The 144179-nt window shown below is 43.6% G+C and overlaps 1 protein-coding gene across 1 annotated transcript; it reads right to left on the minus strand.

The window, feature by feature from the left end:
- Positions 1-31262: 31262 nt before the first annotated feature.
- Positions 31263-113012, minus strand: RAPGEFL1 (Rap guanine nucleotide exchange factor like 1). Its single transcript, XM_040434581.1, has 15 exons — positions 110776-113012; positions 91015-91093; positions 87089-87239; positions 83009-83106; positions 80101-80216; positions 78527-78694; positions 74123-74220; positions 73242-73364; positions 52518-52696; positions 51654-51744; positions 49072-49122; positions 47901-47988; positions 34300-34364; positions 33746-33800; positions 31263-32607 (listed from the first exon to the last, which is right to left on the minus strand). Exons 1-15 carry the CDS (start codon positions 111164-111166, stop codon positions 32483-32485), a joined length of 1878 nt encoding a protein of 625 aa, XP_040290515.1. The 5' UTR covers positions 111167-113012; the 3' UTR covers positions 31263-32482.
- Between the last annotated feature and the right edge of the window lie 31167 nt (positions 113013-144179).

Here is a 144179-nt window from a genome sequence, read left to right on the forward strand (position 1 = left end):
TCAAAGGACAATCAGGGCTGGGGCTTTAAAGCAGGGCCCTCCTGTGGAGTTCACTACCTCTGCAATCTGTCAGCAAATGGGGGTGTGAGGACATGGCTGACAGTAAATATTAATCCATATTCCTCACACCAGCCTTTCGAACGGAGTCCACTACGGCCTGTACTTTGGGCAGATGACTTTTCCAGTCAGTGCTGTGAATGACAATATCATCCAGATAAGCCAAGGCGTATCGCCGATGTGGACGAAGACCAATGTCCATTAGACGTTGAAAAGTGGCAGGGGCGCCATGCAGACCGAAGGGTAACACCTTATATTGGTACAGCCCCTCTGGTGTAATGAAGGCAGTTTTCTCTTTGGCAGCCTCCGTCAAGGGTACTTGCCAGTACCCTTTAGTGAGGTCCAAAACAGAAAAATACCAGGCTTGGCCTAACCTTTCAATAAGCTTATCCACCCAAGGCATGGGATATGCATCGAATTTAGATATTTTCCCCTCCCCACGACAACACCTTAGAGAGATTGCTCCGCCTCCAGGACAGGAAACCTGCAGCTTTAAAAAAGGTGGAGCCACTCTCCCACCTCAGTGAGGTTTCCTGTCCTGGAGCGGGAAGCCTGCAGTTTCTGCATTCTAGGGGCCCATAACCAGGAAGCCCTGGTAGCTACCAGAGGGTCATGGGCAGATTTGCTTGGGGTTGGAGAGACATGGGGAGCGGCGGTATTCCAGGAGACCACTTGTTCCTCAAGGAGGCAGGAGGTGTCGATCCCTCAGGTGAGGAAGATCACATCATCGATTGGAAGCGTGGCCAGAAGGCCCCAGCATGTCTGCAGCACAACGGGATGCCACAGGCTGGGACCGGAAGTAGACGCAGGTTGATGATGTCGGCAGGAAGAAGCTTGCGTTCCACGGCCGGGCGCTTCCGGTCAGCTGACCGGAAGTTCGGCATTCAAACGCAGTGAAAATGCAGGAAGAGGCATCGCGAATAGGTGTGTGTTGGTACCGGAAGGTAGAGGAGTAAGGCCGAATTTTGGGGGCGATATTCCTACTCCAGGTGGCGTCTGGTGCATGGTGAGCTGCAGAGACAGAGCAGAAGGACTCTCAGGTGAGAGAAAAATCTGATGACTGGTGGTAATGAATAATATTGCTTGTATGCAGGTTTAGCTGCAGCTATGGAGGAAGAGAAGAGGTCTGAGAACACAGACATTGAAATTTTGCCACCGGTATTGTTAATTCTAATGGTTGGTCCTTAAAGGGTTAAGGTTGTTTTCTTAGATATCGGTATATGTTTTCTCTATAGATGGCGCCTAAGAAGGTGGTGGCCAAGAGAAAAAATAAAGAATGCGCTATCTGCAAATGTCCGCTGTCATCTTCGTATGCAAAGAAGCTCTGTCAGCAGTGTATTGAGAAAACAGTGGCGGAAGAAACAGAGTTTTTTGAAGGATTTAAAATCCCTTATAAAGATCCGAAGTCAAAGGGTCCCTAAAAGCTTGTAAAAAGCAGAAAAAACGGTAGAGCAGGAGTCTGAAATAGAAACATAGAAACTGCTCTACCAATTTTTTCTGCTTTTTACAAGCTTTTAGGGACCTGAGGAAGAAGGAAAAGGGAAGTTTTTATTCCCTGCAGAGGATACGGATAAATTATTGAAGGTGATAAGATCCACCCTAGAATTAGAGGACGTCAGAGAGGATAGATCAGTGGCGGACTCAGTATTTGAAAGTCTGCTAGAGAAAAAACGCAGATGTTTTCCGTTGCCTAAAACTATTGCAACGGCAATCGAGAATGAATGGGAAAAACCTGATAAGAAGCCGTTTATATCTAAAACCTTTAAAAGAAAATACCCGTTTGAGGAAGAGGCATCAACTTCCTGGGATAAAGCCCCGAGACTGGACGTGGCGATTTCGAAAATTTCCAAGAAGTCTTTACCCTTTGAGGACATGGGGTTTCTTAAAGATCCCTTAGACAAAAGGATAGACTCATCCCTTAAGAGTACTTGGGAGGCTTCAGCTGCTTCTTTCAGGCCCAGTATTGCCGCCACCGTAGCCGCCAAATCCATGTCAGTGTGGTTGGATAGACAGGAAGGACAGATCAGAGGCAAGTGTCCGAGGGAACAGTTGTTGTCCTCTATTCCTACCTTCCAGAAGGCAGCCTATTTCATTGCAGATGCCTCCATGGATGCTGTAAGACTGGAGGCCAGAGCAGCCTCCCTTTCTAATTCTGCGTGCCGTGCTCTATGGCTGAAGAATTGGAGAGGTGGGGACATGCCCTCAAAATTAAGATTATGCAGCTAAACACGTTGCTTGAAAAAGCTGCAGATAAGAAGAAAAAAATTCTACAAGAAACCTTTGTTCAATTTAAAAATTATAATCGGCCCTTTCAGACATCGTCCAGGTTCCAAAGTAAAAGGCAAACGGGAGTTAGAGAGCAGGGAGCAAGGGCTAGACCTGGGAATAAAGGTGTCTTGTTCGGATCAGCCTCCGCGCGTCCGGATAAACAATCCAAACAATGACGCCATGATCCCAGTAGGGGAAAGATTAAAATTTTTCCTACCTGCTTGGGAAAAAATTGCAGGAACATGGCTGGTAGGACTCCTGCGGGATGGACTAAGGCTAGAGTTCAAGAGATATCCACCAGAAAGATTCATCATTTCAAACTCCTCTCATGTGTTAATGGAAGAAATAAAAAAAGAGAAGGGTTTCTATTCAACCCTGTTCCTGGTAAAGAAGGCAGATGGTTCGTATCGAACAATTATAAATCTAAAGCATTTGAACAAATTTCTGAAGGTCAGGAGATTCAAGATGGAGACTATCAGGTCTGCAATTCATCTTTTGTCTCCAGGCTGTCATATGGCGGTTCTGGATCTAAAGGATGCTTATCACCATATTCCGATACATCCAGACCACCAGAAATTTCTCAGAGGAGCAATGAGGACAGAGTCCGGGATCATTCACCTTCAGTTTCAGGCATTGCCGTTCGGCCTCTCTATGGCACTGCAAATTTTTACCAAGGTGGTGGCGGAGATAGCCTCCTTCATCCGGAAGGAGGATGTCACATTCCTACCTTACCTGGACGATTTCCTGGTAGTAGCCCAGTCTTGGGAAGCGTGTGTCAGAGGGGTAGAACATGTAGTGAGGATACTGAAGAAGCTGGGATGGTTGCTGAATATTCAGAAGTCCAGAATGCAACCGTCTACAAGACAGGTGTTCTTAGGTCTAGTGCTGGATTCCATAGAGGAGAGGACTTTCCTTACAGAAGAGAAGATAGTCCGGATTCAGCAGGGTATACACAGGGTGCAGTCAGGAGAATCCTTAACTATAAGAAAAGGGATGTCCCTGTTAGGAGTCCTAATGTCCTGTATACCAGCAGTACAGTGGACTCAGAGGCACCCGCGCCAACTACAGATAGAAATTTTGACCTCAATGAGACGGATAGGAACATCCCTAGAGTCAGTCTTGAACTTGTCGGGTCAAACATTGTTATTCCTGAGTTGGTGGAAGGACGCAAGGAATCTAGGAGTGCCCTGATCCTATCCGGATCTAGTGATAGTGACTACGGACGCCAGTCCCTGGGGTTGGGGGGCTCACGTAGAAGACCAGATTTTTCAGGGAGAATGGTCCCAGGGGCAGAGATGGTTTTTCTTCCAACCGGAAAGAATTGTGAGCGGTCCTGATGGCATGAAGGGCAGTTTTACCAGAGGTCCAGAACAAACATGTCAGGATAATGTCCGACAATCGAACAGTAGTCTCGTACCTCAACCACCAAAGGGGTACCAGGTCAAATTCCTTACTAAAAGAGACGGAGTGGATTTTCAAGGAGATAGAGAAAATATTACATCTGTCAGCTCTCCACATAAAAGGAGTCGAGAATACTGGGGCAGATTTTTGGAGTCGACACAGGTTACGACAAGGAGAATGGACACTAAATCCAGATGTTTTTTCCCAGATAGTGGATCTGTGGGGTCATCCATCTGTAGACATGTTCGCCACAAGGGAGAACAGGAAAGTCGAGAAATTCTTTTCCCTCAACCCAAGGCAGTGCCCATCTGGGGTGGATGCATTTCTCCAGAGGTGGGACTTTCCTCTGGGGTATGCATTTCCCCCACTGCAGTTAATACCGCTAGTTATAAAAAAGATCAGGTACGAAGGGGCAAGGGTAATTCTGATAGCGCCTTTCTGTCCGAAAAGGGCATGGTTTTCACTGTTGAAAGCCATGTCAATTTCGGCCCCCTGGATTCTGCCAGAGATCCCAAACCTGTTATCGCAGGGTCCAGTGTTTCACCCGACAGTAAAATCCCTACATCTTTGGCGTGGAATTTGAGAGGTCATTTCTAGCCAGCCAGGGGTTTTCAAAAGAATTAGTTTCCACATTGATGAAAAGTAGGAAGGAAGTGACTAATGTCATTTATGCAAGAGTGTGGAGAAAATTCTTGTCACGGGTAGAGTCACGGGAATCAAGATAGAGCGGAGGTGCACCCCCTTAGCTGCCACCCTGTCCCTGCCTACTTGCACCACCCACCCTAGGTGACGGAGCGCAACTGGGTGCCAGTCCCTAACCTACTAAGTGCAAGCAGAGAGAAAGAGACAGCAGGGAAGAGGACAGCCACTGAGAAGTTACAATAAGCCGACAAGAGGTAGAACAAAAACGGAAGGCGAGGCGGGTCAACTAGCCGAGGTCAGTCCAGGAGGTCACGTCAGAACAAGGGAAGAGGCAAAGACAAATCCGTAAACAAGCCGAGGTCAAAATCCGAGAGGTAGCGTCAAGGTACAGGGAGCAGGCAGAAGAGGTGTCAAGAGGCGGATCGAGGTTCAATTCTAGAGGTAGCTTAATAACAATAAAGTACACAGCCTATAGGACGAAAATCACAGGCAACCTGTAGCCAGCAGGCCGCCTGTATTTATAGTGGGGAGTGATGGTCATGTGATGTGGCCAGCGTCACAGGACCGACAGACAGACAAGTCGAGCACCGAGTGATCAGCTCGGCGCTCAAGGCAGACCTAGGAGCAGGGAGCCTCCCAGCTAGCAAGGCTGCCCTGGGAATGAGGCCAAACACAGATCCTCACTCCCGAAGCTAAGCAGCAGGTCTGCGGCTGATGGGAGACCGAGTGCGCCTTCAGCATCCCGTTACAATTCTTGTCTTTTTTAGGTATAGACAGAGTTTCATGGCCCTTGGAATTCTCAATGATGCAGGTGTTGGAATTCCTCCAGAGAGGATTTACCTTGGGGTTGGCAGAAAGCACACTGAAGGTGCAAGTATCTGCACTTTCGGTATTAGGGGGGAAAAAATTAGCTATGGACCCATGGATAATAAGATTCTTCAAAGCGGTTGGCAGGATGGTACCAGTGAAGGGCCCCAGATTCCCTCCTTGGGATCTGAACTTAGTATTGAACGCCTTGACTAAACACCCCTTCGAGCCTTTGGAGTCCTGTTCAGTTAAACTGCTTACTCTAAAGCTGGTTTTGTTGGTGGCCCTAACATCAGCCAGGAGAGTTAGTGAGATCCAGGCTATCTCTATTAATCCTCCTTTCATCTCAATCAGATAGGATAGAGTAGTATTGAGACCAGATCCAGGGTTTTTGCCAAAAGGTCCATCTAGAGCAAATAGGTCTCAGGAGATAGTTCTTCCAGCTTTCTTTCCAGATCCAAAGAATGACAGCGAGGAGGAACTGCATTCTCTTGACGTCAAAAGATGTATCCTACAGTATTTAGGTCACTAAAGACTGGAGAAAATCTTCTGCTCTATTTGTGCTCTTTGATGGGGCTAAAAGAGGTAATACGGCCTCAAAGGCATCTGTTGCCGGCTGGATTAGAGAATTAATTTCTTTGGCATATTCAGTGTCTGGTGTTTCTCCACCTGTCTCTTTGGGAGCCCATTCCACAAGAGCGGTGTCAATTTCCTGGGCTGAGAGAGCCAGTGTATCCATAGAACAGATTTGTCGTGCGGCTACCTGGTCTTCTTCCTCTACTTTCTATAAGCACTACAGGCTTCAACGCGATTCTGTTTCTGATCTACTTTTTGGCACAAAGGTTTTGGAAACTGTTTCCCACCCTTGAGTTATCTCTGTAATCTCTCTCTAAGGTGCTGTCGTGGGGGATGGGAAAAATGATGATTCCACTTACCAGTAATCAGATTTTCCTGACCCCACAACAGCACCTCTTTATTCCCTCCCTATGGTGGTGGTTCTGTGTGTTCATGGGTGTCGCAAAAAAATTAATAAAAATATATGTATATATGCTTGAGAAATTAAACTAATATGAAGGGGAGTCCCTCTCATGCTCTGAAAACTCACTGAGGTGGGAGAGTGGCTCCACCTTTTTTAAAGCTGCAGGTTTCCTGTCCTGGAGGCGGAGCCATCTCTCTAAGGTGCTGTCGTGGGGTCAGGAAAATCCGATTACCGGTAAGTGTAATCATCATTTTCGTTCAGCTTACGAAAATCGTTACAAAACCTTAACGTCCCGTCCGGCTTGGGTATTAAAACTATAGGACTGGCCCACTCACTTATAGACTCCTCGATGACGTCTAGCCACAGCATGAACTGCACTTCCTCCGAGATGGCTTGTCGCCGAGCTTCGGGTACCCGGTATGGCTTTAACCGGACTTTTGCCTGAGGCTCAGTGACAATGTCATGTTGGATTGCGGAAGTGCGTCCATGGAGGTCCGAGAACACATCCGTGTTCTGACTAACAAACTCCCTGGTCTCCTGAGCCTGTTTAGAGGAGAGGCTGTCAGCAATTTTTACAGTGGCAACCGCCTCCCTTGCATCAGACATAGGAGCCGGAACCTCTTCCCCTATAAAACCCAGCTGCGGGCTGTTTTCAGTACAGGTCTCCCTATCTTTCCAAGGTTTAAGTAAATTAACATGATAAACCTGCTACGGCTTCTGCCGCCCTGGCTGGTGTACCTTGTAATTTACTTCTCCCACTTTCTCGAGTACCTCATGGGGCCCCTGCCATCTAGTCAGGAACTTACTGTCCACGGTCGGTACCAGAACCAAAACCCAGTCACCAGGGTTAAAGATCCGGACCCGAGCCTGTCGATTATAGATCCGACTCTGGGCTCGCTGACCGGCCTCCATATGCTCCCTGACAAGAGGTAAAATGGTCTCTATCCTCTGTTGCATCTTGACAACATACTCCAGGACACTTTTATGCGGAGTGGGTTGCTGCTCCCACGCCTCTTTGGCCACATCCAACAGACCACGAGGATGTCTGCCATAAAGCAATTCAAAGAGCGAGACCCAGTAGAAGCCTGGGGTACCTCTCGCACTGCGAACATGAGATAGGGCAGAAGAAGGTCCCAATCCTTCCCATCTTTAGACACCGCTCTTTTTAACATACAGTCAGGTCCATAAATATTGGGACACGGACACAATTCTAACATTTTTGGCTCTATACACCACCACAATGGATTTGAAATAAAACAAACAAGATGTGCTTTACCTGCAGACTGTCAGCTTTAATTTGAGGGTATTTACATCCAAATCAGGTGAACAGTGCAGGAATTACAACAGTTTGCATATGTGCCTCCCACTTGTTAAGGGACCAAAAGTAATGGGACAATTGTCTTCTCAGCTGTTCCATGGCCAGGTGTGTGTTATTCCCTCATTATGCCAATTACAATGAGCAGATAAAAGGTCCAGAGTTAATTTCCAGTATGCTATTTGCATTTGGAATCTGTTGCTGTCAACTCTCAAGATGAGATCCAATGAGCTGTCACTATCAGTGAAGCAAGCCATCATTAGGCTGAAAAAACACAACAAACCCATCAGAGAGATAGCAAAAACATCAGGCGCGGCCAAAACAACTGTTTGGAACATTCTTAAAAAGAAGGAATGCACCGGTGAGCTCAGCAACACCAAAAGACCTGGAAGACCAGGGAAAACAACTGTGGTGGATGACCAAAGAATTCTTTCCCTGGTGAAGAAAACACCCTTCACAACAGTTGGCTAGATCAAGAGCACTCTCCAGGACGTAGGTGTATGTGTGTCAAAGTTAACAATCAGGAGAAGACTTCACCAGAGTGATTACAGAGGGTTCACCACAAGATGGAAACCATTGGTGAGCCTCAAAACAGGAAGGCCAGATTAGAGTTTGCCAAACGACATCTAAAAAAGCCTTCACAGTTCTGGAACAACATCCTATAGACAGATGAGACCAAGATCAACTTGTACCAGAGTGATGGGAAGAGAAGAGTATGGAGAAGGAAAGGAACTGCTCATGATCCTAAGCATACCACCTCATCAGTGAAGCATGGTGGTGGTAGTGTCATGGCGTGGGCATGTATGGCTGCCAATGGAACTGGTTCTCTTGTATTTATTGATGATGTGACTGCTGACAAAAGCAGCAGGATGAATTCTGAAGTGTTTTGGGCAATATTATCTGCTCATATTCAGCCAAATGCTTCAGAACTCATTGGACAGCGCTTCACAGTGCAGATGGACAATGACCCAAAGCATACTGCAAAAGCAACCAAAGAGTTTTTTAAGGGAAAGAAGTGGAATGTTCTGCAATGGCCAAGTCAATCACCGGACCTGAATCCGATTGAGCATGCATTTCACTTGCTGAAGACAAAACTGAAGGGAAAATGCCCCAAGAACAAGCAGGAACTGAAGACAGTTGCAGTAGAGGCCTGGCAGAGCATCACCAGGGATGAAAGCCAGCGTCTGGTGATGTCTATGTGTTCCAGACTTCAGGCTGTAATTGACTGCAAAGGATTTGCAACCAAGTATTTAAAAGTGAAAGTTTGATTTATGATTATTATTCTGTCCCATTACTTTTGGTCCCTTAACAAGTGGGAGGCACATATGCAAACTGTTGTAATTCCTGCACCGTTCACCTGATTTGGATGTAAATACCCTCAAATTAAAGCTGACAGTCTGCAGGTAAAGCACATCTTGTTTGTTTCATTTCAAATCCATTGTGGTGGTGTATAGAGCCAAAAATGTTAGAATTGTGTCCATGTCCCAATATTTATGGACCTGACTGTAGTTTTTAGAGTTTTGTTAAACCTTTCTACCAGACCGTCCATTTGCGGATGGTACACGGACGTCTGTAACTGTCTGATATGCAGCAACTTACACAGTTCCCATTATGACCTTGGACATAAAAGGGGTCCCCTGGTCAGTCAGAACCTTTTTAGGGAGCCCCACTCAGGAGAACATCTCCATTAGCTCCTTAGCTATAAGCTTCGCTGATGTATGTCGCAGTGGCACCACCTCCGGGTACCGAGTGGTGTAGTCCAGGACGACCAAGATGTGTTGGTGTCCTCTAGTGGACCTCGGTACTGGGCCTACGAGGTCCATAGCGATTCGCTCAAACAGCACCTCGATGATCGGGAGAGGTACCAAGGGACTGCGAAAAAGGTGTTGGGGGCTAGTTGCCTGGCAGGTCGGGCAAGATTTACAGAATTCTTCCACCTCCCTAAACACAATGGGCCAGTAAAACCGTTGTAATATCCGGTCCTGTGTCTTCTGCATTCCCAGATGACCCCCGAGAACATGTTGGTGGGCTAACTCTAACACTAGTTTGCGATAAGCCTGGGGCACCACCAACTGTTCAATGGATTCACCTCGCAGCTGGTTTACCTGGTACAATATCTCCTGATGAACCACAAAACGGGGGAACACCGACTCTGCACCTGGTTGTTGTGGCTCACCATCTACTATTAATAAATTTTCCCAGGCTCGGGATAGGGTTGGGTCCCGGTGTTGGGCGGTACCAAAGTTATCCCCGGAGACATTGAGGTCTGCCAGCTCAGGACCCGGCGGCAAGTCCTCCATGTCTCCCACTATCACACTTAGCGGGGTTGTCTCCCCCTCTTCCACCGAAGTGGCGGTCACCCCTACCGCTGGCCCTTCGGATTCAGGTTCCCAGGGTTCTGGTCTCCCCCCTGAGCCGGGCCACTCTTCTAGGGTTACCCCTGTCACATGGGTATCAGTCACTCTCGTAGTAGGCCACAGTGCCGGGAAGTCTCTCCCTATTATAAGTTTGTAGTGTAGATTGGTGGCGACAGCCACCTCGTGGGTCCACCTGCCGGCAACCGTGGATAGAGACACCATAGCAGTGGGGTAGTCTTTTAAGTCACCATGAATACACATGACCCCAACTTTCCAGCCAGTATACTCAGGGGTCCGTACCAGGGGAGCCCTTACCAGGGTCACCAGACTCCCTGAGTCCAACAGAGCCTCCACTGGAGTGTCTCCCACCTCCACCTGGCACAGGTGATTCAGAGTCTCTGGGGCACCCGCTGCACACAGCTTCCTAACGACTGGCGGAAGCAATAGTTCATGTCCATAGGTTCCACCTGATGTGGACGGACAGCTCGTACATGGCCAGGCTCCCGACACCGCCAGCAGACTATCGGAGCTGGGTCCACAGGGGGCACATTCCGGGTGGGTTCAAATCGCCAGGAATGGGGTGGAGAGTTACGGGTTTTCACTACCCTTCTCCCAAAAGAACCTCCCTGTAGATTCCGGGTAGCCTCATAGCACTCCACCAGGTCGACCATCTCGAGTGCATTACCTGGAGAGACCTGGCCAATCCATTGCTGGAGAGGGGGTGGCAAAGCCCTCCAGAACATAGCCACCAGACGGTCCAGCATAGCAGTAAGGCTCAGCACGTCAGGCTGTAGCCACTTTTGCAAGAGATTAAGCAAGTTATAATACTGGAGTATCACAGGCTCAGCCGGCTTAAACCCCCACTGATGCACCTGCTGGGCCCGGACCAACACATTCACCCCCAGTCTTGCCAGAATCTCACCCTTGACTCTCTGGTAGTCGACCGCTTGGTCGTCCGGCAAGTCGAAATACACCCGCTGGGAATCGGATGTCAGGAACGGAGCGACGACCTCAGCCCACTTGATCTCGGGGTAGATTCTCCCTTGTGGCCACCTTCTCATACATCACCAGATAAGTTTCGACGTCATCTGATGGTGTCATTTTGGGGATCGCCGCACGGACCGCTTTCCGGACATCATGGACACTCTTGGACTCTCCTGCCATCTGTAAATCACGTGTTGTAACAGCAGCTGGTTTGTTTCTTGCGGGTGTTGATTAGCCTCCACAAGAGCTTTTATTACAGCCTCCATTTTGTCACGTGACACAGGTTTAAATTTAGCTGGTTTAATCCAGGACATCCAGCCGTACCCGTGTGCCCGCTCCAAGCCACCAATTGTGAGGATTCGCTCTGGTAGGCAGGGTAAGCGGACGCAGAACAGAGGCAAAAGAAACTGTTTGTAAAACAAAACTTCAGTGTTTATTCACACAGGAGAAAAAAAACTAATCAACATTGACAGCCTTAGTGTTTGTTCACACAAAGGAAAGTCAAAAGCACAACCTTGTTAGCAGGTTCTTTGAGCGTCCACAACAGGCTTTAGGGGGCCTGTTTCCCCGTATGCGGCTCTCAGCCCTCTAGTACAGCACCATGCCTCAGATCCCAAGACAGAGACTCTGATTCTGAGCCCAGCTGCCTATTTTAAGGACAGCCAGTGGCTGCCAAAACTCGGACCAGCACTTAAACTCTGGTCTGGTATTTGATCTCACCTGGCTGGAAATCAGCCCAGCCGCCCATGTTGGGAGGAAAATACCTGCCTTCCCAAACAAAACCCCTTGCTATTTCACAATATATATATATATATATATATATATATATATATATATATATATATATATATATATAAATGGATCCTTAATATGGCTTCTCTGGGTGTTTTTTGTGGTGTCATGTTGCACCAAAAAATAGCGCCAAATGTATTAATAGTCCTTAAAGTGTACCTACACGTTCAATAAACACCCTTAGGCTACATTCACACGTCAGTATTTTTCTATATCCCGATTTTCGGTCCGTTTTTTGCGGATCCGTTGTTCCTGAAAATGTTTCCGTATGTCATCCGTTTTTTGCGGATCCGCAAAAAACTGAAACATGTATAAATTTCAATAAGCAAATAAAGTTGTTTGGATTTCTTTGAAAAATAAATAATAAAAAAATTTAAATGTAATTTCCAGGAACGGAATCCGCATAAAATGGATGACATACGTAATGACATCCGAATGTCTTCCGTTTTTTGCGGATCCATTGACTTTGTATTGTACCAGGATCCAAATTTTGCAGAAAAGAATAGGACATGTTTTATATTTAAATGGACATGCGGAACGGAACAACGGAAACGGACAGCACACATTGTGCTGTCCGATTTTTTCCAGGACCCATTGAAAATGAATGGGTCCAGATCTGGTCCAGATCTGTTCCGCAAAAAACGGAACAGATCAGGAAAGAAAAAACGGACGTGTGAATGGACCCTTATCATAATTTTACAAATATACATTCATTATTGATTTTACACACCGCTTCTTCGGCCTGTGCCCTCTGCGGAAACCTCGGTGAAGGGTACACTGTACTATGCTAGACTTTAGCGGAGCGAGGACAGTCATGAGCTCTGCATAGAACATCACTGCTCGTGCCTCTCCTTTAAACCCAGGCAAAGAAAAAACAGTATGTTTCTGCACATCCTCCACTGGGATCTATGCAGTGCAATGGTGTTAGGGATAGATTTGCTGGAACCAAGATCAGCATAAAACATCCCTCTTCTACAAGTCATCTTTAGATATTGTAATCTGGCTTTCCTCAGTCCAGTGCATGCAGTGCTGCTGATTGCACCCAGTGTGATGTTGCTGATCAGCAGAAAGTCTGCAGCATTATCTGAGCGGTAGCTGCAGCTTTATATGTAAAGTTCTCTGCTTCCTGCTGCTCATCTATATTTAAGATGGCCTCCCCTGCAGTTTTATGGCAATTAGCTGTATAATCCGCCTTGTCTCTTCCTCGCCATGCGTGTTTTTCTCCTAACATCCCCAGAGGCTGTCACGCTGAAATGTGGATTCACGGGAGGGTTGAATCTTCTGGTTAAGTGAAACCTCTTTCCCTTCGTGTAATGGATATTAACAGCACAGGAGATGGTCTTCAAAGCTAGCCTTACGCTTGCGAGGGAGGGGGGATGTCAAGGGTCTTGGTCCTATTTTTGCTTTTCAAGTGATCCAGATGTATTGAATAACTAATAAGAAATTGACATTACGCCATCGATGATACAGTTTGTCCTTGGCTGCTCATTTCCCCTCCAGCTGTCATGGTATTACATGGTCCCATTTTACTGAATGCATGGAAAGACTGCTTCATAAGGGCTATCCTCTGTGGCTGGTGTAAGGGGGCTTCTGCCCAGGACCCCCTGATTTGAGCTAGAGTGGATAGCCATGGGTGTTTTTGACATCGAAAGGGCTCTAATAGGCCATATGGAAAAGGTCGTGACACAGCCCACTTGCTTATCAAGATTGTCTTGTGCTTTGCTAGTCTTGATATTTCTTGTCATAAATTAAATGCTTCCTCCGGCAGTCCGCGCGCCTGATTGAAATCTTCCCTAGCTCAGAGCTGGTATACATTTCAGTCATCATTTATGCCATTAAACTGGTGATAAATGTGCCAATGACCCCACCCTCATCGAACGGCAGAATAAAGTAGAGACAGGTGAGTTGATTTTAGCGCTCTGTCATTTATAAGTTAAAAGTAAGTGATTGCTGAGAACCAGCATCACAATCATTGCAGACTGGGCCTGGAAAAGAGTCACGGACACCTGAGTCATGGTTATTCATGAATTCCTGCTCTCCCTGCCCACCTGCTGATGAATGACACAGTGGCGTGCCTAGGGTGTTTGGCACCCAGGGCGGGTCCTTTCTCTGGTACCCTCCCCCCCAATACTTGACCACATACCTCTTACATCCAGGGACATCTCCTGTCATGTAGACCTTCTCTTTTCTCTTCTCCTCCATTAGACTGCCATGAAAAATTATTTCAGCCGCATCTCGTCTCTACAGAGTTTGTAACACAAACACATTCGATTTCTAAATTTTTCCATCAACCTCCCCACCCTGCTGCCACCCCCAATACTGTGCCCGTTGTGCCCCCCAATGCCCCAGGTACTATACTGCTGAAAAAATTGTGACCCCAGTAGACATAATTGGGGTCATTTATCAAACTGGTGTAAAGTAGAACTGGATTTCCAAAAGAGCTGTCAAATATGAAAGGTGGAATCTGATTGGCTGCTATGGGCAACTAAGCCAGTTCTACTTTACACCAGTTTGATAAATTACCCCAAATGTCCTTATAGTGTCCACAACAGCTATAATGTCCCCTAGAGTGCCCCCAGTAATAATAACACCCTATATTGTGCTCCAGGTAATAATCCCTGTATTGCCCCTACAGTGCCTCCCCAATAGCAATGCCTCCCATAGTAATTTCCCCCCCCCCCACACAGTAATTTCCCCCACACTGCCCCTATATAGTAATTTGCCCCACACAGTAGTTTCCCCCACACTGCCCCCACACAGTAGTTTCCCCCACACAGTAATTAATTTCCCCAACACTGCTCCCACATAGTAATTTCCACCACACTGCCCCCCACACAGTAGTTTCCCCCACACTGCAAGCCACACACTGCCCTACACAGTAGTTTCCCCCACACAGTAGTTTCTCCCACACAGTAGTTTCCCCCACACTGCCCCCACACAGTAATTTGACCCTCACTGCCCCCACACAGTAGTTTCCCACACACTGCAAGCCACACACTGCCCTACACAGTAGTTTCCCCCACACTGCCCAACACAGTAGTTTCCCCCACACTGCCCAACACAGTAGTTTCTCCACACTGCCTCCCACACAGTAGTTTCCCCCACACAGCCCCCACATAGTAGTTTTCCCCACACTGCCCCTACACAGTAGTTTCCCCCACACTGCCCCCATATAGTAATTTCCCCCACACTGCCCCCACACAGTAGTTTTCCCCACACAGTTGTTTCCCCCACACTGTCCCCATATAGTAATTTCCCCCACGCTGCCCCCATATAGCAATTTCCCCCAGTTTCTCCACACTGCCTCCCACACAGTAGTTTCCCCCACACAGCCCCCACATAGTAGTTTCCCCCACACTGCCCCTACACAGTAGTTTCCCCCACACTGCCCATATAGTAATTTCCCCCACACTGCCTCCACACAGTAGTTTCCCCACACACTGCAAGCCACACACTGCCCTACACAGTAGTTCCCCCCACACTGCCCAACACAGTAGTTTCCCCCACACTGCCCAACACAGTAGTTTCTCCACACTGCCTCCCACACAGTAGTTTCCCCCACACAGCCCCCACATAGTAGTTTTCCCCACACTGCCCCTACACAGTAGTTTCCCCCACACTGCCCCCATATAGTAATTTCCCCCACACTGCCCCCACACAGTAGTTTTCCCCACACAGTTGTTTCCCCCACACTGTCCCCATATAGTAATTTCCCCCACGCTGCCCCCATATAGCAATTTCCCCCAGTTTCTCCACACTGCCTCCCACACAGTAGTTTCCCCCACACAGCCCCCACATAGTAGTTTCCCCCACACTGCCCCTACACAGTAGTTTCCCCCACACTGCCCATATAGTAATTTCCCCCACACTGCCTCCACACAGTAGTTTCCCACACACTGCAAGCCACACACTGCCCCACACAGTAGTTTCCCCCACACTGCCCATACACAGTAGTTTCCCCCACACTGCCTCCACACAGTAGTTTCCCACACACTGCAAGCCACACACTGCCCAACACAGTAGTTTCCCCCACATTGCCTCCCACACAGTAGTTTCCCCCACACTGCCCCCCACACAGTAGTTTCCTCCACACTGCCCCCCACACAGTAATTTCCCCCACACTGCCCCCATATAGTAATTTCCCCCACACTGCCCCCACACAGTAGTTTCCCCCACACCGCCCCATATAGTAATTTCCCCCACACCGCCCCATATAGTAATTTCCCCCATTCTGCCCCCACACAATAATTTCCCCCATATTGCCCCCACACAATAATTTCCCCCATACTGCCCCCGCACAATAATTTCCCCCATACTGCCCCCGCACAATAATTTCCCCCATACTGCCCCATATAGTAATTTGCCCGACACAGTAGTTCCCCCCACATTGCCCCATATAGTAATTTGCCCCCATAGTAATCCCTCCCATAATAATTTGCCCCCACATGTCCTCCTGTGTTTCCCGCCCCATGTCCCCCAAAGTTGGCACATAAAATAAAATAAAAATAAAAAAATTAAAATAATTGCTAAATACTGACCTGTGCTTGCTCGCAGAGGAAGGCTTGCACACTTCACTGTGCTGCTGCGTTCTGGCACAGGCACACACGATGACGTCATCACGCGAGCCTGCGCCGGGATTTTACTACCGCATAGGCCTCAGGCCTATGGCGGTGATCGGCGGCGGGGCAGTAAACTATGCACTCCCGTGCCCCGCCGCAGTATGTGGGCGTCACCGTTCCAGCAATGAGCGCTTCCATCTGTATTGATGGAAGTGCTCATTGCTTCTGGCACCCCCTTGAGAGCCGGCAGCCGGGGCGGACTACACCTGTGACCCCCTCATATTGGAGATCGCTGCAAACCACAGGTCAATTCAGACCAGCGGTTTGCAGCGCTTTCGGAAGTTTCTGATCCCCGAGCTCCCTCCCTCTCCCATCGGGGGCTGCTGTTCCTTTTCAGCCCCCGATTCTTGCCGGTATCACACAGGCAGGGGGCCCCCTCCCTCCCCATCACCCGCTGCTCTGTTGTGGCAGCGGGTGATGGTTACCATGGCAACCGGGCGCCTACACAGGCTTCCGGCTTTCCATGGTGCTGATCAGACTTCTGCTAAAGGCAGAAGTCTGATCAGACTAAGTGTAAAGTGAAAATACAATACAGCACACTATATAGTGTACTGTATTGTATTATACAGACATCAGACCCACTGGATCTTCAAGAGCCAAGTGGGTCTGGGTCAAAAAAAAAAAAAAAAGTGATAAAAATGTAAAAATAAAAAAACGCATTTTTCACAAATTAAAAAAATAAAATTCCCTACACATGTTTGATATCACTGCGTCCGTAATGCCGAAAGGTAATCGCCATAAAAAAATAAAAAAAAACTATGATGAAATAGAAATTTTGCCCACCTTACTTCCCAAAAAAGGTAATAAAAGTGATCAAAAAAGTTGTATGTATGCCAAAATAGTACCAATCAAACCGTCACCTCATCCCGCAAAAAATGAGCCCCTATATGAGACAATGGCCCAAAAAATTAAAAAACTATGGCTCTCAGACTAAAACATGATTTTTTTGTTTCAAAAATGCTTTCTTGACTGGTACTAGGACTCTGTATACAACCCCTCAACAGTTGGGAGCATGAGGTCTATCTCGGATTGATCTTAGAAATGTGTTTACATGGACTGGTGACAGCATGGGGACTACTTTGACACCCTCCAATAATGTTATAAATTCTGATCATCTGGTAGGTTCAGGTGAGAGTTTTACTATAAAGATCACAGGTTATGGGGTGTATTGTCCCCACATAGTACAACATATCAAATATGGCTTGTAATGGCTGCACATTAGTATGTCTATTGGTTTCATAGTTGCTTTTTTTGCATTCATCTTAATTTTGTAGCATATTTTTTTTCGGCAACTTGGGTTTTAACACATTTTGTAACCCCACCTGGGCCTACAAGGGGATTTCCGTGAAATCAAGTAAGCATCTATATGGAGTTTATATGTCTTCCCCATCCATGTTTGGCTCTACTTCAAAGGCTGATTTCTTCATGCAAGTCTATATATATTGTTTTCTTCCTCTACAATTGTGTACTCAAGATAGGGGAATAGGAATGCGAGGCAACATGGGGACAGGGGCTGATATGAGTGAATACATTCTGTTTGTAGAGCAGTGCGATATCTTTATGCTATATAAATATAGGAAGTTAATTCTATAGAGTTATTTATTGCTTAAAGGGGTTGTCTGAGATAAGTAAAAAACCTTGGATAAGCCCTTATGTTATTCTCCCTCCAGAGCTGTTGTAGGCAGTTCTGGTCAGGTTATCAAAGAGCAGCAGTGGGTATGAGCCGGGATACAGTACCTGACTGCTGCAGCCAATCACTGTCCTCAGCGATCTACCGTGTGGCCTCTAGAGAATGGGAGCTGAGCTCCACTACACAATGGACCCATACTGTTTAGTTTCTACTGGCTAATGAAAACATCTGATCTTGGGGGTGACGGCGGTTGTTTCCCCTACCAATGTGAATATTGATAACCTATCTGAAGGATAGGTCACGGATATCTAAAAGCTGGAATACCCCTTTACAGGATTTGTAGATCTGCCTCATTGTATTATTTAGAGCTACATTTACAGTTCCGCTGTCATTGGAAATGGGCAAACAGTTTGTTGACAGACACATCCTTAAGAGTATATTCACACCCGGCAGATTTGTTGCAGAATGATAATATATAGCTAAACCCTCACGCTGGTGTTCAAAATTAGATTTTAGCCAATATATTCCGTGGGCTCCGATATGTTCTTGACCGGAATATATTGGCTAAAATCTCATTTTTAACACCAGCGTGAGGGTTTAGCTATATATTATCATTTTCATATTGTTGTAGTGTACCTTTTGCAGTGATTTATCTATTCTTAGTCTCATCCACACATGTATCCATTTTTGTGTAGGATGTTGTTGTGGCACATGTGGTCTATTGGCGGGATCCTCCATTATATGCATTTTTGCTGGGGATTGCCGTTAGCAACGGACCACATGAGGAGGATTTGCTCCCCCAGTTATAAATACGCTACAGTATTTGGGGTTCTGAGCACTTCCTCTCATTTAGGCTACTTTATTCAGTTATTTGGTTCTGAAAATTATGTCCCCAGCTGATGTCATCTTCTGACAACCATACATTTTTTTCTTTTTTTCTCTCAAAGGAGCTGTGTGAGGGTGTATTTTTTTGTGGGATGATTTGTCATTATTGGTTCTATTTTGTGGTACATACTACTTTTTTATTGCTTTTTATTTTGCTTTTTGGGAAGCAGGATGAAGAAAAGGCTGCAATTCTGCCATTGCTGTTTGGGTTTTGTTATTATTGCGGCATACATCATACAGGAAAAATGACATATTAACTTTATTCTGCTGGTGAGCATGATTACAGAGAAAATAATTTTACATATTTTTTTTAAGTTTTGCTACTTTTACACAGTTAATGCATTTTTGAAAAAAAAATCATGTTTTGTGTCTCCATTTTCTGGCAACCATGGAAAATGTGAGAGCCATATTTTTTTGTATTTTTCTGGAAATGGTCTTGTGTAAGGGCTTGTTTTTCGTGAAATGAGGTGACATCTTCATTGGTACCATTTTAGGCTAGTTTCACAGTAGCGCTAAACTGTTCTAGCAGGCTGTTCCATTATAGGAGTTCATCACATCCGACATAGCCAGAAACTGCCCAAGCACCAGCAGGCCCCATTGGCTATAATGGGACCCAGCGGGGATTCGTCCTGTTTCTGGCATTAGTGACCTGATTCAGCCGGACAAATTCTGCTGCAAACTGCAGCGGGGAAAGGTAGTATCAGGCTGTGTCTCTGCCGGAACAGTTTAACACTAGTACAAAATTAGGATTAGACTACATATAACTTTTTGATCGTGTGATGGTATGATTTTTGGGAAGTGAGGTACCAAAAAATGGCTGACAGGACGAATCACGTAATATTTTTATAGAGCCGGTCTTTACGGACGCAGCAATGCCTAATTTGTCAATTTTTTTTTTATATATTTTTTTAGATGGCATTAAAAGGGAAGAAGGATGCATTTTTTTTTACACTTGAGACTTTTATAAAAATAAATATTTTATAAAACACTTTTCTTTTTACATTTTATTAGTCCCATTATTGGTTTTAAACTTTTGAGGGTCTGATCTCTATTTCATGCTGTATCATTCAGTACTGTACCTGTTAGTTTCACATTGGCAACCATCCAGCCGATGGAGTTAGAGAGGGAGCACCCTCCCTCTGTACACCCATTAGATGAGGCAGTCAGCATTGACTGTGGCATAAGGCGTTAATCCGCTGGTTCAGCAATGTGTGTATATATATTTCCAAAATAGGGCAGCACTCCTTATACGTAGCAATCCGGGTGTCAGCGTTCAACCCTTGATCCTGGGTACATGAATATACAAGAAATCCATGGCACTCCTCTGTAGACGGTGAAAAAACAAGTGTACTTATTCACAAATGTTACAGCGACGTTTGAGTCCCCTCACGGAACCTTTCTCAACACTTGCTTGAGAAAGGTTCCGTGAGGGGAATGAAACGTCGCTGTGAGATGTGTGAATAAATTATATAAATTGTTAGCAGGCACACTTTCAATTGGAGTAACGTATTATTTATTGAACCAATTAAAATAACTCACACATATAGGATAAATAAATATATAGCAAGTAGATATAATAATGTGTATGTGAAATATCGTACATAAAACAGCATAAAAATTCGAATTAGCAGGGTAGGGATTCAATTAGCAGCATATATAGTTGTACTCCTCCAGCTCAATAGTAGTTCCAAAGCAGCATAAGAAATCAAACTAACAGCATAGAGATTCAAATTAGCAGCATATATAATTGTATTCCTCCAGTTCCATAACAGTATAAGAATTCAAATTAGCAGCATAAATCACTGAGTAATTAATAAAAAATCTTCCAGATCCAGATGAACCAATGATTCAAATAAAAGGGTGTCAGTTCAATCCGTATATAATATGGGACCACTGTGAACGTGATACTGTCTGCAGGGGTGTATCTATCACGAGGCAAACAAGGCATTTGCCTAGGGCGGCACTTGCCAATGGGGCGGCAAAATGCCTTGTTTGCTTAGTGATAGTTACGAAATATGCAAAATATTTTTTTTGCCCCTTGTCCGATCCGGTATATTCTAACCCCCAGGCGTTCCCATGGTGACGGGGATGCTTGCCTGGGGGTTAGAATATACAGGGCCACGCCGCTCACATGAGTACATTTATAAACTAATCAATAACTTTAACTTTAATCATCGCTGATCTCTTTACTTGGATACCTTACTCTTAGCTCCGGTAACAGCAGGCAGTGTGGGCGGCGCTCACTCACTGACGTCACGCGCCTGCTCCTCCCACTAGGCGGCGCAGGCGCGTGACGTCAGTGAGTGAGCGCCGCCCGCACTGCCTGCTGATTACAGTTTATAAATGTACTCCTGTGAGCGTTGGGGAGGGGGATCTGTGGATGGCACTGTTTAGGGGAGGGGGATCTGTGGATGGCACTGTTTAGGGGGATCTGTGTATGGCACTATTTAGGGGGGGATCTGTGGATGCCACTGTTTAGGGGGGGATCTGTGGATGGCACTGTTTAGGGGAGGGGGATCTGTGGATGTCACTGTTTAGGGGGGGATCTGTGGATGGCACTATTTAGGGTGGATCTGTGGATGGCACTATTTAGGGTGGATCTGTGGATGTCACTGTTTAGGGGGGGATCTGTGGATGGCACTGTTTAGGGCAGGGGGATCTTTGGATGTCACTGTTTAGGGGGGGAGTCTGTGGATGGCACTGTTTAGGGGGGGATCTGTGGATGGCACTGTTTAGGGGGGTGTGGCGAAACCAAACTCGCCACTGGGTGGTGGAGAAGCCTGGTTGCCAGCCTCTTGCCCCAGGATTATGGGCCCTCTCATCAGCACATGATAAACTTAAACCCCATGGGGATTTGACTGTGTTTGTGGCATCTGAGCGCTGTTTGGATATATTGAGCGCTCAGATCCAAGCCATCTGGGGATATGTTAAATGTCTATGTTTACTGTAATGGTTGGGACATTGTATATTTGAGTAGTGATGTCTGTCCTATTGTCTCCACGTGTGTATTGGCGATTTCCTTTTGTCCTGAGAGATAATTGAATTACTCCTCATTGTCTCCAGGACAGAAGACATTGTGTATTCTCCTGCCTGTGATAATTACATCAACCCATTGTGTAAGGTAATTGTATCACAGGCAGAGGGGAGGATTTTGTTTTTACAAAACCCTGTGGGTGGTACTAGTGTGTAACAATGTTATATAAGAACAATAAACACACAGCTCTGGCTGTCCACTGCTTGACTCTCAACACGGAGCCTCGTCTCGTTCTTGGGGGGATTCATCTATGCTGTTAGAGACTGATTGCTAGAAGTTTAAGCCGCTTGGGTGCGTTTCCTATTCATCTGCTAGCAGCTATTCGTGAGGTTCCGTTCGGGAGTTTGGAGCATTCCCTTGTATGCCGTTACATTGGTGGCAAGCGGCGGGATCGTTCTCACAGCCCAGAAAGACAGCTACAAAGTAACATCATTCCCTGGAATAAAAATTTGAGGGCAATGCATGTCCCAGTACAGCGACCCTGACAGCAGCAGGATGGAACCAGCAGTGGCATACGATGAGGAAGACCTGGATGGCCGGGATGCATTAAGGAAAGGCATATGGTACCAGGCCCTGGATAATGTACAATACCAGCGAGGCGAGAGTCTCCCTAGTGAACAGCAGCGATTGCAGAAGCAAGTGGCCCTGCGGATGCCCTTCCTGGGAGAGCAGCCCTTGGAGGAATGGGTGAAGGAACTAGAGCACCGGGTATGGCAGGAGCTATGGCTGGAGGATGCCTACCAGGCGCTCTGGTGGTATATGGCACAGTATATACCCTGGACAGCTGAGCATGACAAGCCAGAGGGAGATGAGTTTGATGGTCCTAGCTTGATATGGGAGTCCTTCGCAGAGCCTGACTTCGGGAGCCCTGCACAGTCCAGACTTCAGGACATTTTCTATGAGAGGGAGGCTAGGCAGGATTGGGATGACCCCCATGAGGTAGAGAAAGACCTGACTCTTCTAGCAACCCTGGAGTGGGAACTGGAGTAGGACTACCGAGATCTCTTCCACTCCATTGGGAAGGCTCAGCAGGACAGCAAGATGACAGACCCGGATCCAGACCCATTCAGCTGGGCAGATATTGTGGAGATTTACTGGGAAGAACCCCAGGTGGCCGGTGGAGGTGGGACCGAGGTCTCTCCACCAGTCCTGCAGGGAATTTGGAGCCCAGTCTCCATTCCTCAGCAGCAGGCTGAGTTACAGGGGGCAGAGACAGTCGGTCCTGTCCCCCAGCGGCAGAGTGTCCTACAGGAAATAGAGAGCCCAGTCTCCTTTCCCCAGCAACAGGACACTGTATTGGGAGCGGAGACAGTCGGTCTGGGAGATGGATCTTGCTACCCCCTCTCTCCAGCGGCAATGTGATTTATTGGGAATTGGGAGCCCAGTCTCCATTCCCAAGCGGCAGGCTGAGTTACAGGGGGAGAGACAGTCAGTTCTGTCCCCCAGCAGCAGATTGAGTTGTTGGGAATTGGGAGCCCAGTCTCCATCCCACAGCAACAGAAGGATTTGTTGGGAATTGGGAGCCCAGTCTCCATTCCCCAGCGGCAGCTTAACGTACCAGGGGGAAACAGTAATCCCCACAACCGTGCAGATGGGACCGTGGTCTCTGCACTCACAGAACAGGGGGTAGGGACAGTCGGTCCTGTGCCCCAGCAACATGGCTTTTTAGCCAAAGGGGAGACAGTCGGTCTCCCCCCACAGCAGCATGGTGGTTTATCTAAAGGGGAGACAGTCGGTCTCCCCCTCCAACAACCAGGCTACAACCAGGCTTCTTCCGTGGTAGCGCTGGCACCAGGGCAAAGTATCACTGCTCTCTGCCCACTCAGCAACCCACCAAGGCAGTCTACCAGTCCCCCACACAGCCGTAGTGAGGCACATGGACAAGTTTATCCCTTGCTCAGGTGTAGTAACCATTTATTGTGGGTGGGCTGTACTGCTGTTTCTATTTTGTGGGTGGGCTGCTGGACTAACAAGGGTACTGACCGGCAGAAGGTCAGATACCCTGTTAGTCTGTTTGGAAAAGGGGAGAAATGTGGTGAAACCAACCTCGCCACTGGGTGGTGGAGAAGCCTGGTTGCCAGCCTCTTGCCCCAGGATTATGGGCCCTCTCATCAGCACATGCTAAACTTAAACCCCATGGCGATTTGACTGTGTTTGTGGCATCTGAGCGCTGTTTGGATATATTGAGCGCTCAGATCCAAGCCACCTAGGGATATTTTAAATGTCTATGTTTACTGTAATGGTTGGGACATTGTATATTTGAGTAGTGATGTCTCTCCTATTGTCTCCACGTGTGTATTGGCGATTTCCTTTTGTCCTGAGAGATAATTGAATTACTACTCGGTTGTCTCCAGGACAGAAGACATTGTGTATTCTCCTGCCTGTGATAATTACATCAACCCATTGTGTAAGGTAAGTGTATCACAGGCAGAGGGGAGGATTTTGTGTGGGAGTGTTTTACAGTATTGTACGTGTTTATTGGTTGTTTTTACAAAACCCTGTGGGTGGTAGTAGTGTGTAACAATGTTATATAAGAACAATAAACACACAGCTCTGGCTGTCCACTGCTTGACCCTCAACACGGAGCCTCATCTCGTTCTTGGGGGGATTCACTGTATGCTGTTAGAGACCGATTGCTAGGAGTGTAAGCCACTTGGGTGCGTTTCCTATTCGTCTGCTAGCAGCTATTCGTGAGGTTCCGTTCCCTTGTATTCTGTACAGGGGGGATCTGGATGGCACTGTTTAGGGGAGGTGGATCTGTGGATGGCACTGTTTAGGGGGGGATCTGTGGATGGCACTGTTTAGGGGGGGATCTGTGGATGGCACTGTTTAGGGGGGATCTGTGGATGGCACTGTTATGGGGGGGATCTGTGGATGCCACTGTTTAAGATGCTATATAGTGTCATCCACTGACCCCCCTCCCCATAGCAGTTTCATCCACAGATCCCCCTCCCCATAACAATGCCATCCACAGATCCCCCTCCTCATAACAGTGCCATCCACAGATCCCAGTCAGTTCCCTGGACTGGAGAAGATCGTCTTGAAGATACGGAGGGCTGGGCATTCAGGGGTAGTCTTATACGGCGAGTATAGCCCAAAACCTTTATTTTAAATGGAAAAGTTGGGGGTCGTCTTATACGCCCAGTCGTCTTATACGTCAGAAAATACAGTACTTCCTTCTCCTCCTGACTTCCTCCCGACCTCCCCTGCCTTTTGCGTTCGCGCGTTGCCGTCGTGACGTCACACGGAGGTGGAGTCACGGGCCGGCAACGCTAGGGTGAGCCTTATCTCCTCCAAGTGCAGAACGGATCCTGCACACGGTCACCGTGAACACTGAGGCCAGGCCCCGGCCACCAATGCACTGATCCCTAAGCCTGCTGTCTTCAAAAACTGTAAGTACTTAAATTACAGTAATTCACAAAAAATCTATTACTTAGCTGTTTTATGGGGTAAGGGGGTTGGGACCCGTTGGGTGGTTAGAGGGGGGAGAATTGAAGGGGTTAATACTGTACTATCTCCAGCTGCACATTGTTTTTAAAAGAAAAAAAAAGGAATCTGTAAAATACATTTGTGTTAGAAGTTGTGCTTTTTTAATTTTTAGAATAATGATACAGCCATTTTATTGAATGTATTGGTGCTAATTTCTGTGCTGTTGGAGGGGGGGTGAGGGGCAGTATTACACAATATTTATATATTTTTTTATACATATACAGATTGTGTGCCCCTCACCCCCCTCCAACCAACACAGAAATTAGCACAAATGTATTAAATATAAATTAAAAATTTGAAAAAGCGCAACTTCTGACACACATACTTTGTATTTTACAGATTTTTATATATTTTTTATACATCTGCAAAATACAAAATATTTGTGTCAAAATAGGAATGTGCATAGTTTATTTTTTTAAATAACTTTTAGATAGACATTTTATTTTATTTCATACATACATTTGTGATGATTCTTTTACAGAAAGGAAGATGTGACGCTCTAACAGGAAAGGGTGGAGCCTAAAGAGAAAGGGGGGGGTTTACAGAGGAAGGAGTTTGGCTTTGACAGGAAGGGGTGGGTCAAATTTATATTAGGGGGTGCCCGAGTTTAGTCTCGTCTAGGGCAGCACAAAACCAAGATACACCACTGACTGTCTGAATCAGCGGTATTAATAAATGCCTGGGCATTTATTATTACCGCTGATTCAGACAGTATCACATTCACAGTGGTCCCATATTATATAAGGATTGAACTGACACCCTTTTATTTGAATCATTGGTTCATCTGGATCTGGAAGATTTTAAATTAATTGCTCAGTGATTTATGCTGCTAATTTGAATTCTCATACTGTTATGGAACTGGAGGAGTACAATTATATATGCTGCTAATTGAATCCCTACGCTGCTAATTCGAATTTTTATGCTGTTTTATGTACGATATTTCACATACACGTTATTATATCTACTTGCTATATATTTATTTATCCTATATGTATGAGTTATTTTAATTGGTTCAATAAATAATACGTTACTCCAATTAATAGTGTACCTGCTAACAATTTATATAATTTTTACCTACTGGATTGGGTGTGCCAATAGCAGCTGCACCTTTACCATTCTACCCTCGGTTGAGCAACCCAATTACCCCCTTTTTATTCATGTGTGAATAAATACACTTGTTTTTTTACCATCTACAGAGGAGTGCCGTGGATTTCTTGTGTGTGTGTGTGTGTGTGTATATACTATCAGGTCCATAAATATTGGGACATGGACACAATTCTAACATTTTTGGCTCTATACACCACCACAATGGATTTGAAATAAAACAAACAAGATGTGCTTTACCTGCAGACTGTCAGCTTTAATTTGAGGGTATTTACATCCAAATCAGGTGAACGGTGCAGGAATTACAACAGTTTGCATATGTGCCTCCCACTTGTTAAGGGACCAAAAGTAATGGGACAATTGTCTTCTCAGCTGTTCCATGGCCAGGTGTGTGTTATTCCCTCATTATGCCAATTACAATGAGCAGATAAAAGGTCCAGAGTTCATTTCCAGTCTGCTATTTGCATTTGGAATCTGTTGCTGTCAACTCTCAAGATGAGATCCAAAGAGCTGTCACTATCAGTGAAGCAAGCCATCATTAGGCTGAAAAAACGCAACAAACCCATCAGAGAGATAGCAAAAACATCAGGCGCGGCCAAAACAACTGTTTGGAACATTCTTAAAAAGAAGGAACGCACCGGTGAGCTCAGCAACACCAAAAGACCCGGAAGACCACAGAAAACAACTGTGGTGGATGACCAAAGAATTCTTTCCCTGGTGAAGAAAACACCCTTTACAACAGTTGGTTAGATCAAGAGCACTCTCCAGGAGGTAGGTGTATGTGTGTCAAAGTTAACAATCAGGAGAAGACTTCACCAGAGTGACCACAGAGGGTTCACCACAAGATGGAAACCATTGGTGAGCCTCAAAACAGGAAGGCCAGATTAGAGTTTGCCAAACGACATCTAAAAAAGCCTTCACAGTTCTGGAACAACATCCTATAGACAGATGAGACCAAGATCAACTTGTACCAGAGTGATGGGAAGAGAAGAGTATGGAGAAGGAAAGGAACTGCTCATGATCCTAAGCATACCACCTCATCAGTGAAGTATGGTGGTGGTAGTGTCATGGCGTGGGCATGTATGGCTGCCAATGGAACTGGTTCTCTTGTATTTATTGATGATGTGACTGCTGACAAAAGCAGCAGGATGAATTCTGAAGTGTTTTGGGCAATATTATCTGCATATTCAGCCAAATGCTTCAGAACTCATTGGACAGCGCTTCACAGTGCAGACGGACAATGACCCAAAGCATACTGCAAAAGCAACCAAAGAGTTTTTTAAGGGAAAGAAGTGGAATGTTCTGCAATGGCCAAGTCAATCACCGGACCTGAATCCGATTGAGCATGCATTTCACTTGCTGAAGACAAAACTGAAGGGAAAATGCCCCAAGAACAAGCAGGAACTGAAGACAGTTGCAGCAGAGGCCTGGCAGAGCATCACCAGGGATGAAACCTAGCGTCTGGTGATGTCTATGCGTTCCAGACTTCAGGCTGTAATTGACTGCAAAGGATTTGCAACCAAGTATTGAAAAGTGAAAGTTTGATTTATGATTATTATTCTGTCCCATTACTTTTGGTCCCCTAACAAGTGGGAGGCACATATGCAAACTGTTGTAATTCCTACACACCTGATTTGGATGTAAATACCCTCAAATTAAAGCTGACAGTCTGACGGTAAAGCACATCTTGTTTGTTTCATTTCAAATCCATTGTGGTGGTGTATAGAGCCAAAAATGTTAGAATTGTGTCCATGTCCTAATATTTATGGACCTGACTGTGTATGTATGTGTATATATATATATATATATATATATATATATATTTATTTATTTATAAATTTAAGCAGGGGCCTGACTGTTGGTAATAGCCAGGCCCCTGACCCTGATTACAGCTTTTATTTTCTGTACATAATTATAGAAGCAGCCATCTTGCCGGAGCTGTTGTTAACAGCATTTAGAGAGATGCTTTACAGCAGCCATTGTAGACCATGTACACAATGGACAGGAGGAAAACTCATTGACTTCTATGGGATAGTTTTGTGGACATGCAGTGTGACCTGTGCAGAGGTTATTGTGCAGGGAGGGAGAGTAGATAAGTTGTGACCATCACCTATTATGAATGGTAGATCCTGTGGTATTTGTAAAGAGGTGTTTTCTGTCATTGTAATCTTGCTTATGATGATAATCAGATGAATGCTGAATAGTGATCTCTACAGATTGTGAAATGTCATTCTATTATTAGGATTAGTGGCCAGTGCGAAAAATGCAAGTTCATACATACATCCAAGCACAGAATATACCCGTAGGCTATGGACATAAAAAACATAAACAGACCACAGTGCATGTTGTAAACGTTTAATGGTTGAGTGCTTTCTTTATATGGCCTCTCCAGTGTTTCTACCCTGGGTCTTTTTGCCTATTTAAGTGCTAAATTTCTGCAGCTTGCCATAATAACCTTAAAAAAAACAGATATAAAACATTTATACAGTTCTTCTCAGTACAAAAACCTTTACACAAACTTCAACATCGTACATGAACCTGTCCAGACAAGCTCTAACCTGATTAAACTATATAGCCTGAAAAGGTACATACGTGTCTTTGGGCTACATAACTGCACAGGTATCTACATAGACTTATATGAACATGAATACTTGCACAGGTTATACCTATATAGATATATAGGCCTATATGCATAACTGGATATATGCATGCACACATCAGGACTTTTCTGATTAAATGTTGCTATGTCTATAACAGGGTCATTATGTTATAGCAACTAATTGCAGCATTTTATCTGATAATCTTGCTTGGTGTGTGTCGTGTATTACTTCTGATATGGATAAGAATTGAGATTATATCTTTAAAAACAAAGTATATATTTTTGTCTTTATATGGCTAGTACCTTACCTACAATGCAAGCTGCCATATTTTTTGGCCCTGGTTTTCAACTTGTAGCTCTGCATTTGTTGGAAATCTACAACCCCCCCCCCCCCCCCCCTCCCCCGGCATGGGCAGAACATACTGGAAATTATAGTTTCCAACAGCTAAAGAGTCACCAGTTTGAGAGCACTGGCCTTGTGTTTGGTGGTTGGCTGAGAGGCCTAAAAAAATGGCTGTCCACATTTTATATAAGTAATATAGGTACACTTTATATATTAATGTCAAATAAAAATGTGAGCATGGTATTCATTAGACTGTGATCTGGTCTCGACGAAAACCATGGGTTTGTCTGACGACAGTCTAATATGTATGGGGCCTTTAAAGGGAACCTGTCACCAGTTTTATGGTGTCCTAACTAAGGGCAACATAAATAAGTGACTGATTCTCTTAGCACAATGCTGGGTCACTTTCTTTAATTGACCCAGTCAATCTGCCAACATCTTGTATTGAAAAGCTCCAGCTGATAATGATGAGTCATGAATATTCATGAGCTCCTGACACACCCCGCCTACCTGCTGCTGAGTGACAGTTATTTTCCATATTAATCAGCAGCAGGTGGGCAGGGGAGTGGCTATAGCTCTGAATTAAAAATACGCTGGACTCAAATCAGCTCATTAGCATACGGCATGTGGCATCTTTGTGTGTATATTATGAGGTAACCATCTGTCACACCAGTAAGTGAATACATCTAAGGTACTTTTTAGTAGTTAATAATTGTATATAATTAGTTAAATTATAATCAAATATCCACATGACAGGTTCCCTTTAAGGAAAAAATGGGATAGGACATATCCTACTACTGCAAAGTTGTACTCCATATACACTACTCACAAAAAGTTAGGAATATTTGGCTTGTGGGTGAAATTTCAGGATGAACCTAAAATGCACTTCAACCTTTACAGGTGAACTTAATGTGACCTTTTCTTAACTTTTGAATGCATATGTCCAACTGTTCAGTGCTTCATTTCTTTTTGGACAACTTGCTGTTCTCTAACAAGAAGCTAAACAGCAAAAATCACAACAGGTGTTTGATCCATGAATTGCCAAATTTCCTGGTTCAATTAGAATTGGTGTTTAAACAAACCTCCTTATTATGCCGTTCACATTTTGACATCATGAGACCAAGACGACACCTAACAATTGATCAACATTACCTCGCCATTGCGAGACTTCAAGCAGTATGTTCTCAGACAGAAGTTGCCACATCTCATACTGATGACCGCTTCAATGAACTGCAGAACCTGATGATGAATGCCACACAATTCCAGGCACATAAAAGGGAGGTGAGAGGCACCCAAGTGTCACGTCAGACCATTCGAAACCGTTTACATCAGCGTGGTCTGCGTGAAAGGCTACCTGACCACAGGCATCATTGTCTTGCATGAGCCAGGGAGCATGTACGCTGGACGAGGAACCAGTGGGCTTCATTGCTGTTCACTGATGAAAGTCAATTCACGATGAGCAGAAATTACGGCCATCAACAATGTTGGAGACGTCAAGGAGAGGGCTATGCATCAGCTACTGCTGTCACCAGACGAGCCTTTGTCGGTGGTGTTACAGTGTGCGCAGGTGTGTCTAGTCAATAAAGAACTGCCCTACACTTTGTGAATGGTACAGTGACAAGCCTATACTACTTGAATAACATCATTAATCCAGTCATTGCTGAAAACTGGGGTACCTCAAATGGAGTGGCCCTGCACTTTCTCCAGACCTGAATCCCATTGAAAACCTATGGTATCAGCTGAGTCACTATATAGAGGCTTGTAACTCTGTACCCCAGAACCTCAATGGCCTGAAGGCCTCCCTTCAAGAAGAGTGGGATGCCATGCCTTAGCAGACAATTTGTCGACTTGTGAACAGCATGAGACATTGTTGTCAAGCTGTAATTGATGCTCAAGGCCACATGAAAAGTTTTTGAGACTTTTTTGTGGGCATATACCCACCACTTTTGTTTCAATAAATTGTTTTAGATGAGGAAATCGCCATTGCATGCTTCTACTTAAATGCCCTACTTTTATGATATAATATTACTGTGGCATGAACTTTTTACTTTTTTTCCATAAATTTCACCCGAAAGCCAAATATCTCAGATTTTTTGTAGTAGTATATACCCATCTACAGGGATGTCTTTTTCATCTGAGAGAACTCTTGTGGTGGCCATACAAGATAATTGGAAGTGAATGGTCATCTCATCTCTGACTTCCTTGCCAGTACTGAAGAGCCTGCCTTAGTGACAGGGTACTGCTTAAAGGCAGGGAAATCCTATATCCTTGTAACTTCCAGTCACCCGATATGGCCACCACAGACTGCTACTGATATGGCCAACAGAGGGACCTGCAAATATGACCACCACAGAGTGCTGCTAATATGGCCAACACAGGGATCTGCTAATATGGTCAACACAGGTTGCTGTTGATATGGCCACCACAGAAGGTTGCTAACATGGCCAACACAAAGTAGATGGTGTAGGTTGGGACATCTCTACTTGTCTTATGGATTAGGGATCTACAAAATATTTTCTTCAGAGTTTTCCATGTCCTGGTAGAGTTACCCTCATATGCTGGCTTTCTCCTGGTTTCATGTTCTCTTGTACCATAACATATATTTTTCTATTATACACATATGTGAAGTGTGTTTATTCGCTGCCCAAACAGCAAATCCTGTATTATTTAAATATACCCACTATACACCAACCTCCCAAAATACAACACACACTATATACAGCGAGATTTGTATGTTTCCATGAATACTTACTGTATATACATAATAAACTTGTAGCCTGCGGAATTTCAATTGCAGTGCTGCAACCCAATATATATGTATTTATATATAATTATTACCCTTCTGTTTCGCCCAATAAGAAAATAGCACAAAGTGGATTGTACATATATTCTTCTTACAAAAATATCTCCCGGTCTATAACCTATTGTATAGCACCCACTGTCCCTCCTGCAGTTTTGTAGGGTGTTAGAAGTCTTCTTTATTAGTGCCTAAAAGCACAGGAGGGTACTTATGTCCATCACTGACCAGACTCACATAGTGCAACCCATGTAGTGTCTTCATCATCAATGTATGTCTCGCAGTGCCCCCTCATATAGGTATATCTGTATTTCTTTTCCAAGTACCAAGTATACAGCACCCTGTGCCATACACTTTCGGATTAACATACAGTGTTCCGGTCACTGCGTATTGGGTTCCAGTTTGTAGGACAGCTCAAAAAGCAAGTTCTGATTGTCGATGACTTGAAACTGGCGCACGTAAGCTTTATTCTGCAAATGAGTCGGAGAGACATCTGAGTCCAGCCCTACAGTAAAATGAGAGGCAGAGTAAAAAAAAAAGTCAAATTAAAAACTAGGATTACAATGTATTATACATCGTATGTAACCGTTTAAAAAATGTTCAGCTGTTTATATATAATGTGATATGCAATTTGCGAAACTGCCAACATGACCTCTGTAACTCAGAGCGCAATATGCTTTAAATTAGTGTGTGATGTTGATGCTATGTTATGTTATTTTTATTAATGAAAGAGTTTAAAAAAAACTAGGATTACACGGAAGATAAGAGCTACTACCTAATATAATGTGTCTGTGTAATAAGATCAATCAGGGGCAATACCAGGTTTTACCACATGGTGGAGCCATGAGTATAGTTCTACTCTTATATTAACCTGAGGGCTAGAAATAAGATGTGAAGCTGAAATCGTACTTGATCACCATGACCGCTTACATGTAGCAGTTGCCAAAATGATTAGACTATAACAAAACTTGGCGTGGCCACATTGTCACCACGTTTTTTTTTGTGTGTGTGGCTATACCAATGGTAGGCATCTGGCAAACCTTTTGTGTTAAAATTCTGGCGTTTTGTCTTCTCTTCTATCTGTAGAGTGTACAGTACACAGCTCCATGCATGAGCTGTGCTTCCTGTCCCACATTTTCTTCTAGATTACACAGAGAATGGGGTCCTGTGTCCCCCTTTTTGTAGTGGACATACACAGTTACTTTCCATAATGAAAGGGAGATACTGAAATAGCCGCGTGCACCCTCTGGGCTGTTTCTGTATATCTCATACACTATATTAGATAGTAAGCATGCATGTCCTGCCATCTTTGCGCTGCAAATAGGGGACATAGGACATTCAGTGTAATGTGCAGCCCCTGGATGCAGTCAAGGGTCGCATTTGAGACTCTCAGCTGACAATCTATATTGGCTATACCGAAATCCTAATGCCCCAATCCTATAATAAACATTTCTCCTTTTTGTGGACATATGGTGCTTTGATCCGTGTACAGCTTAGCTAATCAAATAGTAACCTTATGGATGGCTGGCAATTTGAGTCATTGTAATTCCAACTGCTATAGTCGGTAAACTTGGAAGTAAGTGTGTACCTAGCTCAGATACCTAGATGCAGAATGATTTCTGATGACCCCTTCATGCACTTACTCATTTGGCTGCTCCGGTATTTCCGCACAGTCCTCACTTTCTCTGCTATAGCGTGCTGTGAAGTAAAGAGAGAACAGTCACCATGACAACCCCACACTCCCTGTATCATTAAAACAACTGTTCTGTTACTTCTGGTAGTGGATATTATTCCAAGTGAAAACCCTCTTTCAAAAGGATATTTTTAGTATAAGACTCACAAAAGGTCCTGGTCTTCAGACAGCAAATATTCTGCTGCAGATTATGTTCTTAGTGGACACATACAGGGATCTGCGTGAGCTGTAGGCTTTATCTCTCATATTCACAATTATGATTGGCCCATGAAACATGGTCTATGTGTTGGCTGCATCTCCCTGGATGACCAAGACTTCCCTGACTGTATCATAGTCATTTTTGATCTAGTCAATTAGGGGAGCCGTGGTCAGCCCGGGAGATGCGGCTGACACACCGAACATGTGGTTCCCGAGCCGGGCCATGTGCATGAGCCCTTGAATGTACTATTAATCAAATTTCTTGCAAAAACTCCAAATTGCAGATTACTATTATTGGTGACTCACCATTTTCTCCACATTTACAAGTCCATCGAGGAAGGTTTTGCTTCCCTCATGTAAAAATGTAAGATCTGTGAATGAAAGGTCAAATATATAAATGACAACTACATAGAATACAGTATAACCAGTTTAAGACCTGGTCATATCTAGCCATATTTACATTAGCATCACAACTTCAGTTTATAATAATTGGGTCATTTAGCCTGCTGTCAAAGTTAGTGTCATGCTGTACAGTTCTCAGAAGTAATGGGAACTCTAATGGAACCCCCTTTGGAGAATCTACACAGATATGGACCAGGGTAGCAGTTATAGCAGCTGCTTTGAAATTAAGCAACTAAGGGGCCGCATCTCCGATCAGAAGTGAGGTGCAGTTTATGGAGAAAAGTATTGGAACACACCTCTTAATCATTGAATTCAGGTGTCTGATTCAGTCCCATTGCCACAGCTGTGTAAAATCCAGCACATAGACACGTAGTCTGCCTTTACCAACATTTGTGAATAAATGGCTCATTCTAAAGAGCTCATTGAGCATGGTCCTGTAATAGGATGCCACCACAGCAACAAGTCAGTTTGTGAAATTTCTTTGCTCCGAGATATTCCACCATCAACTGGGAGTGGAATTATTGTAAAGTGGAAGCGTTTAGGAATAACAACAACTCAGTCATGAAGTAACAGTCCATGTAAAATTACAGAGCAGGATCACATAGTGCATAAACGTCACCAATACTCTGCTGACTCAATAACTGCAGAGCTCCTAACCTCCTCTGGCATTAACATCAGCACAAAAACTGCATCGGTGTCCATGACCAAGCAGCTGCAAGAAAGCCTTACATCATCAAGCACAATGCCAAGTGTTGGATGGAGTGATTTAAAGCATGGGGCCGCTGTACAGCGAAACGTGTTCTGTCAAGTGACGAGTTATACTTCTACATCTCGCAGTCTGATGGACAAGTCAGGGTTTGGGAAATGCCAGGGGAATGTTACCTTCCCTACTGCCCTTTGAATCCAGGGGGGAAAAAAGCTGTCTGGTTTGAGAGCTGCACTTATACAAGCAGACAAACAACGTGAGTTTGTGAGCGTTCGCATGTTTGAGTTCAAGTGTGTGTTTGTATTAAGTGTGTGACTTTAGATTACGTGACTTGAGATTCAGGGACTTAGGGTACTTTCACACTTGCGTTAAACTTTTCCAGTATTGAGTTCCGTCCTAGGGGCTCAAAAAAAAACTGATCATTTTTATCCTAATGCATTCTGAATGGAGAGCAATCCATTCAGTATGCATCAGGATGTCTTCAGTTCAGTCACGTTACGGTTTTTGTACGGAGAAAATACTGCAGCATGCTGCAGTATTTTTTCCGTCCAAAATTCCGCTACACTTGCCGGAATGCCAGATACGGGATTATTTTCCATTTGAAATGCATTAATGCCGGATCCGGCCCCAAGTGCTCCAGAAAAACGGATCGGTTTTGCGGTCTGCGCAGACCTTAAAAAATGTGAAAAAGATAAATACCGGATCCGTTTTTCCGGATGACAACAGGATTGACGGTATTGCAATGCATTTGTGAGACGGATCCGGATCCGCCTACAAATGGTATCCGTTTTCATACAGATTGCCGGATCTGCGGAACTGCCTGCCGGAATCCAACAACGCAAGTGTGAAAGTACCCTTAAGGAGGGGACTACAGTAAGTTAGATTCTTATCACTGCACCATATTGTATTTTTTCTCTTTTCTTGCGTAATCCCCATTTACAAACCGGATTCCAAAAAAGTTGGGACACTATACAAATCGTGAATAAAAACTGAATGCAATGATGTGGAGGTGCCAACTTCTAATATTTTATTCAGAATAGAACATAAATCACGGAACAAAAGTTTAAACTGAGAAAATGTACCATTTTAAGGGAAAAATATGTTGAATCAGAATTTCATGGTGTCAACAAATCCCCAAAAAGTTGGGACAAGGCCATTTTCACCACTGTGTGGCATCTCCCCTTCTTCTTACAACACTCAACAGACGTCTGGGGACCGAGGAGACCAGTTTCTCAAGTTTAGAAATAGGAATGCTCTCCCATTCTTGTCTAATACAGGCCTCTAACTGTTCAATCGTCTTGGGCCTTCTTTGTTGCACCTTCCTCTTTATGATGCACCAAATGTTCTCTATAGGTGAAAGATCTGGACTGCAGACTGGCCATTTCAGTACCCGGACCCTTCTCCTACGCAGCCATGATGTTGTGATTGATGCAGAATGTGGTCTGGCATTATCTTGTTGAAAAATGCAGGGTCTTCCCTGAAAGAGATGACGTCTGGATGGGAGCATATGTTGTTCTAGAACCTGAATATATTTTTCTGCATTGATGGTGCCTTTCCAGACATGCAAGCTGCCCATGCCACACACGCACTCATGCAACCCCATACCATCAGAGATGCAGGCTTCTGAACTGAGCGTTGATAACAACTTGGGTTGTCCTTGTCCTCTTTGGTCCGGATGACATGGCGTCCCAGATTTCCAAAAAGAACTTCAAATCGTGACTCGTCTGACCACAGAACAGTCTTCCATTTTGCCACACTCCATTTTAAATGATCCCTGGCCCAGTGAAAACGCCTGAGCTTGTGGATCTTGCTTAGAAATGGCTTCTTTGCACTGTAGAGTTTCAGCTGGCAACGGCGGATGGCACGGTGGATTGTGTTCACTGACAATGGTTTCTGGAAGTATTCCTGAGCCCATTCTGTGATTTCCTTTACAGTAGCATTCCTGTTTGTGGTGCAGTGTCGTTTAAGGGCCCGGAGATCACGGGCATCCAGTATGGTTTTACGGCCTTGACCCTTACGCACAGAGATTGTTCCAGATTCTCTGAATCTTCGGATGATGTTATGCACAGTTGATGATGATAGATGCAAAGTCTTTGCAATTTTTCGCTGGGTAACACCTTTCTGATATTGCTCCACTATCTTTCTGCGCAACATTGTGGGAATTGGTGATCCTTTACCCATCTTGGCTTCTGAGAGACACTGCCACTCTGAGAAGCTCTTTTTATACCCAATCATGTTGCCAATTGACCTAATTAGTGTTAATTGGTCTTCCAGCTCTTCGTTATGCCCAAATTTACTTTTTCCAGCCTCTTATTGCTACTTGTCCCAAATTTTTTGAGATTTGTTGACACCGTGAAATTTTGAATCAACGTATTTTTCCTTTAAAATGATACATTTATTCGGATTAAACGTTTGATCTGTCATCTACGTTCTATTACAAATAAAATATTGACATTTGCCATCTCCACATCATTGCATTCAGTTTTTATTCACAATTTGTTTAGTGTCCCAACTTTTTTGGAATCCGGTTTGTAGTATGTGTTCCATTATTGACAGCGCAGTCCAGTGCACATCTTGTCTAATCTATGCAGTCCTGGAACAGCTCTTTGAGGGTGCATATCTTTGTTCAAAATGTGAGCAAATTGACGTTTGGAATCGCACATTGAATATCTAAACAGGCGAATTTCAACACTGAGAAGCGTTGACAATTTGGAAAAGAGTTTGCTGCTCAATGAGCAATCACTCTATGGGGTAGATGTGGGGGAGGTTCGTAGCGAGGAGGCTAAGGAAAGTGAGGTAGCTAGCTGGATAACAGTTAGAAAGCGGGGTAGAGGGAAGAGTGCCAGGGAGGCTAGCCCTGATCTGACACACCCCAACAAGTTTGCAAGGTTGGCAGATGAGGGGGATGTCAGTTCAGGGAGAGCACTGCTGCAGCCATACCCTTCCTTTGCCAGTCAGGGGAATGTCAGCTCCAGTAAGCAGGGGACCAGGGGAGCAGAGCAGGACAGACAGATGCTGGTAGTGGGAGGCTCAATTATTAGGGGTACAGATAGGGCGATCTTTCACAAAGACCGGGATTGTCGAACGATGTGTTGTCTTCTTGGCGCTCGAGTTCGACACATTGCGGATCGGGTGGACAGATTACTGGGAGGGGTTGGAGAAGATCCAGCAGTCATGGTCCATTTTGGAACCAATGACAAAGTTAGAGGTAGGTGGAGCGTCCTTAAAAATGATTTTAGGGATTTAGGTCACAAGCTTAGGGCAAGGACCTCAAAGGTAGTGTTGAGGTCCTGTACCACGAGCCACACAAGAAAGGCAGCGGGAGATTAGGGAGGTTAACAAGTGGCTCAAGAACTGGTGTAGGAAGGAGGGGTTTGGGTTCCTGGAGAACTGAGCCAACTTCTCTGTCGGCTGCAGGCTCTATCGTAGGGATTAGCTGCACCTCAATGGGGAAGAGACAGCTGTGTTGGGGAGAAGATGGCTAGAAGGTTGGAGGAGTGTTTAAACTAGGGACTGGGGGAGGGTAATTACGTTATAGGATGGGAAGATAGAGTCCGGGGGCTAATGGGACTGGGGGAGGAATGGAAGGAGGGACTAGAACAGTTCAGAAGGAAAGGTGTAGGGTAAAAAATATACATAAACCTCTTAATCGTATGTATACTAATGCCAGAAGCTTGACTAATAAAACTGGTGAACTGGAATTAGTGATGTGTGAGGAGGACTATGACATAGTGGGAATAACTGAGACATGGCTGGATGATAGCTATGACTGGGCAGTTAATGTACAGGGTTACAGTCTGTTTAGAAAGGATCGCCAAAACCGGAGAGGGGGGTCTGCCTTTATGTAAAGTCCTGTCTAAAGCCCACAGTCCGATAAGATATAAGTGAGGGACATGAACATGTGGAGTCACTGTGGGTAGAGATACATGGCGGCAAAAACAATAATAAAATACTAATAGGAGTTTATTATAAACCACCTAATATACCAGATTCCACAGAAAGTTTGCTACTAAACGAGATAGATGAGGCGGCAGATCATAATGAGGTCATTATTATGGGGGACTTCAACTACCCAGATATAGGCTGGGAAACTGAAACCTGTATCTCATAAAGGAAACAAGTTCTTGGCAATAAGCAAAGACAATTTACCTTTCTCAACTGGTTCAGGACCCAACTAGAGGGACAGCCATACTGGACTTAGTATTAACCAATAGACCTGACAGAACAACAGATGTGCAGGTTGGGGGACTCCTGGGAAATAGTGACCATAAAGTAATAACCTTCCAAATGTAATTCAAAAGAGTGTTTCTTCAGGGAGGAACAAAAATGGCAAACTTAAAAAAAGCTAAATTTAGCCAGCTAAGAGAGGCCATAGGCCAAACTAACTGGGACAAAGTCCTCAAAAATAAAAATACAGCCACAAAATGGGATATTTTTAAAAGCATCCTAAAATCTTATGGGAATAAAAAGTTAAGGAAAAAGAAAAAAAACAATGTGGATAAATAGAACTGTAAAGAAAGCTATAAATAACAAAAATAAAGCATTTAAACTACTAAAACAGGAGGGTTGCGAGGAAGCACTGAAAAACTATAAGGAAAAAAATTGAATATGTAAAAAACAAATAAAAGCAGCTAAACTAGAGACCGAGCGATTAATTGCCAAAGAGAGCAAAACTAACCCAAAATGTTCTTCAATTATATAAATGGTAAAAAGTATAAATCTGAAGGTGTCGGCCCTCTACAGAGTAATGAGGGAGGAGTTGCAGAGAGCGACGAGGAAAAAGCAAAGCTATTAAATATTTTTTTCTCCACTGTATTCAGAGGAAAATAAACTGTCAGATGAAATGCAGAATGTAAAAGTAAATTCCCCATTAAAAGTGCCTAGACTGGGGCGGAGCCTAGCTGCTGATGGAGACAGAGCTGTAGGAGAGATCTCCTGCCTTTAAAGTCTGTGCTCTACAGCTTATATGCAGAAATACCTGAGACAATATGGTAAAAATTGGGAGAGATAAGCCCAGAGAAGCTCCTAGGCACTCCAGCTCGCATAAAAACCCAGCGGAGATGGACAAATACCTTTATAAGAAGGGCGCCGCGTCCCCAGCGCGCGCTTCCAAAATGGCGTGGGACGAGGGAGATAAGATTCCTGCGGATGATGAAAACACAGAAAGTGACGCGGTGTCATGCGTGGGAAATGACTACGAAGGAGATAGTGGCACCCTCACAAAAGCTTTCTTCAAAGCCACGCTACAGCAAGCGATTGCCCCGCTCGTAAGGGAGATACGTGACCTCAGCCATGAGATGAGATCTTTAGGCCAGCGAGTGGAAAAGCTGGAATCGCGGCAGGATCGTGTGATCGAACACAGCTCAATACTCGAGCAGACGTTGGAACAGCATGCCTCCTCGCTGAATACTACCCACCTCATGATAGAGGACCAAGAGAATAGAGGTAGGAGGAGAAATATCTGTCTCAAAGGCCTTTCTGAGCTAGTGGCGAATGAAGACTTGGAGTCAGCCGCCATGAAACTATTTACAGATCTGCTGGGGGAACAACGGGCAGCCTCTATTGTCAATGAGCGGATCCATCGCTCGCTCAGAGCTAGACCCAAAGCGGACGAGCCCCCAAGAGACGTGGTATGCGGGCTCTTAAGTTAGAGACACAGCTGCCATCCTGCAAGCCGCGAGGAACACCAAAGATATCAGGTACACTGATTCTGTTGTCCTTCTGTTTCAAGACCTAGCGCCCTCCACACTGGCGAAGAGGCAGATTCTCAGACTCCTTACGGAACAGCTCAGAATTCAGAAAGTTCTATACAAATGGTTGTTCCCTTTCGGGTTGTCCTTCGCTAAGAATGGCCGCAGATGTGTCGTGCGCATTCCCTCTGACCTAACGGAGGCCTGGTCCATACTGGAGGTCGCACCAGTCCAGATAGACTCTTGGCTACCTGTAGCCTCTTTGGCGGACAAACTACCTCGCCTCCCGCCAAGAGAACTGTGGGAGACGGTTACCAGACCGAAATCAAGCAACAAGAGACGAGCGGGTATTTAATAGGCTCCCAGCGCAGGATGTTTTACCTTAGTGAATATGTGCTGATGGACGTTGTCTTCTATGTCCACTGGCATACTAGAAGCGACAGTGAGTGACCCCTGACAGTCCATGTCTATCGTCTCCCTTATATGAGCCACTGTCGACACCCTAAGAGTATGGACTCTGCTGATACCCTACTTATAGGCTTTGTGGCCTTATTCACCGGCCTTATACACATGATGTGTGAGTAGCTGAATTGGAGCGAACTTCAATAACCAAGACCTCAGAGTGCAAGTACCATACTCACTCTACTGAGGCCTGCTCGCAGGTTCGAGACACTCCAGAAGCCATATCCACCTACTTCACCAAAACGGTTCATCAGCACGTAGGCTCATAAATAACCTTATGTTTGAGCTCATAACATGCAAGATGTGGCCCGTTTTTACCTCACTAGGTCTATATGGCTGTTATCTCTCACCTATTGCTCTCTTCATTGAGTTTCAATGTTCTCAGGTATTATATTATATACAATAGCCTCTAGGAGCATGGATGTGAGGACTCGGGCTAGAATGCTCTCTTGTCATCACTCCCTCCCCCCACATCTTGATGTGGCGGCTTTAAACGCTGTACGTCACATCATCCTTGCTCCAAGAATTGTGTTCAATTGTTCAATGTTGTTGAGGCACATGTTAGTGCCTATGTTTCTTCCCACTTACACTTTCTGGTGCAGCTTAACTTGGGTGAACAATACAATTACATTGCTGTTGGACTCTGCTGACCGCTCATGGCGTTAATTAATGTGACCACTTTCAACGTGAGAGGTCTTAGTACACCTCAGAAGCGTTCTCAGATTTTCACTATGTTGAGGAAAAGCAAAAGTGACATATGTTTCCTACAGGAAACACATTTTAAAAATGGGAAAATTCCTAAATTGCCGAAATCTAAATACTCTCAATGGTTTCACAACTCATACCACAAAGCCGCCAGGAGGGTCAGCATAGCCATTAGTAGAAATGTACCATTTGTGCCCTCAGTGACCCAAATGGAAGGCAGATTTCTGTTTGTGAAGGGCAGGGTAGGCCAGATTATGGTTTCCCTAGCCTGTCTTTACGCACCTAATGCGCGCCAGCACAAATGGATTAAACAAACCCTTAAAAGCTTTAGGGATTTTGCTGAAGGAATTCTAATAGTAGGAGGGGATGTCAATGTCTCGCTTAATCCATCATTAGATGCATCCATGGGCGGTACTGCCCAATCCCAAAGGACGATAGGAGGTATCCAACTGTTGTTGAGGGAACATAGGCTAATAGATACCTGGAGAATGTTACATAGTTCTGATAGGGACTATACGTTTTATTCAGCAGTACACCATACATACCAACGCCTAGATTACATATTTATTTCCCAATCCCATCTAGACATGGTGCGTGATTCCACTATAGACCCCATTACTGTATCTGATCATGCTCCGGTGACCACTACCCTCTCCTTTGCTAACTTACCTGTTAGGGAGTGGGCGTGACGTCTCAATGAGACTATCTTAGACTCGGACCGTCACGCGTCCGACATCGCTAAAAAACTTGCAAGATATTTCCAGGAGAATGATCCCAAGGATACGTCGCAAACGATAACGTGGGAAGCACACAAGGCCTTTATTCGGGGGGAACTTATAGCCCTAGGTTCTCGTATCAAGAAAGAGAGGCAGAACAAAATAAACTCCCTAATAAGTCAAATATCTTCCATAGAAACAAAGCAGAAAAGGTCAATAGTTCTGTCACTACAGGCTGAACTTGAGTCCCTTAGGAGACAACTAAAAGAGCTCCTCAACATTAGATGTGCTAAGGCTTATCAATACTCCAAAGCCCAGTTCTATCTCCATGGAGATAAGGGAAACCGCACATAATAAAGAAAAGAAACGAGGCACAACATATTGCAGCAATCAGAACAGATAAAGGTACGCTGGTAAACGCGACTAAAGATATTGCAAGGGAGTTTTGCTCGTTCTACTCTAAACTATACAATATTGACCCCCCTAAAAAGCTTCCGAGTACAGATGATACTCAAGATAAGAAGAGACAGTTAATAGATAGCTTCCTGACAAAATTACATCTCCCCAGTTTACAGGAGATTGATAGCTCACTTCTCCTTAAACCGGTCACAAACAGTGAAGTGGTAAAAATACTCAGCTCGATGCCTATGGGTAAAGCCCCGGGGCCAGATGGTCTTCCAGTAGGCTATTACAAGAAATTCCTATCTATCTTAACCCCTGAACTAACTAAATGGTGCCAGGCACTTCTTGAAGGGAACCCCTTACCGAAGCAGACCTTGGAGGCCACTATTACCATAATCCACAAGGAAGGGAAAGACAACACAGAGTGTGGAAATTACCGTCCCATATCCTTGTTGAACATAGACGTCAAGATATGGGCTAAACTCCTAGCCTCTAGACTAGCCCCCCTTATACCAAAAATTGTACATCCAGAGCAGGCGGGTTTCGTGTTGGGTCGGGAGGGTAGCTCCCAATCGTGTAGATTGATAAATGCAGCTTTCTGGGTTCATAAGAAGTCTTCTCCACTAGTCCTTCTTAGTACGGACGCAGAGAAGGCCTTCGATAGGGTAAACTGCTTATTTATGCAAAGAACTCTACATAGATTTGGAGTGCCAGACCTCTTCATACGAGCAGTTATGTCTTTATATGGATCCCCAGGAGCAAGGGTAAGAGTTAATGGTACAGGGTCGGAGTCCTTTACCATTACAAATGGGACACGACAGGGCTGCCCCTTGTCGCCATCCCTCTTCATACTTGTAATGGAAACACTGTTACAAGCATTCAGAGATGATCCACGTATAAGGGGTCTGCAAATTGGTAAAACTGAATAAATGTGCTGCATTTGCAGACAACCTTGTGCTTCTGATAACAAATCCCACGAAGGCCTTCCCACATGTCTTAGACACCTTCTCTGAATTTGGCAACCTGTCCAATTTTAAAATTAACTACACTAAGTCGGAGACAATGGGGTTTAACCTCTCGACCCAAACGATCCACTTATTAAAAGACAACTTTCCCTTTAAATGGAATCCTACCTCTCTCCCATATCTGGGAATGACTCTCCCCAATAACCCCTTCCTTCTATATAAACTAAATTACCCCACATTAGTGAAAAAAATTCAGGAGCAACTGAGTTCACTGGCTCTACCATGGCTATCTTGGATAGGTAGAAAGAACCTCATACAAACTTATATCATGCCCAAAATCACGTACCTGCTACAAATGGTACCTATATTTCTTCCAAAATCCTTTTTTAAAACAGTCAGGCAAATCCTTACGACCTTCCTATGGAGAGGCAAGAAACCTAGGATTTCTTTCCTCAATCTTGCAAGGAGCAGAGCTCACGGAGGCTTTGGCCTGCCGGATGTAGAGCACTATTACAAAGCGATCCAGTTGAAAAGGTGGTTACAGCTGTGCATACCAAGATATAAGATACTGGGTTCTGACATTGAGACAGATCTACTGTCAGATGCTCAATCGGCGGGTCTGTGGGGACTGAGTACTGTCTCTCCCATTCCACAGAACCTCACAAGAAGTATCTACCAAACCATAAGGTCATTGCACACAACAGTCGGAATATTCTCCTCCCCCCCCCTAAGGACCTACCTGAGAAATTAATTCCCTATCTATTAAACACACACACCCATGAATTACCACATTTTTGGAAAGGCTTGAAAGATGTTTCGATCTCTTCCCTGTTACAGGAGATCGGTCCAGCTGATAATATCCCAAACTATTGTTCTCAAGCCATTCCCGTTAGTAATTTTATAGCAAACCAGGAACTACAGAGTTCCCTCAGGACCTTACTGTCTAACATTAAGGTACAAGCAGACCCCAAGTGGTTTGAGAGGTTAACCATGTTTGAATCTTGCCTGAAACATTGCATATCTACCCTATACAGAGCTTTGATCACCCCCATAGACCCAGGGATCCCTTCCTATATCAGGTTATGGGAAAAGGATCTTAATATTTCTTTCTCTGCCCAGGAGATCGCACGCATTCATCGGAACTCTCATGGATTTTCGAGATGTGCGCAAATCCAGGAGCACTCATATAAGAAAGTAACGAGGTGGTACAATGACCCGCAGAAACTATTTGTAATGGGCCTCTCTCAGTCAGATGTGTGCTGGAGATGCTCAGACCACACTGGTTCCCTGGGTCACATCTTTTGGTCATGCCCCCAGATTCGACAGTTCTGGGACCTAATTGAAAGGGAAATTAATAAGATCTGCCATTCTGATTTGGTTTTCTCTCCTCAATCAATACTCCTTTGGCTTCCATCCAATAAGTGGTACCCCTCTTCTAAAGATCTAGCTACTTTACTGATCCAGGCGGCGAGACTGTTAATCCCACTTCAATGGCTTAGCCAATCACCCCCAACGATGGAACAATGGCTCTCAAAAGTAGATCAAATATTCTTAATGGAGGAATTAGTCAGTTGGTCAAATAGATCTCACGACAAATTTACTAAGCTATGGAAACCTTGGATGGAATATAGGAAGTTCCCCCAGTCTACTCTAGTCCAACCCAATGATTCCTAGATATTTATGTGATCCCGAGATAAGCATTGTCATTAACTACTCAGAAAACAGAGTATCTTTATGGAAAGCCCAATAATGCACCAGGTTGTTACCCTGTTCAATATGTTTGACTGAACAAAGTTTATTTCTCATGTTCTAGCTGCCCTAGGGATGGGTGTACTAGATTTGCTTCAACCAGTGTAATCCATTAGGATTGTCTTCATATTACCAGATATCGCAATACATAAATGTGACTTTCAATTGTAGTCCTGTTTAGTAGTACTGCAGTGGATTGCTTCATCATTGGCGATTTCAACTGTACCCCCATCCTTTCCTCTACCCCCTTCTTTCCTCACCCAACCCCCCCCCCCCCCCCCCCCATGTCCCTTCCCTTTTTCTTTCTCCGGTTTCCCTATTTCTAAAAGATGCTGTCTATGTCTCAACATGTACTTTGAATCTCTTCTGTTCATTTATGAAAATAAAAAGAGATTTTTCAAAAAAAAAAAGTGCCTTGACTGACCCAGGAAGAAGTACAGCGGCGTCTTAATATAGGCAAATCTCCAGGACCGGATAGAATACACCCCTGTCTCCTAAGAGAATTAAGTAATGTCATAGCCAGACCCTTATTTCTGATATTTAGGAACTCTGACAGGGAGTGTTCCACAGGATTGGCGCATAGCAAATGCGGTGTCAATATTCAAAAAGGGTCCAAAAACAGAGTCCGGAAACTATAGGCCGGTAAGTTTAACATCTGTTGTGGGTAAACTGTTTGAAGGTTTTCTAAGAAATGCTATCTTGGAGTACCTCGATGAAAATAAGCAAATAACGCCATATCAGCATGGCTTCATGAGGGATCGGTCATGTCAAGCTAATTTAATCAGTTTCTATGAGGAGGTAAGTTCTAGACTTGACAGCGGTGAATCAATGGATGTCGTATATCTGGACTTCTCCAAAGCATTTGACACAGTACCACATAAAAGGTTAGTATATAAAATGAGAATGCTCAGACTGGGAGAAAATGTCTGTATGTGGGTAAGTAACTGGCTCAGTAATAGAAAACAGGGTGGTTATTAATGGTACACACTCATATTTTGTGTCATTGTCAGTAGTGGAGTACCTCAGGGGTCAGAGCTGGAGAGGGTTCAGAGGAGGGCAACTAAAGTCATAACTGGAATAGGTGCACTACAGTACCCAGAAAGATTATCAAAATTAGGGTTATTCACTTTAGAAAAAAGACGACTGAGGGGAGATCTAATAACTATGTATAAATATATCAGTGGTCAGTACAGAGATCTCTCCCATCATCTATTTATCCCCAGAACTGTGACTGTGACGAGGGGACATCCTCTGCGTCTGGAGGAAAGAAGGTTTGTACACAAACATAGAAGAGTATTCTTTACGGTAAAAGCAGTGAGACTATGGAACTCTCTGCCTGAGGAGGTGGTGATGGTGAGTACAATAAAGGAATTCAAGAGGGGCCTGGATGTATTTCTGGAGCGTAATAATATTACAGGCTATAGCTACTAGAGAGGGGTCGTTTATCCAGGGAGTTATTCCGATTGCCTGATTGGAGTCGGGGAGGAATTGTTTTTCCCCTTAAGTGGGGAAAATTGGCTTCTACCTCACAGGGTTTTTTCTTTAACTAGAACAAAGATTGTGAGCCAGGCCCTCTCATTCAACATCACTGTCTCACCTCACAAATGCTGTTCTGGATGAATGGGCATAAAAGTCCCACAAACACTGCAATATCTTGTGAAAAGCCTTCCCGGAAGAATTGAAGCTGTTTTCGCTTCATAGGGTGCCTTTATAGTTAGAGCGGGATGTAAATTTTCCTTTAGGTGTCCCAATACTTTTACCCATATAGTGTAACTTTAGCTAATGGAAAGGGAGAGTTGGGCAATAATTACAGATCACACAGAGAACAAGCACCAGTTTCTGTTGCAGAAAGAACTGCTGTGTAATTGATCATTTTCTACAGCAGTTGCACAGTGCTAGTTGAATTTTTTTTAAGGGAGACCTGGTGGTCCTCAGAATCTGAGAGCCACACTTGATAGGCTGTAGCACAAATTAAAAGCACAGAACCAAAAGATCTACTGAAAGGCTAAAGCACAAAGTAAAATTACAGAGCCATAAGATATACAGAATTATCAGGAGAAGAAAGTTGAGGGAATAAGCTTAATCATATGTGGCATTAATATCTGCTTACCTTTCAAGATCAAGGGAATAAATGGGATTACTGGGGGTCGCATACGGGACACCATTTCCCGATATGACTTGTGATTCCTGCAGGGATCCTAAGGAAAGAAGGTAACAATATTATTAGAATACAGAATATGGCTCAATGAATGTTAGTTTAAGAACATTCTGGTGCACCTGATAGCCTGTGTCACACTAGCCTGTGAGTCGGACCTTAGCACCTATCAGACAGTGTTCACACACTATAGGTAGGTTTAGCGGTCCTGCGCCAACTGAGATACCTTGACGGGGTGTGCGGTCTCAGATATGTTCTTGAACGGAATATATTGGCTAAAGTCTAATTTTAACATCTAGCATGAGGGTTTAGCCTTGTATTTTCATTTGCATATACAATGATCCCTCAAGATACAATGGCCTCAGGATACAATATTTTCAACATACAATGGTCTGTTCTGACCCATCATAAGGTGAAACTAGACTCAACATACAATGCCACAGACTCAGATGCAACCAATCAAGGCCACTTCTCTGGTAAATAGCTGTATCAGTTGCTAGTTAGCAGCTATTCCTGACTGTTATATGTAAGGACTTGTTTTATCTGTCTTAGTTATCTGCTTATTTTTCTTAAATTTCCATTTTCTCTTATCTTAGATGACATTTTGGGGCTTTGGAACCGATTACTCAACTTACAATGGTTTCAACATACAATGGTCGTCTTGGAACCAATTAATATTGTATCTTGAAGGACCTCTGTATTGTAGTGCACCTTTGCAGTGAACATTATGTTTACCCTAAAGAGGTTTAGCACAATTTACGGGAATGAACGACCATTGAAATAAATGGCCAAAAGGCTCAAACCGCTGGTTACTTATGCCTAATGTGAGTTATACATTTCTCTGTATTCCTGTATATAAAAAAAAAAATAACACACAAAAAGAGTACCATAGAAACTTTGGGAATCATCACTTCTAACACTGTCTGCTCCAGCACTGGCAGCAATCGTGTCTAAAGCATGCACTGCCAGCACTGCTGTAATATAGAGGTGGAGAGATAATGGAATGAAGGGTCTTAAATTGTCAGTTTAAAAAAACTACACTACACCAATTGAAGCACTAAACAAATGCAAAAAAAAAAGGAGAGGGGAAATGACCACTATAGACTTTATTAACATTATAACTCACCGTTAAGTTTTCAAACTTTCTAAAGAGATTCTTAAACTTTCCAGGTAATTTCTAGAAAAGAGAATGGATTTGTTGACACATTTATCATACAGCATTATTAAGGGTTGCTCACGTAATACAAAAGGAAATGTGTTTGCAGTCTCATTTGTATGTAGCTGAAATACTTGTGCTTATTGAACCTCATAATAGGAATCAAGAGGACTATATTATCTTTTTTTACTTTGGTATTATAATTAGCTATATTGCTCTCATTGGTAGGTAATCTCTTATCTTCATGGAATTGTCTGCTTGGGAGCATAACTAATAGGTAAAAGGGCTACAAAAACTTGTTCTAAGGCCTCTTGCCACGAACGTAAGGGTTCCGTGCCCGTGCTGCGGACCGCATACGGTGGTTCCACAATACACGGGTCACCAACCGTGTGCATTCCGCATCACGGATGCGGACCCATTCACTTGAATGGGTCCGCAAATCCGGAGATGCGGTGCGGAACGGAGTCATGGAACCCCACGGAAGTACTACGGAGTGCTTCTGTGGTGTTCCTTTCCGTGCTTCCGTTCCGCAAAAAGAAATAACTTGTTTTATCTTTTTGCGGAACGGACGGATCGCGGACCCCATTCAATTGAATGGGTCTGCGATCCGCATGCGGCTTCTCCACGGTCGGTGCCCGTGGATTGTGGACTGCACGGAACCCTTACGTTCGTGGGCAAGAGGCCTAAGGCTGGTTTTCTGGTGCAATTTTTGCAGGTGAGATTGTATCTGTCCATTATACTTACTCTCTCTTTATGATACACATCTGGTTTTGGCTTCCACAGTCAGGAACAGATCATAAACAGAGGGCAGGTATAAAGGAAAGACAGGGTCTTCTCCTTGGTTTGAATCCACTCCTGGCTTTTGCATGAAAAAAGCCTGAACATGGAACCCCAACGTTAGTATATTAGACTCTCCTGGGGAGGTGGCCACTTCAGTTAAAGTGTCATGCAGGAAAGCAGTTGTTTGGATCAAGTGAGTGATAACAATATTTGAGTATTAGGTAGCCATGTCCATGTGTGTCTCTGCAGACAAGAGAGTCTCTGCCTTGGAGAGTCCAATATGCCCAGGACAAGGTCAACAGTATTCTGAAGGACATTATGCCTTGTATATAAGGCCCATGCATATTCTAAAGGAGATTCTGAAAAGTCCTATTTAAATTCCATAATGACCAAAACCAAAATGTAGTCATGTGAACTACCATATTTTTCGTTTTATAAGACATACCTGATGATAAGACGCACCTAGGTTTTTGAGGAGGAAAATAAGAAAAAAATATTTTGAACCAAAAGGTGTGCTTTTGGTAGGTTTTGGTGGTCTGTGGATGACACTGATGGGGGATCTGTGGATAACACTGATGGGGGATCTGTGGATGACACTGATGGGGGATCTGCGGATGACACTGATGGGGGATCTGCGGATGACACTCATGGGGGATCTGCGGATGACACTCATGGGGGATCTGCGGATGACACTCATGGGGGATCTGCGGATGACACTTATGTCATCCACAGATCCCCATAAGTGTCATCTACAGATCCCCCATCAGATGCATCAGTGTGGAGGGAGGAGGCAGAGACACTCATGGCGGGGCCCGGTGCAGTGACTCTACTCTAATAAACCAGGTCCCGCAACTGTTAAATACATTCAATCCGATCTATATCTAAATATATACAGCACTGTTCGGTACTTACTGTAGTATCGTAAGTATAGCATTAAGACGGTGCAGACCGGCAGCTCCCTCGGTCATGCGCCGCCTGCCCCGCCTGCCGCAGATCCCTCCCCATGTGCCGCCTGCCCGCTTATCTCACTTTATGTATGAACAGGCAGGCGGCGCATGACCGAGGGAGCTGCGGCAAGAGGAGCAGGCGGCGCATGACCGAGGGAGCTGCGGCAGGTGGCGCATGACCGAGGGAGCTGCTGGTCTGTGCCGTCTTAATGCTATACTTACGGTACTACAGTAAGTACCGAACAGTGCGATATACATTTAGATATAGATCGGATTTAATGTATTTAACAGTTGCGGGGCCCGGTGTATTAGAGTAGAGTCACTGCACCGGCCCCGCTATGAGTGTCCCCGCCTCCTCCCTCCACACTGATACTTTGCTGGCCGCGCTGAGCAGCATAGCGGCCAGCGAAATATCCGCTTTATAAGACGCACGGCCATTTCCCCCCCCACTTTTGGGGGGGGGGGAAAGTGCGTCTTATAAAGCGAAAAATACGGTATATCAATTCTACACTTTAATGTTCCTCATAGTGATCTTTTATGAGATGTGAACTGGAATACCCTGTTTTACATTATAAATACAACCAAGAAACATATGACAGATACCACAGAATGATGGCCCATAATAGTATACTTTGCCTCAATAGTTCATTTTGATATAAGTGATTGAGTGTTGCCCTTTTTGGTGTGACCTCGGTACCTCTTCTATGGTGAGTGAGTGTTTTTATTGTATTGTGTTTACCATACACCTACTAAAGTACATCTAGTTTTTTCAGTGAATGTATAGTGTTTGTCATACGTCTTTCGAGGGTACAGAGCTCATCTTACCTCCCAGGTAACACGAAGGCGGCTCACGGCACCATTATCCAAACCCATCACTATTGCAAAAAAGGATAGGAGGTCCTGATTCTGTTTACAACTGCGGAGAGTCCAAGTTAGAAAGAGATAATGAAAAGTGGTGGCCAGAAAAACAGGGGGTAATTTATCATGAGGGTAAAATTTGAAGTCAGTTTTGCTTGAGTCTGCATTGGAGTACTTTATGCCGCATTTATCAAATGTCCCATGTTACTTGATAAATTCGGCTTATCCTTAGACCTAACTTGAAGAAGCTACTCCAGTTGTCATACTCCACCCTCCTCCTGGAGTGAGCTTGCGACTTAAAAAAAAAAAGTCTCAGTGATAAATCTGGAGTAAACCTCATAACTTAGCTAACCACACACACACACTTTTCCACCCATAGTGGTGTAAAAATGAAAAAAGTCGCTTAAATTTTATGCAAGTGAGTACAAAAAGTTGCAAAAGTCCTATTTTTGCGACTTTTTGATGCCAGAATTCTGGAGTGAAGATATGATAAATCAGTGTGACCATACAGAACGTTCACTGGAAAGAAGGCACAACCTGCTATACAGTGGCACCCTGCCACAGGTCTTGAGGTGGAATAAAGTGTCATGGCAATGACGGTGTAATTCAATACTTCCTTTCTGCAGTGAATATAGCAGTGTACTGTCATCACACATGGTGGAACACTGGTAAGGTGGTGGACCTGGGTATGCTGGAGTCTAAAAGCATCCAGCGGCAATTACAGGTATTCGGTAGGACAACAAAATATATACAGATATAATGTTCAGGTAGAATGGGGAAAGAATTCAGACAAGTGGAGGATGCAATCATGTAGAAGAGCAAAACACTTACATGGCTGCTGTTTTTATGAATTTCTTGAGGAGCTGAGTGCGTCTCGCTGGTGCCTCACATAGAAGGGTTTGAGTACTGACCCAGTGCTGTACCTCGCTACATCGTTGCAAAAGAAGCTCCAGATTCGCTGTCTCCCTGCGTCCTCGCTCAACATGGAATACATAATCTACAAACTCCAGCTGTAGAGACATAAGGACATTTCATAATGAGCCTTCTACTATTTAAAAGGGTCATCCAGGATTTTACTAGTGATGGTTTATACTCTGGATACGGCATCAAAGTCGAATCAACGGGGTCCAATACCCTATACTCCTGATGATCAGCTGTTCTGCAGTAGTATTTGTGCTGGACAGAACAACAGAACTACACAGCTCCATCTACTTCAGGCGGAGCAGCTCTGCAGTAACCAGCCCCATCCACTACACAATGGACAGAGCTGTGTAGTGCCAGCGCTGGAGTTACACTGACACAGCTGATTGGCGGAGGTGCAGGTTTTTGGAACCACATCGAGTGTAGGCCATTACTTGTAAAACACTTTTTAAAGGTTATGTATACATTTGCCAAAATTGTTTTCATAATCTCAGTGCTGCTAAAATACACATGTAAGAAAATTAAGCAAATTTGCAAATAGCCCTGATTTAAAAATGTCAGAACTTTTTGTCCTATGTGGACCTATGCATCTCCATGGTATCAGACTACAAACAAAACCTGTGTACGGTGGCGGATGGGGATCTTAACCACTTAAGGACCACAGGTTTATACCCCCCTAAAGACCAGGCCCTTTTTTACAAATCGGCACTACACTACTTTCACCGTTTATTGCTCGGTCATGCAACTTACCACCCAAATGAATTTTACCTCCTTTTCTTCTCCCTAATAGAGCTTTCATTTGGTGGTATTTCATTGCTGCTGACATTTTTACTTTTTTTGTTATTAATCGAAATTTAACGATTTTTTTGCAAAAAAATGACATTTTTCACTTTCAGTTGTAAAATTTTGCAAAAAAAACGAGATCCATATAGAAATTTTGCTCTAAATTTATAGTTCTACATGTCTTTGATAAAAAAAAAATGTTTGGGTAAAAAAAAAAAATGGTTTGGGTAAAAGTTATAGCGTTTACAAACTATGGTACAAAAATGTGAATTTCCGCTTTTTGAAGCAGCTCTGACTTTCTGAGCACCTGTCATGTTTCCTGAGGTTCTACAATGGCCAGACAGTACAAACACCCCACAAATGACCCCATTTCGGAAAGGACACACCCTAAGGTATTCGCTGATGGGCATAGTGAGTTCATAGAACTTTTTATTTTTTGTCACAAGTTAGCGGAAAATGATGATTTTTTTTTTTTTTTTTTCTTACAAAGTCTCATATTCCACTAACTTGTGACAAAAAATAAAAACTTCTATGAACTCACTATGCCCATCACGAAATACCTTGGGGTCTCTTCTTTCCAAAATGGGGTCACTTGTGGGGTAGTTATACTGCCCTGGCATTCTAGGGGCCCAAATGTGTGGTAAGGAGTTTGAAATCAAATTCTGTAAAAAATGACCAGTGAAATCCGAAAGGTGCTCTTTGGAATGTGGGCCCCTTTGCCCACCTAGGCTGCAAAAAAGTGTCACACATCTGGTATCTACGTACTCAGGAGAAGTTGAGGAATGTGTTTTGGGGTGTCATTTTACATATACCCATGCTGGGTGAGATAAATATCTTGGTCAAATGCCAACTTTGTATAAAAAAATGGGAAAAGTTGTCTTTTGCCAAGATATTTCTCTCACCCAGCATGGGTATATGTAAAATGACACCCCAAAACACATTCCCCACCTTCTCCTGAGTACGGCAATACCAGATGTGTGACACTTTTTTGCAGCCTAGGTGGGCAAAGGGGCCCATATTCCAAAGAGCACCTTTCGGATTTCACAGGTCATTTTTTACAGAATTTGATTTCAAACTCCTTACCACACATTCGGGCCCCTAGAATGCCAGGGCAGTATAACTACCCCACAAGTGACCCCATTTTGGAAAGAAGACACCCCAAGGTATTCCGTGAGGGGCATGGCAAGTTTCTAGAATTTTTTATTTTTTGTCACAAGTTAGTGGAAAATGATGATTTTTTTTTTGATTTTTTTTTTTCATACAAAGTCTCATATTCCACTAACTTGTGACAAAAAATAAAAACTTCCATGAACTCACTATGCCCATCAGCGAATACCTTGGGGTCTCTTCTTTCCAAAATGGGGTCACTTGTGGGGTAGTTATACTGCCCTGGCATTCTAGGGGCCCGAATGTGTGGTAAGGAGTTTGAAATCAAATTCTGTAAAAAATGACCTGTGAAATCCGAAAGGTGCTCTTTGGAATATGGGCCCCTTTGCCCACCTAGGCTGCAAAAAAGTGTCACACATCTGGTATCTCTGTATTCAGGAGAAGTTGAGGAATGTGTTTTGGGGTGTCTTTTTACATATACCCATGCTGGGTGAGATAAATATCTTGGTCAAATGCCAACTTTGTATAAAAAAATGGGAAAAGTTGTCTTTTGCCAAGATATTTCTCTCACCCAGCAGGGGTATATGTAAAATGACACCCCAAAACACATTCCCCACCTTCTCCTGAGTACGGGGATACCAGATGTGTGACACTTTTTTGCAGCCTAGGTGGGCAAAGGGGCCCATATTCCAAAGAGCACCTTTCGGATTTCACAGGTCATTTTTTACAGAATTTGATTTCAAACTCCTTACCACACATTCGGGCCCCTAGAATGCCAGGGCAGTATAACTACCCCACAAGTGACCCCATTTTGGAAAGAAGAGACCCCAAGGTATTCGCTGATGGGCATAGTGAGTTCATGGAAGTTTTTATTTTTTGTCACAAGTTAGTGGAATATGAGACTTTGTATGAAAAAAAAAAAAAAAAAAATCAGCATTTTCCACTAACTTGTGACAAAAAATAAAAAATTCTAGGAACTTGCCATGCCCCTCACGGAATACCTTGGGGTGTCTTCTTTCCAAAATGGGGTCACTTGTGGGGTAGTTATACTGCCCTGGCATTTTCCAGGGGCCCTAATGTGTGGTAAGTAGGTAAATGACCTGTGAAATCCTAAAGGTGCTCTTTGGAATATGGGCCCCTTTGCCCACCTAGGCTGCAAAAAAGTGTCACACATGTGGTATCGCCGTATTCAGGAGAAGTTGGGGAATGTGTTTTGGGGTGTCATTTTACATATACCCTTGCTGGGTGAGAGAAATATCTTGGCAAAAGACAACTTTTCCCATTTTTTTATACAAAGTTGGCATTTGACCAAGATATTTCTCTCACCCAGCATGGGTATATGTAAAATGACACCCCAAAACACATTCCCCAACTTCTCCTGAGTACGGCGATACCAGATGTGTGACACTTTATTGCAGCCTAGATGCGCAAAGGTGCCCAAATTCCTTTTAGGAGGGCATTTTTAGACATTTGGATACCAGACTTCTTCTCACGCTTTGGGGCCCCTAGAATGCCAGGGCAGTATAAATACCCCACATGTGAACCCATTTTGGAAAGAAGACACCCCAAGGTATTCAATGAGGGGCATGGCGAGTTCATAGAAATTTTTTTTTTTTGGCACAAGTTAGCGGAAATTGATATTTTTAATTTTTTTCTCACAAAGTCTCCCGTTCCGCTAACTTGGGACAAAAATTTCAATCTTTCATGGACTCAATATGCCCCTCACGGAATACCTGGGGGTGTCTTCTTTCCGAAATGGGGTCACATGTGGGGTATTTATACTGCCCTGGCATTCTAGGGGCCCTAAAGCGTGAGAAGAAGTCTGGAATATAAATGTCTAAAGATTTTTACGCATTTGGTTTCCGTGAGGGGTATGGTGAGTTCATGTGAGATTTTATTTTTTGACACAAGTTAGTGGAATATGAGACTTTGTAAGAAAAAAAAAAATAATTCCGCTAACTTGGGCCAAAAAAATGTCTGAATGGAGCCTTACAGGGGGGGGGGATCAATGACAGAGGGGTGATCAATGACAGGGGGGGTGATCAATGACAGGGGGGGTGATCGATGACAGGGGGGTGATCAGGGAGTCTATATGGGGTGATAACCACAGTCATTGATCACGCCCGTGTAAGGCTTCATTCAGACGTCCGTATGCGTTTTGCGGATCCGATCCATCTATCAGTGCATCCGTAAAAATCATGCGGACATCTGAATGGAGCTTTACAGGGGGGTAATCAATGACAGGGGGGTGATCAGGGAGTCTATATGGGGTGATCACCACAGTCATTGATCATGCCCCTGTAAGGCTTCATTCAGACGTCCGGATGCGTTTTGCGGATCCGATCCATCTATCAGTGGATCCGTAAAAATCATGCGGACGTCTGAATGGAGCTTTACAGGGGGGTAATCAATGACAGGGGGGTAATCAATGACAGGGGGGTGATCAGGGAGTCTATATGGGGTGATCACCACAGTCATTGATCACGCCCCTGTAAGGCTTCATTCAGACGTCCGGATGCGTTTTGCGGATCCGATCCATCTATCAGTGGATCCGTAAAAATCATGCGGACATCTGAATGGAGCTTTACAGGGGGGTGATCAATGACAGGGGTGTAATCAATGACAGGGGGGTGATCAGGGAGTCTATATGGGGTGATAACCACAGTCATTGATCACGCCCCTGTAAGGCTTCATTCAGACGTCCGGATGCGTTTTGCGGATCCGATCCATCTATCAGTGCATCCGTAAAAATCATGCGGACATCTGAATGGAGCTTTACAGGGGGTAATCAATGACAGGGGGGTGATCACCACAGTCATTGATCATGCCCCTGTAAGGCTTCATTCAGACGTCCGGATGCGTTTTGCGGATCCGATCCATCTATCAGTGCATCCGTAAAAATCATGCGGACATCTGAATGGAGCTTTACAGGGGGGTAATCAATGACAGGGGGGTGATCACCACAGTCATTGATCATGCCCCTGTAAGGCTTCATTCAGACGTCCGGATGCGTTTTGCGGATCCGATCCATTTATCAGTGCATCCGTAAAAATCATGCGGACATCTGAATGGAGCTTTACAGGGGGGTGATCAGGGAGTCTATATGGGGTGATCACCACAGTCATTGATCATGCCCCTGTAAGGCTTCATTCAGACGTCCGGATGCGTTTTGCGGATCCGATCCATCTATCAGTGGATCCGTAAAAATCATGCGGACGTCTGAATGGAGCTTTACAGGGGGGTGATCAATGACAGGGGGGTGATCAATGACAGGGGGGTGATCAGGGAGTCTATATGGGGTGATCAGGGGTGATCAGGGGCTAATAAGGGGTTAATAAGTGACGGGGGGGGGGGGTGTAGTGTAGTGTAGTGGTGCTTGGTGCTACTTTACTGAGCTACCTGTGTCCTCTGGTGGTCGATCCAAACAAAGGGGACCACCAGAGGACCAGGTAGCAGGTATATTAGATGCTGTTATCAAAACAGCGTCTAATATACCTGTTAGGGGTTAAAAAAAACACATCTCCAGCCTGCCAGCGAACGATCGCCGCTGGCAGGCTGGAGATCAACTCTCTTACCTTCCGTTCCTGTGAGCGCGCGCCTGTGTGCGCGCGTTCACAGGAAATCTCGGCTCACGCGAGATGACGCCTATTGGCGTTAGCGTAGCCTGGGGGAGCCGCCGCAATGACGCCTTTCGGCGTTACAGTTGCGGGAAGTGGTTAAAGTGGCCCTGGAAAAACATCCAAAAGTGGCCCCATGTTGTAGGCGGATCCAAATTGACAAAAGGCAGGGCTAACAAAAGTAGGAGGGCCAGTAATATTGTAGTGCAGCACAAAATACTTCTGAGAGCATCAGATCATTATAGAACACCAGGACGAGGAGACAGAAGCATTCAAATAGCGTGCTCTCTTTCCCCGCTGCAGGAGATGGAATCGAGACTGGCCCATAGACTTTTTATTGTCTCCTGCAGTGAGGAGAGAGAGTGTGCTATGTGAGTGCTTCTCTCTACTCATTTTACCGATCAGTGGGGGTCTCACAACTCAGACCCCCACGATCAAAACCTTTGATATGTTGCTATGACTGTGCTCTTTAGAGACTTTGGGGCACATTTATTAAGACCAGCGTTTAAGAAGCCGGTCTTAATAAAGCCCCATCGCCGGTGGTGGATTGCCGAAGTTATGAAGAGGCGCTGGCCTCTTTATAACTTTGGTGTATTCAGCGCCGCTTCTAAATGTAAGACAGCTTCTGAGCTGTCTTTCATTTAGACCTTTTTGTACACCTGAAACAGGTGTAGAAAATGGTAAATGAGATGGACCTGGCGGCCTGTCCTCATCCTCGCCCACCTTTTTAGACCTGACGTGAGCGGGTCGAAGTTGCAGATTGTGACTAATTTAGGCGTATTTCAGCTATAGATGTGAAGTCTAAATTCAGCTTTAGATGTGAATGGAGAAGAAAACATACATTAACATCAGTACAAGTGGAGTTACTAATGTTGGTGAGAAGTTTTTCTTTAAGTACCAATATATGGAAGAGTGACTGGTGGCATGGAGTCTCATTGAAACAGACATATATTGATGCAGCAAGGTGGTAGCTGGGTACATGGTAATGTCACATCTTTTTTTTCTTGACTTCAATGGGCAGCATTACCAGCAGGATCTTTTAGCTCATACTCGCGCTTTGTCAACATTTTTTTTTTATTTTGTTGCAAAGTGAAATAACTGCAGTACTTCTTGCTGTGAAACAATATGGTGTCTGACTGAATAATTTTCTAACCTGCTGAGTTGCCAGTGCCCCCTCCCAGCATCTTGCAGGAATTTAGAATTATGCGCACTGCTAAACCACAACTTATAGGTCACAGTTAAATTTTCCATAATGTCTGTTGTTTTCTAAGCAATCAAAGATGCGAAAAAAGAAAATGTTGGGTAAGAAAATACTTGCCATACGTCATCTTCATCAATAATAAACTAGTGGTTAAATCTTAAGCCAACTTTCTATCAGCCCCATAAAAAACAAAATCTACATTAGGTCTTGTTAAAAAAATAAATAAAAAATATGCAAGAATGCAGAGCATACAGCATGTCTAGTCCTCAGTGATCAGTTATTATTCATGGGGGAAGCTTAGTATGGTACCTGCAAGGGAAATGTAGTCTGCAGACCTTTAAAATGAAGGAGCCGCTCTTTGATGGGACTGTTTGCCGAGTAGGAGACCCCCTTATATGATGTAGATTACCAGAGGCTCTAATAAATGGGATTTGTTGGTAGAAATGTAATGTCTATAGTTAACTGAAAGAGAACCTCTCACCATGAAGTGTAATCTGTAGTCGGCATGTTATGGAGCAGGAGGAGCTGAGCAGATAGACATAATTTTATGGGAAAAGATTTTTTAAAAAATCTGGAATTTTATAAAGTTTTATACATACATACATACATACATACTGTATTGATTGCATTCTCTCTCTCTGAATTAGATAGCTGTCAGTCATTGATAAGACGGCCCTGAACACCAAAAAAGCAATGGCTTAAAGGACATCTGTCAGCAGATTTGTACCTATGAAACTGGCTGACCTGTTACATGTGCGCTTGGCAGCTGAAGGCATCGGTGTTGGTCCCATGTTCATATGAGCCTGCAATGCTGAGAAAAATGATATTTTTATATATGCAAATGAGCCTCTAGGAGCAACGGGGGAGTTGCCATTACACCTAGAGGCTCAGTTCTCTCTTCATCTGCTGCTTCCTTCCCACTTTGACTTTAGGAGAAGTCAGGGTCAGGCATAATGATGTTTTCAATGTCTGGCCCTTTTAATCAAAGTGGAGAGGGCATGGCAGTTGCAGAGAATGCAGAGCCTCTAGGTGTAACAGCAACTTCCTCATTGCTCCTAGAAGCTCATTTGCATATATAAAAACATCTTTTTTCTCAGCAATGCAGGCACATATGAACATGGGACCAACACAGATGACTTCAGCCGCCAAGTGCACATGTAACAGGTGATTTCATAGGTAGAAATCTGCTGACAGATGCCTTTTAAAGAGAACTTTTTACCATAAAATGCTGTGCTATCTCTAGGCAGTATGTTATACAGCAGGAGGAGCTGAGCAAATTGGTATATGGTGTTGTGGGCAAAGATTGTAATTTTATACACTTTAAAACCGCTATCTCTGTATATACAGTTACACAGGGAACGCTATCATGTGCTGAATGGGCAGGGCCGGATCTAGGTTCATGTGTGCCCCTGGGCGATAAATCTCAGTGGGCCCCCTTGTGGCATTGTCAAATGTCACCACGGCATCTGAGAGTGTTAAAAAAACTGAAGTGTGGGCTTCATGCTCAGACGCGCCTTCCCCCAGCGGAGATCGGGAAAAGCACCCTGTTCTAAAAATGAGTCGCGGCCTGTACTAGGCTTCCAGGCTCATTATTAGTATATCCCAGATCAGGCCACTAGGTGGCAGCACTAAACTGTGATATAGTGATTTCTAGTTGCAATCTGATGAAAAGTAATTAAAAAAAAAAAAAAGTAAAAAAAGTCTTGAAAATATAAAAAAAAACTTAAGTAAAATCACCCCACTTTCCCCACAATAAAAATAAACCCAAAAAATTACATCATGTGCATCATCGCATGCAAAAACACCCATACTATTAAAATATTTAAAAACGTTAGCCCATATGGTGAAGGATGTAACAGAAAAAATAAAACAAGGCTGATTTGCCGTTTTTTCATCACTTTATCTCCTAAGAAAATTGAATAAAAAGTGATCAAGTCATACACACCCCAATATGGTATTGTCAAAAAAGACAGATTTCCCTCAAATGAGCCCCAACACATCTCCATAGACATAAATAAAAGGGGATCAGGGGTTCTGTTAGGGTTGCCACCTTTCCCAACAAAAAATAATAGTTACACAAATTAAAAAGCTTGGTGTGTCTATTCAAGTTTTAATTAGCCTCTATTTTCTAAATGATTCTGCTGGGATTCGAACTCGCAGTACATTAAAGGGATTCGGTCAGCCAGATTTTAGCTACAGTGCTGTTCATATCATCAGTCTCCTTTATCTAAATAAAAATACACTAGTTTTACCCCACCTGTCTCTTCATTTTTGATAAAAAAATAAATAATCGCTTTTATGTATATGCAAAATACCTTCATAAGGAGCCCAAGGGGCTGTCCCTCCGGCGGTTGGAGCCCAGCCGCACCCCTCATCTTGGAGCCCAGCTCCGCCCCGCTGTTAATTATTCACTCCTCTGCTTTTTTTATTTTTCACAGTGCGCCGTAATCTCGCGCATACGCCAATAATAGACACTTCCGGCCCGCGCAGTGTCCTGGCAGCAGCCTCATGCAGGGGAATTGCACGTTCGCCAGCTGTCTGCGCACTTCACTCGACCCAGGATGAGGCTGCTTCCAGGACGTGTGGATCAAGGGCGCATGCGCAAGATTACAGCGCACCGGGGGGGGGGTCTCCAAGATAAGGGGCGCGGCTGGGCTACAATGGCCGGAGGGACTGCCCCTTGGGCTCCTTATGAAGGTATTTTGAATGTACATAAAAGCAATTTTTTTAAATCAAAAATGAAAAGACAGGTGGGGTAAAACTAGTGTATTTTTATTTAGATAAAGGAGACTGATATGATTTGAACAGCTCTGTAGCGAAAATCTGGCTGACAGAATCCTTTTAAATTCAAGAACCTTAACCACTGAGCTTTAGAGCTTCATGTTAACCTGCTGTAACTATATTATGGCTAACAACCTCAGTAGTAGTTTCCCACATATTATGCATTACAAAAAAAAAAAAAAAGAATCTTCTGCTGTATGGGAATACCTAATACATGAGAAACTACTATGAGGTTTTTCTGTCATAGCTTAACATTGTGCTCAAAAGCTCAGTGGTTAAGATTCTTGCCTTTAATGTACAAGGTTGTGAGTTCATATCCCAGCAGGAACATTTTAGAAAGAGAGGGTAATTAGACTTAAATACACAGGGTGTCCCCAAGCATACTGACAATGCTTGGGGATATCCCCTTCATGATCATAGCACTGATCCCATATATGGATATATCCATATATGGAGTCAGAGCAGGAACTCCTAAGCCAGAAAGAGTCCCAACTCTTCGGGATTCCCCACTGTTCAGCAATCTGCCATTAGACCCCCCCCCCCCCCCCCCCCCCCAAGAGCAGTGGGCCGGCTGATGATTCTGGCCCTGTGAATGGGCCTTGAGCTTAGCAGGAGCAGGGATTTATAAAATGTATGAAATTACTTTTTTTTAACCACAAAACTATATGTCTGCTCAGCTCCTTCTGCTCTATAACAAGCTGCTTGCAGATTGCACTGCATTTGGTGGTGAAAGATTATCTTTGAAGCCTCATGAACATGACATAGCCTTATGCGAGAGGCTGTAGAAATGCCGTACAGTGCTCCATGCTGTAACATATTATAGAGTTATTCTTCCTAGAAGCAATACTAATAGCTCCATGATGAAACATCCAATGCAGCACGCCACCGTAAGGCCCCATTCACTATTATAGGACTTGTATTACAGTTTTGTAGAACCCGGAGGTTACACTGAGCTGTAAAACGCTCATGTACAAGAGGTGCTCATGACAACCACCATGCATAGGTACAAGGTTCCCACACCTTAACAGACTGCAAAATGAATTGGCCACATCCACAAATCTTTCATCTATTGTAACACTACGATATACTGTAGCTATATTACCAAATGGTGTGAAAATATGGTTTAAGTGCGAAAAAACACAGTGCAATGTGAAAGCTCAAAAAGATTTTCCATCACATTGTAATACTTCCACATCAGGTTGCCCCTTAAGATATAAATTATGTTTATGTAAATGCATTCATTAACCCTTTATGTCCCAGTCTTCTGTTTTCTTTTTTATAGGTCAACTCCACAATTTGGAACTCCGCCTTAAAGGGGTTTTCCGGGTTCAGGGCTGAACCCGGACATATACCCATTTTCAGCTCTCCAGCCACTCTGACATGAGCATTGGAGTATTTCATGGACAAGGGCTTGTTTGTCTATATTTTCACACTGCTAGGTGGAGGCTTAGCAGAGTTGTCGGTGACGTCACCGGCACTGATGGGCGGGTTTTAGCGCTGTCCTAGCTGTTTTACAGACTAGGGCAGCTCTAAAGCCCACCCATCAGTGCCAGTGACGTTACCGGGCTCACTGCTAGGCATATTTTTTATGTTAACAACTTCCCTCTTTTAAGAGCTTGTCGAAGACAAACCCCAGAAACTAAAATGGAAAAATGGCCATATGATCTTGTTTAAGGGCTCTTTCACACGAGCAGATGCCGTGCGTGGAATCCGCTGCGTGAAAGACAGCCAAGCCACGTCCCGGACAGCAGAGACACAGAGCATTAACATGACTGATAATGCTCTGTGCCTCTCTGGTGTTTTTGCTAGAAAATCACAGTGAGATAAAGTTGTCACCGTGAGTCACAATATTATGACTACGTCCTACTTTTGAGGTCAGCTGCTCGTAGTTTATGAATGGATGGCTCATGGGCATATAAGGTGTGCGATAAGCTGGCTGCACACATATCCCTCATTGCAGTCATTGGTAAAAGGGGCGACTTATCAGAGTAGTATTATATGATATACTATACCATGTTGCCACAGCGAAGTAGCAGCCAGCAGAGTACAGACACTACATTGTTCTGTCCCACTGTCATTCCTCTTAAAAATATATGAATAAATTGACAACAGGACATTACCATTCCACTTGTTAATGTGGTGTGTTCCTGCTAAGTTAGGCACACACTCTGCTTACGGGAGGAATAACAGAGGAACAGCACACTGCAGAGTTATAAAAATAAAATAAAAATTCCGAGCATGCAAACATTTAGTAAAACAGACATGTCAGTAAAGCTAACAGAGCCTCTTTAAAGGGGTTCTCCCACAAAAAGTATTACTATGCAAAAAATTGAAAATAGGGCATTTCAACTGAAGTATCATTGCAATATGCATTTAATAAAAAATATTGTTCGGTTTTTTATATACATTAAATTTTTCTCTCTGGTAGCGCCCCATGCTGTTTCTCCTATGGCTTAAATTCTAGTCCACGTTTCCTGCATTCAGTGGTGGAAAAAATTGCTCTGTAGCTTCCCTACTTCCTTCCTCCCCTACTTTCAGTTCCAATGCAGTGATCTCATAGAGAAGCAAAAGAAGCAGAGGAGCTTTTCATGCATTCCTCCCTACCTCTAAATTCATAGAAATATATGGCTATATCCTTCTTTAGATAGTGGGAGGCAATGCATGCCATAGTGCAGTTTATTAGTGGACTCTCTGGTGCTGTGTGCGACTATTGTGTTATGCTGGGGAGGAAGGTGTTAACAAGAAATGACAATGCACTTCTAACAGATGCAGGTTGATTATCACATGGAACAATCTGCTTCCCACCCACAGAAACTGAATAGATAAGAGCTCGAGAGAGGTGAGGAAAAAAAGAAAAGGGTAAAAATTACACTGGAGAGTGATTTTTTTTGTGTGTGTGTGTGTGTGTATATTTTATTTATTTATATATATATATATATATATACACACACATACACATAGTCAGGTCCATAAATATTGGGACATCAACACTATTCTAACATTTTTGGCTCTATACACCACCACAATGAATTTGAAATGAAACAAACAAGATGTGCTTTAACTGCAGACTGTCAGCTTTAATTTGAGGGTATTTACATCCAAATCAGGTGAAAGGTGTAGGAATTACAACAGTTTGCATATGTGCCTCCCACTTGGCTTCTCAGCTGTTCCATGGCCAGGTGTGTGTTATTCCCCCATTATCCCAATTACAATGAGCAGATAAAAGGTCCAGAGTTCATTTCAAGTGTGCTATTTGCATTTGGAATCTGTTGCTGTCAACTCTCAAGATGAGATCCAAAGAGCTGTCACTATCAGTGAAGCAAGCCATCATTAGGCTAAAAAAACAAAACAAACCCATCAGAGAGATCGCAAAAACATTAGTCGTGGCCAAAACAACTGTTTGGCACATTATTAAAAAGAAGGAACGCATCGGTGAGCTCAGCAACACCAAAAGACCCGGAAGACCACGGAAAACAACTGCAGTGGATGACCAAAGAATTCTTACCCTGGTGAAGAAAACACCCTTCACATCAGTTGGCCAGATCAAGAACACTCTCCAGGAGGTAGGTGTATGTGTGTCAAAGTAAACAATCAAGAAAAGACTTCACCAGAGTAAATACAGAGGGTTCACCACAAGATGTAAACCATTGGTGAGCCTCAAAAACAGGAAGGTCAGATTAGAGTTTGCCAAATGACATCTAAAAAAGCCTTCACAGTTCTGGAACAACATCCTATGGACAGATGAGACCAAGATCAACTTGTACCAGAGTGATGGGAAGAGAAGAGTATGGAGAAGGAAAGGAACTGCTCATGATCCTAAGCATACCACCTCATCAGTGAAGCATTGTGGTGGTAGTGTCATGGCGTGGGCATGTATGGCCGCCAATGAAACTGGTTCTCTTGTATTTATTGATGTGACTGCTGACAAAAGCAGCAGGATGAATTCTGAAGTGTTTTGGGTAATATTATCTGCTCATATTCAGCCAAATGCTTCAGAACTCATTGGACGGTGCTTCACAGTGCATATGGACAATGACCCAAAGCATACTGTAAAAGCTACCAAACAGTTTTTTAAAGGGAAATAAGTGGAATGTTATGCAATGGCCAAGTTAATCACCTGACCTGAATCCGATTGAGCATGCATTTCACTTGCTGAAGACAAAACTGAAGGGAAAATGCCCCAAGAACAAGCAGGAACTGAAGACAGTTGCAGTACAGGCCTGGCAGAGCATCACCACGGATGAAACCCAAGCGTCTGGTGATGTCTATGCATTCCAGACTTCAGGCTGTAATTGACTGCAAAGGATTTGCAACCAAGTATTCAAAAGTAAAAGTTTGATTTATAATAATTTTTCTGTCCCATTACTTTTGGTCCCTTAACAAGTGGGAGGCACATATGCAAACTGTTGTAATTCCTACACGTTCACCTGATTTGGATGTAAATACCCTCAAATTAAAGCACATCTTGTTCGTTTCATTTAAAATCTATTGTGGTGGTGTATAGAGCCAAAAATTTTAGAATTGTGTCGATGTCCCAATATTTATGGACCTGACACACATATATATTAAGGTGAAACTCCAAAAATTAGAATATCGTGCAAAAGTTCATTTATTTCAGTAATGCAACTTAAAAGAAATTGTAATAATGCAACTTAAAATTTGAATATTGTGAAAAGGTTCAATATTCTAGGCTCAAAGTGTCACCCTCTAGTCAGCTAATTAATCCATACCCCCTGAGCAAAGGGTACCTGAGATTGTGACTTTGGGGTTTTCATAAGCTGTAAGCCATAATCATCCAAATTATAGAAAATAAAGGCTTGAAATATCTCACTTCGCATGTAATGAGTCTGTCTCATATATTAGTTTCACCTTTTCAGTTGCATTACTGAAATAGATGAACTTTGCACAATATTCAAATTTTTCGAGTTTCACCTGTGTGTATGTATATATATATATACAGTTTTTATACAGTTTATATAATATATATATTGTGAGGATTCGCTCTGGCAGGCAGGGTAAGGCTACTTTCACACTCGCGTTTTGTGCGGATCCGTCTTGTATCAGCACAGACGGATCCGCACGAATAATGCAAACGCTTGTATCCATTAATAACGGATCCATTTGCATTATTCATAAAAAAATAAACTAAGTCAAAACGGATCCGTTAGGCTCCGCACAGTCAGACGGTCACCAAAACGCTGCAAGCTGCGTTTTAGTAACCTTCTAAAAAACGCAATGGAGACCAAACGCAGCCAAATTGATGCATTCTGAACGGATCCTTATCCATTCAGATTGCATTGGGGCTTAACTGATCCATTTTGGGCCGCTTGTGAGAGCCCTGAAATGGATCTCACAAGCGGACCCAGAAGCGCCAGTGTGAAAGTAGCCTAAGTGAATTCATGGTGTTAATTCACACAATGAAAAGTCCATAGAACAGAAACGTCACCTTGCTAGCCGTTTTATCCCCGGCAGTCCACAGCAGGCTTTAGGGGGCCTGTTTCCTAGCGTGCAGCCCTCATGCGGCTCTCAACCTTCCAGCACAGCACCATGCTTTAGATCCCAAAACAGAGACTCAGCTACTGAGCCCAACTGCCTATTTAAAGGACAGACAGGTGCTGCCAAAACCCGGACCGGGTCCGGTATTTGATCTCACCTGGCTGAAAATCACCCGGGCCGCCCATGTTGGGAGGAAAATACCTGCCTTCCCAAACAAAACCCCTTGCTATGTCACAATATATATAAATTGTGGGGACTCTCTCTGGTAGACAGGAAAGCGAACGCAGTATAGAGGCAACAACAAGTTCTTTGGATCAAACAGTTCAGTATTTTATTCACACTTTAGGCAAGTGACAAAACAAGCAGTCATATTCAAACAAAAAGTCACCTTGCGGTGTTGGTGGTAACTCACACCATGCGGTGTTGGTGGTAACTCACACCATGCGGCAATTCTGCCTCAAAGAGTCCTTGGTGATAGCAGCACCAACCTGTTTTCACGCCAAACAGGTAGCAAGCCTTCATCCAGACACAAGGCTCCCAGATCCCAACACAGAGACATGGCACTTAAAATCCGGTCCGGTCACCTGGCTGTAAATCAGCCTAGCAGCACATGCTGGGAGGAAAATACCTGTTTTCCCAGGCTAAACCTCTCACTGTGTCACAATATATACAGTATGTGTATATATATATATATATATATATATACAGTACAGACCAAAAGTTTGGACACACCTTCTCATTCAAAGAGTTTTCTTTATTTTCATGACTATGAAGGCATCAAAACTATGAATTAACACATGTGGAATTATATACATAGCAAACAAGTGTGAAACAACTGAAAATATGTCATATTCTAGGTTCTTCAAAGTAGCCACCTTTTGCTTTGATTACTGCTTTGCACACTCTTGGCATTCTCTTGATGAGCTTCAAGAGGTAGTCCCCTGAAATGGTCTTCCAACAGTCTTGAAGGAGTTCCCAGAGATGCTTAGCACTTGTTGGCCCTTTTGCCTTCACTCTGCGGTCCAGCTCACCCCAAACCATCTCGATTGGGTTCAGGTCCGGTGACTGGAGGCCAGGTCATCTGGCGCAGCACCCCATCACTCTCCTTCATGGTCAAATAGCCCTTACTTTCAAAGTTTTCCCAATTTTTCAGCTGACTGACTGACCTTCATTTCTTAAAGTAATGATGGGCACTCGTTTTTCTTTACTTAGCTGCTTTTTTCTTGCCATAATACAAATTCTAACAGTCTATTCAGTAGGACTATCAGCTGTGTATCCACCTGACTTCTCCTCAACGCAACTGATGGTCCCAACCCCATTTATAAGGGACAAGAAATCCCACTTATTAAACCTGACAGGGCACACCTGTGAAGTGAAAACCATTTCAGGGGTCTACCTCTTGAAGCTCATCAAGAGAATGCCAAGAGTGTGCAAAGCAGTAATCAAAGCAAAAGGTGGCTACTTTGAAGAACCTAGAATATGACATATTTTCAGTTGTTTCACACTTGTTTGTTATGTATATAATTCCACATGTGTTAATTCATAGTTTTGATGCCTTCAGTGTGAATCTACAATTTTCATAGTCATGAAAATAAAGAAAACTCTTTGAATGAGAAGGTGTGTCCAAACTTTTGGTCTGTACTGTATATATATCTGACTCCTAGTATTTCAATTGCATATTAGCCAGTTAGTTTTGTTTCATACATTAACCCTATGAATTTGTAAAGCACTGCGGAATATGGTGGCGCTATATATAAATAAATGTTATTGTTATTCATATACATATATATATATATATATATATGTAATTTTTTTATTCCTGGGATAACCCCTTTAATGTAGCCGCTGACTACATCTTCAGGTTCATTTATAATACTCCATTATTTGACTACTTCTTAACATAGTCATTTGTTCTATAATTTGCCAAAACTGACACCAGATCTTATTGTTTGTATGTAGTCAGGTTGTATGTTATAAATACACAGAATATAATTTGATGGCGATTTTAAGAGTCTAGTAATCAGAGCTCTGTGTAGTTACAGCAGCAAATGTCCATGAGTATTGTCTTCTTCATGGGAAGACAGCATGTCAGATGACACTTTCATCAATAACCCATCTTCCTTGAGGCAATGAGGACTCAATAACCACACAACCAGGCTTATTTAATAAGGGAAGCTAAATGCTGTGTGCAGACGTGGCCAGCTTTGCTCTTTTGCAGCGTTTGCAAGATATCTTCCATTTAAAAACAGCGTGTGTGACCGCCGCACCACAACCATGCCGGGTGAACCCGCTGTGACATTATCAGGGCACTTAACATTTCCATAATCCCCTTACCCTAATATATTATCAGTGGGTGAAACCTGGGGAGCTTTTATTAATGCTTCAGGATGATGACTGAGGTTAACTGGTAAATATACATTTTTTTGGATCACCCTGTTGTATTATTATTAAAAAATTTATTTGACATTGTTTCTTATGTTTTTTTTCTTGTGGAAACTGGGTGACAACCAACATGTCTGGCTTTATAGTTTTTATAGTGGTTTCCACCCAGCTAACCCTGTAGCACTACGTAAAAAATAACTCCGTAATGTATATATTTCCCATTGACATGCCTATAAATAATGTAGAATCAGCTTGTGGATACAGCATCATGGAACATGCGAGAGGTGAGTATATCCGAGGGGCTGTGGCTGACACTGTGGGTGCAGTCTAGCCTATACTATAGAACAGGAATCAGCAACCTTCGGCACTTCAGCTGCCATGACAGTACAACTCCCAGCATGCACACTTTCTTGGCTGTTCTTGTAACTCCCACAGAAGTGAAATGAGGATTTTGGGAGTTGTAGTTTCAGAACAACTGGAGTGCCGAAAGTTGCTGATCCCTGCTGTAGAGCTCACTATGGTTTGCACTGTAGAAGTGTACACTGTGGCTGGCACTGTATAGGAGTACTGTGTAGTATGCATGGTTTGAGGGCACTCTATAACTGTTAATCACTGCAAAAGGTGCACCACAAAAATGTGCTACTGACAACAGTGGCATATTATTGTGGTGTACCTTTTGCAGTGATTTAAGGATTTTTATATTCTCATCCACACATTATTCCATCTTGTGTAGGATGTTTTTGTGATGCATGTGGTCCGCTGCCGACATCATCCATTGTATGCATTTTTGCTGGGGATTGCCGTTAGCAGCGGACCACATGCGGAGGGATTGCTCCCCCGGGTATAAACACGCTACAGTGTTTGGGGTTTTGAGCACTTCCTCCCATTTAGGCCTCCCATTAAATTTTTTTTGCACTCTATAACTGCCAATACACTTTGGTCGGCTGTGATCAAGAATTACTAAGGTCAATACAAATTAACGTTAATGTGGATTTACACGTAACATGTTTCAATGGATTGCAAATGAAGATTATAAGGGAGATCAAATCAGTCTAAAGGAAAACCAGTCAGATATTACCTTTTATCTTCCAAAGGTACACTGAAAAATGAAAGGATCAATCTGATTGGTTGTTATGGGCAACCAAGCTAGTTTTCCTTTACACCAGGTTACATCATAAATTCCCCCCCCCCCCCCCATATTTTTTCAAGAGGTGGATTCTCAAATACTTCTGGGAGCACAGTGTGGTTGATACTGTATGGGAATACACTGTGGATAGTGCTGTATGAGGGCACTCAGTGACTGGCACTGTATTGGGGGACACTGTGGTTGGCACTCTCTGATAATAGGCTGTGATTAGCATTGTATAAGGGCATTCAATGACTGGAACTGTCTGGGAGTATACTGCACTGTATGAAGATTGACACTCTATGGGGGAAATGGATTTTGACAGGTCGAGGAAATATGCTTCATTACAAGCTGGTATTATAAGGAATGATGTACCTCCTAAAATAAATTGATAGTTAGAAGTCATTTGAGAGTTTCTCGGCCTGGGTGAAGTCCTTTTCCATGTACAGATGGATTGTGTGCACGTGGGTTTAGACATATCTGAGGTCTACTCCAGCAGACTGCTGTGGCAATTTGTGCTGTGAAAGATTTATAGATTTTGCTGCTTGTTTTGTCAGACAAATTCTCACCTCAAAATAACCCAGCATGGTGTTCAGTTCTGAACAGGGTTTGACAGGTAAAGATTTAGCTCCTGAGGCAATAATAGACTCAACTTTTCACGAGACTATATCAACTGCAAACCATTCATTCCATTTCACAACACCCAGACTAATTATTCACTCTGCCACTCCCCTTATGTCGTAAGTGTGTTGTTCCCTGGATCTCCACCTTCCCAAGGGCCTTCTTTGTACATAACCCACAAGCTCTGAGGTCTCAGTGAGTTACCTTTATCTTGACCTGCTCTTCTCTTAAGCCATGTTTTACTGTCACCGCTATATACTCCTTTATAATAGATGGCCATGGACTGTAAGGGTGCACCCCTAATATAACCCAGTTTACAATATTTTTTTCACATTAAGATGATTGTCTGCAGAGTGGTGTGCAAACAAAGACATCTGAAACCTTGATAATGATGTACAGAGTTTTAAAAATATCACATATCTGCATTTTTGCCCATGTATTTTCTTGTTAAGTAGCTTATTGAAGAGGTTGTATGAGATCAGACAAACATGTCTACTTTCTTCCATATCACCCTTGTTTGTGGGCTGTGTCTGGTGTTGTAATTCAGTCATATTCACTAAATCTTACCCACATTATATTACTATATAGTGTCCAAATAATATATACTATTCAAATAATACCCCCTAAGGAGCCAAAATAATGCAGTGTTGATTTAATGTCCCACATTATCTTCATTTACTGATAAAGTCCACTCCAACATATTGTCAAAACTCAGTTCATGTTAGAGTAGTGGACAACTAGGAACAAGGTGGTCAGAAACCATCTCAGTAATCATGAACAGGTCATTGAGAAGCTTGAAAGCCAAAACAGAAGATATGACATTCCAGAAAAACAATGGTCATGTGGTCTCCTAGAGCAGGGTTTCTCAGCTCTGGTCCTCGGGACCCACCTACTGGTCAGGATTTGAGAATATCCCACAGAATAATTACCTGTGGTAAGTCCTGATGCATAGACACTAATTATATCACCTGCTCAATACTAAGGAAATCCTGAAAACATGACTGGTAGGTGGGTCCCGAGGACCGGAGTTGAGAAACCCTGTCCTAAAGTCAAAACCCACTTGGCAGCATCTTTCAGAATGTCTAATACTGCCCTAGCAGTGTGAAGTACTGTTAAAACGTAACCTAAAAGGACAAAGACCCAACCACCAGATGTCCAGGAGACAACGAAGTAGGCCGGCTCTCCGCAGCTTCAGTAGCTCCCATTGCAGTGCATGGGAGCCACGGAAATAGCATAGCACAGCATGCTATGCTGTTTCTGAGTTAGGGGCTTAGTTCCATCTCACCTTAGTAAAGCGAGATGAGACAACCCCTTTCAGCATTTTTGGGTCAATGCTTAATAACTGAAGATGCAGCCCATGGGTGACAGTGCTAATGGTGTTCTTGTGGAGAATACAATGCTAAAGTTCCTGTAACATGGACTCATATGAAACACTAGATCTTCAAGTTCTCACTGCCAAGTATAGGGAAATGACAGCCAGGATCCAGCAATTATGAAGTACATAATAGAAACTGACTCACCTCATGTACACAGCTGAACAGCTCCCAGTGAAAAGCACTGAGATGATTGGCAAGATCTTCTGCCTCGATGCGATGAATATGAGAATCCTCTGGTGGTAACTGAACCTCTTCTGGTAAAGGAACCTAAAGGACAAAGGGATATTAAATGTAATCATATAATCAACTAAACTTTTGGGAAATAGACTGGCTCTTCTTCAGATGACTTAAAAAAAATTGTATCATGACACTGCATTCAAAGTTATACTGTACGTAGGTGTCGAAGACTTGAAGATTAGAAGGTTTTGAAGATCTTATTTTTTAGATCATTTTTGTTTGTCGACTATAAGGAACATTAAACATAAATCACTTAGTAAATGATATTACATTATGGGGCTCATTCACACGAACGTGTGCTGCCCGTTGCCGTATTGTGGACCGCATTTGCGGATCCGCAATACACGGGCACCGTTCCGTGTGCATTCAGCATCACGGATGCGGACTCATTCACTTCAATGGGTCCGCAAATCCGGAGTTGCCGAACGGTGCGGAACGGAAGCACGGAAAGGAACACTACGGAAGCACCGTGGAGTGCTTTCTGGGGTTCTATTCCGTGCCTCCGCACCGCAAAAAGATATAACTTGCTCTATATTTTTGCGAAACAGACGGATCGCGGACCCATTCAAGTGAATGGGTCTGCGATCCCCATGCGGCTGCCCCACGGACGGTGCCCGTGCATTGCGGACCGCAATTTGCGGTCCACAGCACAGGCTTCACACGGTGGTGTGAACAGGCCCTAAGGATAACCTTTGTTAGTATATGCCTAATCTTTAGTAGTTAAGAAATCTACAGTACCAAAGCTGATGCCATCTAACACAGGTTCAGGTTGTGAAAACTGTTCTTACCAAAGAGCGCAATTCATCTCGATTGCACGCAAATAGGTGGCTGTTTATCCCCAGTGTGGTGAAGATACAACCATCATCTGGCTTCAAGAGAACTTTGTCTGAGAAGAAAGAGTGGAAGAGTAAGCAGAGCAAGAACCATAAACACCAGCCTTTCCAATGGTGTAACTAATGACTAATTGTAGAAAACCGGAAATTACGGTGGTCCCTCACGTTACAATATTAATTGGTTCCAGGACGACCATTGTTCAGTATGTTGAAATCATTGTAACTTGAGTCCATAACTCATAAATGAAAAACTAGTAATCGGTTCCAAAGCCCCAAAATGTCATCCAAGATAAGAGAAAATAAAGATTTAAGAAACATAAGCAGATAACTAAGACAGATAAAGCAAGTCCTTTCAGTCAGGAATAGTTGCTGGAAGCTGTAAACCACTTTTCAGTAGAGGGGTTCCTTCAAGATCCTGTGTAGCACACAGTGTTCCAGAAAGAAAAAAAAAAAAGGAGCCACCCTACTCTGACTTTAAAGAGGACCTTTCACTAGAATAAAAAATCTAAACTAAGCATACAGACGTGTAGAGCGGCGCCCAGGGATCTCCCTGCACTTACTGTTATACCTGGGCGCCGCTCCGTTCTCCCGGTATAGGCTCCGGTATCTTCATAGTTAGGCTCCACCCAGTTGAACCTGCCGGCGTCTCCTTCTCCCAGGCTGTAGCGCTGGCCAATCACAGTGCTCAGCTCATAGCCTGAGAGGTTTTTTTTTCTCTCAGGCTATGAGCTGAGCGCTGCGATTGGCCAGCGCTACAGCCTGGGAGAAAGACGCCAGCAGGCTCCACCCAGTTGAGCCGAACATATGAAGATACCGGAGCCTATACCGGGAGAACGGAGCGGCGCCCAGGTATAACAGTAAGTGCAGGGAGATCCCTGGGCGCCGCTCTCCATGTCTGTACGCTTAGTTTAGATTTTTTATTATAGTGAAAGGTCCTCTTTAAATAGAGGAGCCCATCCTGGCACAGACAGTGGGCAGTGCAGAACGTGCAGTACAGGACTGTACTGTAAAGAGAAACTACTCGACAACTAATACAGCTGTTTTACCAGAGAAATGGCCATGTCCATTGGTTGGATCTGTCTGAGGCTATTGTATCTTGAGGGAGCACTGTAATTTAGCTTTGTCTAATTTGTTATCATGGGAACATGGATCTCAAATAGAATATAACCCCTGAAACATTTTTATGAAGAAAATATGTAAATGAAAGAGATCATTATGACAGTAGTCTCTAACTGGTGTCATTTTGCATCAATTAAAGATCCGCAGGATGAAGACCATTTCACTACGGTGTGTACAGTAGGAGTCGTTGATTTCAGCAAGAGGCATAGAGGCAAGACATCACCCTACTATTTAGGTAAACTGGGACCATGATGCTTTGCAGCAAGCACTGAGCCCCACAATTCAGTTATGGGGAGGTTTAAAAACCACACTTCATGATCTGAAGTAGCTTATGGTGCGTACCATGCAGTGCCAATTTTTTGCATTGATTGTGAGTGTGTAGAATACTCTAAACTCACCTCACCAATGAACATAGATTTTTTTTAATCTACATTTAAAGGGGTTCTGCACTTCTTTTAAACTAATGATCTATCCTCTGGACAGATCATCAGCATCTGATCGGCGGATGTCCGACACCCGGGACCCCTGCCGATAAGCTGTTTGGCAGGAGCGCCACGGCCTTCTCTCGGTTTCTCTCAGGCCCAGTGACTAGTATCACTTTCCTGGGGGCGGGGCTAAGCTCTGTTTACTTGAATGGAGCTTAGCCGCGCCCAGGCCAGTGATAGTAGTCGTGACGTCACTGAGTCTGCTGTAAACAGCAAGAAGGCCGCTGCGCTCCTGCCAGCACTGCTGCCTTCTCAAACAGCTGATCGGCGGGGGTCCCAGGTGTTGGACCCCCGCCGATCAGATACTGATGATCTATCTAGAGGACAGATCATCAGTTTAAAAGAACTGCAGAACCCCTTTAAGAATGGAAACTCCATTGCAAAACTGACTTACCCTTTGTAATTATTCACTAGGGAGTCTTTCAGACTCCCTTATGAATATTTTTATAGCAGGGCTGTTTCCAAGGCAGCAGACAGAATATGGTTGATCTTTAAAAGACGTGGCGAGAGGTGTCAGCGATCTTGTGGTACGGAGCATTGCCAGTCACATTGGGTAGAAGGGATTATGTCTAATGTTAGAAGATGCCGCTGACAGCATCCAAGATACGGTACAATGCTGGAAAGTGAATTTTTTCATATATTTTTATGAAACCATGGTATTCGAGAAGACCAAAGAGGTCCTCAGTGAGGATGGGGGCACATTGGAACATATTAATTAATACTAGCAAACTGCTTGTTGGTGCGCCCATAGGGCACAGCTTCAAAGTAGAGTATTTCTTACCTTTCATAGCTCGCCTCTACTGGAAAAAAGGTTCAACCTGATGTACCCTCTATTCAATGCACCCCCGTTGTGTGACAGTTCTTTAATGTAATTAATGATGCATGTAGTCCATCGCTAATAAAATGCAGCAGTAAAAATGCCGCGTGGACGCGCCTTTATGGTCAAACTGCTGTTTGAGAGTAGAATTTAGGCAGTTTACAGGTAAAGTTCTGAGGCTCTGCTCATCAGTTTGACAGATGAAGGATGGAGTTAGGCGATGCTTACCGGCTATGTGAACTGTAATTATTATTATGGGATTATGCTTGACCTATCACCTGATAAGTATAGCCCGCACCTCTTCCTTATACACAAAGGGTTAACCTTCCCTTTATTTTACAAAAGAAGAGCACAAAGACATACTCCGACAGCGCCTTCCACTCTCGGTGACACAATGACACTTACAAGCATTGACAGGTTCCCCTCAGATACGGAGGTTCTAGCAGCCTTCCCCCCGCCTCCACATCACGCACGCACACACACACACACGCATATACCCAGGCAGCGCTGAGCTCCAAACATGCATGATCACGCTGTGACAACCCCTCCCTCCTATCACTCCACACACATTCAGTCACGTGCAGGATCTCACTAGGAGCGACAGACTCCTACTCCAGAGATGCTCCCAACCCCCATCATCATTCTCCTTGCTCCAACTGCATTTTAGTTATTAAACTCCCAATTAGAAATATGTTTAAAGTCAGCGTCTAAACAGATGATGCTATAAAATATACATGTATTATATAGAACCTTAGAAATGAAATTCTACATCACATGACCTAAACCAGGAGTGCACTAACTGTTTTGTTTGAGGGCCACTTTGTCAAATCTAAACAATCCCAAGGGCCAAAATAAAACTTAAGGGGGTTGTCCATGCTACAGGTATTCATGACCTGTCCTCAGACTAGGGGGTCTTAATCCCAGCAGTTGTTTTGTGGGGCTAGAAACGATATTGTGTACGGAATACAGCTGGTGGCCGTGCCGGGGTACTGTAGCTCAGCTCCGATCCAAGTGAAAGGGAGCTGCACTGTAGTCCACTGGTGCCAGCAACTGCACAGAGTACGGAGGTTCCTCTTCCTACACTATACCGTTTTCTGTTCCATGGCTATCCTACCTAAGCAGCTGATCAGTGGGGGTGCCAGGTGTTGGACCCTCACCAATCTGATTTTGATGACCTATTCTGAGGACATCTATATCTGTACCCCTATTTAAAAGGGGTATTACAAACTGATACATTTATGACATATCGAAGATGTATGCCATAAATGTGCTCGTTCCAATTCAAGGACTGTCGGGAGACCATGCGTGTGTTTTCGTTGTAGTTTATGTGAGTTACTGAAACAGACGAATGTTTCCGTACTCCCACAAACTACAATGAAAACTTCTGCATTCATGCATGGCCACCTCTCCAGCTCATCTAGTTCTCTCTGAAATGCCACACAGAGCTCAGGAGACCCTCATTCTGTTAAGATTTAGGGTCCTAGAGATGTTCACCACGCACCTTTAGTACTTACCTGTCCCTGCTCCGGCACTGCATAACACCCCTTTCTGACATGGAAAATACATGTGAGATTCAACTAACCAAGATAAGGATATCTGGACCAGATGGTTGGGGGCAGCATAGAATATCCTAAACCAGTGATGCTCAACCTGCGGCCCTCCAGCTGTTGCAAAACTACAACTCCCAGCATGCCTGAACAGCTTACAGCTATCAGCTAGAGGACTGCAGGTTGGCCATGCCTGCCCTAATCGATACCCTAGTGCCATAGGAGCTTGTATGGGTTTTCATATGCTCCCCTGCACCCCACTCTCATCCCTTCAGACCACTCGAAGTTTCTTTTCAAATACAATAACCTTTCCAACCCCAAATTACATACAAGGAGACAAGCACTCAGTTCCTTATCACCAGACTTCCCCAAAAGAGCTAGCACCACTTACCACCAGCGCTGGTAACAGCAACTAAGATAAGAGGCTCCTCTCTCTGGCCTTGTTCCTCTGAATACTGCAGTTTCTCCGAAACAGAGCTGAGGATGTCAGAAACAGATGCAGAGAGACGACTTCGAATGGTAACATATGAATGGTCGGGCATGTAGACCCTGCAGAAGACTGGCAGCAGAGAAAGTGATATTAGTACAGAAGCTTTGTAGCTGTAGTAGTTCATCCTCATATAGTCAAATGTACTAAACAAGCGTTGATCAAAATGCTATATTGTCAAATGGTGCTCATTTATGGGCGGATTATCTGCCTCTGTAAATAGGACCTTACTTTTCCGGACTTGGCCAGTATCATGCAGGAGCTCCAGAATCACAGGGTTAAAGGCCTATTCTCTGGATGTGTTATCTCATGACAAATCTTCTAAAAATGTGCTTTTAGATGTACTACTACCTTTTAGTACAGGGACAAGAGTCAATATTAAAGGGCCTATTAAAAGGAGCAATTATCGATTGAATTCTCATCTACTAGTTCAAATTTGGGGAATTATAACCGCATGTAATTGCTTGCAGCAATCAAGTGACGACCAAAATATCTTTCATTTTCGGTTGATCGGACAAACCTTCCAGACTGAAAGATCATCATTAGTCTCCACCACGTCTCCTCGTCTAATCAGAAACCTGCCAGTTGTTAGCAGTTAAAAAAATTTCTAGGAGCGAACAAGCAGTGATGGCAATAACGAGCAGACAGCAAAAAATATTTCGCGATTATGGTTTGATGTAACTGAATGTCTTTTGGATGCAAACGACTTGCTAAATCGTTGCCCATCTAATAGGGTGAAGATTAGTCATTTAATATGGTAAAAGAATACTACAACAAAGCAGGACACACCCTCCTAAATGTTCCCTCTCTTTTATATCACACACACAGCTCCAACCTGTAAAATAAATTCGGTTTATACTCTAAGTGGTTGTTCTAGTCTGCCCAACCCCTAATGCGGCTGAATCCTCGCATATGCCGCCATCCAGATCTGCAACGTCTATGCTCGACCCTGAATGCTAAGCACATTTGTGCAAATGGGTCATAAATGTCCATTGCAGTAGAGTCTGGCTACCTGCCATAGGGTGGCACTGCTGAAGCCAATGCATGGGACATAGAATTAATAGGCCTATAAAAACAGACTGCTCTTCCTTTCCTGAGATGACGTCAAGAGTAATAAAATGCCCATAACTCTTGGATTTATAGGAAGAAGCTTGGAATACTATACTGCATAGGCTAAGGACTTGTTCCAATAAGCAGATATAGTTGGCAGGTCTTGCAGATTTCAGTATGATCTGTTGAACAATCTATGGAGGTCTCCAGAGAGTACAAGGATCCAACAGGTTGTAGCTCAGACCCATTGTTTCCCTAGAGGTGTCGGCCAGCAGCATATACTCCCCCCCCCCCCCCCCCCCTTGTGAAATAACGTATGCATTTGCCTGAGGAAGACATGCATATTTATGGAGCCTGAGTTTATAGCAGCCTATGGCCAGCACGGTTTTAACTGCAATTTCCAGTGAGTGCAAAAATAGGAAACTTACTCTCATCAGAGCCCCTGAATGCCACCCGAGGCTGCAAGCAGGAGTCAATGCGGCGGAAATGTCTGAAAAGTGGCTTGACTTGTTTCGAACAAGGAGCGGCACTGCCATCTGTGAGCCTGAATGCAGAAGACGAGAAATTGTGACAGTATAGTGGACCTCTATTAACTGCTATTGTAATATGGTCTAAAGGTCTATATAATTAATGGCACTATTACATAAATAATAATAGTAACTACTACTCTTAGGGAAAGCAAATGCAGAAGGGCTGGCACTTATATCACATCCATAAGGCTGCATGGGCTACATACAGTGCTTACTATAGTATCTACATATCTGATGCCCAGGACAAGTCGTAGGTGAATCGACAATCCCCCAGCCGAAGAAGTCTTCAAGATCAGGGACAGAGTTTGAAGCGTCTATATTGAGCATTGTTATGTTTGCCTTAGGGCTCAAGCACACAAATGTATTTTGTTTCCGTGTCCGTTCCTTCTTTTTTGCGGCCAGTATGTGGATCCATTCACTTCAATGGAGCCACAAAAAAATGGAAATGATTCTGTGTGCATTCCGTTTCCGTGTGTCCATTACGCAAAAAAACAGCATGTTCTATTACTGTCCGCATTACGGACAAGAATAGGACTGTTCTACTAGGGGCCAGCTGTCCCATTTGCAAAATACAGAATGCACTTGGACGTCATCTGTATTTTTTGAGGACCGTAATGCATACGGTTGTGTGCATGAGCCCTTATTGATATATTGCTAAATGCTAGTGAACCCTTTTAATAGCATCACTAGAGCTTTTACTGCTTCTGTTTCCCAATTATAGATAAAGCTTTAAAACACAATTATAATTTGATCTTGTGTAATTTGGTCTCATGCAAAAATAAAAATGTTGCAATGACCATGAAAATTAATAATACAATACCCAAACCACAGACGAGGATCAAAAATGCATAATGTCCTCACCACTGCCACTTATTCAGATTAACAGGAGAGCAAAGAAACTGGTGGAAAGATATCCATTATAAAACTAAGGGTACTTTCACACTTGCATTAAACTTTTCCGGTATTGAGCCCCTAGGACAGAACTCAATACCGGAAAAGTTTAACGCAAATGCATTCTGAATGGAGAATGTCTTCAGTTCAGTCACTGTACGTTTTTTGGACGGAGAAAATAATACAGCATGCTGCAGTATTTTCTCAGTCCAAAATTCCAGAACACTTGCCGGAATGCCGGATCCGGCATTATTTTACATTTAAATGCATTAATGCCGGATCCGGCCCCAAGTGTTCCGGACAAACTGATCCAGTTTTGCGGTCTGCGCATGCGCAGACCTTTAAAAATGTGAAAAAGATAAATACCGGATCCGTCTACAAATGGTATCTGTTTGCATACAGATGGAACTGCCTGCCGGAATCCAGCAACGCAAGTGTGAAAGTACCCTAAACCTTTACTAATAATCCTTAAAAACTCACTTGGTTACTAAAAAATATTAAGTAAGCAGGGTAACTTACAATAGTATGCGAAGGCCCACAAATTCGACGTACCTGACTTATAGGTACAAAGCAAAAGAAAATCCATGAGGATATCAGAATAAAATATATATGTACAGTTTTAACAGTGGGGAAGGATCAGCTGGTGTCCATGCTTCTGGGACTTGCATAGACCAGAGCTGATGACTCGTTGTGAGATGATAACCGGTTAATGTTGCTATCACCCAGGACTTCCTCACATTGTAGACTGTAAAAGGTCCGGAGCATAATCCAATCATCCTAATGTGCCCTGTCAAGGCTGTTCAGTGTCCCAATACGGAGTCTTCGCCCTGACAAGGATGGCCCTGTCCGAAACCTGTCACTCTTTTATCCAGACCCTAGATGTCCCTATCCACGGGAAATAGATGATAATGTCCTGAGGAATAACAGGAATTTGTAATTCCAACGCGTTTTGTCTGATAGTAATGTCCCCCCCCAGTGAACCCAGGACAGTCTTGAGTTTTTAAGGATTATTAGTAAAGGTTGTTTAATAGTTATCTTTCCACCAGTTTCTTTGCTTTCCAACCATGAAAAATCACATAATGACGGATTCGCACAAAATGCGAGTGTGAAAGTAGCCTAAATGGCTTGTTGCTTTAAGAATATATTAATCTGATCAATTAGTGTTCTCCAGCATTTTAGGGACTACAACCATTGCTGTCTATAGTGGATACAGCCCATAAAATACCATTAGCTGGTGCTACAATAACACTATAAGGCCTCATGCACAATACGGGCTGCATCCAGTTTTGGCAAATCCGTATTTTGCAGACAGCAAAACGGATACAGCCCATGTCGCATCAGCATTCTATTTGCGGGCTCATTGACTTTAACAGGTCCATGGTCCTCGTTTTGTGGACATATGCTATCTTTTTGTGGAACGGTTATATGGATGAGGAAAGCATGATCCAGGTGTTTTTCGCATCCGTGTGTCCATTCTGCAAAAAGATAGAACATGTCCATTACTTGTCTGCAAAATGCAGGCCACAGAGCCATTGAAGTTTGCGGATGCGACATAGACCACTTCCGTATTTTGCAGATCCACAATTTGCGGACATCAAAATGGATACAGTTGCGTGCGTGAAGCCTAACCCAGATTTACTAATATGTCTGCTCCTATAATCTGGTGGCAGATCCGGACCCATTCATTTTCAATGGGGCCGGAATAGATGTAGACAGCACACAGTGTGCTGTCCGCATCCGCACTTCCGTTCCGCAAAAAATAGAACACAGGTACGGATAAGAAAAGGCATTTCTATTAAAGTGTCGGCCATGTGCGGTCCACAAAATGCGGAACACACATGGCCAGTGTCTATGTTTTGCGGACCACAAAACACTTGTGGACGTGTGAATGGACCCTAAGAGTGATTTATTTTACCTGAGTTCAGCCGTCTCCACCAAGCGATGCAGCCTGATGACATTCGCCTCGAGCTGAGGAATGTTTGGAGCGTCTCTCATCACCAGGACATAGAAATCCTGCAGGGAATCAAAGCATTATTAAGGAGGAAAAATTAAGAAGTTTCTCAAAATTCTAATTCTTTATTCATTCTTAAACTTCCCCTTGACCTTTAATCCTGAGTAGAGCTCTTGACCTGTAATCCCGTGTGTATATATGTATTTATCAGGTGCATTTGACCATGAGACCTCAATTACACAGATGATTGACCCTTTAACCTAGTTCTGTCAAACTGATCAGTCTCATACTCCCGCCTACCACTTCGAAAAATCGGAATTGCATACAGACCCCATTGTTCTGCACTGATGTGTATCTCGTTTACAGCATGCATTTACGGTCTGGCTACTCATTATGATTTCTGAAGATTTTGCTTAAGACGTTGGTTGAAAACTTGTTGCAAAATTTGCCTAACGATTTTATAAAGACCTATAAATCAATGATATATATCAGTGAGTTTTCACACTGTTATTGTGTGACACAGGGACACTAACTGGAGTTAGAAGAAGTCCCAAATACAATGGCCTAAAAATATGATTATTATTATAATACAAATGGTATTCAGTTCAATATTGATGCAGTGAGGCCCATGGATATAGAAAATGGGCCCATACCAGGCTAAAGAACAGTGGCTGGCCTGTACAATGCGGTGTCATCAGAAAGAGAACTTGTTTAAATGACATTTTATGTTAAACATATTTGGTGTGTTTTTTTTTTTTCTCTCCCATAGTTTTTAATAGATGTGGATGAGGTCAGCTTCAGCCCTTTGTGTCTATGGTCCATGTGGCTGCTGTAAAGCATATCTTGAAATGTTAAAGAACAGGAAGTCTTGACATATAATTAGGCCTAATGCCAGTGAGAAAACTGCAGAGAAGTCACATGAAAATGGGAAAAATAATTCTCCAAAATTGCTAAAACCTAAAAAAAAAAATCTGTATTTTTGTGATGACACATTGTCCCTTAACATTGCCGATGTTTGGGCAGATTACCGCTAAGGCCTTGTTCACATCAGCGTTCAGCCTTTCCGTTCTCCTGCTCCATTATAGGACTTTTGTCTCCGCTCCAAAATCATCTTCTGAGCGGAAACCTAACGGACCCCATTATAGTCTATGGGGGTCTATGAGGTCCGTAGGCTCCGTTCGGCTCAGTTATGAGCCGAATCCGTCCTTTCCGTTTTCCTGCTCCTATAACGGAGCAGGAGAATGGAAAGGCTGAACGCTGATGTGAACATAGCCTAACAAGCATTCATACGAATGCTCGTTCGTGATAATCTGCCAGTGTATTGGTGCCGCAAATTACCACTTGTTCATTGGGTAATAGATCGTTGGTGCAGTCACCCAAAATCATTGCCGCCTAAACAGCCTTTGCTACTAGCAAACAACGATTCTGTATGGGGACGAACAATGGCATGTAATTGCAATCTCCTTCAATGACGAGCAGACAATTGTCGGGAAAGAATGCTTCCCAACAGTCGTTTTTCATCATTTGAGCAATGTAAAGGGGCTTTAAAAGGAACCTGTCATCAACTTTATGCTGCCCATACTAACGGCAGAATAAAGTAGAGACAGGTGTGTCACTCATGAGCTAAAAGTAAGTGGTTGCCGATAGAGATGTCGCGAACATAAAATTTTCCGTTCGTGAATGGCGAACGCGAACTTCCGCGAATGTTCGCGAACGGGCGAACCGCCATAGACTTCAATAGACAGGCGAATTTTAAAACCCACAGGGACTCTTTCTGGCCACAATAGTGATGGAAAAGTTGTTTCAAGGGGACTAACACCTGGACTGTGGCATGCCGGAGGGGGATCCATGGCAAAACTCCCATGGAAAATTACGTAGTTGACGCAGAGTGTGGTAAGTTGAATTCGCAATGCGATTAACATAACCTGCATTAATCACATTGCGATTAAAACTTAGATCTGAGTTCCTAATGGTTGTATTGCTAGAATTGACGAATGTAACGAATATAGAACTATATTCTCAATCTTCGTTATATTCTAGCAATACAACCATTAGGAACCCAGCTCTAAGTTGAATTCGCAATGCGATTAATATAACCTGTATTAATCACATTGCGATTACAACTTAGCCAAATTTGTGACACTGCAGCTTCAGAATGAATCTAAGATGGATGCTGTCCTTGCTTTTTGATAGGAGGTGGGAGGGTCTGGGAGGGAGGGTATGCTGCTGATTGGCTGGAATGTATCTGCTGACTGTGAGGTACAGGGTCAAAGTTTGCTCAATGATGATGTATAGGGGGCGGACCGAACATCGCATATGTTCGCCCACCGCGGCGAACAAGCTATGTTTGCCGGGAACTGTTCGCGGGCGAATAGTTCGGGACATCTCTAGTTGCCGAGAACCAACATCACAATCATTGCAGATTAGGCCTGGAAAAGAGTCCGGCCACCTGAGAAGAGTCCTGGTTATTCATGAATTCCTGCTCTCCCTGCCCACCTGCTGATGACTGACCGTCTTCTACCTAGTTTTCTCCCTTTCTCTCTAGGAGAGAGCTGCCAATCATCAGCAGGTGGGCGGGAGAGCAGAAGATGGATAACCATGACTCTTCTCAGGTAGATTTGACTCTTTTCAAGGCCTGGGCTGCAATGATTATGATGCTGGTTCTCAGCAACCACTTACTTTTAGCTCATAAATGACACACCGCTGAAATCAGCATTTCTGTCACTATTTTATGCTGCCCTCAGTGAGGTCAGCATAAAGTTGATGACAGGTTCCCTTTAAGCTGCAGTACCAGACACAACCTGTGGACATGAGCTGTGGTGTTTTCTGCAAGACAGCTGCCATGTCTTTCTGACACTGAACAACCACAGTGTGCATGAGGCCTTATAGCAGACTGAGTCTGACATTAATGTGGAGGCCTACAAGTGAATCTCAAAAAATTAGAATATCGTGCAAAAGTCCATTTATTTCAGTAATGCAAATTAAAAGGATTTGCATGAATGCAGCTTAAAATTAGAATATTGTGAAACGGTTCAATATTCTAGGCTCAAAGTGTCACACTCTAGTCAGCTAATTAACCCATACCCCCTGAGCAAAGGGGACCTCAAAATTGTGACTTTGGGGTTTCATAAGCTGTAAGCCATAATCATCCAAATTATACCAAATAAAGGCTTGAAATATCTCGCTTTGCATGTAATGAGTCTGTCTCATATATTAGTTTCACCTTTTAAGTTGCATTACTGAAATAAATGAACTTTGCACAATATTCAAATTTTTCGAGTTTCATCTGTATATACATATACAATAGCTCTATATGACCTGTGCCTTCATGTACAGTCATGTTTTGCTGTGTTATGTCCTGAAGCCTGTGCCCTTATGGTTTGCAGTGTTATGCCTATGCCAAGTCATGTACACAGAAATCATTGGTCTCCATAGAAAAACTCAGAATGGGTCCCAAACCAAAGGAAAAAAGGCAAAGAGAAAATAACACATCCTATAGTAAAACTGGATATGTGTGTAATGTATATTTCTCTAAAAGGTTACAGCTCCCCTCTTATGACACGTATAAATGATACATTTCTGACTGTCTGTGACCACCACCATTCTATTAAATTTTGTATCACTGACAAAGGATTCATACATCTCCTGTGGAATTTTATAATTTCACTCAATGACCATGTGAAGGGGAGCGAAGCAATTTACTGCTGGGCCGCCTCTTGCCATGGGCCATAGCAAGTAATGTATATAAGTCAGCACTCCAGAGTTAGTTCAATGTGGTGCACTGCTCGCATCTAGGAGGGGCACTCCGCGTTCATGTGAAGAAAAGATCCGCACTCACTTGGTACAGTAGATGATATATCGTGCTGTTTATTGCCACATTATAGTAATCATGTAACGCGTTTCGGCTCAATTAGCTTTCCTCAGACTGGTCTTTTCTTCACATGGGCCCATAGCTGTGACATGATCTTATAAAATAATAGGTACACCACTGACTGCACCCAGGTATTTGTAATCATTGGTCTATTTAGTGTGGTCTTCTCTAACCTTGATAAGCTGAAAGGTCTTCTCCTCTTCTTGTACAGAGTCCTTGTATGTGTCTAGTAGATGAAGAAGAGCACACAGCACAGCTTGCTTCTTTTGTACAGCATCACCTCCTTCCCACATCGGAGAGGTATGTCGACTACAGCCACAGAAAGTGTTCACATTCAGGAAAATAATGCCAAACATAAGAGGAAACTCAACGTAGAAATGTTCATGTGTCCATATGTGAACATAGTCCCTGCAGGACTAGTAAACAGGCCTCAAATGAAATTCACATTAATCGTAGTCATGGTCTGTAGGTCGGTCATATGTTCAAAATAGGGGACGCCAAAGAAATGTGTCAAACCATTAACATTACTACTTGTACTGCTTTGGGATATTCTAGCTTTGGTAAGTCTGGTGTAGCCCCATTAAAGCAGTATAGGGTATGATGGCTTGAAATAGTCCAAGCAGAAGATCTCCTCTTCTGCCTGCCCAGCCAATGTCAAATAGTTGACAGCCCTTGCCATACTAGACCAGAAGAGAGAATCCCCAAACTGTCTGCATCAGCACTGACCACCTGCTAAAACTGTTAGTGTAGTTTTTGAATCTGTGTTCCCTTAGGCTGGTTTTGCACACAGAGGGCATAGAGCAGTAGAGTGCTGTGCTCAGAGAACCATGCAGCAAAACTCACAGCCTTTTACTGCAAATTGCTGAGGTTCCTTGACAAGTTTAGTTGAAGCAAATGATTTTCATATGCTACATCTGTACTTATGGTGAAATTGCGACAATTTGCAGCAAACCACTGTAGTTCTGCTGCACTGCTCACTACTTCCCCACAGCCACTCTATGGTAACCCAGCCGAAATATTAAGGGTATGTTTTGACATATCAAAACCGACACAGAAAAAAAGTAATGTGGAATGTGGTTTTGAAGCAGTTTTTGATGCACTTGTGGTTTTTACAGGCAAACACATTTATTTACCATTTTTACCTGTAAAAAAAAAAAACACAATGAAAATGCCATCAAAACCACATTGTGGTTTTTCAAGTGAGGTCCTAACCAGACCTCAGCCTCTGCATGTGACCATAACATATACCGTAAGCAGAATCAATTTCTGTGCCTTCATGATAATATAGAGGGTTGACTTTTTTTTCCAGAAACTGCACCTCTCTTGTCCATGGGCTATGTCTATGATTGCAGCTCAGACCTTATGTCCACTGACAATCAGGCAATTATGAGAAACGTTTAAGGTCCTTTTACATGGACTGGCAATTATCAGGAATGTTTAAGGTCCTTTTACACAGTCCTATATATTGGGAACAAATTAAACATTCTTGATAATTTCCTGATCGTCTGTGGAGATGAGGGCTGCATTTACATGCAGAAATCACCTCCGATGTATGGGGATAAGTGAACACTATTGTGATCACTTGTCCCCATAGAAAATCATTGTTCCTGGGCAGAAGATCGCTGTATAGACAGCTCAATCTGCTGCACAGGAACAATGATTTCTGGTGCACGCTGAAAGACAGCATCTTTTACACAGGCCAGTTATGAGGAAGAAACACTATGAACACCTTTGGAAAAAAAAAATTATGATAACAATATGGCTTGAATGAGTGTTTATGAGCTGTCAGGAATTCAGCGATAGAGCTTTACATCCAGCAACATGACATGACTCATTGTAAAAAAGAAAGTGACAGACTACAGATTGACTGAAACTTTACCCTGCAGAACAAAAACTGCTGAACATTTTTAAGAAAGACAAACAAAAATATTTTTAGCCCAAAATGAGTTAAATATAATCAGTAAAAAAAGGTGTTCATAGCGTTTAAGATCATTTCCGATAATTGTCTGATATATATCAGTCTGTGTAAAAGGACATTAAGAAAGCCATGCAACAACCTCTGAGGGAGCTGTGATGGCAGCCATATTGGTTGTAACCCACCTTCTTAGAAGTCAATTCACTTGTCTATATTTGATGACAAAATAGAACATGAGGCAGCACACCAATAATACACAGTTGAATCACCTTATTATGACTAGGGATGAGCAAATTGACTTCCGATGGAACATCCGAAGTCGATTCGCATGATACTTCATTTGAATACTGTACGTAGCAAGCAAAGTTATTATGCAAAGTCTTGCAAGACTACGCAAAGTAATAACTTCGGCTCATCAGAGCCAATACATTCTAATACTGTACGGCGCGCTCGCTCTGTACAGCATTTAAATTAAGTATTATGCTAATTGACTTCGGATGTTTCATCCGAAGTCGATTCGCTCATCCCTAATTATGACCAGCTGCAAATATCCAGAGTAAATGCCGTGTGCAGCATGGACAGCAGCTAGATGGGCTGGGATTGACTCAATAAGGTCCTGGTAGGTTGTCATAGGTATCTGGAGTCATGCTGACTGCAGTGCATCCCACAGGTGCTGGAGGGTGTGTGGGGGAGGATCCATAAAATGAACACAACGATCAAAGTGGTCCAACAGATGCTTGATTAGGTTTAAGTCTGGGGAATAAGAGGGCCAGGGTAGTACTTGGAAGTTTTGGTCATACACTTACAGCCAATGTAGGACATTTCTAACTGTGACATGTCTTGCTGGATGATCCAATCAGCATGTCTGGGTGTACGTGATCTGCAAGGATGGATTCATTCCCAAATCAGTTGAGACTGCCCTGCACATGTATTCGGCCCAGAGAATGCCATGAAAATATTCCCCAGGCCATAACGCTGTCAACACCAGCTTGTGTTCTTCCAGAAATAGTTGTTGGGTGTTTGTTTTCTGATGTTTCTCGTCTGACACGCCAACATCAATTCGTTCAATGAAGCAGAAAAGTTGACTGATCAACTCTGATACTGTAAATTAAAGCCTTTTCTGCCAATGCAACTTCGTTAGCGGAGGTGCAATGACTATCCGTGTGCTTCGGAGCTCCATACACAGTAAGGTTTTCTGAAGTGTTGTTTTAGACACACGTCTGGTAGCCACTGGTTCATTTTAGTGGTGAGCTGATCCACGGTAGCGTGTCAGTCCACCCTTGTGCACCTTCAAGGCCGATGTTCACCTCTAAGCAGTTTCCATGTCGCTTATTCTCAATGATGCCATTTGTCCACTCACAATACACTTTCACCCCGGCAGCACGCTAACAGTTCACAAACTGCGCAGTTTCAGAAATACTGCCACCCTCGGCCCGAAAGCCAATAATCATCCCTTTTGCAATTCTGATAAATCGCCCCTTTTACCCATGACAGCAATGAGGGATATGTGTGCAGACAGCCTATCACACACCTTATATACCCACCAAGCCAGCTCACCACACATGACTTCCTTCATAATAATGTGACTCGACTGTGTATATGTCATTATTCACCCACATAGCATTTCAGTTCCCATTAGTCTTTCTCTTGACCTTGTCCTATGACAGCAACTTATCCACAGGATAGGGCTGGGGCCCTCGACAATCACTAGAATGGGGGCCCCTTTTCCAGGTTTGAACAAAGCAGAAGAAACTCATCTGTCCCTGCCATTCAATTCAACTCTATGGGACTGTCAGAGATAGCCAAGCGCTTGTAAGTCAGCTCTATAGAGTTGAATGGAGTAGCATGGAGTGTATGTGTGTCTGTCAATCCATTCAAACAGAGAACATGGGCCCTCATTCCAGTGACTGTCAGGAGTTCAATCAGTCAGACCCCCACCAATAATAAGGTCCTGGCAGCTGATAACTTGTCACAGGACAACCCTTTTAAGAGCAAAATGTAGATGCAGGTGAAGAGATCATCCATCCAAGATGCACATGACTTCTCAAGTGCTTTAGATACCTGAGTCCTGGAATAGGACCTCCAGTCTCGCCATAAGCATAGTACTAAAGTACATAGCCATAATGAACACATAATATGCACAAAGCCCTAACACTAATGCATAGACAAACAGTGGAAGGATATTACTGTTGTAACTGGACCAAGAGCTCTTCTGTCGGTATAAATAAGGTGTGGGTCAGTATAAAATCATCCAGTGCTAATTCTGATGGGAGAGAAAAGAAGGAACACGTGAGCCTGTATTAATGTGCAATCCTCATGCATAACACAAAAAGCACATGGCACAGTCCAAATACCATAATATATCACATTGTCTGATCATCAGTTATGAAACACAAATATGTACCTGTAGTGTGTGCGCTGGCATGTCGTAGCCTGTAAAATTCGGCACACCCAATGATAACATGCACAGAAATGTGCTACCCAATATATCATTGTAAATACTATAGCCAGGGACATAGACAGAGATTACTTATATTACATTACATAACCACAAAGCAATGTGTGATCCTGTCCTGTAAAATCTACAGTCAGGAGATCACTATACATTATATAGAAACCCAGCACTGTGTGATCCTGTCCTGTAAAATCTACAGTCAGGAGATCACTATACATTATATAGAAACCCAGCGCTGTGTGATCCTGTCCTGATAATCTACAGTCAGGAGATCACTATACATTATATAGAAACCCAACGCTGTGTGATCCTGTCCTGATAATCTACAGTCAGGAGATCACTATACATTATATAGAAACCCAGTACTGTGTGATCCTGTCCTGTAAAATCTACAGTCAGGAGATCACTGTACATTATATAGAAACCCAGCGCTGTGTGATCCTGTCCTGATAATCTACAGTCAGGAGATCACTATACATTATTTAGAAACCCAGCACTGTGTGATCCTGTCCTGATAATCTACAGTCAGGAGATCACTATACATTATATAGAAACCCAGCACTGTGTGATCCTGTCCTGATAATCTACAGTCAGGAGATCACTATACATTATATAGAAACCCAGCACTGTGTGATCCTGTCCTGATAATCTACAGTCAGGAGATCACTATACATTATATAGAAACCCAGCACTGTGTGATCCTGTCCTGATAATCTACAGTCAGGAGATCACTCTACATTATATAGAAACCCAGCACTGTGTGATCCTGTCCTGATAATCTACAGTCAGGAGATCACTGCACATTATATAGAGACCCAGCATTGTGTGATCCTGTCCTGATAATCTACAGTCAGGAGATCACTGTACATTATATAGAAACCCAGCACTGTGTGATCCTGTCCTGATAATCCACAGTCAGGAGATCACTGTACATTATACAGAAGCCCCGCAATGTGTGATCGTGTCCTGATAATCTACAGTCAGTAGATCACTGCACATTATATATAAACCCAGCAGCGTGTGATCCTATCCTGATAATCTACAGTCAAAACATCACTGTACATTATATAGAAACCCCACAATGTGTGATCTTATCCTAATAATCTACAGTCAGGAGATCACTGCACATTATATATAAACCCAGCAGCGTGTGATCCTATCCTGATAATCTACAGTCAAAACATCACTGTACATTATATAGAAACCCCACAATGTGTGATCTTATCCTGATAATCTACAGTCAGGAGATTACTGTACATTATATAGAAACCCAGCGCTGTGTGATCCTGTCCTGATAATCAACAGTCAAGACATCACTGTACATTATATAGAAACCCAACACTGTGTGATCTTATCCTGATAATCTACAGTCAGGAGATCACTGTACATTATATAGAAACCCAGCGCTGTGTGATCCTGTCCTGATAATCTACAGTCAAGACATCACTGTACATTATATAGAAACCCAGTACTGTGTGATCCTGTCCTGATAATCTACAGTCAGGAGATCACTGTACATTATATAGAAACCCAGTACTGTGTGATCCTGTCCTGATAATCTACAGTCAGGAGATCACTGTACATTATATAGAAACCCAGTACTGTGTGATCCTGTCCTGATAATCTACGGTCAGTAGATCACTGAACATTATATAGAAACCCAGCACTGTGTGATCCTGTCCTGATAATCTACTGTCAGGAGATCACTGTACATTATATAGAAACCCAGCGCTGTGTGATCCTGTCCTGATAATCTACAGTCAAGATATTACTGCACATAATATAGAAACCCCGCAATGTGTGATCTTGTCCTGATAATCTACAGTCAGAAGATCACTGTACATTATATAGAAACCCAGCGCTGTGTGATCCTGTCCTGATAATCTACAGTCAAGACATCACTGTACATTATATAGAAACCCCACAATGTGTGATCCTGTCCTGATAATCTACAGTCAGGAGATCACTGTACATTATATAGAAACCCAGCGCTGTGTGATCCTGTCCTGATAATCTACAGTCAATACATCACTGTACATTATATAGAAAGCCAGCACTGTGTGATCCTGTCCTGATAATCTACTGTCAGGAGATCACTGTACATTATATAGAAACCCAGCGCTGTGTGATCCTGTCCTGATAATCTACAGTCAAGACATCACTGTACATTATATAGAAACCCTGCAATGTGTGATCTTGTCCTGAAAATCTACAGTCAGTAGATCACTGCACATTATATAGAAACCCAGCACTGTGTGATCCTGTCCTGATAATCTACAGTCAGGAGATCACTGTACATTATATAGAAACCCAGCGCTGTGTGATCCTGTCCTGATAATCTACAGTCAAGACATCACTGTACATTATATAGAAACCCCACAACGTGTGATCTTGCCTGATAATCTACAGTCAGGAGATCACTGTACATTATATAGAAACCCAGCACTGTGTGATCCTGTCCTGATAATCTACAGTCAAGACATCACTGTACATTATATAGAAACCCCACAATGTGTGATCTTGCCTGATAATCTACAGTCAGGAGATCACTGTACATTATATAGAAACCCAGCGCTGTGTGATCCTGTCCTGATAATCTACAGTCAATACATCACTGTACATTATATAGAAAACCAGCACTGTGTGATCATGTCCTGATAATCTACAGTCAGGAGATTACTGTACATTATATAGAAACCCAGCGCTGTGTGATCCTGTCCTGATAATCTACAGTCAAGACATCACTGTACATTATATAGAAACCCAACACTGTGTGATCTTATCCTGATAATCTACAGTCAGGAGATCACTGTACATTATATAGAAACCCAGCGCTGTGTGATCCTGTCCTGATAATCTACAGTCAAGACATCACTGTACATTATATAGAAACCCAGTACTGTGTGATCCTGTCCTGATAATCTACAGTCAGGAGATCACTGTACATTATATAGAAACCCAGCGCTGTGTGATCCTGTCCTGATAATCTACAGTCAAGACATCACTGTACATTATATAGAAACCCAGTACTGTGTGATCCTGTCCTGATAATCTACAGTCAGGAGATCACTGTACATTATATAGAAACCCAGTACTGTGTGATCCTGTCCTGATAATCTACAGTCAGGAGATCACTGTACATTATATAGAAACCCAGTACTGTGTGATCCTGTCCTGATAATCTACGGTCAGTAGATCACTGAACATTATATAGAAACCCAGCACTGTGTGATCCTGTCCTGATAATCTACTGTCAGGAGATCACTGTACATTATATAGAAACCCAGCGCTGTGTGATCCTGTCCTGATAATCTACAGTCAAGATATTACTGCACATAATATAGAAACCCCGCAATGTGTGATCTTGTCCTGATAATCTACAGTCAGAAGATCACTGTACATTATATAGAAACCCAGCGCTGTGTGATCCTGTCCTGATAATCTACAGTCAAGACATCACTGTACATTATATAGAAACCCCACAATGTGTGATCCTGTCCTGATAATCTACAGTCAGGAGATCACTGTACATTATATAGAAACCCAGCGCTGTGTGATCCTGTCCTGATAATCTACAGTCAATACATCACTGTACATTATATAGAAAGCCAGCACTGTGTGATCCTGTCCTGATAATCTACTGTCAGGAGATCACTGTACATTATATAGAAACCCAGCGCTGTGTGATCCTGTCCTGATAATCTACAGTCAAGACATCACTGTACATTATATAGAAACCCTGCAATGTGTGATCTTGTCCTGAAAATCTACAGTCAGTAGATCACTGCACATTATATAGAAACCCAGCACTGTGTGATCCTGTCCTGATAATCTACAGTCAGGAGATCACTGTACATTATATAGAAACCCAGCGCTGTGTGATCCTGTCCTGATAATCTACAGTCAAGACATCACTGTACATTATATAGAAACCCCACAACGTGTGATCTTGCCTGATAATCTACAGTCAGGAGATCACTGTACATTATATAGAAACCCAGCACTGTGTGATCCTGTCCTGATAATCTACAGTCAAGACATCACTGTACATTATATAGAAACCCCACAATGTGTGATCTTGCCTGATAATCTACAGTCAGGAGATCACTGTACATTATATAGAAACCCAGCGCTGTGTGATCCTGTCCTGATAATCTACAGTCAATACATCACTGTACATTATATAGAAACCCAACACTGTGTGATCTTATCCTGATAATCTACAGTCAGGAGATCACTGTACATTATATAGAAACCCAGCGCTGTGTGATCCTGTCCTGATAATCTACAGTCAAGACATCACTGTACATTATATAGAAACCCAGTACTGTGTGATCCTGTCCTGATAATCTACAGTCAGGAGATCACTGTACATTATATAGAAACCCAGTACTGTGTGATCCTGTCCTGATAATCTACAGTCAGGAGATCACTGTACATTATATAGAAACCCAGCGCTGTGTGATCCTATCCTGATAATCTACAGTCAAGACATCACTGTACATTATATAGAAACCCAGCACTGTGTGATCCTGTCCTGATAATCTACTGTCAGGAGATCACTGTACATTATATAGAAACCCAGCGCTGTGTGATCCTGTCCTGATAATCTACAGTCAAGATATCACTGCACATAATATAGAAACCCCGCAATGTGTGATCTTGTCCTGATAATCTACAGTCAGTAGATCACTGCACATTATATAGAAACCCAGCACTGTGTGATCCTGTCCTGATAATCTACAGTCAAGACATCACTGTACATTATATAGAAACCCCACAATGTGTGATCTTGCCTGATAATCTACAGTCAGGAGATCACTGTACATTATATAGAAACCCAGCGCTGTGTGATCCTGTCCTGATAATCTACAGTCAAGACATCACTGTACATTATATAGAAACCCCACAATGTGTGATCCTGTCCTGATAATCTACAGTCAGGAGATCACTGTACATTATATAGAAACCCAGCGCTGTGTGATCCTGTCCTGATAATTTACAGTCTATACATCACTGTACATTATATAGAAAACCAGCACTGTGTGATCATGTCCTGATAATCTACAGTCAGGAGATCACTGTACATTATATAGAAACCCAGCGCTGTGTGATCCTGTCCTTATAATCTTTCAGTCAAGACATCACTGTACATTATATAGAAAGCCAGCACTGTGTGATCCTGTCCTGATAATCTACTGTCAGGAGATCACTGTACATTATATAGAAACCCCACAATGTGTGATCTTGTCCTGATAATCTACAGTCAGGAGATCACTGTACATTATATAGAAACCCAGCGCTGTGTGATCCTGTCCTGATAATCTACAGTCAAGACATCACTGTACATTATATAGAAACCCCACAACGTGTGATCTTGTCCTGATAATCTACAGTCAGGAGATCACTGTACATTATATAGAAACCCAGCGCTGTGTGATCCTGTCCTGATAATCTACAGTCAAGACATCACTGTACATTATATAGAAAACCAGCACTGTGTGATCCTGTCCTGATAATTTACAGTCAGGAGATCACTGTACATTATATAGAAACCCAGCGCTGTGTGATCCTCCTGATAATCTACAGTCAAGACATCACTGTACATTATATAGAAACCCAGCACTGTGTGATCCTGTCCTGATAATCTACGGTCACAAGATCACTGTATATTATATAGAAACACAGCGCTGTGTGATTCTGTCCTGATAATCTACAGTCAGGAGATCACTGCACATTATATAGAAACCCAGCAGTGTGTGATCCTGTCCTGATAATCTACAGTCAGGAGATCGCTGTACATTATATAGAAACCTAGCACTGTGTAATCCTGTCCTGAAAATCTACAGTCAGGAGATCACTGTACATTATATAGAAACCCAGCACTATGTGATCCTGTCCTGATAATCTACAGTCAGGAGATCACTGTACATTATATAGAAACCCAGTACTGTGTGATCCTGTCCTGATAATCTACGGTCAGTAGATCACTGTACATTATATAGAAACCCAGCACTGTGTAATCCTGTCCTGAAAATCTACAGTCAGGAGATCACTGTACATTATATAGAAACCCAGCGCTGTGTGATCCTGTCCTGATAATCTACAGTCAGGAGATCACTGTACATTATATAGAAACCCAGCACTGTGTGATCCTGTCCTGATAATCTACAGTCAGTAGATCACTGTACATTATATAGAGACCCAGCGCTGTGTGATCCTGTCCTGATAATCTACAGTCAGGAGATCACTGTACATTATATAGAGACCCAGCATTGTGTGATCCTGTCCTCATAATCTACAGTCAGTAGATCACTGTACATTATATAGAGACCCAGCATTGTGTGATCCTGTCCTGATAATCTACAGTCAGGAGATCACTGTACATTATATAGAAACCCAGCGCTGTGTGATCCTGTCCTGATAATCTACAGTCAGGAGATCACTGTACATTATATAGAAACCCAGCACTGTGTGATCCTGTCCTGATAATCTACAGTCAGGAGATCACTGTACATTATATAGAAACCCAGCGCTGTGTGATCCTGTCCTGATAATCTACAGTCAGGAGATCACTGTACATTATATAGAAACCCAGCGCTGTGTGACCTGTCCTGATAATCTACAGTCAGGAGATCACTGTACATTATATAGAAACCCAGCGCTGTGTGATCCTGTCCTGATAATCTACAGTCAGGAGATCACTGCACATTATATAGAAACCCAGCACTGTGTGATCCTGTCCTGATAATCTACAGTCAGGAGATCACTGCACATTATATAGAGACCCAGCGCTATGTGATCCTATCCTGATAATCTACAGTCAAGACATCACTGAACATTATATAGAAACCCCGCACTGTGTGATCCTGTCCTGATAATCTACAGTCAGGAGATCACTGTACATTATATAGAAACCCAGCACTGTGGGATCCTGTCCTGATAATCTACAATCAGTAGATCACTGTACACTATATAGAGACCCAGCATTGTGTGATCCTCTCCTGATAATCTACAGTCAGGAGATCACTGCACATTATATAGAAACCCAGTACTGTGTGATCCTGTCCTGATAATCTACAGCCAGGAGATTACTGTATACTATATAGAAACCCAGCACTGTGATCCTGTCCTGATAATCTACAGTCAGGAGATCACTGTACATTATATAGAGACCCAGCACTGTGATCCTGTCCTGGTAATCTACAGTCAGGAGATCACTGTACATTATATAGAAAACCCAGCGCTATGTGATCCTGTCCTGATAATCTACAGTCAGGAGATCACTGTACATTATATAGAAACCCAGCGCTATGTGATCCTGTCCTGATAATCTACAGTCAGGAGATCACTGTACATTATATAGAGACCCAGCACTGTGTGATCTTGTCCTGATAATCTACAGTCAGTAGATCACTGTACATTATAATCCATCACTGAAATTCCACCCTTAAGATGCTAGTTATTTTATTTTTATTTCGAGAGAAATACAGCACCATCTGCACAAAATAAAATATTTCAGATATAGCGACTAGAACAGGTTAAATTTCATGTGCTCCTGGGAGAGCAAACACAGTGACAGTCCTTACTGCCCACGCACCTCCTTAGTAAGAGAGTAGGACAGGCTCGCACTACTCTGCCTCACATTCTGCACCACTAAAGGCCTTAATAATAGCTCAACATTGCAAGTGGCAACATGAAAATGGGGTTAAACCATATAATTTAACCTGTACAATAAATACCAGATCTATTCTAGTAAACAATCCAGTCTAAATATGCCAGTTCTAGAGCGTATTCATGAGGGTATTAATTAGGGTTGGGGGTCGCTCATTATGGAGGCCTGTATTTCAGCACCGTATATATTGACATTCTGCCATTTCTCAGTACAGCAGACTTCAGTTTTCATAGGAATACTCAGTTCGGTTGATTTGCTGATTGAAGTGATGGGGGTGGTAGTGAGGGGGGAGGGGATGTTCATGGGAACTTCAAGTCTTATTTCAACCTGCTACGCAATCTGTTCTCAGACATGCTGTATGTACGTAGAGATTTCCTGTACAAATTATTCCCAATTAGACCAACACTGATATTTTTCATTATCGGAACATTCATCTTATAAGGACATACGATGTGACCATGACCAATATTATTTAAAAAAAAAAAAATTGCTGCATTCGTAGAAAAGAAGCATGCAGCATGCCTTGTTCCTCTATGGCAGGTACGCTGCAGATTTGCATGCAGCATTGTACAATAGCAGCCAAAGTGGATGAGATAAAAAAAAAAGTCTGCATCGGACTGCGGAGAGTGTCTGCAGCAGAATCCACGCATAACTTGACACGCGGTATGGATTTTAAGTCTGCAGCATGTCAATTTATGCTGCTATCTGTCGCAGATTTCAGCCTTTGCAATGCAAATTCGCTGTTTCCGCAACTAAGTCCACAGCAAAATTCGCATGCTTTGGTGTGTCTTTTACCCCTGTAGATTTTCCACCACATGGGAACATACCCTAAGGCCTCTTGCACACAACCGTATGTATTTTGCCATCCGCAAAAAACGGATCTGCAAAAAATACGGATGATGTCCGTGTGCATTCCGTATTTTGTGGAACAGAACAGCTGGCCCCTAATAGAACAGTGCTATCCTTGTCCGTTAGGCAGACAATAATAGGACATGTTCTATATTCAAGTGGAACGGATATACGAAAATACGAAAACGGAATGCACACGGAGTACATTCAGTTTTTTTTTGCGGAACCATTGAAATTAATGGTTCCGCATATGGACAGCAAACGGAAACCACAAAAACGGAACGGAAACGGAAAATACGTTCGTGTGCAAGAGGCCTAGGGGAAAAGTCAACTGCGTGTTTTTTCCATGTCTTTGGATTTAACCCTCTCCATTGCAGAAAGTGAAATCCGCAATAGAAATCCACAGCATAAATTGATGTTCTGCTTTTCCCATATTCCTGATGATAGGTCATTAATATCTAATTGCCGGGGGTCCAACCCCGCCGATCTATGAAAAGAACACAGCGCTGCATTCTCTTCGACTTTTTTGCAGTGCGGACAATCGGATGCCGATCGCAGACCTCAATCAAGTGAATGGTTCTGTGATCCGCATGTGGTGGCCCCACGGCCCGGTCGACACACGGTCGTGTGCATGAGGCCTTAAGCATAGACCACTGTGAAAAGTGGCAAGGATCACAAAATGTCACAGTTGTGACATGAGTTGTGACTTTTTAAAGCCACAAAACTGACATGTCTGATTTGATAAATGCCCCCGTCATTTTTTAAATCTCATCCACTTTGCTGCTACTGTAAATGCTGGAGATTTTCCGCTGTGAATAATCTACAGCACTTAGGTTACATGCGGGCGTATTCTGAGGGTCCTATTGCACCGACCAATAAGGAGCATAGATTATTATTTAAAAAATTATCAGCCCATGTAATAGTGTACAGCGACAAAACAACGAGCAATAAATCGTTCATTTTCCATGGATTAGTAAAAAGTGCCTGACCGAAGGATTATATCGCTAGTCTCCGACCCATCACCTCGTCTAATCAAAAATCTACCAGTCATTAGCAGTGTACACGCGCAAGGGGCGAACAGCAACAATCGCAGTAAAACGCATTTAATTGAACGTCTTTTGAACGCAAAGAGCTTGATATATCATTGCTTGCCGCTCACTAATTTAAAAATATCTGCCTGCCTAATAGGACCCTTAGGCTAAATTCACACTGGGGGAGATTTATCAGAACTGATAAAAAATAAAAACTGGTTCAGTTCCCCCAGCAACCAATCAGATTCCACCTTTCATTCTTCAGAGCTCCTTTGGAAAATGAAAGGTTCAATTGGATTGGTTGCTATAGGCAAGTCAGACAATTTTCCTTTTGACCAGTTCGATACATCTGCCCCACTATGTTTAGGGTCCGCTTTCGGCATGTACACCTGGTTATTCTCACAACAACACATCTAATGTGAGCAAATGCTATTAGCCAGGCCTATGCCTAAAGAGGGTTATTTTTGTATATATTAACCATTATACATTTAAAAAAAAACTTTATCTAAAGCTTTAGGGTACTTTTACACTTGCGGCAGAGGATTCCGTCAGGCAGTTCCGGACGCAAACGGATGGCATCTGTCAGACGGATCCGGATGCAAATGCATTGAAATACCAGATCCGTCTCTCCGGTGTCATCAGGAAAAAAATTATCCGGTATTCATTTTTTCTGCATTTTTAAAGGCCTGCGCATGCGCAGACTGGAAATCCGGATCTGTTTTGCCAGAACACTTAATGCCGGATCCGGCACTAATACACCTTAATGTAAATGAATGTAAGCTAATAGGGAAATAGTAGTCAGAGATTCCAGCCCCTAAAAGATTTAAAACATAGGGAGCAATTTCAAGCCCTGCTCTCCAGAATTCTGGCTTCAAAAGTTGCAAAATATGACTTTGCAACTTTAGTTTTTATTAGCCCCCCCCATCCCCAGATAAAATGCAACATTTATAATTTTTACACCATTCAGCTTGTTTTTCAAAAGTGGGTGGGAAAGTGGCCATGGTTAGCCTGTTGAGCTGATTTAGAGGGAACCCGTCACCAGTTTTATGGTTTCCTAACTAAAGCCAACATAAACTAGTGACATGTCCCCTTAGCAAAATGCTGGGTCATTTCCTTTAATTGACTTTAAAATCTTGTGCTAAACAGCTCCAGCGCATGCCAAACGAATCCCCATATTTATGAGCTTGTGTATCTCCCCGCCCACCTGCTGCTGATTCATATGGGAAAAAAACTGTCAATCAGGCAGGTGGGCGGGGATAGCTGTGAGATCATGAATATGGGCATTCATTGACATGCACCAGAGCAGTTAGAACCTAGCAGCGTAAAACTGGTAACAGATTCCCTTTAAACCATATTTATCAGCTGCCACTTTTTTTTTTTTTTAAAGGGGTTGTCCGGGATTGGGGACATTGGTGTATGTGTTCAATGGTCCCCTCTAAGTATTACATTCATGCCTGTCCTTCCCTTACCAGACATTTCTGATGGCTCTTTTTCACTTCACAAATTTTCAGTCGAAAGTGCAGTTTCTATCACAGTCAGTGACGTACCGGGTCCCTTTCTGCATAGCGAAGCCTCTTATTCCGCTTCGCAAGGAGCCCGGTGACATCACCGTCAGCCTCAGTAATTATTCCGAGCGCATGGAGGGGCGGTAACTAGGCGGCAACACACCGTGCTAAGCCGTGCCCCTCTGGTCCGGCAGGGCGCATTCTTACCAATGAAGGAGGCAGGAGGCGTTTAGGGGCGTGACTAAGGGGGAGGAATAGTTGTGGCAGGAGGCGGCATGTGAATTAGGGGGAGGCTGTACGGTGCGCTGCGCTGGGACCCAGAAAGCAGTGTGGCAGGAAGTTACCGCGCACATAAACAGAGAGGTAAATAATCAATGGGGGACTGTAGGAGCCCTGCTGAAGTGTAAAAGTACCTACAAACATCTGGGGGGACCTTCAAACCACTTTTTAACAGTGATTTAACTGGTTTAAAAAAAAAAAAAAAATTGATCCCGGACAACCCCTTTAATTTGAAACAAAATGTTGCAATCTTAGGGCTCTTTTACACAAGCGGATACCGTGTGGGTAATCCGCTGCGGGAAAGAGCCAAGCCCCGTCCCAGACAGCAGAGACACGGAGTATTAACATGATTTTATGCTCTGTGCCTCTTTGTGATCTTTTTACTACAAAATCACAGTGAGATAAAGTTGTCACTGTGATTTTGTAGCAAAAAGGTCACAGAGAGGCACAGAGCATTTAATCATGTTAATGCTCCGTGTCTCTGCTGTCCGGAGCGGGGTTTGGCTCTCTTTCATGCAGCGGATTACCCGCACGGGATCCGCTTGTGTGAAAGAGCCCTTACTCTTTACATTCCTGCAATTTAAATTAAAGGGGTGGTGTATTAAAGGGAACCTGTCACCGGGATTTTGTGTACAGAGCTGAGGACATAGGTTGCTAGATGGCCGCTAGCCCAGCCCCCATAGCTCTGTGTGCTTTTATTGTGTAAAAAAAACGATTTGATACATATGCAAATTAGCCTGAGATGAGTCCTGTCCCTGACTCATCTCACGTACAGGACTCATCTCAGGTTCATTTACATATGTATCAAATCGGTTTTTTTTTACACGATAAAAGCACACAGAGCTATGGGGACTGGGTATTGCGGATGTGCTAGCGGCCATCTAGCAACCCATGTCCTCAGCTCTATACACAAAATCCCAGTGAAAGGTTCCCTTTAAGTGTTTAAAATTGGTTGCAAATTATGGAAACACAGAATCAAAGAAAACTTCCCCTAATGAAAATATTGTTTTTGGCCAATAGTTTTCATCAGTATTTGTAAGCCAGGAAGGGGTCCACAACACACAAATGGCACAAATCTTTCTATGATAATTTTTCTGTATGGGTTCCGCTCCTGGTTTGGGCTCAGGCTAGTTGTACACTAGAGTTTAGGATCTGGCAGGCTTCTCCGGCAGGGAACAGCCTACCGAATCTCTCTGCAATCCCCATTAACTATAATGGAGAACGGTGGAGATCTGGCTGCAAGTCGGCAAATATGCAGAGAATCGTTCAGATTCTAAAAACTAGTCTGCAACTAGCCTTACAAATATTAATGAAAATACTGACCTTGTTAAAGTGGCCTTTCCATAAACACTTAGGTCGCCTTTGGTGAACCTAAACTAATGTGTTTTGAAATTGGATAAAAATTAATTTCTTGCTATACATCTCTGTCTTCCTGAGTAGGAGTGATGCTGTCATAAAGAACGGGAGCCACAAAAATATCAATCTGTAAAGGAACCAATTCTAATGGTAAAACTAATTAAACCGTGGAATTCCTAGTTATGCAACTGCCCAAATGTATTAGTGTAGGTTAACTGTTTGGGTCATCATAAACATCTTTCCCTGAGGCCTGCACCAAGGAAGAGGTGCCAGGTCAGGTGGCATGGAGTGGAGAGCCTTGCTGGATTTTGTAATGATAACCACCAGAGCAGGTAACAGTCCTTTTTACATGGGGCAGTTTCAGTCCTGAACGATATACCGTAGTTGTGAACCACAATATTTGATGCCACGCGAGAGATTTGACCACCCAGAGAACAAGCTTTTAACAGCATATTTACACAATCATTGGGCCCATTAAAAGGGCCCTAAATCTGGAGACGTTTAGGGCAGAAGGTTGTCTGAGGACTCTGACCAAATGTTAGTTTATGAATTTTGCTTCTTTAAGGCTAGGGCTACACGGCGACATGTGTCGTGCTACAATAAGTTGCGCAACAAAAAGGGTACAACTGCACCAATATCACGCAACGTTTTTTGTAATGATAGTCAATGGTGTCGACATGACGCAACAGTCACACAAAAATCCAACTTCAATGCAACACCATAGACTATCATTACAATAAATGTCAGTGTGTAGCCCTAGCCTAAATCTTTATCTCTTCTCTTCATCTACCTCATTCTACATCCACTTGTACCTTCATGCATAGCAAGGATAAGACTGAGTGGTGGTCCCATCAGAAACAGTAAAGCACCGTCAAGCATAGATGAAGCAATTTAAACAAGAGTTACGCAACTCACAGCTTACAAAGGCCGACATCAATCCTATCATTTCTTACTTATCCGGGTCTAGTTACCAGGCTTAGCATCTCTGTTTTAATCAGCCCTAAAAATATCACTCTTAGCCCTCCCTATGACCAGTCAAGTCAACACTTATAGATCACAGCATCTACAATAACCCCTGGATAAGGTTGTGCCATTGTGAAATGAATGCCAGTGGCATTTCAAGAATTTGATAGATGCTCCACTGTATGATGTTTCACATGGGTATTTTGCCCTAAAAGTATTGCTTCTAGAGGAGAATTTGGCACCTCACTAAAGCATAGAGCGACAGCACACAAAGCTCCAAAATGAATGAAGTGACAGGTCGAGCATGTCCCATAGAGATGAATGGAGCGGAATTGCACATGCCTGACCTCCCACTCCATTAATTTAGGGGGTATGGGGCTCCCATTCTCGTGATTGGAAAGGGTCCCATCAAATAGTTGTCCCCTCAGGGACTTTCTGCTATGCTTCTCCTTTCACTGGCGCCTTTCCCCCTTCCTCACTGGGTCTAGCTTCAATTAGCTGAAGGTCCCGTCCCACAAGGCCATAAACACACTTCTTTGCTACCACGCCTCATCACTCAGTAGCAGGTAATGCCCCTTCCTTTTTAACCAGACACTAAACCCATGAGGGCAACGATATGTCACAGCACAGGAGCATCCTCACGCTGGTCACTGAAGTCAGCAGCACCCTGTCCCCCTGTCATATTGAGACTCTTATATTGCCCATTTCTCTACCCCAGTGAACTGCGGGCTACTGCCAATCCCTGACTCTGCCAAACCAGTGGCCATCCCACATCATGGTTAACAATACAACATTGGCATTAGTGGGACTTCCCATCTTCCACCACCACCTTACACACATGCAGCCCATTTTTAGCATAGTCATTTCTAGCATGCTACTAGACTATGTTCATGATCTTCATCTATAAAAGAAAGCATCAAGCTGGCACAGATCCATCCTCCAACAGATCCAAGTAGTCACCAGTGGACCTCATTGTCCTTGAGGCCTAGTTCACACCTGATCAGTGATTTCCATTATTGTGAGTGGAACCTACATACAGATAAGGCTTTGTTCACATCACCGTTCAGTCTTTCCGTTCTCCTGCTCCGTTTAGGAGTAGGAGAACGGAAAGGATGGAGAAGGCACATAACTGAGCCCTAGGACCCCATAGACCCCTTAGGACCCCATAGACTATAATGGGGTCCGTTATGCTTCCGCTCAGAAGATGATGCATGCACAACTTTTGTCTCCGCTCCAAAATCATCTTCTAAGAGGAAACATAACGGACCCCATTATAGTCTATGGGGTCCTTAGGCTCCGTTTGGCTCAGTTATGTACCTTCTCCGTCCTTTCCATTCTCCTGCTCCTAAATGGAGCAGGAGAACGGAAAGACTGAACGAATATATGAACGAAGCCTAAGATATAATGGAAAAATTTGCACCTGTTCTGCTTTTTTGACCTGCAACCGGTTTTGGCTCACAATCACTGATCACAAATGTGTGAACTAGGTTTAAGGAGGTTTGTTGGGTTTTTGACAAGAGCCTAAAATTATCAATCATTGGTACTCTGGTTCTTCCACTTTATGGAAGAGACTTCTGAAGTCTACAATAATATGTCCGCCCTTGCGTTATGCCAAGCTGAAAATCTGTGTCAATGGAAGCATTAGGTGTAAGCAATGTTGGCTGATCACCTCTCATCTAGTCATCCAGAGTAGAGTGAAATCACTTCAGATTTGTACATGTCTCAAAATGAAACAAAAGCAATGTAAGAAATTGAACTGAATCTGTTATGTGATTAAATAGCTTCTCCTAAATAGAGGATCAGGCCCCTTTTAAAACTGCGTTTTTTAGTGAAAGGGATTTCTTCACTCTCATTCACAGGATGAAGGCTCTTTTGCCCTCTGTTTATCCGGTATACAACAGAGTGCTCATTTTTCATTTTTGCTGAATGGAATAGTGCCGCAGACTGTGCCATTCTATCCTATGAAAAAATACATATTTGTTAAATGTTTATTATAGTAGTCTAGGGGTAATAGGTGCCACTATATGGCATCCTTCACAGCATCCCTTTAAAGGGGCTGTTCTGGATTTTTATATTGATAGCCTATCCTCATGATAGGTCATCAATATCTGACCGGGAGTCGAAATCCCCATGGATAAGCTGTCTGAAGAGGTTGCACGGCTCATCTGAGAGCCGCGGTACTTCCTAGGCCAGTGATGTCACATTTATCAGTCACATGGCTAAGGCACAGCTGAGTCCCAATCAACTGAATGAGCCTGATCTGCAATACCAAGCACAGCTATTATACAATGTATGGTCCTTTGCATAGTATACTGGAGAGTATACTCACGGAAGCATTGTGGCCTTACAGCTGTTCGTCGGGTAGGATAGCCATCAACATCAAAATCCCGGACAACCCCTTTAACTGTTAAGTCATGAGCTGTTCAACAGCTTTTCATAACTTACAGTTATGTGCAAAATATTAGCAGTCTAACATTACTGTGTGTGTTTAATTACTGTTTTTGGGTGTAGCCGAGTAATGGGCAACCAACTTTGGCTTTAAAATGGCAAACTATACTAAAATAAATACTACCATCCATTTAGATCATAGAATAACAAGAATGGCAAAGAAGATCTTCATTCAGAAGACACCTACATGAAGCCAAACTATCTGTAAGAAACCCTCGTAAAGTACCATTGCTGAGAAAAAGACGTGTTGAAAAGGTTTCAGTTTGCCAAAGAACACATTGACTGGCCTAAAGAGAAGTGGCAACAACATTCTATGGACAGATGAGAGCAAGATTGTTCTTAATAGGTCTAAAGGCCTCAGACAATTTGTGAGATGACCCATAAACACTGAATTCAAGCCACAGTACACTGTGAAGACTGTAAAACATAGAGGTGCAAGCATAATGGTTTGGGGATGTTTCTCATACTCTGTCAGGCCCATTTATCGCATACCAGGCACCATGGACCAGTTTGAATATATCAAAATACTGGAAGAGGGCATCTTGCCTTATGCTGAAGAAGAAACGCCCTTAAAATTGATGTTTCAGCAGGACACTGACCCCACACACACCAGGAAGCGGGCAACATCCTGGTTCCAGACCAACAAGACTGATGTTATGAAGTGGCCAGCCCAATCCCCAGACCTCAATCCGATTGAGAATTTGTGGAGCCACATCAAAAATGCTGTTTTTGCTGCCAAACCCAAGAATGAAGAACTGTGGAATGTAGTTCAGTCAGCTTGGGCTGGAATATCTGTTCGCAGGTGTCAGATATTAGTTGACTCTATACCACACACATATAAAGCAGTTATCAGAAATAAAGGTTCTACAACTAAATATTAGAAAAGCTAAATCTGTAAACAATTTTCTCTTTATAGTGGAGATATTTCAGTTTGTAACTGAAAAGGCAAACACTGCTGTTTGTTTTTTTTAACACCCTATTATTCCTTTGTCTTCATTTTTGTATAAAAATTCATATTTTGTTCATGTTTTCATTTGGAATAGAATGTGCAATGCTCCCAGTGTCTTTGTGTATATGGAAATAAATGCTATTATGAGGAATTAGCTGATATTGCTATTATTTTGCACATAACTGGTATATGTTAAACAGATGCCATAATAGTCTATGGGTGATGCATGCATTAAACAGATGCCCAACAGTGGCATCCATCACCCATAGTCTACCATGGCATCCTGTTTAATGGATATGTTATGAAAAGCTATTGAGTGGCTCATGAAGTACAGTATCCATGGAACATATTCCATTATAGGCATTCGTCACAGCCGTATTTTTACGGAGCTTTTCCCGGCGTATATATTGCTAACGGAATTCAATAACACAGCGTGAAAAGAGCTTTGTAAATTCTTTGCTTTACTGTTTTTGTAATGATTTTATGTCTTGTCATACTCATAACTTCTTTTAAATTTCATATGGCTGTCTTTATGTTCACTATATGCCATTACTTGGTGATCGACGGAGGACTGACAACTGGGACCCTCACCAACTGGAGTAAAGTAGCCATGGAGCTCTGTGCAGCATCAAGGCTCCTTCTGAATTTGTCCTTGTACAGATCCATAGCCATCTAGGTGCGGTGCAGGTACCTCAGCTCAGCCCTGTCTACTTGAATATAGAGTTCTCTGCACAACACCAGGATGGGCGCAGTACTGTTGAGAGAAAATTAGATTGTCATTGGTGATTAGATTGAGATTGGTGGAGATCCAACTGCAGGGACCCCCATGATCAGTAATTCATAGCATAATTTAGCGATAAGATTATTTTCTACAGATGGAATACCACTTTCATTGTGTAACTGCTATCTGAGTTCCCCTAGTGCACTGCTCTCTGATAACAGGAAAACCAGTAGAATTAGGATGTTTAAATTTAGATGTGAATGGAGAAGAAAATATTGGGAATCATTGTTGCCCATAGCAGCCAATCAGAGCTCAACTTTAATTTGCTAAGCTGCTCTGCAAAAATGCAAGCTGCAATGTGATTGGGTGTTATGGACAACAATGCCAGCTTTTCTCTTAGAAACCTGCCTCGTAACTTAGAAAGAGCGTACCATAAGTCGAATCAAATAGTTACAAATATGATCAAAAATTGATGTAAATTCCAAATATGGAAGGTTGTCCAAAAGAAGAGTTTTTCTTTTTAGGGTTTGCTTACCCTTTAGATATTGATGACCTATCCTCCAGATAAGTTGTCAATATTAGATTGGTAGGTAGGGGTCCAACAAACAGCACCCCACCAATCAGCTATTGGCAACCAGCGGTGGCAGATGCAATGTGGACAGAGCCAGAAACAAAATGCAAAATGTGAGAGGAGCTGCAATACGCTGGCAAGGCCACTACACGGTGAGCCAGGCCTTCTGTTTCCAATGTTTCCAGCTCAGGCAACTGCCACAAACAGTGGGGTAGGGGAGACATTTTTGATTGGTGGGGTCTAATCACTGGATGCCCACTGGTCAGTAGAACTGGGAACCCTTTACCCCCCAGCCGCATGACGGCAGCAGGGAGGAATATGAAAGGAGTATTGGTCAAACATGTGCTGCTGATGCATTCAAAGTCTGCAGGAGTGCAGAAACAACCAAGCGGATCCATCCAGTGGATAGTTGATAAATGTTTTATACTAATGTAGCATCTGTAATTATACTGTACACTCTTATTACTATGAGGGCACCTTTTGTTGCAGTGTGCTCTGCAGTAACAGGCGAGTGCCAACTGGTACCAGTACCAATGTTTAGGGAAAAATAGCAACCCTTGCACCTTTTAACACCAGACTGATTCCTTGCATTGGTACTGTTACTACAGTCTGCTCATCTCATAGTACTGATGCCATGGTTTTGGCTAGGCCAACATCTGCATGGGCTTTACATGTTCTTTATAAATTTATACTCGTCTGAATGCTCCAGTTTTCTTGAACACTTCAAAATCAAACTAATAGGAAAATTGGCTTCCTATAACATTGGCGTAACATGACATCCATGTATTAAGTGTACTTAGGATAAAATATAAATCTTATATCTTCATGTAAGGTCTGAGACACATAAGCTACAAAACAGGTATTGATATTTTTCTATGGAACATGTCATATACCTGTTTGTGACACACAACATGAGTTACTGACCTCATAAAAAACAATCACTTTGTTATGCAGTCTGTGTGCTAACCTTCTATGTATCAATAAAGTTTTGGAAATTCCATTATTCATGACCCAGCCATGATGCATTATTTGTACTACCCAAGTGCAATTCCAACTGTTGCTCCTTGGCATCTCCAACAGATGCACCATAAGTTATATTTATATATATCTATATAACAGTAATACCCAACCATAATAACTTACCTGCTGCATCACTCAGTCTAGGTGCAGTAAGTAATTGGTCCAGAATCCTGCCCAATAAGGCCTCTGGAGTATCCGGGGCAAGAAGTGGTCCAGGAGGAGTAAGAGACCATCCAACAGACCCTGGTGGTGGAGTCAGAGGTTCTGAAGGTGACAGTTCATCAGATGAGAAAGAAAGTGGTGAGCGTAGTCCATCAGGAAGCTCCAGGCAGTCATGAGAAGGTTGTGGAGCTCCAGATGGGTCTTCTTCAACTTTTTCCCCACTAGAGGAATCTCCTGGTGTATCCCTCAGAAATGAGGGCAAAATTTTGGACACACTTTGCCTACGGTGTAGATGTCTGGGACCTGACAGATGGGAGCTCTGCTTCTTTAAAAATTTCTCCAAAGGCTTCATGGTTTGAGGGTACAAATGGATGAAAATGGAAAGAAAGGGGGCAAAGCCCCCCCAAACATATAAGGCACTAGTAGACAGAAGGTTTATCGGGCACCACGAAACAAAATACAAATGTGCTTAAAACACTCAAACAAAAATAGTTTCTTTTTATCAAAATGATGAGGTAGCTCAAAAACAAGGTCCTGGATGTGGGAAAAATGTCCACTCAATTAACGTACATTTAATGAGTATCCTAATTAGAAAATGAAAGACTATTATCAAAACATAACAAGATTATTAAAAAAATATGCAGAAAAATCTAAAGTGGGTGGGATGATATAGAACTGAGATGTAGATATCCTCCAAAAACAGAGCAAGGTCAGGGACCAGCAATGGTCAATGCATGGTCCACATACGGAATTGTACCAGACATCTAAGAGCCACTAATATAAAGTGAGTGCAATGATATGGATGACAAATAAAATAGGAATGTGATGCGGTGCAAGTGTTAGCCCCCGGAGGGTTGTAAGCAGGAGATTGGTGCCCTCTCTATCTTACCCAATGCCCATGTCTGCAGTCAGCAGGTGCCAGACGCTCTCCGCACTGGAAGATAGACAGCACCTGTCTCTGCTGCTGTCTCTGCACTGCTCTCCAGCTGTCTCAGCTTGCAGGTTCCATGCAGAAGGTTCTCTGTAGTCTCAGCAACGATAATGCCCAGTCTTTCACCTGGCAGCTCTTCCACAGCCTTGTGCCCAGTGCCCCTCTCTTCTTTCTCACACTGTCTCCCCTCTTTCCTTGCCCCCTCCTCCTTTGTTCCCCCTCTGCTTTTCTTTGCTTCTTCCCTGGCTTCCCAGAGGAGGGAGGGTGAGAGAAGCAGAAGGAGGGGGTATTAGGGGGGGGGATGCTTAATTAAAAGCTGTGATCCTGACAGCACAGAAGCCTTGTGTGTGAGGAGGCATGTGCTTTGTGATGTGTAATTTTCAATGTTAGATCCCCCCCCTCCCTGCTTATTCTATGTGTAGTGAGTGTGTAATGTGGGGGAGGCGTGTGCTGCACCCTAGCTTATGAGGAGGGTCTCCCAGTACAGGGAAGGAGGGTCCCACTATGATGAGAGGTCCCTGGATGTGTGGGGGAGGCAGGGACAGTCACTGCGTGCATGCGTATGTCCCTCCCCTCCCTGCTGCCCTCATCTCTCCCCTCCCTCAATATTTACCTGTCTCTCTGCTTCCTCAACGTGCTCAGCACTTCACACACTGCACCCTCCCTCTGTATCACCAACCTCACACCTCTTACAATGCACAACCTCCTCTATAGTAACAGAGGTACCCCCAAATATAGTTGTACCCCTTCTACCCTGACTTCCTACCTCATAAAATGCACCATTTACCGGTACTCAATTGAATCCCCAAATGCACCCACTGCTGTAGAGACTGAGGTGACTCTACACTACATGCATAGCAATACTAAGGTTTCCTCAACCTCATAAAATGTAGCCTCCTCCTCCAGAGACAGGGGTTTCCTCCTTACCTCATATATACTACACCTGCCCCCCAGTGGTCCCTGCCACCACTTTACCCCTGATTCAGAATATAACTTACCACCTGTCTGCACCCACACACCCCCTTCTTACTATATATATTTCATTTCATGCAAATTCCCCAAACTTCATGATGTTATTCTAGATAAAACCATTCATTGCTGCCTATAGCTTTACTCCAGTCTCCAAGTCCCTAAGCCTGATGCCCCCGTCCCAGTTTTCATTTCTTTAGGCTACCCCCCTCTACACTGTCTTTACCACCGGTCACCTCGATACATCGCTGTGATCCTGGCTTCCTTCTTCCCTGAAATGACAGCCTCCCCTCCCCCTATCCTAAGTCCAGGTACAGGGTGTGAGTCACCCTGTATGTGCAGTACGCCTAGCTGCCACCTCATGCTCTGTATACTGTGCATTTGGAAGAACAGGAGGAGATACAGGGGTGGCTATATGGAGTTAATGGAGCTATAGGGAGAGGTTATATAGAGTAATAGGAGGAGATATAAGGGGAGGATATATGGAGTAATAGGAGGAGATATGAGGAGAGGTTATATGGAGTAATAGGAGAAGATATAAGGGGAGGATATATGGAGTAATAGGAGGAGATATAGGGAGAGGTTATATGGAGTAATAGGAGGAGATATAGGGAGAGGTTATATGGGGTAATAGGAAATATAGGGGGAGGTTATATGGAGTAATAGGAGGAGATATAGGGAGAGGTTATGTGGAGTAATAGGAGGAGATATAGGGAAAACATGTGGATTAATAGGAGGAGACATAAGGAGAGGTTATAGGGCGCAATAGGAGGAGATAAAGGGAGATGTTACATGGAGTAAGAGGAGGAGATATAGGGAGAGGTTATATGGAGTAATAGGAGGAGATCTAGGAAGAGGTTATGTGGAGTAATAGGAGGAGCTATAGGGAAAACATGTGGAGTAATAGGAGGAGACATAAGGAGAGGTTATAGGGCGAAATAGGAGGAGATAAAGGGAGATGTTACATGGAGTAAGAGGAGGAGATATAGGGAGAGGTTATATGGAGTAATAGGAGGAGATCTAGGGAGAGGTTATGTGGAGTAATAGGAGGAGCTATAGGGAAAACATGTGGAGTAATAGGAGGAGACATAAGGAGAGGTTATAGGGAGTAATAGGAGGAGATAAAGGGAGATGTTACATGGAGTAATTGGAGCAGATACAGGGAGAGGCTATATAGAGTAATAGGAGGAGATCTAGGGAGAGGTTATATGGAGTAATAGGAAATATAGGGGGAGGTTATATGGAGTAATAGGAGGAGATATAGAGATAGACTATATGGGGTAATAGGAAAAGATGGAGGGGAGGATATATGGAGAAATAGGAGAAGATATAGGGAGAAAATATGTGGAGTAATAGGAAGAGATATAGGGAGAGATTATATGGAGTATTAGGACAAAATATAGCAAGAGGTTATATGGAGTAATAGGAAGAGATATAAAGAGATCATATATGGAATATTAGGAGGGGATATAGGGAAAGGTTACATGGAGTAATAGGAATAGATATAGGGAGAAGTTATGTGGAGTAATAGGAGGAGATATAGAGAGAAGTTATATGGATATAAGGATAGGTTATATGGAGTAATAGGGGGAGATATAAGGATAGGCTATATGGAGTAATAGGAATAGATCTAGGGAGACGTTATGTGGAGTAACCGGAGGAGATATAAGGAGAAGTTATGTGGAATAATAGGAGGTGATATAAGGATAGGTTATATGGAGTAAAAGAAGGAGATATAGAGAGAGGCTATATGGAATAATAGGAGGAGATATGGGGGGGAGGTTATATGGAGTAATAGGAGGATATATAGTAGGGATCGACCGATTATCGGTTTGGCCGATATTCAGGATTTTGAACGTTATCGGTATCGGCATCTATTTTGCCGATATACCGATAACGTATGGGGAACACAGAACGCGCTGCTCTCAGCGCGTTCTGTGTTCCCTCCGCAGCACAGGGGAGAAGGAAGCAGTGTCTCCTCCCCCTGTGCTGCTGCCGCTGCCGCCAATGAGGGGATAGAACATAAGAGGAGGGGAGGGGCTGTGGCCGCTGCGCCACCAATGAAGATAAGCCTTTTATTCATTCATATACAGGAGGCGGGAGCTGGCTGCAGAATCACATAGCCGGCTCCCGACCTCTATGAGCAATAGCTGCGGTCCGCGGTAGTTAACTCCTCAGGTGCCGCGGATCGCAGCTACCGCTGATAGAGGTCGGGAGCCGGCTATGTGATTCTGCAGCCAGCTCCCGCCTCCTGTATATGAGTGATGGATAGACTTATCTTCATTGGTGGCGCAGTGCGCCCCCCCAAGCCCCCCAGTATTAATCATTGGTGGCGCAGTGCGCCCCCCACCCCCATCCCAATCCCGGCCAATAGTAAAAACATTGGTGGCGCAGTGCGCCCCCCACCCAGTATTAATCATTGGTGGCAGTGGCCACAGGATCCCCTCTCCCCTGCTCCTCCGATCGGAGCCCCAGCTGTGTAAGCCTGGGGCTCCGATCGGTTACCATGGCAGCCAGGACGCTATTGAAGCCCTGGCTGCCATGTTCAGCTCCATGCTGCTGTGTGCACTATGCACAGAGCAGCAGGGACAGTGTGAGATCCTATTCACCCTGATAGAGATCTATCAGGGTGAATAGGACAAAGGTTCTAGTCCCTAAGGGGGTTAAAAGTTAGTAAAAAAAAAACACAAAAATATTAAGTATAAATGAAAAAGATTTATAAAAAAAAAATACACATTAACAATAAACAAAAAAATACACATTAACAATAAACATATTAATTTTCAGCAAATTTGTGTAGGAATTTTTTTTTTTTCTCAAAAATGAAAATTCCCAGAATATCGGTATAAATTATCGGCTATAGGCCTGAAAGTTCACAAATTATCGGTATCGGTATCGGCCCTAAAAAATCAATATCGGTCGATCCCTAATATATAGTATATATCTATTTTCACTGGCACAACACGGATGTTGAATCCATTTTTCACTGAAGACTAATAGGAAACAATCTGGAAATGAATTTACAGCTGAGCAGCATCCGTGGCTTATGGATGACACACGGACCAAACATGGATCCTTCACGGACATCTTTTATGGTGGTTATACAGAGTAAAGACTTAGGCCTGTTTTAAACAGGGGCATTACCGTTACTCCTGTAGGCTCAGCTCTCTCTGCAACTGCCACGCTCTCTGCACTTTGACAGGGCCTGTCAGTGTAAGGCCTCTTGCACGCGAATGTTGTACATCCGTTTCGTGCATTGGGGACTGCAATTTGCGGTTCTATTTTTTAGCGGTGCAGAGGTAAGGACAGAAACACTGTTCCGATCCGTGCTTCCATTCAGCATCTCCGTAAATGGGCCTCGGGCACACAACGTTTGTGTGCAAGAGGCCTAAATGTGATCACGCCTGGCCCTGACTTCTAAAATCCAGTGCTGCTTCGTGCACTTCAGTATCCGACAAGGGCGCAGTACAGGAAAAAGGCTCACTGTACAGAAGAGAACTGCCGGCGGCGGCGAGCCTCTTTCATGCTCTCCATTTTGTGCTACTGGACATAGACTAGTACCTTCTGTGAATAATATACCTATGAATATATCCTCATGTATAGTTCTCATTCAGGCACAACTACTCACTATTAGCCCTATTACTATTCTGTAAGGGTCATGTACACACACACACACACACACACAGGGGGAAGGATAGTGACTACTGCGCTCCACCCTCACCCCTGGCCCTGCCTACTTGCCTCGCAAGTCCCGATGACAGGGGACAACTGGACGGCAGTCCCTAGCTTAGAATACGTGCTGGGAGGACAGACAAGACAAATAACTGATAGTGAATGGACCAGGTCAATACCAAGAGAGCAACGCAGTACAAAAGGAGTAAGCAGAGAATAGTCAGGAGAAGCCGGGGTTAAATACCAGGAGAGTAATGAAGTACAACAGGAGTCCACAAAGAATCGTCAGGTGGAAGCCGGGGTCAGAATACCAGGAGAGCAGCGCAGTACAGGAGGAGCAGGCAGAGGATCGTCAGGGAACACAGGAACAGGTAAGTATGCCAGGTAACAAAATCGCAAATGAACCAAGTTAACAGGCAACCTGTGGCCAGCAGGCTGCCTGTTAAATACTGACCAGCTGGGGTCATGTGACGTGGACAGCGCCACATGACCCAAGCTAGTGAATACAGCTGAGCACTGAGTGCCCAGCTCGGTGCTCAGACCTCCCCTGGTTGCCGGGGGAACTGAGGACGCCGGCTGCAGGGAGGAGACGTGGGCGTCCGGTCCGTCCCGCCCCCTATCACCTAGGAGACAAGGACGCGGTGCACGTCCTCGCTCCTGCACAGAGACAGGACGCCGACGGCGCTGAGGAGAGAGAGCGCCTTGGCGACCCGTGACACCTTCCTTGTTGCCATTGTTCCCTCTCTCATTTTGTACACTATGAATTTTTTTTACCAAGAAATAGCCATTTTAATGGTATAGCTTTTTCAGTTGTTGCTTTTACTGACCCCCCCCCTCCAAAAAATGCAAGTACAAATAAAACCGCACCTGAGAAATAGAATTTATTATAACTTTAACTAGAATTTATTGAAGCATCCATTTACTGGACTTGAGAAAACGCTGGAAATCTTAGAGTTGCGCTCGCTTTCCGGACGTTCATTGTGCACATACAGCGCGGTGCATGCATTTTATACACATACATTCTGTATTTTTTGTATAGACACCCTACAAGCTCAAACAAGCACTAGGTTCTTCTCTTGGGAGGGAAAACAGGTCGATTAACTGTTTTCTAGCCAGAGGGGCCACAGTATCTTTTGTAGACTTATAGTCTGGTGGCACACAATGTCCCAGTGCATTTTGGGTTAACACAAGCAACACCTACACACCCAGATCCTTTCCATACATTAACTATACTTACCACTCCCTCCCTTTCCCGCCACTCTAATAACTATTCACAGATAGGCCAACGCCCGCACAAGCAGAGGTTCAAACTCCAGGTAAACATGTTGTGTTGGAACAGCACATCAGGAAATGCAGGCCTCAACCTGCTCCAGCTGCTTGACTTACACCTTGTCCTTCTTTAATCTAGTGAATGGAAGACCGCTGCCTTCTAGACAGTTCCGTGTCATGTACCCAAATACTTAGGAAAATCTCTCTGCAATCAAAGCTGGAAAGAAAGATTGGACATGTTACAATTTAACCTTTCCGATCCTGTGTTCTCTGCAAAATAAGTGTAGCTTATCTGAGATGGATCTAGATTATGGAGATGTTAGGCAAGAAAGTTGTCAGGCAAAAGTTATCTTATGTCTATGGACATAGGGTTTCATTGCTGCTAAAGCTACTTTTACATGGGATTATTAGGAGCGAACGGTAATAGGAATGATCATTGCCTCTTGCATATATATCAGCAAACCAGCAGAATGAAGAGACCTGAGGGTCATCTCAACTCTATGAAATCAGCTGTGGACCCAGGAAACTAAAACGTCTGCTGTGGATCGCTATTGAATGGGGAATACAATTATTTAGTGAAACAGACATGAGTAGGGGTCACAGATAGTCAGTGGCGACTCTAGGAACAATATATAGGGGGGGCACATAAGATACCATAGTGAAAAATGGGGGGCACTAATAATTTTCACCACTGAAAAAAACGAAATAAGTATATATAAATAAGATTACAAAATACGAGAGTATTGCGGTATGCAGGGATACCTTTTTATTGTACTCACCTAATACTTAAAAGACAAGCTTTCAAGAGTTTTCCTTTCCTCCTCGTTATTGCTTCAGACCTGGGAAAGAGAGAAACACTCTCGAAAACTTTTCTTTATAGTTTAAAGCAGTTTCAGCAAACACCAGGGCTGTGTAAATAATCTCATATGTTAAACATGTCACTAAAGAAGACCAATGAACAGACGCTCACAGGCTTATTCACAAAAGGGTGAAGAGTTTGGAGAAGGGAACAATCTAGGACAACATAACTGAAAAGGAAAGTGAGCTGAATTGGAGAATTTTTTTCAAATCAGCCATGTTGTTCTATATTGTTCACTTCTCCAAACTCTTCACCCTTTTGTGAAATAACCCTGTGGGTGTTGTTGGTGTGTGCAACTAATACTACTTACCATGTACCAATTTTACACAGTTGGCCACTTCCTACCTACTTAAAAGTTAAAATTAGACATTAAACTAAACTACATTTATAATAAAACAATTTACTTACCAAAGAAGCTATTCAGTCGTCTGCTGTGCCGTCCTCTGCTTGCTTCCGCGGATTCTTTCCCCTCCTTTCTGTCTCTCCTCAGTGCGCAGGCGCACTGTTATGTGGGATCTGTGAATGACACTGTTATGGGGGATCTGTGAATGACACTGTTATGGGGGATCTGTGGATGACACTGTTATGGGGGATTTGTGGATGACACTGTTATGGGGGATCTGTGGATGACACAGTTATGGAGGATCTGTGGATGACACTGTTATGGGGGATCTGTGGATGACACACTGTTATGGGGGATCTGTGTATGAGACACTGTTATGGGGGATCTGTGGAGGACACACTGTTATGGGGGATCTGTGGAGGACACACTGTTATGGGGTATCTAAGGGGGACACACTGTTATGGGGGATCTGTGGATGACACTGTAGCAATTGTACCCCACGGTAGTAATTGTCCCCCACACTGCCCCTACAGTTGTAATTGTCCCCCACACTGCCCCCAACAGTAGTAATTGTCCCCCACACTGCCCCCACAGTAGTAATTGTCCCTCACACTGCCCCCAACAGTAGTAATTGTCCCCCACACTGTCCCCAACAGTAGTAATTGTCTCCCACACTGCCCCCACAGTAGTAATTGTCCCCCACACTGCCCCCACAGTAGTAATTGTCTCCCACACTGCCCCTACAGTAGTAATTGTCCCCCACACTGCCCCCATAGTAGTAATTGTCCCCCACACTGTCCCCAACAGTAGTAATTGTCCCCCACACTGCCCCCAACAGTAGTAATTGTCCCCCACACTGCCCCCAACAGTAGTAATTGTCCCCCACACTGCCCCCACAGCAGTAATTGTCCCCCACACTGCCCCCACAGTAGTAATTGTCCCCCACAGTAATGTATTAATTGTCCCCCACACTGCCTCCATGACTAGTTTGCTCCCCATGTAGAAATTTTCCCCCCCCCACTGTCCCTTTAGTAATATGATCCTCCTGTACCCCCCAGTAATGTCCCCCAAAGTTGGCACTTGGCAGTGGCACACAAAAAAATAAAGCTAAAACTTACCTTATGTCCCAGACTCCTGGCGCTCACTCGACTGGGTACTAGACAGGCGCGCACGTCCCGGCACAGGCGCACGATGTCGTCATATGGTCCATGGTAATTGAATCCATGACGGAATTCTTAGATAACCCGTACCCGAACCTTGTACACCGAACTTGAAAACAGAAGTTCGCTCATCCCAAGTCACAGATCTTCTTCAAACCCTAAAATTGCCATGTATACGCAGTCATTTTCCACTGAAATTATTGGGAGTCACAATAAAAATCATGACTGGTGTTTTAATACACTAAGGTTAGGATCAAATCTGTCTATTCTGCTTTTCTGTTCCCGTGTAGGAACCAAAAAAAAGCTCCGGGCCCAGCATATGACGAACCCTGGCGGTGCCCAATCGGGTTTCATGTAGAGGTATTTTGTCCTGCGTTCTGGCAAAATATGCAATGGGAACTCAAACACAGACCTGAACCTGGCCTAAATCTGAATAATGTTACTGGAACTGTAAAATGATCCATTTCAGAAGTTGTTGAGAAATTTAGAAATTATGTTTTTATGATATGTAATACATTTATTACTGCTTTCTGGTAACAAAAACAAAATGTATGACTGTTCTTCCTCCCATAGAAGTCCCAGAAGAAAGCATAATTTTAATTCAACATAGATGAACTTTATACTTTCAGTCCCTGTGCGTTTCCTTATCTTGTAAGTAAAGTCTTCCCTTGACTTGTATATGACTGCTGTGGGTTCCAATGCCATTTTTAACAGATCCTCTACCTACTACTATAATACTGGCACGGTAGAGGGGCTTTTGGCCCTTTCAGGCACTATGGCTCATGTGTGATTGCTATCCCTGCACCTTCTGTAGCTAGACCCGTAATGGTCTATCAGAACTCCTCTTTGCCAGAAGAGTTGGGATATGGCTTTTGGGGTTGTCTTACTTCAGCAAATGGCATTCATCATGTAGAGAAAGTTAATACAAGGCACTTACTAATGTATTGTGATTGTCCATATTGCCTCCTTTGCTGGCTTGATTCATTTTTCCATCACATTATACATTATACTCTGTTCGTGTCCAGGTGCTACAGCCACCACTGCAGGACAGGAGCTGTGCGCATGCGTGCCTATTAGCTCTCCCACGGCCCGGCCACCAGAAAGGCTGTCGCCTTTTCCTATAGTGTGCAAGCATGGCCACTATTGCTGGATTGCAGGGTGGCCTTACTGGATGCGAGCAGTGTATAATGTGATGGAAAAATAAATCCAGACAGCAAAGGAAGCAATATGGACAATCACAATTCATTAGTAAGTGCCTTGTATTAACTTTCTCTACATGATAAATGCTATTTGCTGAAGTGAGACAACCCCTTTAAATGGTCGCAACTTTGTTTCATCTTACATTAGTAAGATTAATATAGGAAACTTTGTAATATATATATATATATATATATTTATTTATTTTTTTTTTGAGAAAAAAGCCTTTTTCTCCTTGTAGTAGCTCACTCATCCCCTCTCCATAGACTTCTATTGGTAGAATGTGTGTCCCTATCTCTGTAATTAAGCTTTTTTTTGTGTGTTTTTCTCTATTACTGCAGCACACTCCTCCTCACCCTCCTAGTCTTCTATGGGCAGCAATCCGATCCTTCAGTGAGCTGACAGCCGTCTTGTCACTCAAGATGGGCTTAGCAGAGAATGTTAGTTTGGGAGGGTGGAGAAAAAACATTTTTCTCTGATATGATATCCTCTAAAGTTTCATATATCATAGGATTAAAAAGTTTTTTTGTTTTTTTCAAGAAACAGTGCCCCTTTTGTCCAAAGCTTGTCTGGTAATGCAACTCAGTCCCTTTAATTAAATGTGGCTTAGATTTTTTTTTAGGGGGGGCAGAACCCTTTTTTATCTCATGCAACCCTTTTAATGGCAAACTCTGAAGCAGACAGAGCCTTACTTTTTGTTCGCAGCAGGAAGTGAGGTCTGAAGAGTTTTTGCCCCCTCCACAACTGTCTTTGCCAACGATATCATACAGAAAGACTGACAGCTCCTCTGCTGTGTCCTGTCACAGAATACAATGCAGGAACCCTACTCTATTAGCCACATCATTTCTACTCATAAAAGAAGCAATTTAGCTTACAATTGTATAGATAATTTCACTTAAAGAGTACTGGTAAGCTCTCCAAATTTGTCTAGAAATAATTATTTTTACTCTAAGGGCTGTTTCACACGAGCGAGTCCATTGCGGGAATCGCGCTCCGTGTGTGAGTGTGATCCTCCGGTCTGGACTTGCAGGAGCGCACGGCATTATTATGATTTATAATGCTATGTGCCTCTGCTTGACCTTACTTCTACAGAATCATACTGACATAAAGTTGTAGAAGTAAGGTCACACAGAGGCACATAGCATTATAAATCCTTATAATGCTGTGCGCTCCTGTAAGTCCAGAACGGAGGATCGTGCTTAAACACGGAGTGTGATGGACACACTCTTGTGAAAAAGCCTTAAAGTTCTGTTTATATGGGACCATTATTGGCCCAATTATTGGGAATGACTATTCGTCACAAACACTTGTTCCTGATAGGGATGAGCGAACTTTTGTTTTCAAGCTCGTTGTACAAGGTTCAGATTATCTAAGAATTCCATTATGGATTCCGCTACCACGGACCATGGTCCGTGGTAGCGGAATCCATAACGGAATTCTTAGATATCCCGAACCTTGTACGCTGAACTTGAAAACAGAAGTTCGCTCAACACTAGTTCCTGATAATCAGCTCTCGTAAAATGCTGCCAGTCACCCGATAAATGAACACATGCTCGATCATCAGGTGAAGACTAGAGATGGCCTTGCGGTCTGCCCGGTGGTCATTTCGCGGCGAACTTTGCGTGTTCGCGATTCGCCAAACATTCGAACATATGGTGATGTCTGCTGGCACCATATTCTTTTGCATTGCGCCGAACTTTGACCCATGACACACACATCAGGTGGGACAGGACAGCCAATTGAGATGTTTCAGCACATGGACACACCCCACCCTATGACAGAACCCGATCTGGCAGCCATTTTACATTCTGTGTTTTGCCTGTGTAGGGAGAGCTTGCTTTGTGAAGCAGGGACAGACCAAAAAAGTCCTTTTAAGGACTGGTATAGGCGTGCTATCGATAGGTGTTATATACTGAGGGGTGTGATATACTTATAATATACTTTCTAACATAGAAAATATATTATAGTGCATTTGTATTGTGCAGCAGTTGTGTACGGTTCTGCTGCGATACCGCAGCTATATAGAGGGACAAACGCTATTGGAATAACTAATTGCAACTGGTGTGATATACCTGTTGCCCCCCAAAAAACTGAGTGAGGAGTGTGACATACATATAATATACTTTCTAACATAGAAAGTATATAGTGCATTTGTATTGTGCAGCAGTTGTGTGTGGTTCTGCTGCGATACCGCAGGTATATAGAGGGACAAGCGCTATTGGAACAAAAATGATTGAGGGGTGTAATACTTCCACAAAATACTGATTAAGGGGTTTGATTTACCTGCTTCCACAAAATACTGATTGAGGGGTGCGATATACCTGCTTCCACCAAATATCGATTGAGGCCTGCGATATACCTGCTTCCACAAAATACTGATTAAGGGGTGCGATATACCTGCTTCCACAAAATATTGATTAAGGGGTTCTATGTACCTGCTTCCACAAAATACTGATTGAGGGGTGCGATATACCTGCTTCCACAAAATACAGATTGAGGGGTACGATATACCTGCTTCCACAAAATATTGATTAAGGGGTGCGATATACCTGCTTCCACAAAATACAGATTGAGGGGTACGATATACCTGCTTCCACAAAATATTGATTAAGGGGTTCTATATACCTGCTTCCACAAAATACTGATTGAGGGGTGCGATATACCTGCTTCCACAAAATATTGATTAGGGGTTTGATATACCTGCTTTCACAAAATCCTGATTGAGGGGGGCGATATACCTGCTTCCACCAAATATTGATTAAGGGGTTCTATATACCTGCTTCCACAAAATACTGATTGAGGGGTGCGATATACCTGTTTCCACAAAATACTGATTGAGGGGTGCGATATACCTGCTTCCACAAAATACAGATTGAGGGGTGCAATATACCTGCTTACACCAAATATTGATTAAGGGGTTCTATATACCTGCTTCCACAAAATACTGATTAAGGGGATTGATATTCCTGCTTCCACCAAATATTGATTGAGGTCTGCGATACACCTGTTTCCACAAAATACAAATTAAGGGGTTTGATATACCTGTTTCTACAAAATACTGATTGAGGGGTGCATATACCTGCTTCCACAAAATACTGTTTAAGGGGTTTGATATATCTGCTTCCACAAAATACTGATTGAGGGATGCAATATACCTGCTTCCACAAAATATTGATTAAGGGGTTCTATATTCCTGCTTCTACAAAATAATGATTAAGGATTTAAGGGGATTGATATACCTGCTTCCACCAAATATTGATTGAGGCCTGTGATACACCTGCTTCCACAAAATACTGATTAAGGGGTTTGATATACCTGCTTATACAAAATACTAATTGAGGTTTGCGATATACCTGCTACCACCATTAATGGGTTCTATATACCTGCTTCCACAAAATACTGATTGAGGGGTGCGATATACCTGCTTCCACCAAATATTGATTAAGGGGTTCTATGTACCTGCTTCCTCAAAATACTGATTGAGGGGTGCAATATACCTGCTTCCACAAAATACAGATTAAGGGGTTTGATATACTGCTTGCACAAAATACAGATTGAGGGGTGCGATATACCTGCTTCCACCAAATATTGATTAAGGGTTTCTATATGCCTGCTTCCACAAAATACTGATTGAGGGGTGCGATACACCGGCTTCCACAAAATATTGATTAGGGGTTTGATATACCTGCTTCCACAAAATACTGATTGAGGGGTTGTCATGCCCTGCTCAGGTTATGTGCGGAGGTCTGCCAGGTTAGCAGCACGTGTGTAGTTTTATTTTTTTGTTTTGGGTTTGGAGTTGAGCTGTATCCACCTCCCTTCAGGTGCACTGGGTGGGGTCGTTTGTGTGAGTTTAAATTACGCCCCTTCCCAGTGTCCTGTGCGGGTTAAAGCTTCTATCTTGCGCCGAGGAAAGGTGGATTAGCTGTTTCTGCTCTGCTACAAGATAAGTTGGTTTTGGTTTCCTTTTTATTTTCTGTCTAGGCTGTTAGAGAGACACCTGCCTCCTCCAGGACCTGAGGAAGCAGGCTGCCTCTTACCCCCTTTCCACCATCTTAGGGACTTTAGGGAATCTTCAGCCTTAGGCACGGGGGCACGTTGATTCCCACCTTTAGGGTCTGAACGTGGGCACAGAAGTCCAGGGAGAGCTGGTAGGGAATTGTCAGGAGGTGACCTTTATTCCCAGCTTCTGGCCTAGACGCTTGTTTTGAGGTTTTCCGTGTGTTTATTGTATCTTGTATCCTACCGACCGTGACAGGGGTGCAATATACCTGCTTCCACCAAATATTGATTAAGGGGTTCTATATACCTGCTTCCACAAAATACTGATTGAGGGGTGCGATATACAGTACAGACCAAAAGTTTGGACACACCTTCTCATTCAAAGAGTTTTCTTTATTTTCATGACTATGAAGGCATCAAAACTATGAATTAACACATGTGAAATTATATACATAACAAACAAGTGTGAAACAACTGAAAATATGTCATATTCTAGGTTCTTCAAAGTAGCCACCTTTTGCTTTGATTACTGCTTTGCACACTCTTGGCATTCTCTTGATGAGCTTCAATAGGTAGTCCCCTGAAATGGTCTTCCAACAGTTGAAGGAGTTCCCAGAGATGCTTAGTACTTGTTGGCCCTTTTGCCTTCACTCTGCGGTCCAGCTCACCCCAAACCATCTCGATTGGGTTCATGTCCGGTGACAGTGGAGGTCAGGTCATCTGGCGCAGCACCCCATCACTCTCCTTCATGGTCAAATAGCCCTTACTTTCAAAGTTTTCCAAATTTTTCGGCTGACTGACTGACCTTCATTTCTTAAAGTAATGATGGCCACTCGTTTTTCTTTACTTAGCTGCTTTTTTCTTGCCATAATACAAATTCTAACAGTCTATTCAGTAGGACTATCAGCTGTGTATCCACCTGACTTCTCCTCAACGCAACTGATGGTCCCAACCCCATTTATAAGGCAAGAAATCCCACTTATTAAACCTGACAGGGCACACCTATGAAGTGAAAACCATTTCAGGGGACTACCTCTTGAAGCTCATCAAGAGAATGCCAAGAGTGTGCAAAGCAATAATTAAAGCAAAAGGTGGCTACTTTGAAGAACCTAGAATATGACATATTTTCAGTTGTTTCACACTTGTTTGTTATGTATATAATTCCACATGTGTTAATTCATAGTTTTGATGCCTTCATAGTCATGAAAATAAAGAAAACTCTTTGAATGAGAAGGTTTGTCCAAACTTTTGATCTGTACTGTACCTGCTTCCACCATTAAGGGGTTCTATATACCTGCTTCCACAAAATACTGATTGAGGGGTGCGATATACCTACTTCCACAAAATACTGATTAAGGGGTTTGATATACCTGCTTGCACAAAATAATTATTTTGGCCTGCGATACACCTGCTTCCACAAAATATTTATTAAGGGGTTCTATATACCTGCTTCTACAAAATAATGATTGAGGGGTGCGATATACCTGCTTCCACCATTAAGTGGTTCTATATACCTGCTTCTACAAAATACTGATTAAGGGGTTTGATATACCCGCTTCCACAAAATATTGATTGAGGTTTGTGATATACCTGCTTCCACCATTAAGGGGTTCTATATACCTGCTTCCACAAAATACTGATTGATGGGTGCGATATACCTGCTTCCACAAAATACTGATTGAGGGGTGCAATATACCTGCTTCCACCATTAAGTGGTTCTATATACCTGCTTCCACAAAATACTGATTGAGGGGTGCGATATACCTGCTTCCACAAAATACTGATTAAGGGGTTTGATATACCTGCTTCCACAAAATAATGATTGAGGCCTGCGATACACCTGTTTCCACAAAATACTGATTAAAGGGTTTGATATACCTGCTTCCACAAAATATAGATTGAGGGGTGCGATATACCTGCTTCCACCAAATATTGATTATGGGGTTCTATATACCTACTTCCACAAAATTCTGATTAAGGGGATTGATATACCTGCTTCCACCAAATATTGATTGAGACCTGCGATACACCTGCTTCCACAAAATACTGATTAAGGGGTTTGATATACCAGCTTGCACAAAATACTGATTGAGGGGTGTGATATACCTGCTTCCAGAAAATACTGATTAGGGGGTTTGATATACCTGCTTCCGCAAAATAATTATTGAGGCCTGTGATACACCGGCTTCTACAAAATATTTATTAAAGGGTTCTATATACCTGCTTCCACAAAATACTGATTGAGGGGTGCGATATACCTGCTTCCACAAAATACTGATTAAGGGGTTTGATATACCTGCTTCCACAAAATACTGATTGAGGTTTGCGATATACCTGCCTCCACCTATAAGGGGCTCTATATACCTGCTTCCACAAAATACTGATTGAGTGGTGCGATATACCTGCTTTCACCATTAAGGGGTTCTATATACCTGCTTCCACAAAATACTAATTAAGGGGTTTGATATACCTGCTTCCACAAAATACTGATGGAGGGGTGCGATATACCTGCTTTCACAATTAAGGGGTTCTATATACCTGCTTCCACAAAATACTGATTAAGGAGTTTGATATACCTGCTTACATAAATTACTAATTGAGGTTTGCGATATACCTGCTTCCACCATTAATGGGTTCTATATACCTGCTTCCACAAAATAGTGATTAAGGGGTGCGATATACCTGCTTCAACAAAATACTGATTGAGGGGTACGATATACCTGCTTTCACAAAATATTTATTAAGGGGTTCTATATGCTCGCTTCCACAAAATACAGATTGAGGAGTGCGATATACCTGCTTCCACCAAATATTGATTAAAGGGTTCTATATACCTGCTTCCACAAAATACTGATTAAGGGGATTGATATACCTGCTTCCACCAAATATTGATTGAGGCCTGTGATTCACCTGCTTCCACAAAATACTGATTAAGGGGTTTGATATACCTGCTTCCACCAAATATTGATTAATGGGTTCTATGTACCTGCTTCCACAAAATACTGATTAAGGGGTGCGATATATCTTCTTCCACAAAATACTGATTAAGGGGTTTGATATACTGCTTCCACAAAATACAGATTGAGGGGTGCGATATACCTGCTTCCACCAAATATTGATTAAGGGGTTCTATATACCTGCTTTCACAAAATACTGATTGAGGGGTGCGATATACCTGCTTCCACCAAATATTGATTAAGGGGTTCTATATACCTGCTTCCACAAAATACTGATTGAGGTGTGCGATATACCTGCTTCCACAATATACTGATTGAGGGGTGCGATATACCTGCTTCCACCATTACGGGGTTCTATATACCTGCTTCCACAGAATACTGATTGAGGGGTGCGATATACCTGCTTCCAAAAAATACTGATTAAGGGGTTTGATATACCTGCTTCCACAAAATAATGATTGAGGCCTGCTATACACCTGCTTCCACAAAATATTTATTAAGGGGTTCTATATACCTGCTTCCACAAAATACTGATTGAGGGGTACAGTATACCTGCTTCCACAAAATACTGATTAAGGGGTTTGATATACCTGCTTCCACAAAATACTGATTGAGGTTTGCGATATACCTGCTTCCACCAAATATTGATTAAGGGGTTCTATATACCTGCCTCTACAAAATACTGACTAACAGAGGAAGAGACTGTCACGGTCCCTCCTGTGACAGAGGTGAGAAGATCGGATATACTTGCTGCACATGAGGCTATCTGACAGGTCTCTCTGTTTTCCTCTATGTATGTTGTTGTTTGGCAGGATCTCATCTCTCCTCAGGTGCTGCTCGTTATCAGTGATGAGGCTCTATTTAGATCCGCCTCACAGTGCTGACCATGCGGTTGATAGTTTCTGTTTTTAGTTGCTAGTGCTGTTTTGTCTTGGATCTCCTGCTTCTCCATTCATCTCTAAGCTAAGTACTTGTTGCCTTTGCTGTTTCTTATTATCTGGAGTGTGTTGTTTCCAGGCCTCAGGTAGACGTAGGTTCCTTCATTCTGGAAGGAACCAGCTGTCTCATCCCCTGCTACCTATCCTAGGACTTGTCAGTTTTAGCAGGGCTTTAGGTATCCGGTGTATGAGTATTTCCACCATCAGGATCTGCTCATACTGGCAGGAGTTAGGGAAAGGCCTAGGGATTACTAGGAGGTCACCATCCCTCTTTCTTAGCTTTTGAGGCCTATATCGTTGTCTATTCGTTGTGGTGTGTATTTGGTGTTTTCCCTTCCTCTTAACCTGTGACAGAGGCAGGCCATTCCGCATGGGTGGTAGGGGTCTGGTAGGTGCACCAGGCCAAAGCCTAAGTGGGAAGTTGGAGAAGGTGCGTGCGATTACGTCAAAGGACGCACCAGAGTTGGTTGAGTGGCTCACACAGCCTTCCGCTTCTGCACCCTCGTTATCCTCTGTATCTGCACCCTTCTCACTCTCTGCTGTGTGCACCCCCAAAGACACCACTGCCGCCACCACCATAGTCCCTCCACTCGAGTCAGAGGAATTATTTTCCCATCCATTCCCAGACCTTACCGATGCGCAGCCATTCTTGGCATCGGATGAGTAATAGGAGGTAGCAACGGCTGCCACCCAGTGGTCTGACGACAGTACCCAGATCAACCTAAGGAGGGTGGTCCCCGCTGTTTTTGCCTACTCCGAGATCTCTATTGTCAGTGGTGGTGAAGGTGACGATGATGACGTGTCGATGGATGTCACGTGGGTGCCCACAAGAGAGGAAGAGGAGGGGAGTTTAGAGGGAGAGACGGAGCAGCAGATAGGGAGGAGAAGGAGGAGAAGCAGGCAGAACTCGTAGTGTACGGGAGGCAAAAAGCAGACTGCAAATGTATCTGGAGTGAGCCATCCACCATGCACTGTCACATCTTGCACTCCCAGGAAGCCGGCACATGGCTTCGCAGTGTGGGATTTTTTTAACGTATCAGCTGCTGACAATAGTGCTCCCATGTGCAACCTTTGCTGTCAACGCATAAGTCGCGGTAAGCCCAACACTTACCTAGGGACGACCGCCTTAAGTAGGCACCTGGCCTCCCATCATCAGAACCCACAAAGCCACACTCCCAGCACTCCTCGTCCTGCCTCTTCTCCTCTCTCCTCCCATTTGTTCTCCACTCCACCTTCCACCATGCCGTCGTCACGTTCATCTGGCAGAAGGCAGGCTTCCGTGGCCCAAATGTTCGAGCGTAAAAGGTTGATGATGGCGGATAACCCTCTAGCCCAACGGCTGACAGTTGGCTTGTCAGAACTGCTAGCCCGCCAACTACTGCCATATAAACTGGTGGACTCGGAGGTCTTTTGAAAATTTGTGGCCATTGGCACACCGCAATGGCATCCCAGAGCTATATGACCACGTTCAGCGGCAAGTTAATATATCTCTGGCACACAGTGTCGGTGCCAAGATACATCTGACCACAGACATGTGGTCTAGCAAACACAGGCAGGGAAGGTACATAACTTTTACTGTCCACCTGGGGAACCTTCTGACGGCTGTCAAGCATGTAACCCGTGGCAACTGTGTGGATTTGGTGTTACCGCCACAGATTGCATGCAGGCCTGCCTCTTCTTCTCCTACTCCATCCTCCGTCTCCTCCTCGGCTGACATCTCCTTTTCCACTGCTACCGCCTCTTCCGCTGCACCCCCCAAGCTCCCCAGAACCTATTCGACGTGCCAGGTGAGACATTGCCATACTGTGCTGCGGCTGTCGTGCCTGGAAGCCAAGAGCCACACCGGTCCTGCACTGCTTTCAGCTCTGCGGTCACAGGCCGATCAGTGGCTAACCCCGCTCAATTTGACAGTTGGTAAAGTGGTGTGCGACAACGGTGCCAATCTGCGCACTGAAACAGGGCAAAATGACGCACGTGCCGTACATGGCACACGTCCTAAACTTAGTCATGTAGCGATTTGTTGCCAAATACCCCGGGTCCAGGTCGTCTTGCGGCAGACCAGGAAAATCTCTGGCCATTTTAGAAGATCTTACACTGCCACGGCTTGCCTTGCTGACGTTCAACGGCGACACCACCTGCCCGTCAGACGTCTGATTTGTGACAGCCTGACGCGCTGGAACTCCACCTTGTATATGCTTGATAGGCTGCTCCAGCAGCAATGTGCCGTTAACGACTACCTGTATGAACTCTGCAGCAGGACAGGTTCTGGGAAGCTTGGTTTCTTTTCACCGTGCCAGTGGCTGCTCGAACACGACGCATGCAGACTTCTGCGGCCATTTGATGAGATCACCAAACTGGTCAGTCTCAGCCAGGGCGCCATCAGTGACATTGTACCTTATGCCTTCTTTCTGGAGCGTGCATTGCGTTGTGTCATTGATCAAGCCATCGAGGAGCAGGAGCTGGAAGATGAGGAAGTCGCAATGCTGAATGAATTCCCAGGGGGGACTACTCCATCTGAGACAAGTCAGCAGGAGTCTGAAGAGGATTCAGAGGAGGATGGTGGCTGGGGGAGGAGGAGGAGCAAGAAGAGCAGGCTTTGAGGGGGACTTTAAACTTTTCAGGGATCCCTGGTGTTGTCCATTGCTGGGGGAAGGAGACCGAGGACAACATTCTCCTGGGCGATGAGCAGGAGCCAGGGCGCTCCACTGCTTCCAGGAGAATGTCGTCCTCGGTCTCCTCCCTCCAGCCACAGGGGGCCTTCATGCTCCAGTGTTTGAAGAGGGACCCCCATATAAAAAGCATAAAGGGCAAGGACCAGTACTGGGTGGCAACATAGTTAGACCCCCAGTACAAACACAAAATGGCGGACATGTTACCAGCATCACAGAGGGTTGGCAGAATGCAGAATTTCCAGGCCTTGCTGCGAGAGATGTTGCATTCTGCTGTTGCAGGCGCTGGCAGAGGAATTTCCACCCACAACAAAACAGGTGCGGGTACCAATCATACCACGCCTGCAAGAAGAGGGCGGTTTGAAGATGTGTTGGTCACTTCGGATATAAGATCATTCTTGCAGCTAACCCATCGACAGCCGCCCTCTGGATCCAGCCTCCGGGAACGACAAGACCGACAGGTGTCCGACTACATCGGGTTAACGGCCGATGTGGACGCTCTGAGATGCAAGGAACCCCTGGACTACTGGGTGTGCAGGCTTGACCTGTGTCCAGAGCTGGCACAATTTGCCATGGAACTCTTGGCTTGCCTCTCGTCGAGTGTCCTGTCCGAAAGGACATTCAGCGCAGCAAGGGGGATCGTGACCGATAAGCGCACTCACCTAACTCACGACAGTATGGACTACCTCACATTTCTAAAAATGAATGAGGCATGGATCTCGGAGGAATTCAACACCTGTGACGCCCACGTGTAATTGAATTTCCTCATGCCAGCCCACACATATCCACCACCACTCAGAACAAAGAATGGTCCTTGTCTTATGTATATACAGCGGCATAAAAGGCCTTTTATGTCAGGTTAATGCCTAATTTTTGGGGCCTGTACTGGCCTACAGTAAAATTTTTATCCAGTGACCGCCTAATTTACCTCCAGCCACATAATCACAAGTTCTTTTCTGTCAGGTGAATGCCTAATGTTTGGGGCCTGTACTGGCCTACAGTAAAAATTTTATCTAGTGACCGCCTAATGTACCTCCAGCCACATAATAACAAGTTCTTTTCTGTCAGGTGAATGCCTAATGTTTGGTGCCTCTACTCCAGTGGCCTACTGTAAAATTTTTATCCAGTGACCGCCTAATGTACCGCAAGCCACATAATCACAAGTTCTTTTCTGTCAGGTAAATGCCTCATTTTTGGGGCCCGTACTCCCATGGCCTAAAATAAAAATTTTCTAGGCTCCAGCAGGGCACATTTTTTTGAGTTTCCCTTTAAGACGCATAAAAATGGCCCCTGATTAAAATACATATTTTTTGTGGGAATTTTTGCCATTGATCCCCCTCTGGTATGTCACTGTCCATGTTGTGGGACTATTTGTGCACTTCTAGTAAGTATTTGGTGGCTGCACATATGACCTGAAGGTTTTTCAGGTTCGCCTGACATTAAAGTGAATGGGGCCCGCTGCGAACACATGGTTTACGAACATTCGATCGCGAACACTAGTGAATACATTGTTGAAGCTGACTACAAGAACATTGGTTCTAGGAAGAAGATCGTCCTCTGTAAACAGGGATCTGCTGCCCAGAAACAATGGGGGTCACTTATCAAAGACTGTCATTTTATGCCGGTCTTTGATAGCCTCTGCGCTGCCAGAGGATGCGCTTACTTTATGATGAGACGCACACCTCATCATAAATTATGGTGCGTCTTTTGGCAGTCCGTGTGCCTAGCTTTTTTTCAAGTGTCATTTACACCTGTTTCCAGGCAAAAATGTTAGTGAAGTTGCCGGACTGATGGCCCCTCCAGTGGCGAGGACAATGTAAAAACGCCCATACAGCAAAAAAAATTCACACAAGCATTTAAAAAGTCGCAAAACAGAGTCTTGCAACTTTTTTTTACAACAAAAACTGGTGTAATCTTAGTAAATAATCCCCAATGAATCTGTATGGGAATAAGTGGTCGCTTGTCCCTATACAGAGGAGGTGATTGCTGCGTGTAAATGCAGCTTTCACCTCCTGTGACAAAAAAGGCAGTTAGGGTGGGTTCACATCTGCGTTCTGGATTGCGTTATGGCTTTCCGGTATAAAATGGTTATAACGGAAAGTAACGGAATCAATAGGACGGAAGGACGGATCTGTTATGCTGCCCATAGCTTTGTATTATGACGGAATGCAAAATGGAAGCCTTTAAAAGGCATTCCGTTTTGCTTTCCTTCTTAATAGAAGTCTATGGGGAAGCATAACGGATCCGTCTGGTTTCCGTTATACAGAACGGAGAAAAAAGTCCTGTTGACAGGACTTTGTTTTCCGTCTTGCATAACGGGACCCAGACGGATCCGTTATGCTTCCCCATAGACTTCTATTAAGACGGATCAAAACGGAATGCCTCTAAAGGCATCCGTTTTGACTTCCGTCTTATGGATTCCGTTATTTTCCATTATAACCATGTTATAATGGAAAGCCATAACGGAATCCAGAACGCAGATGTGGACCTACCCTTATCAGGAATTATAATTGCTTCGTCAGTCGTCTCATGTAAATTGGCGTTAAGTTGTGCCATTCCTCTGTTATTCCTCCTGGAAATGTAATGAATAAATCAACATCTAGGTGTTAACAGTTGGGGGGTGTCCCTTCGTAGTCTAGCACTGTCTAATCAGACACGACAGTATCCCTGGGTATAGTAACGGCGTATAGTAACGGCCAGTTGTAAATTTTATAGATTTCTGTGAAGAATAATAAAAAAAGAAGGAAAGGATGCCTCAGTATTATTTCATGGGAAATATAATATTTAATAAAACAGGCATGTCAGAAGAGACGACAGATCTGCTTTAATGGAATTTCCAGTATTTAGGTTAAAGCAGCCAAAAAAGTTAACTGACAGTGCTACCTGTACTTTGCTTAGGGCTCTTTCACACCTGCGTTATTGTCTTCCGGCATAGAGTTCCGTCGTCGGGACTCTATGCCGGAAGAATACTGATCAGGATTATCCTAATGCATTCTGAATGGAGTGAAATCCGTTCAGGATGCATCAGGATGTCTTCAGTTCCGGTACGGAACGTTTTTTGGCCGGAGAAAATACCGCAGCATGCTGCGCTTTTTGCTCCGGCCAAAAATCCTGAAGACTTGCCGCAAGGCCGGATCCGGGATCAATGCCCATTGAAAGGCATTGATCCGGATCCGGCTTTAAGCTAAACGTCGTTTCGGCGCATTGCCGGAGCCGACATTTAGCTTTTTCAGAGTGGTTACCATGGCTGCCGGGACGCTAAAGTCCTGACAGCCATGGTAAGTGTAGCGGGGAGCAGGGGAGCAGCATACTTACCGTCCGTGCGGCTCCCCGGGCGCTCCAGAGTGACGTCAGGGCGCCCCAAGCGCATGGATCACGTGATCACATGGATCACGTCATCCATGCGCATGGGGCGCTCTGACGTCATTCTGGAGCGCCCCGGGAGCCGCACGGACTGTAAGTATACCGCTCCCCCGCTCCCCGCTCCTACTATGGCAACCAGGACTTTAATAGCGTCCTGGGTGCCATAGTAACACTGAACGCATTTGGAAGACGGTTCCGTCTTCAAATGCTTTCAGTACACTTGCGTTGTTACGGATCCGGCAGGCACCTCCGGCAACGGAAGTGCATGCCGGATCCCAACAACGCAAGTGTGAAAGAGGCCTTAGTGGCTTCCTCATCATGACGGGAGAGGTCCATTAAATTGCATAACATCGCCCAGTAGGAACAGCCGAACATCTGGTGCCCTCTAGTGTTTCATAAAAGGTACAATGTTATTTTCCCATGGAGCATTGCCAGTAAGTCTCCATACACAGCTGGTCTCTTTAAGGAGAGCCAGAACCCTGCCTAAGCTGCATACAAAAATGACAACATATTTTGAATGCTATTTGGCAAATGTGACAGTATGTACTGTTCTTCATAATAGACATCCTAACTTCCATGGTTCATACAGTCTGCAAACACATGAACTTGGGGATGCATATACCAACAGAACCTTACAGTGGCATGGGGCACCTGGCATCTGTAATATACAGTAGAACCATAGGTATTACATATAAATGTATATAAGGGCCCTTTCACACCAGTGCTATAGGAGCAGAACTACAGAAATCACGTAAGTGCCGAATTTGGCACATAACTGACACAAACAGAGCCAAACAGATCTCATTGACTATAAATTGATTTGTTTTGTTTTTTTTGCAGAATACTTTTTTACCTGTTTTTGAAGAAATCTATGATGGAGGCACTGAACAGAGCATCCAATGCAGATGTGAACATGCCCTGATCAGTAAAGGGATTTATTAGGGAATGTGTCTTGCACAAGATCCCCACCCTGAGCCAGAGTGGAGCACCACTGGGTTCTGAATGGTTCCTGCTGTGACAAAACCTGCTGTGACAAAACATCCATCTGTTAGGCCACAATCACACGAACAATACAGATTGTGTCAGGATGCGTTCAGTAAAACTCGCACCATTTTGCAAGCAAGTTCAGTCGGTTTTGTCTGCGATTGCGTTCAGTTTTTCATTTTTTTCCATGCGGCTGCAATCCATTTTGATGCGTTTTTCACACGCGTGAAAAAAAGCTGAAGGTTTAGTCCTCATGCCGGCTGAGCCCGTGCTGGGGTCCGCGATCGGCATCCGACTGTCCACACTGCGATAAAGTAGTGCATGCACTACTTTTTTGCGGTGCGGAGGCAAGGACAAAAAACCCACGGAAGCACTCTGTAGTGAAGCCACATTCACTTCTATAGGGCCAGGGATGCGTGAAAAACGCAGAAAACAGAACATGCTACGATTCTCACGCAAAGCAGAACTGATGTGTGAAAAAAAAAACGCTCATGTGCACAGACCCATTGAAATAAATGGGTCAGGATTCAGTGCGGGTGCTATGAGTTCTCTTCACGCATCGCACCCGCATGGAAAACTCGTGAAAGGGACCTTACATGTAAACACTTACATAGTTACATAGTTAATACGGTTGAAAAAAGACATAAGTCCATCAAGTTCAACCACTTCTCTACCCCACATCAGAGCATAAGAAACCAGTACAAACCTCTAAGGCCTCTTTCACACTTGCGTTGTCCGGATCCGTCGTGTACTCCATTTGCCGGAAGTGCCCGCCGGATCCGTAACACCGCAAGTGAACTGAAAGCATTTGAAGACTGATCCGTCTTCCAAATGCTTTCAGTGTTACTATGGCACCCAGGACGCTATTAAAGTCCTGGCTGCCATAGTAGTAGTAGTGGGGAGCGGGGGAGCAGTATACTTACCGTCCGTGCGGCTCCCGGGGCGCTCCAGAATGACGTCAGAGCACCCCATGCGCATGGATGACGTGATCCATGCGATCACGTCATCCATGCGCGTGGGGCGCCCTGACGTCACTCTGAAGCGCCTTGGGAGCCGCACGGACGGTAAGTATACTGCTCCCCCGCTCCCCACTACACTTTACCATGGCAAACAGGACTTTAGCGTCCTGGCAGCCACGGTAACCATTCAGAAAAAGCTAAACGTCGGATCCCATAATGCGCCGAAACGACGTTTAGCTTAAGGCCGGATCCGGATTAATGCCTTTCAATGGGCATTCATTCCGGATCCGGCCTTGCGGCAAGTGTTCAGGATTTTTGACCGGAGCAAAAAGCGCAGCATGCTGCGGTATTTTCTCCGGCCAAAAAACGTTCCGGTCCGGAACTGAAGACATCCTGATGCATCCTGAACGGATTTCTCTCCATTCAGAATGCATGGGGATAATCCTGATCAGGATTCTTCCGGCATAGAGCCCCGACGACGGAACTTTATGCCGGAAAAGAACAATGCAAGTGTGAAAGAGCCCTAAACAGAGCATAAGAAACCAGTACAAACCTCTAAACAGAGCATAAGAAACTAGTACAAACCTCTAAACAGAGCATAAGAAACCAAAACAAACCCGTAAAAGGAGCATAAGAAACCAGTACAAACCTCTAAACAGAGCATAAGAAACCAGAACAAACCCCCTTGAAGGGGTTGAATACTTATGTAGACTTGTTTGATATTGAAAACGATATCCATTGACAATAGTCAAGAAATCCTACCAGTGATAGTAGATAAATTTTCTCCAATGTGTGAATTTTTATTTTTTTAAAATATTGCACCTAGTTATTTTTTATAAAAAAATAAAAAAAAGTCCCTAGGAGCAGCAATACTTCCTTCTGTATTTTCTGTATAGACAGTACCAAAAAAAAGTGTGTGCACTTTATGGCAACTGCAATGATTAGGGGTTAACACAGTTATGATGACCTACTCACAATCCGCTTTTTGAAGGGGCCACGGTAATTGTCCTCTTCATCATATACAAAGCTCAGCGCCATACATACTGGCCATGCTTGGTATTGCATCTCCATCCCATTTACTTCAGTGGGACTGAGCAGCACAAGGGTCATATGACCAATGGATGTGATGTAACAGAACGAGGAAGAGGCAGCAGTGCTTGTCCGAGGGCCACAGCCAACAGGTGATCAAGGTGATGCAGAGAGCTCGAACCCAACCAATCATATATTGATAATCTAAACTGAAGATAGGCCATCAATATTTAAGTCATGGACAACCCCTCTAATTGACAGGGAAATGTTATGGCCTATTACAGGCCCCAGGAAGTGATGGAGTATTCCCCAGAGCCCCTTCTCTAGAGACCAGAAAGAAATATTTGAGCTGTATACAGAGCCTTATCTGTGTGTATAGTAACGTTCTCCTGCCTTATCTAAAGCTGGCCATCCACATTGGGTAGAAGTTGGTTTATGGTTGATCAGTAGAACGAACAATCATCTGGTGAATGATCATTGCACAGACATGGCCATACACAATTTAGTACATATTGACTAGTGATGAGCTGCAGGGGCAATATTCGAATTCACGATATTTCGCGAATATTTGGGCGAATATTCGTCGAGAATTCTCCATTATTTTCTTGATTGCGAAAATCGGAAATGTAATATGCGCATATTGCGCAAGCAATACAGGCGTGGGTCACTTTTTGCTACATTTTTCAAGCTGCTAGAAGTTTCCTGAGACTGGAGAAAATGGTTGGCACGGCAGAACATTACAATAGCTTTATATACAGAGAGAGTGCTCCAATATATTCGCGATTGCGCAAATCGGAAATTAATGATGCGCATATTTTGGAGCAATACGTGCAGCTTCACATTTTAGCAGGTCTGACTACATATTAGTGATTGGTGCACTAAGTATTGTTGTGACATCACAGCACTATGGGCCAGATTTATCATTACACTTACATCTTACTCCACTTTTACATATGTCCAAAGTCACTTTTGGCTAAGTCACATTTATTAATGGTCCTTTAATACTGTGATTAATGTGGTTTGACGGTAGAAGTTTATCCTTCAGTAAGCGGCTTTACAAAAGTCGCACGTCTATATAAAAAAGTCGCATGTTCTACTAAAAAGTCGCATAAGATAAGCATGGTCCTCACTGGAGTGAAATTGCGCAATTTTTTGTGACTTTTTAAATTGTCGCAATAGTAAATCTGTCTAGAGATTCATTTACATAAGAAAACATGCCCACTTTCAGAAAACTGGCGAGCATAGCGCAGAGAGAATAAAAGTCGCTAATTTTTGCGCAGTTTTAGCAATTGCGCAAAAATTTTCAACTTTTTCACTCCATTATTTTGACTTGAGCTAATGATAAATCTGGCCCTATGTCTGTAGCATGTATGTATGGACAGAAGAACCTATCACACTACCTAACACCCTGCACTGGAACCTATCAGCTACATTATATCACTATCTAACCTACACTGACTATCTCCCACTAACTATCTGTATTATATACAGTATATAAGCTAACTAACTATCTAATGTAATGACACAGCAAAGCACAGAGCACAGCAATGACACTGCTGTCTCTCTCAGATCTGCAAAAAACTGCAGAAAAGGGCTGCTGTTCTTATATAGTAAGGGGTAGGCAACTTTCCTATTGGTTTCTAGGGATGTTTCTAAGCTAAGACAAAGACATTGCAGCCTTCTCATTGGCCCACAAGCAAGAAGCAGGGAGGGATCATGGGTTCAGATGAAAAAAAAATATAGAATATTCGCGAATAAGAATATATAGCACTATATTCTAAATCTTTGCGAATTCTCAAGGTTGCGATATTTGAGATTAAAATTCGCGATTCGAATATTCGAGCCCAACACTAATATTGACCCCGTTAATCAAATTGGCCATACATGTTCAATGAAAACTCGGTGATGGCCAAAAGATCTTTTTGGAAACATTCTTTCAAAGAAAGATCTTTTGTCCAACTATCGGCTGAAAATATTCAACACGGCCATTATTTCTGACCATAATAGTCCATCATCAATCAGCAAAAATTATTGTTTGTTGTTAAAGGGATTTTCCGAGACTTAAATACTGATGACTTCCACCAATCAGATACTGATGACCTATCCAGAAGATACAGTCAAGATACAAGATACAGTTTTTACAGTCACTTGAAACTTTCAGAATACCTGAACAGAACTCTTCTGTTTTTAGCCCAATAGATTTTCTATTGGGCTAAAACATCTTCGGAATGCTCCTGTTCCATCACAAATCCATTTTTTGACCAGATAATAAACCAGTGGTTTTAGGTCTGTCCAAAATACAGATTCACTGCTGCCTATGCTGGATCAGGTAAAAAAATGTAAATGAACGTCTATGGTTCCCGCATAACCATCCGGCAACATTCTTTCTTGCTGGATCCGCCCAGAGCCATTGTTTTAAATGTGAATGCTTGGGTGCGATTTTCTTGAAGTCTAACCACTAGTGACCAAAAGTGATCACAGGGTCAGTGAACAGAACACTCCCAAATGAAACTGTCTGTAAAGTTGTTAAAATATTTTGGGGAACATTTAGCAATAATGGCGTAGAAAAATCCTTACATCACGAATCAAAAGTAGTGATTTGTTTCATGTCATTTCTCAAAAGGCAAAAGACATTTTGCAGGAGAACTTAAGGCCATCTGTCCACCAGCTGAAGCTCAACAGAAAATGGGTGTTGCAACAGGACAACGACCCAAAGCATAGAAGTAAATCAACAACAGAATGGCTTAAACAGAAGAAAATGCGCCTTCTGGAGTGGCCCAGTCAGAGTCCTGACCTCAACCCGATGGAGATGCTGTGGCATGACCTCAAGAAAGCGATTCACACCAGACATCCCAAGAATATTGCTGAACGGAAACAGTTCTGTAAAGAGGAATGGTCAAGAATTACTCCTGACCGTTGTGCACGTCTGATCTGCAACTATACTAAACGTTTGAAGTTATTGCTGCCAAAGGAGGTTCAACCAGTTATTAAATCCAAGGGTTTACATACTTTTTCCACCTGCACTGTGAATGTTTACATGGTGTGTTCAATAAAAACATGGTGACATTTAATTCTTTGTGTGTTATTAGTTTAAGCAGACTGTGATTGTCTATTGTGACTTAGATGAAGATCAGATCACATTTTATGACCAATTTGTGCAGAAATCCATATCATCCCAAAGGGTTCACATACTTTTTCTTGCAACTCTTTATGTATATGTGTTTTTTTTTTACCGGACTGTAAAGGACACAAGAACATGGCGTGCTGCGTTTTTGTATCCTTTTTTTTTTTAATAACGTATACGTTGAACGGAGGCATAAAACGTGATCTAAACTCGCCCTAAGATGTAATTTTCTAATGATCCATTCCCTTAAAGTCAGTACATTCACATTACTTGGATTACTGTGTCGGGAACTGTATTAATATTGTAGCACTAGCAAAACTTAATATATATTCGGAACAGTACACTCTCAGATTGCACTTATGAAGTTGCACTTCTCTTCTGCTAGGCCCAGGCACAGGAGAACCAGTTGCCATGGCAATGCACTGAGAAAACTAGCATTTGGGAGAGTGGGTGAGCGTGTGGGTGGCAGACTTCCTGGAAGCCAGTCTCCCTATTAGCCCAGCAGACGCTGATGGAGGGTGACATGAAGCAGTCTGGGACACTGGCAGCAGCCAGCCTTCCATAAACCTGTCAGGTATCTGAAAGTAGGGGCAATCATTAACCCTTTAACCCCTGTATGTGCCCAAGTGATTTTTATATATATATATATATATATATATATATATATATATATATATATATATATATGCAGGGATGGACTGGGACAATAAAGTGGCCCTGGACTTCAGCCAGACCGGCCCACTTTATTTTTCCCAAACACACTCAAAAAAGGGGTTATGTCTCTTCAGCAAGTGGCATTTATCTTGTAGAGAAAGTTAATACAAGGCACTTACTAATGTATTGTGATTGTCCATATTGCTTCCTTTGCTGGCGGGAGTCATTTTTCCATCACATTATGCACTGCTCGTTTCCATGGTTTTGACCACCCTGTAATCCAGCAGCGGTGGTCATGCTTGCACACTATAGGAGTAGCCGGGATTTTGGGAGTGCACATAGTTTGGTGCTTTTTTCGACCACCAATGCTGGATTACAGGGAGGTCGTAACCATGATGACGAGCCATGTATAATGTGCTGGGAGACATTTTGTCTCTATGGCACTATCTGCCCTAATAGTGATACAGTGCCCACATAGAGCACGATAGTGCCCTCCTATTCACAGAAAAATAGCGCATTTGTACCCATATAGTACCTACCTAGGTGCATAGAAAGTGCCATACTTTGGCTCTATGTCGGCACTGTATGACTGTGGCCAAAGTACTGTAGGTTTTCACTTTAGGTAGGTACTGTATGGCACCATAAGCAAGAAATACACCATTTATCTGTGCATAACATGGCGCTATCTGAGCACTGTATGACCGTGGGAAGACCTGGGCATACTATGCTCAGATAAGTTGTGTATTTAGTGTCTACAGTGCCCACAAAGTGCCATATCATACCTACCTAGAGCTAAAACGTGGGCAGAAAGTGCCATACTTTGCCTATAATTATACTCTGTCTACACAAGTATGGCGCTTTCCGAGTATGGGTTCTATATGGCACTATGTGGGCACGACAGGCACTAAATGCGCCATTTATCTGTGGATAGTATAGCACTATCTGCCCACAATCATACAGTGCCCACATAGAACCAAATATCGCCGTACCCACACTATTATATGGCAGTGCCCAGAGCGCCATATGTTGACTATGTGGGCAGATAGTGCCCTACTATGCCCAGATAAATAGTGCCCTTAGTGACTGCAGTGCCACACTGTACCCACCTAGAGCCAATCTGTGCACAGAAAGTGCCATACTTTGTCCACAGTGACAAAGTGCCCTTTCTGTGCACAGTCTGGCTCCAGGTAGGTATTCTACTACACGTGGGGGCACAGCGCTCATCTCTTTAGTAAAGAGTCTTTACTACCTTACATTCAGCTCCCGCCTCCAGCCTCCAGTAACAAGTGCGGGCGGCAGCGCTCACTCACTGACGTCACGCGCCTGCGCCGCCTAGTGGGAGGAGCTTTACCCCCCCACCTAGTGGGAGGAGCCCCCACACTGCCTGCTGTTACTGGAGCTTTACCCCCCTGATGGCGGCCCTGGCCGGCCCATAATTCGATCGGCCCACCGGTATTCTCCCGGTACTCCCAATGGCCAGTCCATCGCTGTATATATGTAATCTCTGCACCATATTACAGGGTTTTTTCCTGATGTCCCCTGTGTATCACCTCACAATATGATTGCTGGTCATTGAAATTTAAAGTGCACCTAACCTTTTAACATAGTACAGTGTGTGTGTATGAGGAATACCACAATTTTCTTATCTGTATTCTATATATCTAGTTTGTAGTTCTCCCAAAGCGAGTAGAGTCTAGCATCCGTCCATCACACATAGAAATTAATGGTGAATCTGCTTCCTCTCTCTCTCAGGGCTCATGCACAAGAACGTGTTGTGGCCGTACCATGCATTGGGGACCGCAAATGCACGGGCTTCATCCGTGCGGCTGCCACAGATGGATGCAGACCCATTCAACTTGAATGGGTCCGTGATCCGTCTGCACCGCCAAAAAATGTAACATGTTCTATTTATTTTTTTGCGCTGTGGAGGCACAGACAGTAAACCCACGTAAGAACTCTGTAATGCTTCCGTGCCTTCGTTATACACCGCACCTTCTGGGTTGCAGATCCATTCAAGTGAATGGGTCCGCATTGGTGATGCGGTGCACAAACGGCCAATGTCTATATATGGCGGACCCGCTGTTTTCGGGCTGCAATACGGGCACAGCTGTGTGCATGAGCCCTCACTCAAAGCATCCCCAGGATCATGGAAGACATTATAACAGCTACTGCTCATTCCTTCCCCTCCCCTCTCCATAGACTTTTGTTGACTTGTGTAATTCCCCAGGCTCATGGAGGACATTATAGCAGCTACTGCTCACTCCTCCCCTCTCCATAGTTGACTTG

The sequence above is a fragment of the Bufo bufo genome, chromosome 6 (genome assembly GCF_905171765.1).
Source record: "Bufo bufo chromosome 6, aBufBuf1.1, whole genome shotgun sequence".
Lineage (NCBI taxonomy): Eukaryota > Metazoa > Chordata > Amphibia > Anura > Bufonidae > Bufo > Bufo bufo.

Bases quoted from the DNA above. Each gene is read 5' to 3' on its own strand.
- RAPGEFL1 (XM_040434581.1), bottom strand. From the start codon at position 111,166: ATGAAGCCTTTGGAGAAATTTTTAAAGAAGCAGAGCTCCCATCTGTCA. The intron at 80,217-83,008 runs GTAAAATAAATC...TTCTGCATTCAG, and splicing joins GTGGAGACGGCTGAACTCAG to GCTCACAGATGGCAGTGCCG. The intron at 32,608-33,745 runs GTAAGTGCATGA...ATTTTACTGTAG, and splicing joins ATACCGGAGCAGCCAAATGA to GGCTGGACTCAGATGTCTCT.